Source organism: Leucopleurus acutus (assembly GCF_964270905.1).
Source record: "Leucopleurus acutus genome assembly, chromosome: 18".
NCBI lineage: Eukaryota > Metazoa > Chordata > Mammalia > Artiodactyla > Delphinidae > Leucopleurus > Leucopleurus acutus.
This window is the reverse complement of record NC_139160.1, coordinates 20,932,441-21,076,619: the sequence shown is the minus strand read 5'-3', so window position 1 is coordinate 21,076,619 and position 144,179 is coordinate 20,932,441. Positions and strand designations below refer to the sequence as shown.

Sequence of the window (144,179 nt, the reverse complement as noted above, 5' to 3'; positions counted from 1 at the left end):
TGAGTTTCATAAAGGCACTGTTTCCTGTGAGATCATTAATGAAGGATCTATACCAGGTCAGAATGAGCTCCCACAGCACCCTCCAGGGCCCCCCTCATCCCTCGCTGTTGCCTTTTCTCAGTCCCCTTTGTTTGGGTTTGTTCTTCAGAAGCTATGGAATCCACCAACAATGCCTGTATCTCTACCAATTTGAATAAGTGTTAGGAGGAAGATTTCAGAAGATTGTGCGTTAAACAATTAGCTGAAACTACCAGACACATGACAGACGACATCTTCATCCTCTTTGCTGTTAGTGTTATGATTCTATCAAAATCAGTCACACTAACCTGTGAATTATCCTCTTACCTGTTGGCATTTCTTAAAACCAACGTTGACTTTCTCATGGTGCTCGGAACGGAGTTAATTTAAAAGTATGATAATGAGACACTCAACCTTGTCAACCTGGTCTGAAAATTAGTGGCAGATCTGGCTTTTCCTTCCAGCATCCTGGGCCTCTCAGCTTCACGTGTTTGAAAAGTAACCCCAGATGGTTGAATGTTCTCTGACCGTAACCCTCAGTAATGCTGGCAAAGTAGGGCTTTAAAAATCTTGGTCAACAGGCTTGACGTCTGCTGGGAGCATTTGGACGTCTCTTCTGGTCTGTGGTAGCCATACTTCTCCAGGAGTGGAGAGAACCTCAGTGCATGTCAGCTAAACTGGCTAGTCATTGTCTAGCCCTGTTGCTGAACTATTTAGATGGGAGGCCAGCAGCCACAGAAATTCCAGCCCAGAAGGTCCCCCTCAGAGTCCTGGTCCTTAGACACCCCTTAGCATCAGAGAGAGACTTTGGTCTTATCACCTCTCCTTTGCCTTTGCCCTGCCCGCCCTTCCACTGGCTTTTCCTCCTCCACGGTCTCCACTTGCCACGCACAAGGCTGGTGATCTGACAGAAGCACATAGTTGGTGATTTCATGCATTTTCCTTCTAGGACCAAATGCATTTAAAAAGGAGATGCCACGGCTTCCCGGGTGGCTCAGTGGTTGAGAGTCTGCCTGCTAATGCAGGGGATACGGGTTCGAGCTCTGGTCTCGGAAGATCCCACATGCCGCGGAGCAACGAGGCCCGTGAGCCGCAACTACTGAGCCTGCGTGTCTGGAGCCTGTGCTCCACAACGGGAGAGGCTGTGACAATGAGAGGCCCACAAAAAAAGGAGATGCCAGGGAGAAGGCCAGGCCTGTTGTTAAGGACGGATTCCCAACCATAGGTGGGATTCAGGCACCGATGAGGGAGATGTTGGTGCCCAGGGCCCTTCCTGGATCCTCAGCACTAATGCATCTTACTTAGGTCACACGTGGGAGCACATTGCCCCTGAGGGCAGAGTCTCTTGGTCACCTTCCTAGCAAAGCCAGACGCAAGGTGTGATGAGCGCCATGGCCATTTGTCTTCCCCTCCTGCATCCTTTCTCATATCCTGTTCTTTCATGAGGAAGCCCCCCTCTTCCTCTCCCACCTACTGGGTCTGCATCCACATGTGAGGGCATTTCCCACAGGTCAAGGAAGAGACCATCCTTTCCTTCATGGGGAAACCAGGCCAGGCTTCTTTGGGGGCTTGAATCAGGCTGCTGTAGACTCCGCCTCCTAGGCTGAAGAGAACTTTCGGGGGTGTTCCAGGCGCTTTTTCTTGGCCCAGACCTCTTGGTGGGGCTCAACGACACCAAGGACAGATTAGTTTAGCCCATGAAACCAACCCAGCGATACCACTGGTTGAGGAGACCCACCAAGAAGGAGCTGGCTTCAGACATTGGCTAAGGGGGCCTGGGATGTTTTACCTCGAGGGTTTGCTTGTCAGATGCTCACTTTTTGCAAAGTCCTTTTGTAAAGAAATACATTCAGCATTTGCTAGAGTGTTTTGGGCCAGGAACGTTTAAGCTTTACTAGTAGAGCTGGCCATCTGTTTGGTCTTTTTAAAAATCTTTTGGCTCCGCAGCATGTGGGATGTTAATTCCCCGAGCAGGGATCGAACCCGCTCCCCCTGCATTGGAAGTGAGGAGTCTTAACCACTGGGCCGCCCGGGAGGCCCTGTTTGGTCTTTATGACAGCTTACTGACCACTTTCTTAGCGTCTCACAACACCACCAGGAACAGGGCAGAGCAGCTACATGGGGATTCATTTTAGAGGTGACATTCAGAGAAGTTAAGCGACTTTCACAAGAGCAGTCAAAGATGGGACTTTTAAGCCCAAAGCTACTGGGAATTTAAGACCTCTAGTCTCATTGGATTATAGGTTCAAGATGGCAGTGTGGACCACCAGCATGCTTGTGTGCAGAGGACGGCTTCCTTTAGGGACTGTGTAGATGGACATGGGGAAAACCCCATGATGTAACAGCTCTGCAGTTTAAAAATGTGAATTGAAATGTGGATACGGCTTTCCTAAATAGACTAAACATATTAAGGTAAACAAAATCACCCAAATAAAAAATCGCCCAAATAAAAAATCACCCAAAATCGCCCAAAATAGTATAATGTTAACAGTTTTGTGTAGTTCAATCTGATATCTCCTCCTTACCTTTCAGTGCACTTTGGTTGATTAGTGCATTGGCAAGGACTCATCACACCTCCAGTGTATGTGAAATGTGTTGTTCTAACTTCCAGGACTAGGGATGTCAAAAAAAGTAAGGGACGGGTCACTGTGCTCAGATAATTACAATTTATTCATCTGGGGACAAGATGGGACAAGACGTATGAGAATCACTGCAAAGGAATGATATCAACACACATGCAAAATAAAATATCTGGGCATTATGAAGAGCTAGAATGAGCCTGCAGTTTGGAGTCAGATATCCTGGTTTTAAACCCTTGCTGGCTATGTGATCTTTGGTGGAACCATGGTAGCTCTTTTCAGTAAGATATTACTTATGACTATGGAAATCCGTTAGCATATCATCACATAATAGTCATTCAGTGTTACTTCCTTTTCCTTGCTCTATACAATCGAAGGAAATGCTAAGCAACTTCTTTTCTGAATTCACAGTAACCATTCTTGCATGTCTGTAGCTCTCTATAAACAAAGAAGATGTCACATATTCTCCTTTTATTTTTGAACTCTACAACAAAGCGTCTGAAATAAATAGGGCAGATGTTAGTAAAACTGCTGTGGATGGCTGCACAGGTTGTGCACTGCAACACCAGTTGTGAATGGCACCCTCTAGAGCTGGGCATTGTATAGCCTGCACGAACATAGGGGGTGGCTCTGAATCATGCTAGCATCCACATTTTCTAGTTATGGAAACTGAGGCAGAGAAATTAAGTGATTTTGTAAAGGCTATGCACTCATACAGCACAGACCCAGGACCCTTTTCAGTTTTATGATGTCCAGTCCCCTGTTCCCCATACTGTAGTGCCAGAATTAATGCTTGCTGCACGTCAACCTCCCTCACTTACCCCAAGAAATAATGGTTGCTATGCATTGATTTTCAAATTGATTGGAAGTTCCCTGAGAACAGACGCCAAATTAATGTTAGTTGATTCATTGACATAAATGTGATTTGGTGCAAGAATGTTTAGAGTGGGAATAGATTAGGGTGAGAAGTTTTCACAAGGCCAAGAAAGAGATTTCCTTGGAGGACTAATAGGTCCAGCTAGGTCTGACTGGAATCAGGGAAATATGGGAAAGAAAGAATTTGTCTTGCCTCAATCCCTTCCCAGAGTTTAAGCACGATTCTTGGTGTATCTGAAATCGTGTATATTTAGTGTTTTCCCTTAAATGGTCTCATGTTCAGAAAAAGAAAAGATGCTGCTCTACTTTAGCTTCATCTAAATCCTATCCATAGGATTGTGGGTTTGATAATATAGGTATATTTTCCCAATACCCATTAAAATAAATATATGACTATTAAAATTTTTACAGTATTTAAGTGTTTTATCTAAGAAACTAGGCCATGAGGCAGTGCTGGACTTGGCCACCTTCTGGGTCCTGTCTGGGGATAAGAGGAAGGACAGAAGGACTTAGTCATAAGAGGAGCGTTTGGTCTCTTGGTTAAGGAGGTAAAGGAGACCTATCAGTCCATCAGTATTTTCTGGATTAGGTGCGTGGGCACGGAACAGAGACAGCGCAGGACTTGCTTGGAAAGTGTTGGTCATTTAAGGGAGGGGACACGATGTCAGCTAGGTTGATAAAAAAGGACTGCTGGGGCCACAGTGATGCCAGTTTATAAACATGGATCCCTTCGACCAGAGGAAGTTAGACAAGAGGATATTAGAGATAATGCTACTGACCTTTCATTATACAGAAGTGGAAACCAAGGTCAGAGGGTTAGAGGATGTAACCGAGGTCACCCAATGGCATGTGTAAGGACAAGGGCCCAAATACCCAAATTGTCTATATAGCTGGGGATCCGCCACCCACATGTTAAGTTTTTATTTAGTGCCTTTATGTTGAGGGGATAGTTGAAAATCCCTTGGGTACCCAGTTCAGGATATGGATATAAAATAAAGGCAGTTGACTGAGTAGGGTGATTTAAAGGCCATCAAGGATACTATGAACAGGTATAAAGCACCAGAGGTTTCTCTTTGGTTGTTCACCTGGATCAGGGAGACTATCTTTCTGATAGAAATCAATCATAAAAAAGAAATGAGAGGGCTTCCCTGGTGGCGCAGTGGTTGAGAGTCCGCCTGCCGATGCAGGGGACGTGGGCTCGTGCCCCGGTCCGGGAAGATCCCACATGCCGCAGAGTGGCTGGGCCCGTGAGCCATGGCCGCTGAGCCTGCGCGTCCAGAGCCTGTGCTCCGCAACGGGAGAGGCCACAACAGCGAGAGGCCCGCGTACCGCAAAAAAAAAAAAAAAAAAAAAGAAATGAGAGAGTTGGGGAAATCTGAATCAGTATTTGTTGATATTAAGGGATCATTGTTAAATTTTAAAGGGAAGATAATGGTATTGTGGTTTTGTTAAAAAAAATACGCATTGATGTATTTATGGATAAAACAGCACAGTGGGGCTTCCCTGGTGGCGCGGTGGTTGGGAGTCCGCCTGCCGATGCAGGGGACACGGGTTCGTGCCCCGGTCCGGGAAGATCCCAAATGCCGCGGAGCGGCTGGGCCCGTGAGCCGTGGCCGCTGAGCCTGCGCGTCCGGAGCCTGTGCTCCACAACGGGAGAGGCCGCAGCGGTGAGAGGCCCGCGTACGGCAAAAAAACAAACAAACAAACAAAAAAACCTAAAAAAAAAAAAAAAAACAGCACAGTGTCTATACTTTGCTTTGAAATAACCCAGCGGCAGGGGAGTGATTCTGGAATTGGATGAAGGTATAGATGAAGCAGGTGTGCCCTTGATTTGATAACTGCCGAAGCTGGGTACATGGAAATTTATTAGACTATCATCTCTCTTTTTGTGTACGTTTGAAATTTTCCATAATAGAAAGTCCCCAAGTAGTGAAAGTCCTTTGCTTAATTCATGGAGATTTCCTACATGTGTGCTTCACATATATAAGTTCAGGGAGCCAGAACTGGATTTGTGACTTACTGAGTGAACTGGTGCTGGTTATTTAACTTCTCTGAGTTTTAGTTTCTCCATCTGTAAAATGGGAATAATAACACCTTATTAAATCAGTGTTGTGAAGATTAAATGAATTCAGTAGCGCAAAACTTCTTCCCTTTCTTTCTCTTGATGGGTATGCCCATCATGGATTAAAACTACATTTTCCATAGTAACATCTTCAAGAGCAGGATATTACTGCTGAGACGGAGTCCTGTAGTGCTTCATCCTTGGAGGATGAAGAGGACCTCTCAAGATTTACTCCTTATTGACCTTGGCTAATCTTCCCAGTCTGGGATCAAAGCACCTTAAATTTATAAGGAAACGGTCTGGGCTCTTCACAATGGGGTTCATTCTGATCACAGGTTCAGCCACAAGAGCCATTGTGCTTCTCCCATTGAGAAGGATGATAACCATGGAGGCTGGATTTATTTAAAATGAATAAGGTTCTGATTGCAGAATGTCCCTGCACCTTTGCTCTCTGGAAGATTAAGCACAACCTTACAAAGTTAATGACGTGCTTATTGGAAAGTTAATAGCATAGAATCATGCCTTCTATTTATCTAGCTCTTTGGGTCTTAAAGAATTCTAACCAACTTTATACACTGTACAAATTATGTATCTCTATATGCCTATGTATATAATGTGAATAACCTGACATGTTTTCTATCTTCTCTATCTGTAAAATTTTGAAAATAACCTAAGAAACGAGAAATTAATATTTGGAGAGCCTTGCAGTGTACCTGGATGAAATGCTTTTGGTGTATTTAGAAGCAGCTCTCATGATCTTATTTTTATTTAAATTCATGGCTGCAATTGTTACCTCTTCTCCAGGATGCATCCCACTTGTTCACTGCGTTTTGAATTCATCTCAGAATTCCTCCATTAGTGAAATCTCCTTTTCTTGGTAACAATACCTTGCATTTACGTTTCTTACATTTCCGTGGCACCTGGCAGTTTTCAAAACACTTTTGCATTCATTATCTCATTTAATCCTCACAACGGTGTCGTGAACTAAGCGGGGCACGTGTTATTATTTCCATTTGACAGGTACAGTTTGCTGACTTTCAGTGTTGGAAGGTGGTGCCTTTAAGGTCACAGAGTCTGACTCTCTTTCGTACTAGTGAAAATCTGGGTCTCAGAGAGGGTGAGAGCTCTCTAGTTCCACGCTGCCCATCAGCAACAGAACCAGGATGAGCATCTGTGTGACCCCCGTCTTGACCCCTTGGCCTTCAGCCCTGGTGTAACCCTCAGCTGAGCAAACTGCATTCTACCTGGCTCAGAGCAGTTCTGACCACCGGGAGCCAGAATCACCTGAGGGAGCTGGTTAGAAATACAGATGGATGAGTGAATGAGTGAATGAGACTTGTAAGTAAAGGCTCCAAAATGTGCATTTAAAACGCACTCAGCTTATTCTTCTATATTGAGGAGTGTGACAGTGGTTTGCTGGGTTTAAGCTCTGTGGCTCCGATCCTCTTTTTATGTGGTGGTTTTGAGGTGCGTGGCCACCATCATGAATTCCTCTGTATGAATTCCTCGGTATCCTTTGATGTCTTCACTGCCACACGTTGAACTCCCATTGCTCGGTGATATGTCTGTGATGGTGCCCTTCCTTTCCAGAATTATCAGCTGGACTCTGTTTTAAGCTTAGCACCATGTTGGCTGGTGTTAAAGGGGCTGTGGGACTTACCAGTAGCACTGCCATTTGGGACAATGTGAGTGGCTGTTGGGTGATGCCAATTGTGGGTACACATCTACAGCTCCGGTGGCTGGAGGACAGTGTTTATTCTTCCTCTAGGGTGACAGAAGTGTGCCAGAACCCGTGCTTAGTGCTTTCACACATTACCTCTTTTATCCTAAAATATTTCTATGAGGCAAGGCAGTAGGTGCAGTTACCCCAATTTGAAAGCGTGGTAACTAAAGCTCACATAATTTGTCCATGTTCTTGTAACTAATCAAATAATGGGGCGAGGACTCAAACAGTTGGTTGATTCCAATATCAATGCCTTTATCCTCCATGATATATTTTTTTTTTTTTTTTTTTTTGCGGTACATGGGCCTCTCACTGTTGTGGCCTCTCCCGTTGCGGAGCACAGGCTCTGGACGCGCAGGCTCAGCGGCCATGGCTCACGGGCCCAGCCACTCTGCGGCATGTGGGATCTTCCCGGACCGGGGCACGAGCCCACGTCCCCTGCATCGGCAGGCGGACTCTCAACCACTGCGCCACCAGGGAAGCCCCATGATATATTCTTGATTCTCATTATTCATGGATTCCATATTTGTGAATCTGCCTAAATTTTTTTCACTAAAATTAGTTTGCAGCCCCAAAATCAATACTTGTCTCACTTTCATGATTATTCATAGACATGCACAGAATGATGAAAAATTTGAGTTACCTGATGCACACATTTCCAGTTGGAGGTGCCTTCTTGTTTCAGCTCTCAGACTGTAAAAGTGTCCGTTTCACAGTTTATTTAGTGTCACTGTTTTCACACTCTTGTGCTTTTTGTTGGTGTTTCTCTGTCTAAAATGGCCCTCAAGCATAGCGCTGCAGTGCTGTCTAGTCGTCTTCAGCACCAGAAAGCAGTGATGTGATGTGCCTTACAGAGAAAACACCTGCTAGGTAAGCTTCCTTCCCGCATGAGTCACAGTGCTGTTGACCGCAAGTTCAATGTAATGAATCAAAAGTACATTTAAAATAAGGTGTCTTTCAACAGCAGACAAAGTTATTTATTGATTGGATGAGGAAAATGTGACCAGAGGCTAGCAGGAACCTAACGCCGTGCGTCTCTTTGGAGCAATGGTACAGTAGTCGCGAATTGTGTGTTCGCGGGACTTTATAGAACCGCGAATAAGGAGGACCGATGTCATTTCCTCGCGAGGAACCCAAGAGACCAAGTGCAAAAGCGCCCTCTGTGGCCAGTCCAGACCTCCAGACTGGGTTTCTTGTGGGGTCTCCCGGCCTCTCATGTGGTCAGCCAGCCTCGGGTGCGTCAGCTCCTTCGCTAACTCTGGGCTTCCCTGTTCTCTCCCGCAGAGGGGTACAGCCGAGCTCTTCCTGAGGCTCCACAACTTGTACCCCACCCCGCGCTGGGCCAGGCAGGACCTCCCTGCCCAGGCTGAGCCGCCGGGCGGTCAGCCAGCACTCCTACCTGCCGAACCGCTTCCCCTCTGTGCCCCTGGACCCCATGGAAAGCCCCACCTCCCAGGCGGACCTGGAGCTGGACTACAACCCTCCCCGCGTGCAGCTCAGCGACGAGACGTTCGTCTTCCAGGACGGGCGGTGGGTGAGTGAGAACTGTCGCCTGCAGTCCCCCTACTTCTCCCCGTCCTCGTCCTTCCACCACAAGCTGCACCACAAGCGGCTGGCCAAGGAGTGCCTGCGGCAGGAGGAGAACAAGTCCCTGCACGCGGAGAACCAGTCCCTGCGCGTGGAGAACCAGTCCCTGCGCACGGAGAACCAGTCCCTGCGCACGGAGAACCAGTCCCTGCGCGCCGAGAACCAGTCCTTGCGCGCGGAGAACCAGTTTTTGCGCGCGGAAAACCGCACGCTCCGCGAGGAAAGCAAGATCCTGCAGGTCCTATGGGAGGTGCACCAGGCCGCGCTGGGCCGCGAGGACGGCCGGGCCTCCTCGCCACTGCTGCACAAGGACAACGCCTCGTCCCTGGAGGCGGCGAAGAAGGACCCGGACCTGCAGGTGCACGGCGGCCGGGAGAGCAGCACCCTGCAGCTCCTCCGGGAGGAGAACCGGGCCCTGCAGCAGCTGCTGGAGCAGAGAAAGGCCTACTGGGCCCAGCCGGACGAGAAGGCGGCCTCGACCGAGATCAAACCGGTCCCCTCGCCCCATGAGGCGCCCCACGGGCTGCTGCCGGACCAGGGCGTGGGCCTCTCCTCCCCCTTCGAGGAGCCCAAGGGCCCCCAGGCCCCGCAGGAGGACTCCGAGACGCTCCGGACCCTGCACGAGATGCTCAGCAACCTGTCGGGGCAGCCCAGGGAGGAGGTGGGCAAGGCGGGCCCGGGCCTGCCCGACGGCGGCCAGTCCCTGGAGCTGCTGCGGGAGATGAGCCAGGCGCTGCAGGCGCTGCAGAAGGAGAACCAGACCCTGCAGGCCCTCCGCGAGGAGAACCGGCTCCTGCAGGAGGAGAACCGGGCGCTGCACGTGCTGCGCGAGGAGCACCGCATTTTCCAGGAGAGCAAGGCGCTGTGGGAGAACAACAAGCTGAAGCTCCAGCAGAAGCTGGTCATCGACACGGTGACCGAGGTCACCGCCCGGATGGAGCTGCTCATCGAGGAGCTGTACGCCTTCATCCCGACCAAGAACAAAGACCCCAAGAAGCCCAGCAGGGTCTGAGGCTCCCCGTCCGAGCCGCACCGAAGCCCAGAGCTGGGCCACCAAACGGCATCGCCCGCCTTCCCGTGGTCGCTTCGCCCGCCTCCACCAGCTGGTGCCCGTGCAAGAGCAGAACGAGTGGCCTGGTCAACTCAGAGAAGCAATAAAGATGTGAGAAGGCGAGGGCCGCTAATCGCGCGTGCTGCTCTGCTTTCTTTCTCGTTTTTCTTTTTGAGCACTTGCGGGCTCACGGCAAAATGGAGCAGAAAGTACAGAGATTTCCCACATACCCTCTACCCCACACACCAACCCGCAGCCTCCCCGCTATCAACATCATCCGCCAGAGGGCGCACTTGTTACAACTGATGAACCCGCACTGACACATCATTATCACCCAAAGCCACGGTTCACATTAGGGTTCACTCTGGGTGGGTTCATTCTATGGGATGGAACAGAGTATATACAGAGTATATTCACGGCCCTAGAACTCCTTTGTGCTCTGCCTGTTCATCCTTCCCTGCCTCCCACCCCCGGCAACCACTGATCTTTTTACTATCCCCATGGTTTTGCCTTTTCTAGAGTGTCATATGGTTGGAATCATACAGTAGGCAGGCTTTTCAGCAGCAGGCATTTCAGTCTCCTCCATGTCTTTTCATGGCTTGATAGCTCGTTTCTTTTTAATGCTGAATGCTGTTCCCTTGTCTGAATTTACTGCAGTGTGTTTATCCATTCACCTACCGAAGGACTTCTCGGCTACTTCCAAGTTTTGGCAGTTACGAATCTGGCTTCCTTTTCTTCTTTTTTCTCTTGTCTCTTCCTTACCTCAGCCTTCATTATCATCTGCTTTTCATTTCCTCCCTTTTTCCTTCCTTGTTTTCCTCCCCTTTCTCCTGTCCTCCTTGCTCTCTCATCATCTGATGAGGTCGTAGTGTGGAGGAGAGGATGCGGGAGTAGAGCCCACTCAAGGCCAGGACTTTTCACCTGGGCTGCTGGCGACACTGGGCTGGAAAGCTCCGTCTAGGGCTGTCCCGTGTGCTGTAGGATGTTTAGCAGAATCCCTGGCCTTTGCACTAGATGCCAGGAACAGCCACCTGACCCCCAGCTGTGACAAGCAAGTGTTTCCAGGCTTTGTCAAATGGCCCCCGGGGGTGGGAGGTTAAACCCCTGCCCCACTCCCAACACTGCTCTCAGAGAATCTTCCTGGAAGCAACAGCCCTTGAAATGCTCTGAGAAAGTGAAGGTTTCCACGAGGGGAAGACAATCCTTTCGGGCAGATTCATGATCACACTCCAGCTTAAAGGGTCTGAGAGGTCCTGCTATGAAGAAAACCGCTTATCTTCGGTGAACCCAGAATTGGCCAATTTTATCTGATCTTGAAATCTCTTTAAGTTTTTTCTTTGAAATCTCTGTTTATGTGACTCTGCTGGTCACCCAGTTTGGGAAGGGGTGCCCTGTGCACTCCCGATGCCTAGACTTGCCTTCCTGTCCAGTAGAGGCTCAAGACTGGGTGTCCTGGGCCCCAATTCCCATTTCAAAGGCGGACATACTTTAGAACCAAGAGGTTGAAAGGTAACCTCAGGGGACTGCAGGAGGGAGGTGGACAGAGGTTCCCCAAAGTTCGCTGTGGAGTAGAGTCACCTCAGGGTCTTTGAAAAATACTGATGCCTGGACTCCACCCCCAGACGTTCTGACTTATATGGTCTTGGGTAGGACTGGACATCGGGAGGGTTAAAAGCTCTCTAGGTGGTTCCAATATGCAGCACAGCTGAGGAATCACCATGGTAAGGTGAGCTAAGACACCTGATTCTCAATAGAATGTCCCATTCTCTAGTCACGGGTATAAGTGAGTAGGTGCATGTGAGGGAAAAGAGTTTACTCACTTTGCTGATGGAAAACTAATTGTGACGGATGTGAGCTTGAGACTGGAATGTCCTTACTTCTAACCCATTGTTCACGCTGGCTCGATTTCTGAGCTGTGAGCAAATTCCAGAAGGTGAGCCAGAGGCAGCAGCCCACACCTGCAGAGCTCTTCGCCCATCACTTTTCACTTGATGTGACCCCTGTGATCCTCGGCACCTGCACGGTAGGCATTTATCGTTCCTCACAGGGCTCTGACGCTAACATGCCACGTGATTTGCCAGAGGCTATAGCCAGCTAGGAAGAGCCGAACTGGGGCTTCAGCACAGACCTAATGGTGGTGGATCTCAGACTCCTATTAGATCACACTGCCAAGTAAACCTGGGCTCCAGAAAATGAAGTTTAACAATGGTGTTGGTGCCTGTTTTCCAGATTTAGGAACTCGAGTCTTATCCAGAATAGCATCAGAAATTCCAAATGAGGGAGAACAGAGTATTTCCTCTCTCCAGGCAGTGACAACATATCTAATCGTACACAAGGGTGGAAGGTGACTCATGGGCATGCAGAGGCCACGTCATTTATTCCCCTGTTGCCACCAAAATCTGATAACTAGGAAGTTGTTGCTCATGGGCCTCTGGCCCTTTGCAGTTTTTCCCTTCTGAACTTGGTAAATACATCATGAACTGGTCCCTGGTGCCAAAGAGGTTGGGGACCACTGCCATACTTCGTTTAAGTCAATGTACTAACCCCAGGGTGTAGGGCTTTTTTCATTTTCGTTTCTTGATGAAACCAAATAGATTTCTGTGATGCTAGACAACTGGAAGGCACGCTGTCACCGTGTTTGTGTTACAAATATTTAACTTGGAGTAAGCTATCTAACAGCAGTCGGAGGGTTTCTTGCAAGCTGAGGGAGCTCGGAGGACTTAATACTATTTAACACTGTGAACTTTCTCTGTCACGCAGGATCTAAATGGGTGAAAAATTAGCAAGACCAACCATAAAATGTTATTTTTATGGAGTGGGGGAGCTTTACTTCAAAACAATGTTTCATTGTGTAGTGCAATCTGTCACAGATTAGCTAACATCCAGCGGCAGCTCACGTCTTGGAGAACGGAGTGAAATTCCATTCTTCGTGGAGAGCTTCCTTTAAGCATCTCTGCTCCTTTTCCAACTCTTCCTGTTGCCTCCGGGTCCACCCTGAAGTCCTTGTCTAACGGCCAAGTTTGTTTTCTCTATGCAAGTCAGGTCTTGGCTCCCAGCTTCTAGGGTTTGCCTTTACAGAGCTAAGCACGCTGCCTTTCCTAGCCTCTCTCATGTGGCCCTTGGCTGGCTGGCTGGCACTCTTGGTTGTTGGAATCAACTATAATCCTCCTACTGAACTGCCTGAGTCCTGGCTGTCGGCCTATTTTGTGCTTGTAAATTGAGGGTCAGGTCAAATAGGGAACACTCACAACCTTAAAGTAGTATTTAGTTCATGGAAACTAAAGAATTAGAACGAATATTTTCAATAGGAAAATCATCTGTGCAAGACTAATCCTTCGGCCGTAGGAATCAGAATCAAAACAATTGTGGAGAAAATCTGGTAGGCTTTTGTACGCTCAGATTCTGTTCTTGAACTCTTCCCTTTCCTAAGGACCTTTCTTAAAGTGGAGTGACCTCCACCTGCCTGTCGGGAATGCTTGCAGGAGCCAAGGGGTAGGTCGGGCAGCATGGGAAGCAGCTGGGAGCTGGGCGCGTTGGGGTAAGGTGTCTGATGGAGGAAGTTGGAGAGCCTTGTCAATAACCATCATTATGGGCTTCCCTGGTGGCGCAGTGGTTGAGAGTCCGCCTGCCGATGCAGGGGACGCGGGTTCGTGCCCCGGTCTGGGAGGATCCCACATGCCGCGGAGCGGCTGGGCCCGTGAGCCATGGCCGCTGAGCCTGCCCGTCCGGAGCCTGTGCTCCGCAACGGGAGAGGCCACAACAGTGAGAGGCCCGCGTACGGCAAAAAAAAAAAAAAAAAAAAAAAAGTAACCATCATTATATTGTCCCCTGAGTTGAATTTCTGAATCATCAGATGCGAAATGGCTTCCACCGAGAAACCAATGTTAGAATATTCTGGAAATGCCAAGAGCAGCTACTGGAAACTGCATTCTTTCTGTTCATAACATTGAGTCCCTGAGTTCTTTGCAGCACGTTTGTGCTTGGAGCTGCCCACCGCCCTCCTCATTCACATGCAAGTCGTCTTCCTCAGCTTGAGCTCTTGTCAGTGTCTCTGGGTAAACAGTTCTTTCCAGATTCCTTACCCTCTTTGTTCATTCAAACAATGGCCTTTGTGACCAAAAACAAAGTTAGGAGCAGGTGACAGATTATTTTTAATGCTGTCAAGACACGTGGCTGTTTCATTTATGACATGTTCTCCCTCCAAGCCCGCCTTTATTCTTTGCAAATAGAGTGATTCCGAGCTCTCCGTCAGGAACCCTTGCACCATGGGGAGACTAAGTCCTAAACCCTTTCCAGAAATCGGTCAGTTGTCGCTCCGTAAACACTGTGAGGGATGGAACAGAACTTCCTGGTTGTCGGTTACTTTTCGTGGACCTATGGTCAGGTTGTCCTCACCTTTTCCCTTTCCTTCACTCATTCAGCCAGTTGTCAGGTCCTGCTGGTGTTACCTCCGAAATAGCCCTTGAATCCTACCTCTCTCTGTTCCCATGGGTGTAACCCTAGTCCCGGCCACCGTCATCTCCTGGGTGACTGCTCCAAGTCTGAGTTTATCTCCATATGGCCAAGGTTACTTTCAGCCCATTCTTCATGTTGCAACCAGACTGATTTTGTTATATATGTGAACGTTATATTATTTCCTTATTTAAAATTCATCGCTAGCTTTCCACGGTCTTTAGGGTACAATAAAACTTTACTGTGGGTCTCTGGCTTAAGTGTGGATGCTACTTTATAGTCTTCTGAATATACTGAATTCATTTAACACATCAGTGCTTCTCAGGGCCCCCAGTGGGCTCCTTCAGAATTCAACGTCATTTCATCAAATGTCCGCTTCGTCTCTTGGAGGTTGCATCCAGAGACGGGAGATTCCTTCTGGGAAGGGCAGGCAGAGCTCTAGGGAAGATGTACTCAGGGTAGTGAGGAAGGATGGGGACACCTCTGTTGTCAGGCGGTTGTAATGAATCTTTCCTGGCCACGATTGGGCCATTGGGTGTCAAAGCCCAATAGCCTCTCACCTTGCTCCTTTGTCCTTACTCCGAACAGCGATGCACCAGCAGCATGGACTTCAGAGTCAGACTTCTGGGTATCTGTCTCAGCTACCCCACTTACTGTGTGACTTTGGGCAAGCCTCTTAACCATTCTGTGTCATGGTTTCTTCTTCTAGAGAAAACAGTGACCCCTGCTATATCAGTTAACTCTTGTTGCATCATAAACCCATTCCAGAACTTAGTGGCTGCTGAAACACTTATTTAGTTAGGCTGGCTTCAGCTGGGCAGCAACTGAGCCCACTCATGGCCCTGCGCTTGGCTGGCAGGTTGCTAGGTGGCTCTGCTCCCGGTGATTGTCCGACTGTCACTTACGGCCCTTTCGTTCTTCTGCATGTGGTCTCTCATCCTCCAGCAAGTTACCTCAGGTGAGGTCTCACAGCAGAGGCCCAAGAGAGAGAAAGCAACGATGTGCAAGACCTCTTGAAGTCTAGGCTAGGAACTGGCCCGTCCTTACTTCTACTGACCACTTTCTATAGGCAAAAGCAAGTCACAAGGTCAGCCCAGATTCAAGGGATGGGAAATGCATTCCACCTCTTGAGGAGAAGAGCTGTGACAGACGTGGAGGCAGGGAAGCATCTGGTTGGAGCTCCCAGTGCACTTCATCCACTATACTACGTTACAGGTTGTTGTGCGAATCAGGCGAGATAGTACATACGAAGTGCTTATTAGAACAGAGGCTAGTAGGGACTTCCCTGGTGGTCCAGTGGGTAAGACTCTGTGCTCCCAATGCAGGAGACCTGGTTGGGGAACTAGATCCCACATGCGTGCTGCAACTGGGAGTCTGCATGCCATAACGAAGACCAGGTGCAGACAAAAATAAATAAATAAATATTAAAAAAATAAAAATTATAGCTACATTAAAAACAAGAACAGAGACTAGTACATTGTAAGCACTCAATATGTTTTACACATTACTATCATAATTTTTTGTGTGTGTATCTTTAAAAATATAGATAGAAATTAGGGCAATTCATAGAAAACTACCTCAAAGACTCTTGAGGATTTTTTAGTTCGTTTAGAATAATTTTTTTGTGGTCCTGGAAGAGCTGTGTCTAAAGTCAGCACCTGACCTCTTTACGCTCTTTTCTTTTTTTAAAAAATTATTTATTTATCTGCATCGGGTCTTTGTTGTGGCGCATGGGCTCTTCTTTGCAGCGCGCAGGATCTCTCTAGTTGTGGCATGCGGGTTTTCTCTCTCTGGTTGTGGCGTGCAGGCTCTAGGGCGCGTGGGCTCTGTAGTTGTGATGCACAGGCTTAGTTGCCCCGCGGCATGTGAGCTCTTAGTTCCCTGACCAGGGATCGAACCCACGTCCCCTGCATTGGAAGGCAGATTCTTTACCGCTGGACCACCAGGGAAGTCCCTTCTCCTTATGCTCTTAAACACAGATTTATTGTGAGGATTGAATAAATTAGTGTATACAAAATGATTAACTCGGTATCTGGAATGTAATAAACACTAAATGGTATCTATGATTATTATATTGTGGCAACAAGGTTAATGCTTTGGAAAAGAATCTGCCTTTTATACAGCCCCACTTCACTGCTAAAACAAACACAAGCTGGCATAAGCATGATGCTGAGAAATCTAATAGGTGATCAATGCCTGAAGAAGAAGCAGAACAAAGTGGAAATTTTCTCACATACACATAGGTAGAGAGAAAACATAATAATTCCCCATACCTCCATTATGCATCTTCTGTAGATCAATGGGTCTGTCTTCATTTACTCCCCAACTTTCTTTCTTTTTTTTTTTTTTCTTTTTTGGGTAGAGTTTTTTAATGCAAATCCCAGATGTCACATAAATGTTTCAGGATGTATCAGTGATAGACATTTTTAATATAATTACCATATTATAATCACACCTATCCAAATTAACCATAATTCCTGAATATCATCTAATATCCAGTCCATAATAAAATTTCTCCCATTGTCCGATCCAAACGAGGTCCATACACTGCATTTGTTGTTATGTAAGAAACATAAGTTTGTTTTATAGGAGGAGAATCTTGTGCAGTTCTTGGAGCGTCCAGAATTGGCTAGTGTTATTCGAGGTCCAGCCTGCCAGGGACATGAAAAAGGCCTAATGGACCCAGGGTACATGTACCAGTGTGGTTTTCGGAACTTTTTTCTGCATCTCCCAGGAAACATTGATGATGCCATTTGGTGTGTTTAAAGACACCCTGATTTAGAACTATTCAGAAATGTGCTCCCGAGAGCTCTGACGTGATGAATCAATAATGCCTAAGTGACCTACTTTATTAATCTCAAGGTCATCTGAAAGATTTGAGACCCACACCATTATCTTGAGACCTGAAGTCTTGGGAAGAATGGAAGCAAAGAAGGTGACAGATGGCGAGCTGTCCCCAAGCTAAAGAGAGTTTAATATCAGGCTGTCACACAAGAAACCAAATTTCTTTTTTTTAAATTATTTTTTTATTGGAGTATAATTGCTTTACAATGTTGTGTTAGTTTCTGCTGTACAGCAAAGTGAATCAGCTATATGTATACATATATCCCCTCCCTCTTGCGTCTCCCTCCCTCCCACCCTCCCTATCCCACCCCTCTAGGTGGTCACAAAGTACCGAGCTGAGCTCCCTGTGCTACGCGGCTGCTTCCCACTAGCTATCTATTTTACACATGGTAGTGTATATATGTCAATGCTACTCTCTCAATTCATCCCACCCTCTTTAAGGGTATTGGCTCTGGTAGTCAGATAGGACTTAGGGAAGGAAGAGAGGATGCCAAAAGCCCCCAGTATTTTCTTTGCCTGTCTGAAATAGGAAGTCTTAAAAAACAAGCCAGCAGGCCCTCTAGTTCTCAATGTGTGATGTGGTTAACGGGGAAAGATCTTAATCTTTTGGACAAAGTAGATTTATATATTTACACATTCATTCAATATCCAGGCTAGAAACCAGAAAGCTGCTCTAGACCATGTTTTCTCCCTCATTTCCTCCATGTAGTAAATCACCAAATTAGGCCGATTTTTCTTCCTTAATGTTTCTTGAACTTGTCCCTTTCTCTTTATCCATATGACCACTGACCCAGCTCCTATCCTCATCAGCCTTTGCCTAATCTATTGTGGTCAGATCCTAAGTAAATCCAATTTCTGCACTGCAGCCGGAGTGAGCCATTTAAACTACAATTCTGACTGTGTAATAACCCCCCTTCAGAGCTTTTAATGGATCCTTATTTCTTTAAGTGGACCTTCCCCACCGGTATGCTGGGTTGGATTACGTGTGTATGGAAATATTGATCCCTTTGGCTCCAGGGTGGCCCGGTTGTGAGCAGCCTCATTTATTTACCTCCATATTCCACACAGGTGTCATTTACCATGTGTACCACGATGCACACAGGCTTATGGAATAAATCCAAGCTCTTGTCTTCAGCCCTCTTGATATCATTCTTTGCCCACACAGTTCTCGGTATCTGAAACATTCTTTGAACACTTTTGTATCTTGCAATTCTTATTTATCCTCCAAGAATCCATTCAAGAACCATCTGTTTTAGGAAGCCTTCTTGGAAATTCAAGTTTAGGCCAATGGGCCATCTTTTGTGTCTCCCCGCCAAACCTCTGGCCATGAGTATTCTTTTCCCAGATCACTCACCATACTACCAAGAAGTAGTTTGGTTTTGTATGTGTCGCCTCTCCCAGCCTGCAAGTCCCTTCAAGACAACATTCATCATCTAGGAATTCCTACTACCTGGCGCAGTGCCTGGCACACAGTAGGTGCTCAGTAAATAAGCTCAAGAGAAAACGTGGAGGAGAGCTACAATGCTCATTCCTCTGCTCACAGTTTAGCTAAAAACCCAATGCCTTCCTGCCCTTCGCTAATGGGGTCTGATCGAAATTGTCCCCCAGCACTGGATTATGAGATGTTAAGTCATAATCAGTGACTTATGTGTACTGATAAGGCGGGGGGGGGGTGGTGACAGAGAAGTGAGAATTGTTACATTAGAAAGGAAACCTCCGGATGCTGAGATGCACTGTGGTCTTATGTTGCCATTTCTGCAGCCCTGAGAGTTTAGTGTTATTTTAGTTGTTAGGGTTTGTAGACTATTAGTTGGTAGAAAATAACCACTTCCTAGATTATATACGTGTAAAGAGACTAGAGAATGATGCTGCCAGTTGGAGACACCAGAAGTTTGTAGAAATCTCACATCTTGATCTTGAAAACACACACATACACACACCCTCTTGAGTTCGGAGGACGTGCTCCCTTTAGAAATATGATTTGTGGAGCCCAGCAGCTACAGAAGTGTTCGCCTAGGCCTCTGTGTCCCGAGGTCTTCAAGATGGAGATGTTCTCCATTGGTGTCCTTAATAGGACACCATGGTTAAGTTACAATGGCCTCTTTTCTTTCCTGGTCTGTCTTAGTGGAGCAAAGGTCAGGGAGGAGGGCAGTGATGCGTCTGAATATTTGAGTAAGAAAGAGGACAGAGGCAGTACAGCAGTGATTTTTGATAACGGGACCCTCTTGGTAGGGAGGAATTAGCTTTCCCTGGATGAGTGTTATAAACCGTGGGAAGGTATAATCAGACAGCATGTCTGTACACCATCTGCTAGGTTCAGCGGATCCCTACGGTGTCAGCAAGGGAACATTTGATCATCACAGCCTAACTCATCTTTCTGATCTTGTGGGCTCCAGGGATTGGCTAATGTTCAAAAGAGCTAGGCATTCTCCAACATTAACAAATTTTAATATCCAAGAACTGATATACTACAATGTAGTGAAAAAAAAATCTGTCTGAAATAGAGCAAGTGGCACTGTGACAAACAAATATTATTATGGATATGAGAGGGGGGAAATGAACTGAAGTCTTATTCTAACCCTAAGTCTTACTCCCAGCTACTAACATTCTGCTTTCTCCCTGTCTGTGAAACAGATAGCGACTGCCCAATGGCTGTGGCTGACATCTCTCAATATGGAGACAGTTTTGATGATATGTGTATGCAGAGCTATATTAAGTTATCGTTCATCATAAAGAGCTGGAGTACAGTATACACATAAAATATATGCATATATACACACATTTTATATATGTGTATATATATATATATATATATTTTTTTTTTTTTTTTCCAAGAAAAATGGAAAGCATCTTAAGAATATCCAAGACAGGGCTTCCCTGGTGGTGCAGTGGTTGAGAGTACACTTGCCAATGCAGGGGACACGGGTTCGTGCCCCGGTCCGGGAAGATCCCACATGCCGCGGAGCGGCTGGGCCCGTGAGCCATGGCCGCTGAGCCTGCGCGTCCGGAGCCTGTGCTCCGCAACGGGAGAGGCCACAACAGTGAGAGGCCTGCGTATCACAAAAACAAAAACAAACAAACAAAAAAAGAATATCCAAGACAAAGAAGAGGAGCTGATCAAAATATATGTTCTGAGTGTGAAAGTCTTGCTACTGATGCATAGACCAACGGGCTTGTGTTTATTCAGTTATTCAGTAATTTACCAAATATTTTCTAAACACCTCACTCTGTTCCAGCTTTGTTACAGGTACTGGGGTTTCACTAAGGAGCAGGGCAGGCATAGAGTTTATATTCCAGTAGGAGAAACAAACAATAAACAAGTAATCATGTAAGCAAGATGATCTTAGGTAATGCTAAATGCTATGAAAAAAGACATAGGAAATGAGCTGCTGGAATGGAAGGTGTGTACGGTTTGAGACAGCACCGTCAAGGAAAGGCCTCTTTGAGACTGCTTAAATAAGGTGTGAGATGTGAAGTTCTTTATTGCATTCCCCTGTTTTTATACAGGATGTGTACTGATGTGTTGGGAAGGTGTGATGTGATGTGATATGTCATATGTGATGTGATATGTGATGTGATGTGATGTGGGAAGATGTGATGTGATACATGATGTGATATGTGATATGATGTGATGTGGGAAGATGTGATGTGATGTCATATGTATACTGATGTGTTGCAGAGGTGTGGGGGAGGGGAAGCAGTCTGTTGTCCTATGGTGTCAGCCTTTTGGTGATTCTGGGCTGTGACCTTCACAAGTGCTTCTCAGTTTTCCCCCTCTTTAGGTGGGACAGGATGGCTAGAGGGGGCTGGAGTTAGGTATTTCCCTTCCCCAAGGTAGGCTGGGCTCTGATAAAAACCCCGCAGGTTAGGTGCTGGTGAAAGTGTCTCCTCAGGGCAGGCCTCATTAAGAAGAACAGAGCATTCTGGGGCTTCCCTGGTGGCGCAGTGGTTGAGAGTCCGCCTGCCAATGCTAGGGGACACGGGTTCGTGCCTCAGTCCGGGAGGATCCCACATGCCGCGGAGCGGCTGGGCCCGTGAGCCATGGCCGCTGAGCCTGCGCGTCTGGAGCCTGTGCTCCGCAACGGGAGAGGCCACAACGGTGAGAGGCCCGCGTACCGCAAAAAAAAAAAAAAAAAAGAAGAACAGAGCATTCTGGTGTATTTCAAAATGGCTACCTTTCTCCTCCCCCTGCCGAAAGTGCGAGGGGAGTTTTCTCTGATCTCCACCATGAGAATCTGATGGAGCTCCTAAAACTCTCAAAAGTATGATGGTTCCCCCATGGCTGGGTTCCCTTCAGAATTGTACACTCGGAACCTCCAGCGATTCATCAGTTACAGTTCAGAGTTTCCTGCCTCAGCAGTCGTTCTCACGGAAGTTTCTGCTCCAGTAAGTTGTGATTCTGTTACCCTCTTCCTGTCTCTCCAATTTTGGGGGCAGTGATTTTCCCTGTGACCTCAATTCTCTGACAGGTCTAAGAAGAGGTGTTGATTTTTAGGTTGTAAAAAGTTTTTCTTGTGAGGATGGACAGGAATGACAACTTCCAAGTTCCTCGTGTGCTGACTGGAAACCAGAGTGAAAGGCCCCTTTGATAGGTCTTGAGCTGAGATTGGAATGAAGACGAGGAGCTGCGGAGGGAGGAACGGGTGGGGGTGCTTTTCCAGGCAGGTGAGTGGCACGTTCAAAGGCCCTGAGGCAGCAGCAGCCTGCTGTGGAGGCCAGTGTGGCTGAATGAGCGTCAAGGCAGAAGGTGGCTATGAGAGACTCTGGAACTGCTTATCATGTAAAATCATCGTGGTCTATGAGTTTACGATATTGCAGCCTGTGTTGTTTCATCTAATCCATTGCTTCATTAGTGTGTTGCTTTTCTATGAATGATTATATTGTGGTTAATATGTTAGCATGGCAATATTTCAGATAGCTTTGTTAGGAGCTTGGGGGGGTTTGGGGGGGACTGGGGATTTCTTTGAAGTTTTTGCATGAAATACCTTACTTTATGACGATAGAATTGCTTTTTCATTTGTCTTGTGATTGTTTTTTAAAAGAGATTTAACTTTTTGTGTGAGTAGTACTGTTATATCCATCTTGAGTGTCTTGTATCACATTCCATACCCTCATTTAATTCTTAATAAACTGATCACTTGTTTTAAAAAAAAAGGCAGGTGAGAGGAGGCAGGTTCAGGATGGAGGCAAGGGCTGGATCTCAGGGCATCTGTGGGGCCACGTGGGAAGACTGGAAGGTCTTACATTTTATTTTTACTTTTATTTTTTTTAAATATTCATTTATTTATTTGGCTGTGCCGGGTCTTAGTTGTGGCACGTGGGAGGTTCCTTGCGGCGTGCGGGAACTTTAGTTGCGGCACGCGGCATCTAGTTCCCTGACCAGGGATGGAACCCGGGTCCCCTGCACTGGGAGCATGGAGCCTTGGCCCTGGACCACCAGGGAAGTCCCAGGTTTTACCTTTTAAATGGAAACACTTATCTTGGAGATATAAGCAAAAAAGATAAAATGGCACGCTCCTGATTACTTCTACACATACTATAGAGATAGAAAATTTACAGTAGGAATTGCCCACCTCACCTCCTTTTTGCATGCATCTCTTGGAATGCTAACACGCGACCCAAGCAAGCAGAATGGAAGAGGACACAGTGCTGATGGGAATCGCTCATTGCAGTAAAGGAGCTTGTGCACAGCGTGGGGAAAAGCTGATTTTCGAGGAAGGCAGAGTACGTTCCTGGCTGAGCCTTATGGGGAAGGGTGACTGGGACTGAGCTCTGGGAGGACGGAGAGTGCCCCCTCCCGCCTCCTTCTACAGACGAGGTTGGTTAGGTGACCTCCCAGGGATGGGGTCCTTCAAGCAATGACATCATGGCCCTCAGAGTAATCTGCCCTGTTGTGTGGATGAGGGGGATGGAGAAAGATGGTGGGGCTGCAGGAGCCGCAGGGCCTGCTCACAAACTCCCCCTGCATTTCACCTCTCAGAGCACCTAGGTGGAGACCTTTGGTTTCCAGAACTCTTGGAAGCTGTTGAAATTGTCTTTACGGTAATTTGATTGTCCTGCTTGCAGAGGATGTTTTCCTAACCTCAACTAGGTACTCCTAAGAAAGGTAAATGCATTTAAAGATCTGGGTGTATACAAAGAAGTAGACAAGCAATTGCCAGGTAAATTGAATCCCCATGAAGATGAAATGCAGATTTTTCAGACAAGAGAACTGTTTTAGTCCCACAGAGCGTTTTTCTTTTTCTTCCTGAATCATTTGAATAATGGCCTGAGTGATGCATCTCGCTTCTCCTGTGTGTATCCTGCAGACTGATTTAGCTTTAAATGTTCTGAGTGACAAGTCTTCCATCATCTACCTATAGAAATCATTTTGCACTCTAATTTTAGTTCTTTTTTTTTTAATAGAGAAGAACAGTAGTCCTTGCTCTAACCTGGTTTTCCTCCTGTTTTCTTTCTTTCTTTCCTTTCTTCCTTTCTTCCTTTCTCTCTCTCTCTCTCTCTCTCTCTCTTTCTCTCTCTTTTTCTCTCTCTCTCTCCCTCCCTCCCTTATTTTTGGCTGCGTTGGGTCTTTGTGCTGCGCATGGGCTTTCTCTAGTTGCGGTGAGCGGGGGCTACTCTTTGTTGCGGTGCACGGGCTTCTCATTGTGGTGGCTTCTCTTGTTGTGGAGCACGGGCTCTAGGGCGCACAGGTTTCAGTAGTTGTGGCACGTGGGCTCAGTAGTTGTGTCTCGCGGGCTCTAGAGTGCAGGCTCAGTACTTGTGGTGCACGGGCTTAGTTGCTCTGCGGCCTCTTCTCGGACCAGGGCTCGAACCCGTGTCCCCTGCATCGGCAGGTGGATTCTTAACCACTGCGCCACCAGGGAAATGAACTTGTGAACTTGTCCAAGTATTTCTTTTCTCATTTTAATTCCATTATTTCTTTATCCCATCCATCCCCTTTGTTATATTAAACCTTTCTTCAATATCTTAGGAAATTGTGACTTTCTCTCTTAAGCATGTCCTGGTGCTACAGATTTTCCTTACGATCCACCCTCCCGATCTGGGGTCTTAAGACTGTTGGCATTTGCTCCCCACCTTCTTCCCAGTGTAAGCATGTGGGTTGGTAGGGAAGAATGCCACGAAGAATACTGGGCTGCAACCTGGGAGACAGCTCTCCAAGAGCGTGCCTGAAGTCTGAAAGCTCAAGGGGGAGAGTCCTTCCTTGCCTCTTCCAGCTTCTGGTGGCTCCAGGTGCTTCTTGGCCTGTGGCTGCATCACTGCAATCTCTGCCTCCATCTTTACATGGTGTTCTCCTCTGTGTCTGTGTCTGTGTCTCCTCTTCTGTTTCTTATAAGGACGTGTTATTGGATGTAGGGTCCATCTGGGTAATCCAGGATGATTTCATCCTGAGATCCTAACTTAATTATACTTATAAAGACTCCTTTTCCAAATAAGGTCACCTTCACAATTTCCGGGGGTTAGAATATGGACATATATTTTGGGGGGCCACCATCCAACCCACTACAGTGGTCATCTCTCCCCCCACCCGTTTCTCTCTCAACTTGTTGCCTTGGCCTGAAATTGCCACCGTTTGGAAACACAACTGAAATTTAAGTGCAGTACCTCTAGAGAGCTCCTATTTAAAAGTAAAATATCTCTGCAAAAGGTCACCTGAACTTTTAATTTAATTTATTTATTTATTTTTGCGATACGTGGGCCTCTCACTGTTGGGGCCCCTCCCGTTGCGGAGCACAGGCTCGGGACGCGCAGGCTCAGCGGCCATGGCTCACGGGCCCAGCCGCTCCGCGGCACGTGTGATCTTCCCGGACCGGGGCACGAACCCGTGTCCCCTGCATCGGCAGGCGGACTCTCAGCCACTGCGCCACCTGGGAAGCCCCGACCTGAACTTTTTAGTGCCCATTAGCACAGGATAGAGAGCAGGATGCTAGGGGAAGGGGACAGATGAGGCCAATTTTAGTAAAGCAATAAGAGGCAAGAATGGTCAGGTACATGGAGCATTACAGGGTAAAGGACTGGATTATGTTTAGCTGAAGACCTTGTGTCCCCCGCAGACTGAAACCATGAAAGGGTACCCCGAGTGAGAAGTCAGAGTTTGACCTTTCCTAATTTTGCGTCTTATATATGCGGGGCTCACCTTCCTGGGCGCCGTGGGGAAATAGACCACTCTCTTGCTCTCGTCTATTTGTTCCTGGATCATTACAGAGCAAGCGTGGAGTCTGCAGTGGAACTGAGTTAGGCTTTTTAAAAAAATTTTTTTTTAATTTATTAATTTATTTTTGGCTGCGTTGGGTCTTCGCTGCTGCACACTGGCTTTCTCTAAGTTGCGGTGAGCGGGGGCTGCTCTTTGTTGCGGTGCGCGGGCTTCTCATTGCAGTGGCTTCTCTTGTTGCGGAGCACGGGCTCTAGGCGCACGGGCTTCAGTAGTTGTGGGACATGGGCTTAGTTGCTCTGCGGCATGTAGGATCTTCCCAGGCCGGGGCTTGAACCCGTGTCCCCCGCATTGGCAGGTGGATTCCCAACCACTGTGCCACCAGGGAAGTCCCCTGAGTTAGGCCTTCAGGAGTGAACAGGATGTCATTAGCCATTTATCCCATCATGGAACATAGGTCCACGAGCTGAGGGTTGCGTGCTTAGCGGGTGGAGGAATCAATAGACCCTCCTCCAGGTGTATGTTTCTCCTACCGCATTTGTTGTCGCTAATTAGCTCAGTGAATTTTAGGAATATGTTTCACATATACGAACCTTTCTGTTAGAATTGAAGTTTATTTAGATAACCGGTTGACATCACAAAACCCCAAATTTGTAGAGATTCCAGTGGTGTACATTGCTTGCTCCCCATGGGGTATGATTTTGACCTCTTTGTTATATCTTAACTATAGCTTACAAGCCCTATTGTAATGAATAAATGAGTGAATGGATGAATAAATAATTTACATCAACCTCTCCTTTAAGGATTTTTTTGTTTGCCCAACGTAAGAATCAAGGTTAGCAAATACTGCCCTGGGTTGTAGAAGTCTCATTTGAAGCCTCTTCTTATATTTCTATTAATATTTGGGAACCTCAGGTCTACTAGTAGAACTGTCCGTGTTGTTTGCTCTAGGAGGCTGTGTAGAACACGGTGGGTAAGCACTTTGTATTATGGAGCCAGACAGACTGGGTTCAAACTCTGGTTACTCGATTTAATGCACTAGGGGGTTGGGGACTAATTACTTAATTTCTCTAGGACTCAGTTTTCTCATCTGTAAAGGGCAGTGGGCCAGTAATAATTGCTGTCTTCTAAGGCTGTCTGAAGGAATGAACAAAGCAAACTTAAAGAGCTTGAGTTTTGGGGCTTCCCTGGTGGCGCAGTGGTTGAGAGTCCGCCTGCCGATGCAGGGGACACGGGTTCGTGCCCCGGTCCGGGAGGGTCCCACATGCCGCGGAGTGGCTGGGCCCGTGAGCCTTGGCCGCTGAGCCTGCGCGTCCGGAGCCTGTGCTCCGTAACGGGAGAGGCCACAACAGTGAGAGGCCCGCGTAAAGAGCTTGAGTTTTCAGGAAGTGTTCATTTGCTGTGACTTCTTGCAGGAGCAATGCTGTTCACCAGATTAAGATCAGATGCGTTGGAAGGACAGGAAGTATTTGGTCAACGCACTGCCCTCTGGGCGGGGGTCAGGATAAGGAGATAACAGTTCCTTATTGAGGGTCCAGTTCTGTCAACCGGACTCTCTCCTTGAGCATTTACTCCCTGTACCCCTCCAGGCTCTAAATGTGCCTTGCCTGTGATCAGCTCTCCCTGGAAACCAGCTTTATGTGCACAGGTATTAAAATGAAATTAATCATTAGGAAGATTTCCTCCAGGCTCCCCAAGCACATGGTGTGGTACGTCGGTAATTATGTGTGTTGTTTGGAATGTGAGACATTAAAAAATTGAAATGCCATAAACTTTATAGAAGTGAGGGTGAGATTATCCATGGCTGTAATGGCTTCCAAATGCAAATTGAACGTCTTTCTTTTGATCCCGAATGATGGCAGGAAGCGAACATGGATCTTTGATCCTTTGCCAGCGTCTAGAGAAATGATGAGGTCTCCAGGATGGGGTAACAGATCCTCATCAAGACTTCTGGCTTCAGGAAGCTGTTTAATCTCCATTCTCAGTGGCTGTGGCTTTGAGGCAGCTGTGACTGAAGGGTCCCAAGAGCTACTGAAAACAGCTCATCAGTTCAGAACAAAGCTGATTATGTAAATTGTACATTAAGATGCAGCTCCAGTTTAATTGTACTCTGTAAATAAATATCCCATTAATATCCATCTGTTGAAAGTCAGGTAAGACATTCTCTAAGACTGTATGGCTAGGACCTCAGTGAACGCTCCATAAATACTGACAGGGGAGTGACTGCCACATCCAGATTCACTATGTAGAACTTTATTATTATTATTTTTCTTTAAATGGCAAGTCAGCTCTAAAATCAGTTTAGAGCAAGAAGCAGCTCTGATTGGCTGGCATCTATTTCTGGTCCTGCTCTTTTGAGGGTACACGAAAGCTTTCTCTGATTGCTGTCACAGAGATCAATAATAATTGTGGCTCGCCAATTCTCTCCAAAAATAAAAACATTTCAGCTGATGAGAAGTGAACGCTAAATTAGCCCCAGCTCTTTCTGCTGCAGGGCAATTTTCCCAGCCAGAAATGCCATTTGTGAGAGTTGTCTTTACGGAATGGGCGCAGCTTCCCTCTCAGAGTGGGGGTGGCAGAAAATCCCATCTGGCCTCTGGAACCGGAACCGGAACCGGAACCGGAAGTGGGATTGCAGGAGTCAGACAGCCTGCCTCCAGAGAGCTGCCCTCTTCTCTCAGCCCCATAACTACCCTAGGCCCTCGAGCTCTAGGGAAAGCTTTGCTACTTCCATGGTAGCCTCTTAGTATCAGGGGCTCCCAGGGGCATAATGCTTGGTCATTATCTGCTAAGATTTTGGTGGGAATGAATTGCCAGTCAGCTGCCGTAAGGAGAGGTAAGAACCTGTTGTGTGTCTGGATCCTGCTGCTAGTGGCGGTGATGGTGTGGGAAAGAGGTGCGGATTAAGATTAGCACGGGGCTGGAGATATTGCAGCGATGACCCATCGTGGGCTACACACTCTAACCCCAAGGCACTGTTTTCCAAACTGTTGGTCACTTTTATAGGAAAAGTGAGCATTACTGCCGGCTAAGGGCATCCTTGGAGGGTGAGAAGCAGAGGCTCTTCAGCTGAGGGTACTAGGTCCAAGTCTACCAGCATAAATAGTGCTTTTGTGCATATTACAAAAAGGAGACCCCTCCAAGCAAAAAAATTTCAAAAAGGTGACCAGCTGATAAAACCCTGAGTCATGGCCTGTGGATTTAGGAGAAAAAGGTACATCTCCCCCATACCCACCTTTCTAAAGTATGCCCCTTCTTCCCCAAGTGTGAGGCCTGGGCATCTGCCCTACCTTTTGTACCACAGGGTTGGGACTGAAGCTAGTTCCTCCCCTTTGCTTCTTCCCATCATGAAGGTAGACGTGGTGCTGGAGCTAAAGCAGCCATCTTACAGCCATGAGGCAATGTACCAACCTGCTTAGGAAGGTGAAAGGAAAGATGTGTGGAGTCTGGGTCCTTAATGCCATTGTTGAATTGCTACACTTGCCCTGGACTGACTATCCCTGAACTTCTTGTTATGTGAAAAAGAAATTTCCTCTTTTGAACCACTGTTACTTAAATATTCCGTTACAGCCATAAACACCTGTAATGGAAGCAGGGAATGAGGGCGGTAGCAGATAGGTGAATGGTAGGGGAATCTAGATTTCTGATTCTTGGCAAGCCCGTTTTTGGAAACACCACTCACACCTCCTTTACGACAGGACTTTATGATCCCCCTTCCTCAGTGTTCACTGAAGACCAAATGTCTAAGTCCACCTTTTGGTATAGCACCCTTTTCAGAGTTCCCTTCAGTTGTTCATCCCAGGATTATTTTTCCCGACACTATCACCGTGGGTCCCGACTGAATCGAGGATGCAGGTTGAATGAGGCATTATGGTGACTGTCAGCCCTAGAAGTAAATTATCAGAGGTGGTTCCATGGACAGGAATGAGGTAAACACAGGCGGTGCTACACAGCCAAGCCCCAAACCCCAGCGTCAACCATTCTTACGAGACAAGTTTTTCATAAGACCCATGCAGCCTTGTCTGCTACTGGTGGATTTGAAATGTCACTGGACAGAAAGAGTGTTTCATGTCCTGGCTCCTCTTCCATAGGACATAAACAGGTGTGTGTGTGTGTGTGTGTGTGTGTGTGTGTGTGTGTGTGTTCGCACACGTGCAGGGATGATTATAGGCAAGACATGACATGAGAAACATCTCCTCTGTGTCCCTTTCTTACTGTATGTCTTACCCCACCTGTACCCAGACTGGCTCCAAGTGTCTTCATCCTTCTTGCATCAGTTAGAACAGACTGCTATGGTAATGAGCCAAACCAGTCTTAGTTGCTTGGATTAATAAAAGGTTGATTTCTTGCCTGTGCTGCATGTCCTTTGAGGGTAGCTGGAGGGCTCTCTCCACGTCATTGTCATTCCCACCTCAGGACCCTGGTCACCAGGAGTAATCTTATCTGGCACATTCCCAGTCATGTAGAAGAGGAGAGAAAAGCTCTAGGGCAGCGCTGTCCAATAGGAATATAACATGAGCTGCATATATAAGTTCAGATTTTCTAGTAGCCACGTTAAAAAGGCAAAACGAAGGTGATTAAGGTGAAATTAATTTTGATAATGTATTTTATCTAGCCCAGTGTTATAATTTCCACAAGAGTATTTTATGCTTAGAGCACATCTCAGTTTGGACCAGCCACATTTCAAGTGCTCAGTAACCACACGTGGCTGGTGGCTACCATATCGGGCAGTGCAGCTCCAGGGTTTCTCTTCAACCATTACACGCTTGGTCTAGAAGTGACTAACACAATTTTACAATTCATTGGGTAAAACTTGTCACATGGCTCCATCCAACCACAGGGGAGCCAGCAAGGACAAGCCTTCCCTACGCCTTAACACAGAGAAATGGGAATATTTGATATACAGCAGTTATGACCAGCAAGCCCTCCTCTGCCACCACTGCCCTTCACTAGGACATCCCACCGGGTGGTACCTGCTCTGGTATGAATGTCTTCTGGGCCAGCAGTCTGTTTGGACTTGACTTCATTTCTTGCTGGACCAAAGAATGGAAGGCAGATATGCCAAATCTTGCAGGCTATGACCCAGAAGACATCACTAGGGTCACACTTTTTTTTTTTGAATAAGAAATTCCTGGAAGTTTGAGGTAAATACTAAAAACTGAGGTAACTGGGCAGGCCAAAGGCCAGAGTTTCAGGAAGCCAGGGAAGGTATTCATGCAGCAGAAGGATCTTATTCATCTTTTACATCTGCCAGTACTTTAGCTTCCTTTCTGGCAGCGTTGTTGCTGGTGCTCCCAAGCTTCCCTCCCGTACCCCTCATGACACCACAACTAGGAGGCCAGGAGCACGCTGACTATCTACTGTATTCTATAGAATATGAGGTGATGTATGGGTACCATTTTTTTTATATTAGAAGCTCTTGGAGGTCTGGACCACAACTTATTATTGAATCTCTAGTACCACCAGTTACATTATAGATGCTCAATACGTATTTGAATGAATGAATTTTATGTTAACTTTTACCAAACCATTTCCTGAGCTGTTTATATTTTTAATGGCACTGTGACTGGGAGTCAGAATTGGCCCATGTGTGAGCTGTGCAGGTGGTGTTGAAGGTCATCCAGGTGGTCACTGGCATGCCTCTCAGTGAGAGCCTTTCACACAGTCAGTTGGACATGTACTTTGTGAAATGTCTGTAATATGCAGATGTATATTGTTTTAAATGTAGATTTTATTACTGTTCAGGTGTGGTGAGGCCCAAGCTCGGGGACAGTTACAATTGAAAAGGCAGCTTTTTCCTCACAGTTCCCGGGAGGAGGGGGGCATGCCATTCAGGGCCACATGGGAAAGCCCCAGGGTAGGTCAGGAGCAGAGGGAGTGAGGGGAAAATGTGGGCCAGAGCCTTTACTTGGGTTTTCACAGGAAATGCAAGACAGGTTAAGCAGGTTAGGGTTGACTAGGGTTCCGGGGTGCAAATGCTGTCTTTATTTGTCTGGTACCTGGTCCTGGGGGGTTAGGCTCGGTGTGTGACAGCCCAACAGAGGAGATGATGGGGGTGTGGGCTGTGGGCTCTGCATTGGTTAGTTTGCATATAAAAGGCACACTTACAGGCAAGTGTTTTACTATCTCTAGGAACCGGCTAGCCCTGGGAGGGGCAGTCCCTCTAGGGTCAGCAAGACCCCAGATGTCAAAGCATCAGAAATACAGAAAATAAAAAGGCATGATTAATACATATATAAATGACTCTGCCGAATTGGAAGGTGCCATTTCAGTCTCTTGGGGCCTAATAGAAAACTAGAGCTTATATGCCCTTTACTTGTAAATTTTCAAAAATGGTTTTTATCACTTGTCCGGGGGATTGAAGGGTGAGTATGCAAGACCAGAAGTGAGAGACCAGAGCTGTATTTGTGGATCTGAGCTACTGAAGTGGATTCCCTGGCATCCCCAGGAGGACCCTAGAGAAGAAGTCTCTGGATCTTTGGATTAAAAGCAACAGAGCTGTGTACCCCTAAAAAGGGTAAATGTTATTGGATATACATTTCCCCTCAATCCATCTGACTTAAAAAAAAAAAGTAAGCAGAGCTCTCCAAACCTTCCAGGGACAAAATAAGTGTTAATTTATTTTCTTCCTTTTTCAGTGTAACCCATAGAACAGACTCACATTTGGGAAAGAGACTAAAACTGGAGGAGTTGGGTGGGACTGAGGGCTCAGGCATGGTTATCTGCCCAAACTTCCTTGTGCAGATCGGGCTGCCACGGGCTTCCCGTTCTGAGTGCCGTGCGATGGGTCCCTAGCACCTCGGAGAGCACCTGGAGGGCCAGCAAGGGAAGCTTGATGTTGTGTAAGCGCTTGTGTTTGTGAGCACGCTGAGCTCTGGGAGCTCCTCCAAGTGTATTAGGTGCTTTGGCGATAGCTACTCAGAAAGTCAAGTGGGACTGAACGTTCCCTGAAAAATGTCGACGCACCATTTGGTTGTCCCTTGAGCTTCCTTCCCTACAACTCTCAAGCCCATGATTATTCAACAAAATGGAGCAGTGACTTCAGTCAGACGTTAAAAATTAAGCCTGGGCTTCCCTGGTGGCGCAGTGGTTGAGAGTCCGCCTGCCGATGCAGGGGACACGGGTTCGTGCCCCGGTCTGGGAAGATCCCGCATGCCGCGGAGCGGCTGGGCCCGTGAGCCGTGGCCGCTGAGCCTGCGCGTCCGGAGCCTGTGCTCCGCAACGGGAGAGGCCGCAACAGTGAGAGGCCCGCGTATCGGAAAAAAAAAAAATTAAGCCTCCGTCTCAAAAGGTCTGAACGTTTCGATATGTCCCAATATTCATGGGGACCTGTGAATACTCTGCAGCAAGGAGAACTCTTAAAATGATAGTGTCTGGAGCCAAAATTAATAGCCACTTAGGCCAATAGCCCAATAACGAACATTGGCCTTGTGAATCATAGAAACCCCCGGGCCGGTGCATGTGTACTGTTGATGGGGGCACAGTGTTTACAGTGACGCCTGCCAAGGCATTGCCGTCTGAATGACTGCAGCAGAATGGCTAGCAAATTCTTAGGGACTGAAAAAAATATGCTTAAAATCTGTATTTTCACTTAAAAAAATATTCTTTACAGCCAGGAAAAAGCTTTATATGCTTCCTCAGATTTACCTGTCTAATTAAAAAAAAAATTCACAGATGTTGGAAAAAATGGACTAATGATAATATTAACAATAAATTTATAATATTAATTGTATATTAATATACAATTGTAATTGATAATATTAATTATATATATATATATATATATATATATATATATATATATATATATATATATGGTGCTTACTGTGTGCCAGGCATTCTTGCAAGCCCTTAACTTATACCGATTCATGAATTCCTTGCAACAGCGCTATGAGTAGACAGTAGTATGATTTTCTCTTTGCAGATGAAAACAACTGAGATTAAGCAATTTGCCCACAGCTAGTAAATGCTGGGGTTGGGATTTAAACTATTCAGTTCAAAGCGGTTCAGCCTGAGTGCATTTTTGCGATCCCGACACTGTGTTAAAGTGGGGGGCACAGATGCAAGGGCTGGGCCCATCTTTGCCCCAGCTTTTCAGTCTGTATGATGTCTGTTGAGTATCTCTACAAGGAGTCGTGGTATATATCACGTATTGAAAGTCATACCCTCTAGAATCATGAGAGGGTTTATAAACTCAAATAGGCTTCAACAGGGCTTTAAGATCATCATATTGCAGCACCCCAGAAAGAGAGGTTTTCTTGGAACACCAAAAATTTTAGGGAAACATAATTCCTCAGAGGTGATGCCAGCAAAGCCTTCCTACAAGCTCAAAGCTCCCAGTTTCCTTGCTTTTTCCTAGTTCAGAAACTTGGTTGCTGAATTAATCAAGATAAGCTAGAGTATGCTGCAGTAACAAAACTCCCAAATCTCAGTGACTTAAAACAATACAGGTTTGTTTATTTATTTATTGAAACTCTTTATTTTATATTGGAGTATAGTCGATGAACAATGTTGTGTTAGTTTCAGGTGTACAGCAAAATGGTTCAGTTATACATATACATGTATCTATTCTTTTTCAAATTCTTTTTCCATTTAGGTTGTTACATAATATTGAGCAAAGTTCCCTGTGCTATACAGTAGGTCCTTGTTGGTTATCCACTTTAAATATAGCAGTGTGTACATGTCAATCCCAAACTCCCAGTCTATCCCTCTCCCTAATCCTTCCCCGCTGGTAACCATAAGTTCGTTCTCTCAGTCTGAGTCTGTTTCTGTTTTGCAGGTAAGTTCATTTGTATCCAATAAAGGTTTATTTTTCATGCATGATACATGCCATAGGTCATGGGCATGTAGGAAGATACTCAAATGTTCCATGCCTAACCCAGGTTGCCAAGGGGTCTCTGCTCCTAGCGATTATTCCAGAACCCAGGATGACAGAGCAGCCAACATCTGCAAGTTGGTAGTTGCCACGCCAGAGGAAAAGAATGCCTGGGAAGTTCTTGCACCTGCAATTAAAATTTCTGCTTGGAAGAAACACAATTCATGGGCCCAAACTGGTCTCATGGCCTCACCCAACCACAGGAGACCAGGAAGTGCAATTCCTATATGTGCTGAAAGGGGGGAGAACAAGCAATCATTGGCAAACAGCATTAACAACTTCCCTGAACCACCATGAGAAAGAGGATTTCAGAAAGCGCCCAGTACACTAATGGGAATCTGCTGAGATCGTGGCAGCACAGTGAACAGGGACCGGTGCCAAGCTTTACTGAGTCTGACTTAAATACATTAGAGTAGAAAGCACTCAATTTAGCCTGTTGTTTTCTTGACTTCAGTGACAGCTCCATCCATTTTTCTCTGCTTCCCTCCTCCCCCATCCACCTGCCAGGTTCCAAAATTGTACTGGTGATGCTGTTCCGTTGATTTTATTGATAGGGATTTAGAGGGTTGCATGAAACCATGATTGCAAAGCGTGAAGCATAAGAATGTACTGGTAAACATTTTATGTACTATGCACTGATTAAGTGCTCCCCAGAGGGGGCTCTGTGGGACTCCTTCCCTCCCCCTCATGTGGTAGAGTCCTTTCATTTCGTCTGCACTATTTTTGGTGTGTGTAAGATAAGAGCTCTGCAGCACACAGAAACTTGCCATCAGATTGGATTCTGGATTGACCTAAGCGGAGGAGGTGAGAGAACTGTCACTGCTTCTCAGTTTGACTGATTGTGGGAAAAGGCTGGTTGCAAATGTGGTTGATCTGGGGGTGTCCTCCACAAGGAAAAAGGGAAAGGGAATTGATTTTGGAGTCGTACAGGCCTGGATTCAAATTTTAGTGGTACCACTTTTTAGTGGGTCATCTTGGGCAGATCTTCATCCTTAACCAACTCAGTGTCAACTGATCTCTTTAAACAGACATAAACTAAGGAAAGCAGTAGGCTGCCGTGACCTTGTCCTTGATTCTGACATCTCAGGAACTGTAGGGTTATTACAGCAGTGAACCCATAGGGCTCTGCTTCGGTGCGATATGTGGAACCCAGGAGACGTAGGTTTACATGAACTTGTCACCCCCCCCACCCCTTCAAAGGACCACAGTTAAAATATTTCAATGTGTGGTTTGCATTTAGGGGGTCAAAAAATAGAGCTCACTACTAAAAAGACCTTTCAAGGAGAGATACATGAAAATAGTCTGGGCTGGGGTAGGATGTTGTCGGGTTACTGACTGTAAGCAGCCTGATTTAAAAAATTACAACCCCCGAATGCATCAAAAGTAGGAAAAGTCCAGCCAAAGTGGTTGCTTTTATTTCTTCGTTATTGATGCAGTGCTGGGTGAATATACTCCATTGCATCTTGCAGAAAATGGATTTAAACCATATTTGTTGTTTTCTGTTTCCTTAGAGTGAGAAGTATAACAATATGTGGTTGAAATAGAACTCATGAGTTCTGAGTAAATCAGTGACTCACTAGTATCATAGATGAATATCAAAGCAAAGGCTTTCCCTTAACTTCTATTGACTGCTCCCTCCCCAAGTCTAATCCCGGGGGACGTGGTAGCTTTCCTGCTCATTCCGATCTATGGCTGCAGTAGTGAGTTGTTAGAGCCTGGGACTACCTGACTAAAGGTAACTTAATGAATCAAAATCCCTGGAGGTGTGGTCCAGGACTGAATTTTTATAAGTTCCCAAAACTCTGATGTTTGAAATCCATGGACGTGGAGTCCACATATGAAATCATTCCTAAACTCCATTATCGGCAATGAGAAGCATCTCGCTTTTGAAGGCTTACGCAACCAGAGGTGGAGTGTTCTAGAGCTTGACCATGGGCAGAGAGCTCCCTGAAATTCAAGCAGGTGCCCACTTCCTCCAGATTTATACTCAGAACTCCAATAAGCATCTAGAATAAGAAGTCATTTGCTAGGGATTTTCTACCTTTATTTTACATTAGTTCATTGACTTTTTTGTGACTTTTCATAGATTTCTCCTTAAATTTTCAGAGGCTCATGTCTTTCCCCTCTAACTATGGATGACTCTCCTGGCTGTGTCTTCCTACTCCTTCGTGTTTCCTCCAGTGCCCAGCACATAACCTGTGCTCTGTGGGGATCTATGAATTCGTTGGTTTGAGTGCAACTCAAGTGTCAGTTCAGCTAAGGGGTTAAAGATACCCTGAAGGAAATATCCGTGTCTGAGTTTCCTGCTCCATCCTTCCTGTGCCTGGAACAGTGCTGCCACAGGGCAGGTGGCCAGAATACGCCTGCTGATTGGTTGACTGACCTTAGACTTGCTATCTTGTTTGGACCATTACCTTCGTATCTTTAGGAAAAGCTGCGCCTGCTGGCAGCCACCTGTGAACATGCAGGCATTCCTTTAGAAATGGCTGCTTCCCGGGTGGTTCCTCCAAAAGTTAGTGTTAACACCATCTGACTGCCTCCCTGACATCTCCTCTTGGATGTGCAGTGGACATCTCTAACCGAACATGCCCCAAACAGGGCTCCTCGTCTTCTCTCCATTCTGCTCCATTCCCATCCTCCCCATCTTGGGTAGTGAAAACCCCATGCTTCCAGATGTTCAGGTCCAAAACTTTGGAGTCCTCTTCTGTGCCACTCTTCTTCTCGTATCCCATCTCCATCTGCAGTAAATTCTGTTCACTCAACAAATGCATGCAGAATCTGACCACATCTCCGCACCTGCACCGATACCTCTGTGGTCTTGGCCACCATCATGTCTCTCGTGCATTTCTGCAGTGCCCTCATAAGTGGTCTCCTTGATTCTGCCCTCACCCGCCTATAGTCCATTCTCAATACAGCAGCCGAGGTAAACCTCGGAAAAGTTAGATTATGTGACTCTGCTGCTAAAACCCTACAATTCCTTGTTTTCCTACTTCCCCCAGAATAAAAGCCAGAATCCATAATCGGGCCCTTCTATACCTCTGTGACCTCATTTTCAATGACTCCTTGCTCCATCTGTCCCACAATCATGCCAGCACCCCCCGCCCCCACCGCCCCGGAGGTGGCTGTTGTCTCTGCCTAGAATGCTTTTGTGCCCCGTGGATACCTCCTTGCTTCCTTCACATTCTTGCTCTGATACCATCTTCTCAGTGATTCCCTCCCCTGCCACTCAGTTTAACACTTTAGCATCCCACCAACACTTGTTTGCAATCTTCTTAATTTTCCCATAGCGTTTACCGCATTTTAGCATCACGTATAAACTGTTTAGTGTTCTCTTTTAACTGTTTAGTCTTATCTTTTCCCAACCAGAATGAAGGCTGGGCAGGGATTTTTGTCTGTTTTGGTCACTGATCTTTTCCTAGTGCCTAGATTGTCTAGTAAATTGTTAAGGAAGGAAGGAGGGAAGGGAGGAAGGAGGGAAGGGAGGAAGGAAGGAAGGACAGACTTCATTTTGTTAGAAGCCCTAAATATTAGATCGAGGTTGTTAAGGCGAAATCAATATAGGTCCACGTTGTATGGGGGAAGAGCACCAAATTATTAGTGAAGGAGGTTTTTCTCACTTGCCGATTGTTTCGGATTGAGCTCTACGCGAGTGGTCTGCAGTGCCTGCTCAGATTGATTAAGTGGCTTCCCGTCTAATCAGCTCCCCATCAGTTACTTGCTGTGTTCGCACCTGTCCGCCATATTGAATGGTGCACAGCTCCCTGTGGCTCCTTGTTGGGCTTTCAGAGCCATGGGTTTTGTGACGTAAAGTTCCAGGGAGGGTGGAAGGTGAGCATATCCTATAGAGGTTGAGAGAATCTCCTTACTGGTGGCAAGGGTCCCCACTGTAAGTGTCCCCTGGAAGCCAAGGCCTTCTTGGGGGTACTGGATGATGCCAACCCGATGTGGAAGCTTTTAAACCATGACACCTGATCTAGGAACCACTGCGGCCCATGGTGAGAAGGCGGATCCAAGAAAGATGTGGGTGGGAAACTGTTGCTGCCCATCAGCCATGTCCTCTGCATTAGCATTCAACAGCAGTGCTGGGCATTAATGGGGGAGAGTCTGTGGTCATTGCCAGGCCCATGATTCCCTGTGAACGCAGTCCTTAAAGCTATCCTATAGGGCGCATTAATGGTGAGTTCATCCCATTGATGTCTCCCAGCCATCAGTAGCTCACTCTTCTGGGTACCCATGCTGCGCTAGTTGACATCCTCATGGGCTGAGTTATTAAAAGTCTTCGATGTGGTTCCAAAAGGCAAGGGCCACGTGGGAGGGTGGTTCCTCTGGGTGAAAGTGATTGTAGTGGTTTTACGACACGGTCACAAGTTCCTTGACACACTCCCCTTCAAGAGGTGGGGTCTGGGCTTCCCTGGTGGCGCAGTGGTTGAGAATCTGCCTGCTAATGCAGGGGACACGGGTTCGAGCCCTGGTTTGGGAAGATCCCACATGCCGCGGAGCAACTGGGCCCGTGAGCCACAACTACTGAGCCTGCGCGTCTGGAACCTGTGCTCCGCGACAAGAGAGGCCGTGATAGTGAGAGGCCCGCGCACCGCGATGAAGAGTGGCCCCCGCTTGTCACAACTAGAGAAAGCCCTCACACAGAAACGAAGACCCAACACAGCAAAAATTAATTAATTAATAAACTCCTACCCCCAACAGCTAAAAAAAAAAAAGATCCTTTTATTAAAAAAAAAAAAAAAGAGGTGGGGTCTCTGTCCCCTCCCTTGAATCTGGGGGCGCTCTGTGACCATGGTGTACCAACAGAGAAAGGTGAAACGATGCCTAACCCTTTCAGGGTTAGGACATTAAATGTCATGCAGCTTCCACCTTGCTCGTGGAAACACTTACTCTTGGAGCCCCGGGCCACTGTGTAGAGTCTGACTATCCTGAGACTGCTTTGAGTGGCCACACGGAAGGCACTCCAAATGACGGTCCCAGCTGGACAAGCTCATCCTTCCTGACTCGGGCACCAGACCTGTGAGCCAAGAAGCCCCCTGGAAGTGGGTCCTCCAGACGTTGTGGAGCAGAGAACCTTCCCCGCTGTGCCCTCTCTGAATTCCTATCCTGCAGAATCCTCGAGCATAATCACGTGGATGTTGTTTCATGCCACTTTGTTTTGGGGTAGTTTCACAGCAATACATACATAACAGGAAAAACGGCATATGGGAAAAACACCAGCTTTGGAGTCAGGTATAGACAAGTTCAAATGCCCGCTCCTACTCAGCTAGCTCTGTGACCTTGGACAGGGTCTAATACAGCGTTGTTGTTTTTTTTTTTCTGTACGCGGGCCTCTCACTGCTGTGGCCTCTCCCGTTGCGGAGCACAGGCTCTGGATGCGCAGGCTCAGCGGCCATGGCTCACGGGCCCAGCCGCTCCGCGGCATGTGGGATCCTCCCAGACCGGGGCACGAACCCACGTCCCCTGCATCGGCAGGCGGACTCTCAACCACTGCGCCACCAGGGAAGACCTCTGATACAGTTTTAAAGGGGAGAATATCACCTATATTTCAGGCTGACGTGTGGATTAAATGAGGTAATACATGTACAAGTCTTATCATGTATTAGGCTTTTGAAAAATAAAATCTTAATTTCCTCTTCTTCCCTTCCCTTCCCTTCCACCCTGGGGAGAAGAAAACAGTGTAACCTATGTGAGTTTATCCAATGCATTTTGTGATCCCAGGGTGGGTCACTCTGCATTAGAGCTGTCAGATCACTTGTCCCACTGCCCCGCCTGCCTCTCTCCATTCCTCTAGGCAGGGCCGGCTCTCTACAAACTTGAGCTTAGCCCAGGGCCTGGCTCAAAACACTCGCTCTGTAAATGTCGTCAAATAACCGTGTTGAAGAAATGTCCACAGGCAGAAAGCAGAACCTGTGTATATGACTTCACTGTGGGATAGGGGTGTATGAGGAATTGTATCTCTAAGAATCGAAACTGATTTTTAGAAGTCAGACTCCAGCACTTGATTGCCAGCGATCAAATCCTGGCTCTGTTCCTTACTGGCTGTGTGACCTCAGCCAAGTTGCAAAACCTCCCTGTGCTTACATCTCTCCATCTACAAAATGGCACCTACCTAAGAGGTTTGTTGTGATGAGTACACACTACGCGTGAAGCGCCTGTAACAGTGCCTGCCTGGCTCACAGTAACAACGTAACGTTTCTTCTCAAAGTGTGGTCCATGGACCAGGTGAACCCATAACATCTATGAACTTGTTAGAAATGCAGGAATCTCGGACCTCAACACAGACCGATCAAATCCTAATCTGCATTTTAACAAAATCTCCAGGTGATTCATGTGCCTATAAAAACTTGGGAAAGACCGCCTTGGCACGCCTTAGCTCTTATTATGGTGTGGAAAAGAATTGTCATGCATGGGGAAAACCCCTTCCTAAAAATTGTGTGTTGCCCCAACATGCAGGGGTTTACAGAGTGAGGTGACTTTGGGGATTAGGCGAAACGAAGGACAATGCCAAGGGCCGCCACACACTTGGCCAGCAGAATCTTCTCCCCTGGCCCCGCTATACTCCATCCTTCAGCCTTGCCTCTCTTCTCGATTTCAGGCTAATGCACGCCTTGCCACGTGGCTCCTGGTTTATTTCTGGGCCTGATTCCTCTCTGCAGTACAAGTGTGGCTCAGTGTTCAGTGCTTGTTCCAGATGAAGGGAAGTGGTATCGTCTGCCATATCCCATGCCATGGAAATTTACTTTACATTGTCAGAGGCACCCTCCTTTGTTACCACTGTAAGTGCACCTGTAATTTTATCTCAAACCAGCTGCCCATTTAAAAATGTATTCCTTTGTGTAAAGCCTGAGACAGCCCCACAGTTAACACCTCTGCCACTCTTATGCAAAAATAACGATCGTGGCCTATTTGTGGACTGGTTCTTTTTAAATTTTTATTAGAGTACAGTTGATTTACAATGTTGTGTTACTGTTAGGTGTACAGCAATGTGAATCAGTTATACATATACATGTATCCACTCGTTTTTAGATTCTTTTCCCACAAGGTCATTACAGATTATTGAGTAGAGTTCCCTCTGCTATACAGTGTTGGGAAAATAGGAAATCAGTGGATTCTGCATTAGGGGTCCTTGGGCCCCTATGTCGTCATTTGACTGGTAAGGGCCACCCAGGGCTGGGAATGCAGTTTCTTTGAGGGCATGGTGGTGGCTGGGTCTTCCCCAGGAGCAGCAGGCGGGCTACAGCCACCGCACAGCTCTCTGGACCTTGTGACGGGCTTGGGAGCCGGCGGGTTTGGGGATGTATTGTCCACTCCCCCATGGAGCCGCTCCAGCCTCTCCCTGCCCCATGGACTCCCCCTCACCTCCTTTGCTCACAGCCGTAGCCACTTAAGACACCATGAGATGCCAGATGCGAAGTGGTTTGGAACAAAAAGGGAGGAAGAAGCGACAGCTTCGCTGAGGCCCCTGCGCTCATGCCGCCCCCTCCTCCTGCTGTGGTTTAAAGATTCCGTTGTGGGCACAGAAAGCTGCATGTCTTTATGTCCCCGAAGGGAGTCGTTCAAATTTGCAAAGCCTCCATCCCAGCACGCAGGAATCCGAAGGTTTTCTGGACCAAATGATCTCCCCCAGTACAAATGTTATTGTTTTAATATAATGAAAAATGCAGTGACATCAAGGGCTCACAATAACCTCCATCATTCATCCTTTCAAGCCCTGCAAGTGTATTTAGTAAACGGATAGAGTAATCAGGGAGCACAAGGCAAGCTGCTCTATTATTGAGGTTATTATGGAATCGGCAATGTTTCCCTTCTTATTATAGTTTTCCAATTAGTGTGAAAGCAATGGCAATAGCCCAGCTTGGGGTCTCCAGGGAGATGCCTGAAATTTTACATGGGACTTAAAGGGGTAGTAGGAGTTATCGGGGCTGCGGACTTGTGCTAATCTTCCCTTTCACCAAGGGATTAGGTGGAGAATTGTGGATTGGCAGTTTTAATCAGAGGAGCTGCTGGAACTTTCATCACGGCTCTGAATTATGCCCGTGGCTCCTTCCCTCTCTGACGGAACAGGTTCACTGGATCCTGTGTGTGCAGGATCTAGGATTATCAGGGCTTTCTGGAATTGGCAGCCATGCGGGCAGCTGTTTCCTGCTCTGCGTCTGAGGAACCTTCACTCCACTCCAGGCTCTGTGCCCCTCTGTTCCTCCATGGGTGTGTCCGAGGACACCATACTTAGCTGGGCACCTCCCCTGCTCCAGCCGTCCTGGCCAGCCCCACTGCCTGTGCCCATCGTCTTCCCCGGAATGATGCGTCTCCTTCCTCTCGGGCCTCTACTAATCTGTAAATAGATCCTTGCTTCTTAAAAAATAGAGTATGCTGACATCCGATTATAAGAACAATTCATTTTAGAAAATGTTGATAATACAGAATATAATATAAACCACCATATATCCCACTGCCCCCAAAGGTAATCATTTTTAGCTCTTTAACAAGGGTTTTCATATATACACCTTCATTTACTTTCCGCACTTGACAGTGTTTCATGAGCTTTTCCTCATGTCATCAACAGTTCTTCTACAGCAGTGTTTTAAAGGACAGAACAGTATTGGATTGGCCAAAAAATTGATTCGGATTTTTCCATAAGATGTTATGGAAAAACCTGAACGAACTTTTTGGCCAACCCAATATTTTTTTATATGGATATCTCGTTATTGTTTTAAAATCAGTTCCTTATTTTGGGCCATTTAAGAGGCTTCTAACAGTTCTTTCATGTAAACTATGCTGTGATGAATGTCTTTGCACATATCTGTTATTATTTCCTTAAGATAACATCTTAGAAGCAGAATTGCTGTGTTAAAGTGCATGTGAATTCTGAAGGGTTTTGAACGATATTGACATTTTAGGTTAAATAAATATTGCTCCAACTTCCTTTGGCCCAGCAAGCAGTTGTACTGTTCGGAGTGCACCCTAGTTTCACCAGGATAAACCTGTAAGTTTGTGAAGGGTGGGAACCACACCTCCTCCTTTTGTCCCTGCACCAAATGTGGGGCACTAGGTCTCTTGCCCAGCTAATCAAGGCTGGACCAGGTGAGGAACTCACTCTCAGGGTTGTACAAAGTTCAGGGTCACATCTGGTCTTTATTTATAATACCGATCATTTTTTCCTGCATGGAATTTTTGGGCATCAATTTTGATTTTTAAAATAATATTGCATTAAAATATTATTTATCTCGATTACTAATTTTTGGCACTCCCTTAAATTTTGCTCCCGAAGTGAATGCCTCATTCTCCTCACCCTATTCGTGCCCTGTGCCAGCTTTCAAGGTCTTCCCCAACCTACTGTCACTTTCAATGCAGGGCCTTGACCGTGTTGTCCTGCCTGAGCTGACCATTGGCCGAGCAGTCAGCCATGTCTCTCTGGTCCTCTTTTTGCAACTGTAAATGTGTCCCGTCCCTTGTAGATGTAGCTGATGAAAATGAGAGCTCTAAGGTTGAGGTCATCTTTGCCCCACTTCCCTACTGGGTGTCTGATGCTTCAGGAAGGGGAATCACTGATTCAGGGCAAGAGAATGAGAGCCATACTTCTTGGTTCTGGGCTTTCCATGGGCAGAGGTTTAATTCTGGCCAGGAGGTTCAGGAGCCTCCCAGCGATCCTCCCTTCCTTCCCCTGCTTTCTAAATCCACAGGCATCCTGCCCCATGGTCTCAATTAATGGTAATAATTATGATAGTAATAATAGACACTGTGATCAAGCACTTACTGCATGCTCAAGAGAACACAGCCAGGAGGAGATGGGAGTCCTCATTTAAATGCAAGTCACCTGGCCATGGCAAATTGCAGATTATAGTGATTACAGCTCTGGGCTTGGCCTACTGTGTTCAAAATCTAATTTGGCCATTTTCAAGGTGGGTGACTTGGGGCAAATAACTTAAGCCTTCTTAGGCAAGCCTCAGTTTCCTCAGCTATAAAATGGGAATAACAAGAGTGGCCGTCTTTTTTTTTTAAATTTTTATTGGAGTATAGTTGATTTACAGTGTTGTGTTAGTTTCTGGTGTACAGCAAAGTGATTCAGTTTTGTATATATATATACATATTGTTTTTCATCTTCTTTTCCATTATACGTTGCTTATTACAAGATATTGAATATAGTTCCGTATGCTATACTGTAGGGCCTTGTTGTTTATTTTGTAGAGTAGTTTGTGTCTGCTAATCCTAAACTCCTTATTTATCTGCCCCCCACTTTCTCCTTGGGTAACCATAAATCTGTTTTCTATGTCTATGAGTCTGTTTCTGTTCTGTGAATAAGTTCATTTGTATCATATTTTAGATTCCACATGTGATACAATATTTGTCTTTCTCTGTCTGACTTACTTCACTTAGTATGATAATCTCTAGGTCCATTGTTGTTGCAAATGGCATTATTTCATTCTTTTTTAATGGCTGACTAGTATTCCATTGATGTGTACCACATCTTCTTTATCCATTCATCTGTTGACAGGCGTTTATGTTGTTTCCATATCTTGGCTATTGTAAATAGTGCTGCTATGAACATTGGGGTACATGTATCTTTTCAAGTTAGTTTCCTCTGGATACATGCCCAGGAGTGGGATTGCTGGATCATATGGTAGTTCTGTTTTTAGTTTTTTAAGGAACCTCCATACTGTTTTCCATAGTGACTGTACCAATTTACATTGCCACCAACAGCGTAGGAGGGTTCCCTTTTCTCCACTCCCTCTCCAGTGTTTATTATTTGTAGACTTTTAATGATGGCCATTCGGACTGGTGTCAGGTGATACCTCATTGTAGTTTTGATTTGCATTTCTCTAATAATTCGCAATGTTGAGCATCTTTTCATGTGCCTATTGGGCATCTCTATGTCTTCTTTGAAATGTCTGTTTAGGTCTTCTGCTCAGTTTTTGATTGGGTTGTTGTTTTGGTTTTGAGTGGTATGAGCTATTTGTATGTTTTGGAAATTTAGCCCTTGTCAGTTACATCATTTGCAAATATTTTCTCCCAGTCTGTAGGTTGTCTTTTCATTTTGTTGATGGTTTCCTTTGCTGTGCAAAGGCTTATAAGTTCGATTAGGTCCCATTTGTTTATTTTTGCTTTTATGTATTGCCTTGGGGGACTGATCTAAGAAAATACTGTTATGTTTTATGTCAGAGAATGTTTTGCCTATGTTTTCTTCTAGGAGTTTTATGGTGTCATGTCTTATATTTAAGTCTTTAAGCCCTTTTGAGTTTAGTTTTGTGTATGGTGTGAGGGAGTATTCTAACTTCATTGATTTACATGAACCTGTCCAGCTTTCCCAACACTACTTGCTGAATAGACTGTCTTTTCTCCATTGTATATTTTTGCCTCACTTGTTGAAGATTAATTGATCATAGGTGTGTGGGTTTACTTCTGGGCTCCAAGAATGTTTGTCTTATAGGTCACGCTTTGCCAATAAAGTACCAAGCCCAATGTTCAGCACACAATAAGTGGTGATTCAGTGTCAGTGTGGCAGAAGCAGTAGTGATCCTCCAAAATCTGTTCTCTCCTTCTTTTATTGTACCAGAATCTCCCATTTTTACTAGGCATATGGTCATACTGAATAAAGACACCTCTTCACAGCCCCCAGCACTCAGTGTGGTCACCCTACTTCCAAGCCTTTAGAGAATTATAGGCTCAATCCCGGCACAGAAGGGGCCTTAAGAAATCATCTTAGTCTTTTTTTTTTTTATATTTATCTATTTATTTGTCTGCACCGGGTCTTAGCTGTGGCACGCGGGATCTTCGTTGCAGCACGCGGGATCTTTGTTGCGGCATGCGGACTCTTAGTTGTGGCATGCGAACACTTAGTTGCAGCATGTGGAATCCAGTTCCCTGACCAGGGATCGGACCCGGGCCCCCTGCACTGGGAGCGCGGAGTCAGCCACCGGACCTCCAGGGAAGTCCCTCCGTCTTTATTACACAGTGTGTGTGGTCTGAGGCCCAGCAGTGCAGCCGTCACCCGTGGGCTTGTCAGAAAAGCAGAGTCTGAGATGCTACGCAGCCCTGTGGAATCAGAACCTGCATTTTTACAAGATCCCCGAGTGATTCCGGGGCACCCTAAAGCTTGAGAAGCCTAATCTAGTCTAATCCTTAGCTCTGCCTCTCCCTCCCCCATTCATCACCTCTGCCGTCTCTCCATTGCACCCCTGCCTGCTCTTTCTCCCTCTCCTTTCCCTCTGGTGGCCCTCCTCCCGTATGGGGCAGAGAAATAGGACAGCTTGATGCGATGTTCTTGAGAAGTTGCTTGCCTGCTTATCTAGGCTCTCAAGGTGCTCCTGCCTTGCCTCACATTCTGGATGTCCCCATACCACCAGGCTTGGCCCTGACTTACAGAGGAATGGTGGTTGCTTATGTGGAAGCAGAGTCACCAGCTTCTGCAGGGACTGCAGCATCCTCAAACCTGCATGAGAAGAGAACATGTCCCTGGTGGGCCCTAGAGGACATACTGTCAACATAGGCGCTGGGCCTGGGGATAGGCCTGGAGAGGGAGCTCAGTGAACCAAAGAGCTAGGATAGCTGAGCGACAACAGAACGGCACTGATGTCACAGCAGCCAATCCTCAAATCTGCAGACAGGGACCCAGTAGATCCTGTCAGAAAGGCCAACAGGTGTGGAATTATTTTTTCAGAGTTTGCAAAAGTCAGCTTGCTCCATACTTAAACTTCTGCGCACTAGCCTTCAAACTCAGCTTTTTCAAAGACAGCAAATGTTAATTGAGCTCCTACTATAGGCTGGGCAGTGTGCAGGGTTGAGGAAGTGATGGTTCCTGTCTTCCTGTTCACAAATGGAGACAGAGACACTTGTGAATCCCTGGAATCGAAGAGGGCCTGAGCTGGAGCTGTGGTATAGACACAGAGAGGACAGGAGAGATGAGGCTGGCATGGGGGAAGGTGGCCCGGCCGCTGGCTGTCAACCCCTAGGCCGTCGGTCTTGCTTCTTCCCTACTGACATCACCCTAATATTGTGCAGGTATTGGGTGATCACGGCCTTCGAGGGAGTTGGAATGTATGCAACTTCGGCAACTTGAACAAGTTAATAGAGAAAGGGAGGATTTTACTTTTTCAAAAACATCACTGTTGGAAGTAATCATGTTCCTTTGTCATCTGTTTATGTCTTTTTAAAATCTGTCTCCTCCCATTGCAGCGCAAGACCCTTGACAACGGAGAGATTCTGCCCACCTTGCTCAGAGCTGTTCTCCAACACGTGGGGAACAATGTCTGGCCCGTGGTAGATATTCCCATGAAACCTGAAGACCCACGCAGTCATGCAGCTCATTTCAATTCAGCAAATAGTTATTGATTTGCTGTTGTGTGCCACACCCTGTGTTGGGCCCTGGGGATACTGTGGCGAACAGACACACACAAGAAGACAAACGCAAAGCACTACAAGTGCTGGGAAAGCCCTGCGAGCCTTTCGTTAAATCAGAGGTGCCGGGAAAGCCCTCCCTGAGGCTCGAGGTAGAGTGAGAATTACCCAGATAACTGGAGGTGAGTGGGCAGGAGGGAGAGTGTTCCAGGCAGAAACAACAGCGTGAAGACTTTGAAGAGAGAGGGGACACCGTGCAGGTCCCAGAGCCTGAAAGATGGTCAGAGCTGTAGGGGGATGGAGTGAGGGGAAGACGGGTGACATGAGAAGGCAGAGGGGGCCAGGTGGACAGAAGGGAGAGAAGGTGGGGGGAAGGATCCAGACCAGGGCTGGGTGACCGTGGAGGTCCACACGGGGGCACACGGCAGAGCTGCGTGCTAGGCACTGCAGATGTGTGTGCCTCAGTGTTGCTTAGACCTGACTGCACGGAGTGTTTACCCCATCGGCCCAAAGCCCACCGCTGAGTGAGGAGCGTGGATTCCATGCTTGGCTGGAAGAGCAGTGGCGGGAGAGTCACCCCAACTCCAACAGCACCACCGGGAGGGGCTTCTGGGGCAGAAACGGTGATGGTGGTGGGTTGCTATGGAGCAGAGCTCTGGCAGTCGAGCTGGCCTGACAGTATGGGCTTTTAAAAAAAAATTTTTTTTAAATTAATTAATTAATTAATTTTTGTCTGCTTTGGGTCTTCATTGTTGCATGTGGGCTTTCTCTAGTTGTGGCGAGCGGGGGCTGCTCTTCGCTGCAGTGCACAGGCTTCTCATTGCAGTGGCTTCTCTTGTTGTGGAGCACAGGCTCTAGGCGTGATGGCTTCAGTAGTTGTGGCACGTGGGCTCAGTAGTTGTGGCTCGCGGGCTCTAGAGCACAGGCTCAGTAGTTGTGGTGCACGGGCTTAGTTGCTCCACGGCATGTGGGTTCTTCCCAGACCAGGGCTCGAACCCGTGTCCGCTGCACTGGCGGCGGATTCTTAACCGCTGCGCCACCAGGGAAGTCCTGATAGTATGGGCTTTTAAGAAAATGCTGCATTAAAAAAAAAAAAAGAAAAAAAAATATATTTATTTATTTATTTTATTATTTATTTTGGCTGTGCCAGGTCTTAGTTGCAGCAGGCAGGATCTTCATTGCAGCATGTGGGATCTTTAGTTGCGGCATGCAGGTTCTTTAGTTTCGGCATGTGGACTTTTTAGTTGTGGCATGCGGGCTTCTTAGTTGGGGCATGTGGACTCTTAGTTGCGGCATGCATGTGGCATCTAGTTCCCCGACCAGGGACTGAACCCAGGCCCCCTGCATTGGGAGCTCGGAGTCCTACCCAGTGGACCACCAGGGAAGTCCCAAGAAAATGCTGCATGTATTCCTTATTATTTTATTGACATGTGCCTTTAATTTTCATTAAAATAACAGGAAGGAAGTATCTGAGGCTTTTCCTGGGGGGCTCTAAGCCCTGCATTTGGCCTTGCGAATAGGGCTGGGTACACTTTCCTCCCCTGGGTCTTGCTCAACTGATGATCTTTTGTCTAAAAATGCTTCTCGCTCTGGCAGGACTTGCTATTTCAACTGAACTCAAGAAGTATTTCTCGAGCACACACTATATCAGAAGGGCTACAGAGGTAAATGAGACAGTCGTGGCTCGGGGGGCCACACCATAGGGGAGAGGTACGTAATCACCAGAACTATGGTGCAGGGAGGAACTGCGTGCTCTAATGGGTTTAAGTAACGTGCTTAGAGGAGTGGGGGACCTGGGGGCAGGGAAGGTTTTGCTGAGGGGTGACTCTTGTACTGATGCTTGGAGGAGGGATAGGCAGTTGAAGCGGAGGGAACAGCATAAGTGAAGGACCAGAGGAGTAAACACACCCCAGTGTCGGAAGCTTAGAATGTGTGGAGGGACACAGCATGAGATGTGGCAGTGACCCCCTTGTGACAGCTTTACACTGTGTGCTCAGGAGTTAAAATTGCCTCTCGAGACAGTGGGGAGGCATTGAAGGAGGGTAGAGACACAGTCTGACGTGTGGTATATAATGATCACCTTTCTCATCAGAGGGAGGGTCGGAGAGGCAAGAAGTTGGAGATACGATGGGGCAGGGGACGGATGAAAATTTTAGTATCTGGCTAAGCAATTGGAAAGGACCAGTGGGCCTGGAAAGGAAAGATTAAATACTAGCTCTACAAGAGAGAGGTGTTTAACCAACCTCACCTGAAATGAAGCTCGCAAATAATCTAACCAACCTACTCTCGTAATTTCAGCAATTGTAATACACTAAGTGTAGTATAAAGGAGGAACACCAAGAAAGTCATTTCTAATCAAATAACATGCATTTCAGTATGAAGTAGTCAGATATTCCCACCCACACTAAAATCACTGCGGAGGTGACAGTCACAAATACAGCATGATGTGAACTGGAGCTCTTTCCATGCGATTTGAATACCTTGAGGAGTTTTCTGAAGTGCAGGACAGTTCTTGGAGAGCCAATGATGTAGGGGAAGAATCAGTGGATACCAAGGTGGACTGGAAAAGCCAGGGGAGGATAAGGGAAGGTGTTAAGATGCCTCTGGCTTTCTAGTCTAGGTGACCAGGAGGAGAGCGCTGCCTCTCCAGAGGCTGGGAACTCCAGAATGGAAGGTTTGGCGGGGTGGCTGCTGTGCAGGTAGAGGAAGCAGGTCAGCATTGACTTTGGGAGAAAGCTGGGTGTGAGATGCGCAGTGGACCTCTCTGGGTAGGGCTCAGGAATTTCCCGGAAATCCATGAGCACTCCCTCTAAAACAAGAGGTCACCGAATTTGGCAATAAAGCAGTAGCCTGTGATGTGAGAGAGCCGAGGTAGTTACAGTAGTGAGGGATGAAGCTAGAACACAGATAAAGGATGACATTAGCGGTTAAGGAAGTAAAGCAGCAGGTTTGTTTTTTTTTTGCGGTACGCGGGCCTCTCACTGCTGTGGCCTCTCCCGTTGCGGAGCACAAGCTCCGGACGCGCAGGATCAGCGGCCACGGCTCACGGGCCCAGCCGCTCCGCAGCACGTGGGATCTTCCCGGACCGGGGCACGAACCCGTGTCCCCTGCATCGGCAGGTGGACTCTCAACCACTGCGCCACCAGGGAAGCCCAAGCAGCAGGTTTTAAGAATTGTTGCAAGGAGTGGTGAGTGGGAAACTAGTTTGGATACAGAGAGTGTGTGTGTTTGTGTGTGTGTGTGTTTGTGTGTGTGTGTGTGTCTATAGTGTTAGGGGTGGGTGGCATAGAGAAGGGGACTTACCATTCATTTGGCATGTGTTCTATTTAGCATTTGGAGAATTATACCCTAGCCAGCATTTTGTAAAATTTGTTGAATTAATAAAAAACAATATCAAGGCTTTTTTTTTTTCCTTAAAAAAATTTCAAAGGCATCTGGCCCCGTGTTCCTGGTACACATCATTACCACTTGATCATTGTCAGTTGAATCTAGGCGTTGACTGGCCTTCCAGTGAAACGGAGGTAACGTAGTTAAAGGATGTGTTGGCAATTTAATTACTGTTTTCTAATGACCAAGCCAAAGGATCGCCTGGGCTTGGTAGGAGATTCTCTTGGGCTAAGGCTCCTTGAAGAGACAGTGGGCAGATCACAAGTATTCTTCCATTTGGACATGGACAAAGAAAAATGTGATTTTTTTTTTTAAAGGTCACCTGCCTGGTACCAGGACAGAAACTCACGTAGGTTTTAGTCCTGAGATGAGTCGAATACGTAGAGGCTGACCTTTGAGCTCATTCAAAGGCAACACAGCCCCCAGCCCCTCCCTTTGAGCCCTCGGTAGAAAAATTCTTCTAATCCCATTTTACGTCTCTGACCTGCTGGGCTTATTACCTTGGTGTTCTCCTATTCACCCAGTTGTTTACTACAACTGAATCAAGCTGGTGTTTCGATAATAAACTCCAGGACAGGGAGAGTTTTCAAATTTGGTGTCTTTTTCCCTAATGTGGTTTTCATTGATTCCGAGAGCTGTTGGGACAGCAGTGGCTGGTTTACAATTCCCAGGCAGGGACTGAGGCGGTCTTGTGGGCTGGTGAGCGAGAACACTGTCTCCCTTTGTACAAAGACGGCTTAGGTTTCTTCACAGCTTCCTCTCCTGCAACAGCTCAGGAAGCGTAAATGGATTGGGGGATGGGGCACGCGTCGAACGGAAAGGTTTTGTAATTTCAAGGCAACCAAACAAAATAGATCCTGCAGAAAGGTTTTACCTCGTCACTAGCAGACAATAGGATTTCTCACCTACAGATGGTGAAGAGAGAAGAGCCTAGCCAGAACATTACGTAGAAATTACTTGTCAAGTTTGATCAATTCAGAGAAAATCCAAATCCCCTTTGAAAAGGCACAGTTGATACTCGTAGATTAGTGGGGGATGTCCTTATAGATCCATTGTTTGGCTAAACTGTCTGCATATGCAGCATGTTTGCTAAATGAATGATACATTTGCATCTAAATGGTCCATAAATAATTTGATTCTGCTCTACACAGGGTAATAAACAAGCCCCCTCCCCACTGTTGCACTTGTGAGCGGGCTGGGAGTGTGCGGACTCCTCTCTTACTGCTTGGACTGTGCTATTATTTGACAAGGCGCTGGGGCAGGAGTACATGAATCTATTAAGGAGAACCAGTCTCCATTATGCACTGGGATTTGAGGGAAGCTTTCATAATGTACAGCTTTTGGTCTCCGGCTGTCTGGGCAAAAATTAAAAAAAAAAAAGAAAAATCAGAAATCAGAGTTGCTGCCACTGTAGCAAATCTGCCTTGTGCGTTGGGGACAGTGTGAGGCGTTAATTACCATCTGCGTGCTGCTTTTTATGAGAGCGTTAAGTACCTGTGCCTCCCATCCAGCACCTGAGTGAGTATTTAGAGCACACATGTGAACGTGGGACCCAGGATCTGCGTTCGAGTTGATACTCTGAGGACTTTAGCTACTAAGTGGACACAGCCAGGTATTAGGATCACACAGATCGTTCCCTCCGTGTCCAGGCTGATGAGTTCCAGCTCTTAATTTTGGAAGGCAGGGAGCTTAACGGCGGCACTGCCAACTGCCATTTTGCAGTTATGTCATGCCTGTTATGTCAAAACTGTGACTCTTTGTGGCATCCTTTCATGAGATTTGTGACGTTCCGTTCTTTTAAAGGCTCCAAGGGGATAGTACACCTTGATTTAAGAAAGCTCGATCTATTAAATCCCGCTTCGCGTGAGAGAAATACAGAAGTACAGTTATTCACTTTGCGGAGGATGCACAATGGGGTTCTTTAAGTAGTAAATATTATGTGTGGCACTTAGTATGTGATTTAGTTCATTGTTTCAGGAATAGGTCTACTGGCAAAATGCAGTCTACTTCAAGGATTTTGGTGCTTCTTACTTCGGGTTATTCACCCCTTGTTTCCCAGCCCACACCGGCACTGGCACAAGCCAGAACTCAGGCGATCCGCCCAGGGGTAGCTGCTTTGAATCCCCAGTTGTGTTCCTGGAACTCTAAGCCTCTCCTTCTTTACTGTGACAGGTAGTGTAAGTTGACTTGTGTAGTACAGATTCCAGTCCCTTTCAGTTTGATTTCTGGAGCTTAGAGAGCCTGAAAGCCAAGACCAATTCTGCCTAGTTTCCCTGGCATTTAGAACTCCTCATATGATTTAGGGATCTGATCTCCCGGCAAGCACAGTGGCAGGGATAGCTGGCCCTTGTAGGGGAGGAAAACTACTTCCCCTCTACCCTTCTGAGTTCTTAGCTGAGAGCCCTGTAATAAAACACAGATGGACAAGGGAAAAACAAACAGCAGTTTATTAACATGTGCACCTCATGTATACATGGGAGACATCCAGGAAAAATGAGTAACTCAAAGAGGTGGCTTAGAATTCAGGCTTAAAAACCATCTTAATAGGGACGGGGAGAGGCGGGTGTAGGCCTCTGCGGTGGGAGGGGGAGAAATTGACTTTTAGGAACGAGGCCTGGACCCTTAGAAGCACAGATGGGAGGTGTGGTAGTTTGTGATGAAGTTTGTCTGAGTGCGGTGTCGACTTCTCGTTCTCTCTCCTGTGATGAGTCCATCTTCCCTGGTTGATGAAACTCCCGGGGAGGGGATTTATGACAGTTGAGTTCCTTCTGAAGGATCTTCTTTAGGCAGATAAGGGGAGTTCAGAGAAAGCCTTTCCTTGTACAATGTTTGGGATTCTCCAAGTGCCTAGGGCTCAAAATAATCAATATACCAAAGTGGCATATTTTGGGGTGGCATGTCCTGAACTCCTATAGTCACATTTTGGGGTGCCGTATTCTGCTTTGGGGTGCCTTCACTCTTCTGAAGCAGCTGTGGCAGAGTTTCTGACCCTAGCATCCGGCCTCCTAGCATCAAGGTATCGAGAAGCAGACGTCAACACAGTGGTATTTCTGCTGGAAGAATTCTGTGCAGTGGCTGGGTGTCTTCTCTGGCTGCTCTGTCCCTGACTTTGTGACTCTCTGGCCTGCCTGTGAACTACCTCACGTATTTTCTGCTTAAACTAGCTGCAGTAGATTTTATTGTCCACAAGTAAAAATCTTGACTGATATACTCCCCCATTCCTGTGTGTCCTGGGTGGTTCACACTGAGGCCTCTGGTGTACAGCTGTGCAGGTGGTGCACTGCACAACTCCAGAGGGCAGCATTCACCTAGGCTGAACACCTTTTCCTTATGAACTGTTCTCCTGCAAGGCTGTTGTCGGTCTTTAAGCTCTGCTGCTCCCACTGCCTTAGTTTGGGCCTCACTCCACAGCTGGTACTGTAGCCACCCAAGTGTGAAGGGAGAATTTTCTACAAAGATGACAATTCTTTCAGCCCACATGACCTTCTCCAAGGAATTAAAACTCTTTTAGTCTATAATCTCTTCTGTCCAGACATTTAGAAAAAAATTTTCCTGGGCCTGGAAAATTGTATTAATCATGTGTTTTATTTTTTATGATGTTTTGACATCTTGGGGCCTTGAGGACCTAGAAGAGGGACAGCCCCTCCTAAGGTTAGATAGATAATTCCTAGAGAGAGCAAACAACTTGCCTGAGAGCAGGCCCTTGATATGCAAACCAACCAATCCTGAATCCACACCCCTACCCTCCTCCTTTTATCAGGCCCCTGCCCTAAATCACCCCAGGGGCCAAGTGTCCAGCAAATAAGAGACAATCCTTGTAGTCCAGAGGCCACTGAGATTCAAATACCTAATTCTAAACCTGCTCAGTGTTTCCTCTGCCTCACCCATTCCTTCTCAAAAAATGTACCAATAATGGCTTTTGCCCATGACGCTTTCCCCTCACTCCTGCCTCCCGATCAACCCTGGTGCTTCCTTGTGTGGCTCTGTGTGGCGTGGTGGGTCCCCCCTCCTCTTGGGAATTATAAGTAATAAGCTTTTCTTTCAAAGGTACTTGTCTCTGTGTCTACCATCTTATCATATCTGATTAAAACAAATCCTGGGCATCTTAAAACACTGGGGAGGAAAATATTTGAGCGGCACTAGATAGTATTGTATTCCAAAGTCTTTACGTCTTATGACAACCTGGATTTCCCAAGACAGCACCCTTGTATTTTGATTGTCCTCTGCTTCCGGGAAGTTATTTAAAGGATTCCCCATCAATGCATTCCCCCTCATTGTTATAATGAAGCAGTAATCCTGGTGTTTTGGACAGGTCACTGACCATCAGACTCAAAGTCCCCTTTATCATTTATTTCAGAGAACCTAGGAGCTATCATGAGTAAGGCTCTCTGTGGCCTTCTAGAATCTCTAGCTCTTCTAGAATTTTGGAGGTGAATATATAGATTAAGATTCCAATAGGACTCTAACTTCATTCTTATATCTGGAAGAAAACTCAAAATGCCTGTAGAGTTTATAGTTCCTCTACCAAGACCCTAAACAATTATGGAATCTCAGAGTGATAAAGGATCCTACAAATTACCTAATCTAGATATTTCCTCTATTACTCTCTTCATTATTCAGTGCTTCGTCATCCAACTCTCTTCCCATTGCATGAATCCTTTCTGTCATTTCCAACATTTGCTCATCCCCTTGAATCTGTATTAAGGTTCATTGTTGTGTATTCCAGTGCGGGAGTTGACAAACCGTAGCCCATTGGACAAATCCAGTCTGCTCTTTGCTTTTGTAGGTAATGTTTTATTGGAGCACAGCACACTCATTCATTCATGTATTGTCTGAGGCTGCTTCCACACCACAATGGCAGAATTAAATCGTTGCCATAGAGGACATATAGTCTGCAAAACCTAAAACATTTATTATCTGGCCAGCCCCTGTCCTAGCAGATAGAATGGGCTGGAGTCCTGGACATTATTTACAAGTTCTTCAGGGACAATGTCAAGTTCATCTTTCTCCATGAAGCATTTTTTAAAATCATCTAAGCTTCCATCAAGCTCATCCTCAAACCATGCCAGTTAAAGTCTTTTTTTTAAAGTTTATTTATTATTTTATTTTAGTTTTGGCTGCATCGAGTCTTCGTTGCTGCATGCGGACTTTCTCTAGTTGCGGAGAGCGTGGGCTACTCTTTGTTGTGGTGCGTGGGCTTCTCACTGCAGTGGCTTCTCTTGTCGTGGAGCGCAGGCTCAGTAGTTGTGGCTCACAGGCTCTGGAGCGCAGGCTCAGTAGTTGTGGCGCATGGGCTTAGTTGCTCCGCGGCATGTGGGATCTTCCCGGACCAGGGCTCGAACCCGTGTCCCCTGCATTGGCAGGCAGATTCTCAACCACTGCGCCACCAGGGAAGCCCCAGTTAAAGTCTTAATCATTTCATTAGCTCTTTATTATCTAAGTCTGTGTGTTTCTACTCGTCTAGGCGTGAGGAGCCTGTTTGCTCTAGAACTGTCTTTTTAGGAATATCAGTGTAAGCATGGAGACAGTGGCTCCTTCTAGAACAAATTTATTTACATTCCTGGGTAGTAAAAAATAGAGGTATTCCCTCCTCAGAGAAATTTGCTTATATTCCAGAGTAATAAAACTACTCTCTCTCTCCAGAAAGGAGGAGGGGCAGGTTTGCTAGCAATCCCGTATAAGATCAGAGTCTCCTGGTCTCAGGGTTCCTCTCCCTAATTTATCCCCACTCTGTGCACAGTCAACACCTGTTCGTTGTTCTTTCGGAATTGGGGCTCAGGGAACCTGGACTAAAATGTCCTTCTCGCTGTAAACTGTAGATCGTCTAAATCCATTTGGGCTCTTTGTCTCCTTCTGGCCAAATCTATGGATGCCTGTAACCCAACCCAACCACTGCTACTGGGCCGCTGCTTAGCAACTGCTGGACCATGTGAGAGTTGCTTTATGCACATTTAAATGCATTTATTTTGGCTCCTCGAGTCCACCAAGACGTTCCTGAGGGCAGGGACCAGACCCTCTTTTCCCTTTGTATCATCCAGCAAACCCAACGTACATAGGCATTCAGTAATATTTTTTTGCTTAGGCTGAAGGCACTCCTACATCCTGTCCTGAAGCATTCTTCTTAATGGCACATGAAGACTTGCGACTATTTCTAAATTGCCATGGCTTCCCTGTGCCCAGGTGCCCCTGAGACTCTGGGATCTCAAGCCGTCCTGGGCTTGTTAAGAAGCAGAGGCGAGTTCCAGCCCACCAGAGCCCACCCAGAGACCAGCCCACCATGGATGCGGTAGCGAGGCCTAGGGAATACCGCTCCACCAGCCCTGTGGCCGGAGAGAACTGGCCATACACTCGGCTCCCCAGATTAGAGGCAGAATTAGCAAGATGGGGACCCTCCCTCTGAGGGCCTACTGTGGCTAGTAACCTGCACCCACAATAAAACAAATGCACTTTAGGGACTCCTTCCTCCTAGGTTTGCCAGATTTAGCAAATAAAAATACTTTTTACTTTATTTGCTAAGCAGGCTTCTTCTCTGCCCTCTCCCCTCTAGAGCCTATTCCCCAACTGAGCGTCACCCTCAGGATGTGGTCGCATCACTAAACCAGACCCAGCGACAGTGGTTTTCCCGATTCTCTTTTTTTACAGAGCACCTTTCCCGGGCTGGTGAAGATGCAGATGTGAATGTTTAGGGGATGGACCCAGAGTTTCAGGAGACCTTCCTTGCGTGTTGCTGACGGACCTCGACCTCCTGTCATTGTTCGCAGGAAGCAGGACCACAGGGTAGGTGGTGGGCTCACCTTCTGAATGATCTGGAAGCTTTTCTGTTGCAGGAAGGGCGACCCCTTCCCGGGCCTGAGAGTGGGCTCTTGTCAAACACTTGGAAATGGATTGTCCGAGGAGACACACGTACTGATAAAGCAAAAGACTTTATTGGGAAGGGGCACCCGGGTGGAGAGCGGCAGGGTAAGGCAGCCCAGGAGAACTGCTCTCCACGCGGCTTGCAGTCTCAGGTTTCATGGTAATGGGGTTAGTTTCCGGGTTGTCTCTGGCCAATCATCTTGCTTGGCCCGTAGCTGGTCTGACTCAGGGTCCTTCCCTGTGGCGCGTGCGTCTCTCAGCCAAGATGGATCCAGCGCGAGGGTTTCTGGGAGGTTGGCAGGGCATGTCGTCTCCTCCCTCCTCCTTTCGGCCCCTCCCGAATTCTCCTGGTTAGCTTTCCTCGGCAGCACTGCGTTCTTCATCGCGACCTTCTGATGAGGTCCTTCAAGCGGTTATCATCCTGCCTGGCCGAGGCGGGCAGTTTCCGCCAACGATTCCCCAACATTTCGATGTGTTGGGGTGCTTGATTTCCTGTTTGATTGTGTTTTGTTTTTTAACTCTGTAATTGCCAGAATTATGCGTCAAGTCAGATGTAAAAATCAAGAAATGTCTATCTCTGTGTATTAACAAAGTTGATTTGGAACCTAGGAAGAGGCAGAGAGAAGGGAAGATTGAATTACCTCATGGATGGGTGGTAATCCATGCCCCCAACTTTATCCTTAATAGATGCTTTTCCCAGTGTCCCCCTTACAGAGGGTGTACAGAGTTTATCTTGCCTACCTCTAGGCTAGTAAGAAACCAGTTCAGTGATTTCCTTTTCTCTTGCCCCATAGGCAAGGCTTACATGGGGCTGAGCTCTGAGTGGCTGCCAGAAGTGGCCTGGTAATTCACATTCCCCACAGAGGGCCCTGAAACGGTGACCCCTGTTCAGGCATCCTGGGGAGATTTGCAGGATAAATAAATGCCTCCCTGGGGATTTGCGAGGTATCTCCCTGTCAGGGCTGGGGGCAGAGATTTAAATATGAATTACCATCCCAGCCTGGCAGGGATTTACAAGATAAGCCCCTTCTGTGCTCCTGGGGAAGATTTACACAGAAGGCTGCCTGCCCAGCCTTCTCTCACTCCTCTGTACCCACCACCTCTGCCCCCAAATGACAGGAGAATAGAGTTCCCTCTGCCACTCGGTTACAGGGAACCCCTACCCAATTGCCGTCTGCTCCCCTTTTTGGACTCCATTTAAGTGTTTCCTGCTTCTGCATCTGAAGGTAACTGTGATCGCTTCCCATCACCCCCTTTCCTGCCTTCCTTCCTCCCGCAGAAAGACCGGCTTTCTTCTTCAGGTGGCTTTATCTGCTCCTTTATTATAGTCTCCTGTGGCCCCTGTTAGCATCGTGTGTTCAGTTCTGGATTTGAGAATCTCATCCTCACCCACATACCTCCAGCAGAATCCTCTGGGGGAGAATGTTAAGTCAGAACCCTGCGTTCCACTCTGGACCTCCTGAAGGAAAATCTCTAGTTTCTAGGGCCCAGAAATCAAGTTCTGTTGATCATTCTTAAGCACACTCAAGTCTGAGAACTAACCTTGCATCCCAGAGTGGGCTCGGGGCTGGGCCTCCCTCCCCGGCTGACTTTCCGATGGGTGAGTTTCCCCGTTCTTTCAGTGGAGTGTCTCTCTGGCATTCAGCAACCTTACTGTGCATCTTTGAGTGTATTTTTAGGGCAAGGGCAAGCGTTTGGGACACCATGGTGTGCAGAACTGTCCCAAGAAAGGCTGTGGCCTGAAAAGTAACCTGGCTCATGAATATTCATGCTGGCCCTGTGGTCGGTTTTGATCACTCAGATCAATTCGAGGCGCTTTCTATAAACCTTTGTGAGAGCAGAAAACAGGTTCTGGGACCAAGAACGTAGGGAAGAAGATAGAGGTTAAGATGACTTGACAGGCAATAGGATTAAAACTTGCTCAATCCTGATCTTGCGAGTAACTAACAGTGGCCTGAAACTAAAGAATTAAACCATGAAGGCTCCCTTGACAACTGACCTGATAGGCCCAGAAGTAAATTTCAGGGACACTGTTGTCAGGCAGAGGCAGGGGAGAGCTGAGATAAGGGGCACTGGGAGGAACGGGGTGGGCAGTGACGGCCAGCGAGGGAGGCTTTGGTCTCTCTTCTCAGGGTAGCACCAGATGCTGAAATAGTACTGAGGGCAAATTAGCTGCCACAGCATTTATTCACCTTCAGCCGTACTTTCTCCCTTACATCCAATTATGACTTTAAAATGGAGGCAAAAATGAAAAGGGGAGGAAGATAATGAAACATAAGTCAAACGTGGCAGCTGGTGAATTTCTGATAATTGCCCTGTCGGGTATCGCGTTTCATTTCTATTCCCTCATGTCGCACAGTAGCCTATGGAGAGAAAAAAAATCCCAACAACAACAAACAACTCCAAAGGGTCGAGGAAACAATATCAAATGCAATTTAATGACATTTTTCTTGGGAGACAGAGTAGAGAGAGAGTAGAATTCTAAATCTGCTACTGCTTCTTGCCTTTAACATCATAAGAAAGCCTAGAAAATTATATATACATCAATTCAGATCAAGTAAAGTGATTCTCAATTTCCTTTCTCTGTCTCATCTCAATACCCTAAAAAAAGGTTAAAAAGGGGAGGGGAGTGTTTATAGTACAGTACTCAAGGTTAAATATTTTCATACAATATTGGAAAACACAAACCCTAACCCATGTAGGTAACCCATGTGATAATCTGATGTGGGGGAAACAAATCAACGCTTATCTACGACAGATTTCTTGGATCTCTTTTTAGTGAAGTTTTTCTTGGCTGGCCATTGTCCAGGTTAATACACTAGAGAGCTCACCAATCCTTAAAGGAAATCTTCAGAACAAATAATCTGAAGGTCTAACAATCTACTAGGAGACTCTACTCTTGATGCTATTGGTAGCTGAACTTTAATCGAAGCATAAGTCTTTGATGTCCAGTCCACAATCCCTTCCCCTTCCACCAGAAATTGCATCCAAGTGGAGGCTTCAACAAGCCTCACTTCTTTCACTCACGTTGAAGCCACTGGGATCAGAGTAACTGATTCACTATTGACCTTGGAGATTCTGCCTGCTACAGGGCACTCCGCCTGGAGTTCCTTGTGACTTTTATCCTAGTGGGAACCATACCCTTAATTTGGAAAGAGTATCGGTCTGGGTAGGCTGTGGATTGTGAACAGGCTCCTTGTTGGGTTGCAGTGAAGTAGCCAGATTAGCGCTAGGCTCTGTTCTTCATGTAACATCCCCTGATCTGTTCCCTTTTTTGTCCTTCAGCTTTGAGGATGTGAGGGTCCTATTTCTGTGGTCATACATTTTATGTGATGTTTGCAACTACCGCCCACTGTGTCATTCTCAGATGTTGGATATTTCCAATCTCTAATTGCAAAGTAAAATATTTCTTTAGGTTTTGCTCCATATACAGAGGTAAGAAAAATGACCTATAAGAACAAGCAATGGGAGATTCTAATTTTGTAGAGTTTGGTCCTACTTTGGGGATTGGGATTGCAGTAGGTTGGTTTTGTGGAACCATAATTTTTCCGTGAAAGTCATCAGATAGAACTTCCCACACTAACAGCAATAGGGAAGGATCTGGAATAGGGCAGGGAGTGCCCTTGAAGTTGCTTAGAGGCCTCAGACCCCCTTCTCCGGAACAATTTGTGTTTTCCCGAAAATTTGCTATTTGGCTAGCTTGGCTGTTATCTCTATCCCTGTCAGTGTGGCCACCAGGATCTTGTTTCTCCTTCCAAAGTCCCCTCTCCCCACCCTGCCATGTGCATCAGAACTGTCCAGGCAGTGGTGTGCTGGTAAAGGTTTTCACAGCTAGTTCTCCAAGTGGGAAACACCCTGGCTTATAGCATTGACAACTTCCATAGGGTGAACACTGCCACCGTGGCCAGTTTCAAGCTGTTACCATGATGTCACCAAACATGGGGTTGGTAGCGCATCATTATATAGTATGTTCACCACACACATATGATCAAGGTAAATAATCTTGGGAGCATAGAAAATAAGAGTAGTGAAATAATTAGGAAGTGATGAGTTTTGAGTATTTATTACCTTCTTTTTAATAGAACTTATTTAATTGTAAATTTATATAATTTAATTTTTGATAGTGGCTGTGCTTAACAGTTTGTAAAATTCCTAAAAAATTTAACAACTGTTACACAAGACAGCTCTAGCCCACCGTTCCGTCTTGGTCTGGGAAAAGAGGGAGAAAGGGAAGAAATGAAAGGACGCATTTAATACAACTCTACTAAAAGGCCTCTGTGCCATTCAGAATTTATGACTGGTCCTTCTGAGCCTTGGGTCCATGAATTTCTAGAAATGACATAGTTGGTATTGGTCTGAAGCCTGGACTTTGGAGCAAGACACGCTAAATTCCAGACCCAGCTGTACCATTTGCTACTGTGTGACCTTAAAAGTGTCTAATCCCTCTTAGCTTAAGTTTCTTCATGGGTGAAATAATAGTACCTGCTTCATAAGGTTGTTATGGGGATTAAATGAGATAATATGCTCAAAGTACTTAGCTCACTAGGTTACATAGCAAACCCTCAATAAGTGGTAGCCATGAGTACTATTATTATTATTAACCTGATCCGTTTCTTAAAGGTCCACGATAGCCACAGGTAGTGATGGGGTCTATCCCAGCTGCAGGTACATGGAGAGAAGGATAATTACAGGCAAACTCCTTGGTTCCCCTGCCCCCCACCCCTCCCCCTGCTTCCAGGTTGACCAGTTCTTCGAGCTGAGATGCCTCTAAAAGCAAAGCTACTTCAGACTCTCCCTGCTCCCCGAACCAAGACCCAGTGGACCCTCGGGACCCCAGTCCACTGACGAGGTGGGAACGTGCTGACTACTCTGGGTTCGTCTTCCTCTGGCAAGAACACCAAGTTTGCAGTCGGTGGGCCAGGTTCAAGCTGTGGTCCCAACACGCTTGGTGTGTGACTTTGGGAAGGTCGTTTCGTGTCTCTGGACTTCTGTGTTTTTCGTGTACGGAGGACGCTGACGGGGATTCTCCTGAGTCTCAAATGAGGGAACCCTTTGTGACCGTAAAGCTCAACACAGCGCACTTCGTTGGTACCATTTTCTAATCCCTGTGCCTTGTTTCCACGTTGCTCCTTTTCCTTCAATTCTTCACACATGGCTACAGAGAGGAAGGGCTTCTTGGGAGCACCATAGATGGATGAAAATAACACGCCTCTACCCTTTAATCTAAAGGTTTCTAGGAACCAAACATATCCCTTCCGACCCGGGATCACTTATTCATAATGCAGTCCTGTGTGCACTACCAATAGCCTGAAGCTAGTCTGGGTCAGGCTCTCCTCACTTGGCACCACAGGAAGGCGGAGGTGGCGTTTGCACGAGCCCTAAGGCCCGTGGATGGTAATTATACTCTTACCGAGGTTTGGTTTGTTTGTTTATCTGGGGCACCTGTGACGCTACACAAATGTTTTCCAAGTGGTGGAGAATCAGGAACCATGGAAGGAATGCAGCCTCTGGAGGCATCAGACTTACAGCCAAGGGGGTCTTAGGTTCTGGGGAAGGGCCTGGGGGTAAAGTAAGGAGCCAGTCTCTCCTCACATGGACCAGCCAGCCTCAGCTTGTTCCCAGGCTGGAGGTGCGGTTCTGGGTGGGGGATGCTGGTGCCCTGTGGGACGTTCTGACAGCACTAAGAGGAAGGAGCTTACAACTCTTTCCTTGGGACTGCGCCCCTGGCGTTTGCCTCAGTCAGTGACACGATGTTTATTGGTCTCCAGCGGTTACTGTATAACTAGAGGGGGCTGCATTCCGAGGTCCTCTATGGACCCACCCTGCCCTTGCAGAGCTGGAGCCGCGGGTTGGCAGCACAGGTGGCTGCAGGATTACCCAGTTGTTGGGGGGAAGGGTGTTGTGTTTCTGGATCAATTATTTTTGGCAGAGAAAAGATTGCTGATGGCCATTCAGGGCAAAAGCTGCCCGAAACTAAATCCTCACTGGGAGGCCTGCCAGGACCCAGCCGAGATGGCCAGGGGAGGGAACGGGACCGAGAGCAACGTCTGCTTGGTGAAAGGTCCACTGGTGAGCGTCGTGTGGGGTTTGGGGGCCCCGTGTAGCTGCTGCAACCAGGGATTGGCCGAGGGGAGAACAAAAATGACCAAAAGGAGGGGGAAGAGGGCCTACTGGGAGGGCTTACAGGTATTCAGCTTCCATCAGAAGCTTCCACTGAACATGCTTACTTTCTTCAAAAACACGAGAGACTTCCACAAGAAGAGGTTGGCAAAGCGTTCTGACAGCCGAATAAGAGAAGGCCATCTACCTGGAGGCAGTATGGATTTTCGTGGCCTCTTCATTCATACTGCAACGGGGCGCTGGACGCATACTGACCAGTGATAGCGTGTGTGTGCTGAACGGGGCCCTCGGAGCGTTTTAGAAGTAAGGGAAGGAAAGAGGACCCTCTCAGCTGTCTGAGTGATGGGGACAGCCCTTCAGGTCAGAACACCTGGTCGCACCCTTCAAGTTCCTTGTGTCTGATGCCGAATCGTGGTTCTGCTTATGAACTGTCGAGGGCACAGAGGGCTCTTTGCCTGATACAAACGTGCTCCACCCCAGGGAAAGGATTGGTGGATGTTATAACTTGATAATAAAGCTCTCTCAGGAGAGAACGCCCTCCCAGAGCGGGAGATTCATTTTATCCTTCGTTTTTTTCCGCTGCTTCTCTTCCCCTGCTTCTTGCCCATCCTTTTCTACGAATTGCTCAACAGACGGCAAAGAGATTTTCAAGAAAGCACCAAACCCTTGAGGCCTTTGATTTCGGAGCAGGAAAAGATGGCCCGGGCTGACAGCAAGCTCATAACAGCCTGGCAAAAGAGGGTTCAACCTCTGCCCGTTCCCCCCAGCCCCGGGATCAAGCCAGAGGACACATGGCGTGGTGACGCCTGCAGTCCGGCGCCCTGGCCTTCGGAGGAGACGCCATCTCCTTGTGTCCAGGCAGCGTGGCCCCTGAGGTTCCTGGGAAGGTGGCAGACTTGCGTCTGGTTGGTCTGAAATACATACCTCCGAGCTGGCCAGGTCCCGTTCCCTAATCTGCTGTCGGCACGCATTTCAGAGTTAGCTCACTCTGAAATAGATTAAAAAGAGAAGGAAGAAATGATTTGGACACTGTCTCCTTTCAACCCCAAGAGTCTGCTTTGTGACCTTGGTGACTTTTGCTCAATTTAGAAGCAGCGGAGAAGGGAATTGCAAGGAGACGGTGGCGAGAAATCACCATTCTGACTGAATCCGATTAAAAGTGTTCTATAAAACTATACCAACAAATCAGGACAAACCTCACACCCAGATCTTGAATCACAAGATGTTTACGTAATATAATGCCCATGGCAGACGAATACCAAATACCACAAAGTACCTGAGACAAAAAAAGAAAGGAAGGAAGGAGAGAAGGAGGGAGAAGGATAGAAAGGAGCCTGGAGCCCTGGCCTTCTGAGATCCAAGGGCCCAGGCAGAGTTCCTCGGGGAAGCGGGGGCTGCACGTGAACGTCCGGGGCCTCTGCTTCACATCTCAGCTTCCGAGGAGCAGACCTCCGTCGCCGCAGTGATGGCAATCCCGATGGCAAGGCTGCCGTTGTCGGAGAAGAGCTGGGCCAGCGAGGTGTTGAGGACGAGGCAGTCCCCGTCAGTGATCACCGAGTCCACGCACTCCAGCACAGACCTGGGGGTGGCCTCCCACTTGAGACGCCGGTGGTTTCTGTTGAGCTCCAGGCGGTAGGTGAAGCAGTCGGCCTGGGTGGGGGTCCCGATGAGCATCATGGTGGCGAAGAACTGGGGGTGCCCTGCGTGCCTCTCCCGTTTCCGAAGCACCAGCAGAAAGTGGTGGCCGAGGCAGGAGTGCACGATGATCCAGTCGGCCGGTGCCGGGAGGTGCATGTCCGTGGCCAGGAAGACGATCTCGGCCCCCTGGAGGATGTCCACCCTGTGCATCTGCCGCAGGTGGGGCACCACCACCTCCAGGTGGCCTTCCCACTGGCAGGAGAACAAGGGGCAGGTGCAGGGCGTCACCTGGGCAGCGTGTAGCCCCGCCTCCTGGTGCGGGGGGTGGTGGTGAGGGCGGGCGTGGTGGCGGAGGTGGGGCTGGCGGGCGTGGTGGCGGAGGAGTGGGGGGAGGAGGTGAGGGGGGAAGCTGCCGGGCTCCGGGGCGCTCTGGGTGACGGCGCATCGGCCGGACACATACTGTAGGCGAAAGAGAAGAACGTTAGTGGCGGTGAGATCAGTCTCTCAGCCTGGCTGAGACTCCCCCGGTGTTCAGAATGTGGAAAGCAGACTCTCCCTTAGCGGTAGAGAAAGCTCTATTTCCTAAAAAAATGAGACCTGCCAGACTGTTTTCCAAAATGGCAGCACCGTTCTACATCCCCATCAGGCATCTAAGAGAGTTCCAGTTTCTCCACGTCCTTGCCAACACTTGTTATTATCTGTTTTGACAAATATTTTAATGAGACAGAATTCATTGTTTTGAATGTTTTGCCAGATTTAGATGCTGAAGTCTTCTCCAAGTCATTTCATTTCAGTATAGAATGTCAATTTACCCAATCGGAAATAGAAGCTTCTTCAAGAGATTCCTCCTGCAAGAAGAGATTTTCCAAATGTATTAGTATATTTAAAAAAGAAAACAGGGCTTCCCTGGTGGCGCAGTGGTTGGGAGTCCGCCTGCCGATGCGGGGGACGCGGGTTCGTGCCCCGGTCCGGGAAGATCCCACATGCCGCGGAGCGGCTGGGCCTGTGACCCATAGTCGCTGAGCCTGTGCGTCCGGAGCCTGTGCTCCGCAACGGGAGAGGCCACAACAGTGAGAGGCCTGTGTACCGCAAAAAAAAAAAAAAAAAAAAGAAAACAAAACTTTAAAACAATGAGGGACACGGTGGATGCCTTGGGTGGTTGAGATTCTGAAAACTCATCCAAGAAAATGCAATATTTCTGCCTTTCTGATTCTTCAATTAGATTCTCAGGCAGTTTTCCCCTTCAAATAACTTGCATTGATGGTCATTAGTCATAAAGAACAAAGAGATCAATTTTTTTTGTGCTTTTTTGATACTGTTGATATTTTTGTGAAGGGACTGGAAGTCAATGGATTTTTTCCCCTCTATTTTATCATTACTATTATTTTTAGAACAAAATTTTGGTAAATACCTATTTGTCCTTCCAGTGCTGCCAGGGGTTGTGCTCTCTGCGGTGCCCTTCTGGGTAGTAAGGCAACCATGGAACCCCGAGCTGATGGTGTGCAGCTGGACCACAGTCCCCAGGGAGGGAGCCTGAGCTATGACTCCTGGGACTTGGCCCCACCAGGCACACCTCTGTCCTGCGTTAGGCTCACTGTTCCAGAGCGACTTGCCAGGGACTCACCACTAGGCAGCTTCCACCCTGAGACTCTCTCGACCTTTTGTTCTTCGCGACAACGTGCCCACCAATGCCCTCAAAACATCAGGAGCTGTGACAACACTTTCTGATCAGGGATCAGTAAGCATTTACTGAGCACCTGCCACGACCAGACCCTAGAGATACAGCTGTGAGCAAAATCAACACTGCGTTTCTCCGTGTAGGTGGTACAGACATTAGTGCGTATCTAATTAGTTACGGTTTTGAAAAGGCTCCTCCCTGGCACAAGGACTATGATTCTTGTTTTTCAGTTGAAGAAACAGGCTTCAGTAGTAACATGCCCAAGGTTACAAAGCTGGGAAGTGAAAGATGGGATTCATTTTCACGCCTCATGACTCTGAACACAGCAACTGCCCTCCCCTCGATAATCCCACTTCCAGCTCCCTCCCCCATTCTTTGAAGGGTTTTTTCTTTAATTAGTCTGTGGGATCTGGGCTGTGCAGGGGAGCTAGCCGGTCTGCAGGGTGCTCCAGGCATGAGGCGTTCAAGTGGCAGCCTTCTCTGGGCTGCCCTCGGGTTCGCTCTCCAAGCCCCTCTGGACTTCGGGTGCCTCTGGGCACTTGCCTCGCTTCAGTTCCTTCCCAGCATGTAGAGGACCAGGGTGATGGGTGATGGTCTGTCTTTCATACTCATCGCTGTTACGGCCATCTCCTCGGGCTCAGAGAGTGGCTGGAGGCCTGGCGAGCTTCCCTTTCTTTAGAGCACCCAGGGACACATACGCACACACTGGGGGCCCGACTAGCTCTGTTCTGGAGTTGTTCGCCCCCGCTGTCTCCTCCGCCGGGAGCCCAGCTGACCTGGAGGGTGAGCTACAGGGCTCTTCCAGTAGCTCCTGCGTGGCAGCTACTGGGCAGCCTGTCATCACCCATCCTGCACACCCGCCAAGCCACCTGTCCCAAGGGGGACAGTGTCTTCCCCTTGATGGAAAGGCTGTGTTGCAGAATCCTGCTAGTGATGAGACTGACTCAGCCTTTAGTGTTAAATATGGGGAAGGGAATTAACTCGTATGTAGTCTACTAAGTGTTAGGCGCTGTGGAAAGTAGATATTTTTTGTGTCGTTATTTAATTTCTCACAGAAAAGATCAATTTTCTTTCTTTTAAAAAAAGTTAAATCTGGCTTAGTTCCTACCTGCCTGCTGGTGGCTGATATCATTTAGTCAACCGGTGAAGGAGGGGGGCCAATTCCTAGGATCCCTTGGGATTGTACAGGTAGCCCAGGCTCATACACTCCACCAGCCAGATGCAAGGACTCCTCCCAGGTCCTCCCAACAGGCCCGGCAGAAGATCAGCCTCTTCTGTTTCGCTCAAGAGGACCTGGTGTTGGCTTCTCATGGAAAGCCTCAAACGCTGTCCCCTCTCCCAGCCTCTGAGAAGCCCCCCACCCTCATTTAGGTCACAGCAGTCACGAGAGAAACATGTTATGTGTGTCTTCTAGATGAAGGAACGGACACAGAGAGGTTGAGTCACTTGCCCAGGGTCACACAGCTTATAAGGGGTGCAGATGGGAATGGAGCCCAGATCAGTTAAAGGTGATATGGATCATAGCCTGGGAAGATCACCAGCTGGATGTTGGCCAACTTTGGTCTGTTCCACCGTTTACTTGTTCAGCAGCCTTGATTAAGTCAGTTGCCCCATCAGCAAAATATTTATTTCATAGGGTTGTCAGGGGATCAAATGAAACAGTGCCTGTCAAACAGCTTTAATAACCACATCAAGTATTACATCAGTAAGGCATTTCCATTTGGACACGGTTTGGGATGAAGCGTTTCGGTGGCCTTCCCTCTCGGTCCATGGCTGCCTGCCTTGGAACTGGTCAGCTGACCCTCGCACCTGGGCAGCACTCTGGGCTGAACACAGGCCACCGGAAGGGTCTGGAGACCCCAACATAGCACTTGTCTGGGGCCTCCTGTCCAATGCTGATGCATGATGACGGAATATCCTGAAATTCCCATCTCAGAAATGGCCTCTGGGCTATTCTCTGCCCTTCTGCAGATGCATCTTCCGTCTTCTCCATCCTGTTCTGTGCAGCTAGTATCAGAGATGTGAAGCCAAAGTAAGGAGGGCATGAGGAAGAAACACCTCAACCTCCCGTTCTTCCCCGACTCCAGTCTCCCGCCATGCCTCCCATTGGCTAAACGCAGTCAGAGACATAGCAGAAGGAAGCCCAAGCGGTGCACTCAGTGAGGGTCAGCCCCCGTTGGAGACGGCGCTTCACCAGTGAGGAGCACCTGTGAAGAGGGAATGCCCACCTGTATGAAAATGTCTCAGTTCCCTCCTTTGTGATGTTAGCTGATCCGACCAGTCTGGGCCTCCTAGGCTGACCTTCGATGAGGCTGACAGGGGGGAGGCAGGGAGGGCTAACATATGCCCACGATCATTAAGCCGTTCGACAAGAATGGATACAGCAGCTGACACGTGCACCGCCTCAGCACAGGCTGAGAATACTGAGCAGAGTACGATCCCAGTTCCTGTCTCAGTAGCTCACCGTGATTAGTATAATATAACACAATGCAAAAGTGCAGGACCGGAGGGGCTCTGAGTGTGCAAAGTGGGGGCCGTAGCTATTCTAGTCAGTGCCTAGTGCCATTTACCCTGGGCGAAGCAGGAAGGGTGATGCTCTAACAAAGTAGGCAAAAGGTTTGCTGATGGGGTGAATAACAGGTTCCAAGGAGCTGGATCTGAAAGACCATGGGATTTTTTTTTTTTTTTTTTTTTTTGCGGTACACGGGCCTCTCACTGTTGTGGCCTCTCCCTTTGCGGAGCACAGGCTCCGGACGCGCAGGCTCAGCGGCCATGGCTCACGGGCCCAGCCGCTCCGTGGCATGTGGGATCCTCCCAGACCAGGACATGAACCCGTGTCCCCTGCATCGGCAGGCGGACTCTCAACCACTGTGCTACCAGGGAAGCCCCAGCTATGGGGTTTTTAAGAAATGAAAAGTTCCAAGTGGCTGTCACTAGAGGATCTGCCAGAGATGGTGAGGAGGGGGGCTGGAGAGCTGTCGGACCATATTGCCAAAGTCTTGGCACGGAGATGACACCCAACACTCAGGGGCCATCCGTAGGAGGGCTCAAGGGACACAGCTTCACACTTTAGGGAGCCCCTGTGGGCAGCATGATGGCCCAAGCCCACCAGCAGAGCCGGTTCCAGCTGTCACTCAGGATGGGGCAACAGTGAGTCCTGGCACTTGTCCAACCACTGGACCCTAGGCTTGGCCATTCCACCCAGACTCTCCCCTTGCTTCCTTTTGGCCTCGTCTTCCACTGGCCTTTCCGTTGTTTAATTGCTGCAGGGTAACAGAGCAGCCAGTGGTATAATCCAGAGTGACTGGCTATGCAAATAAAGCGAGACATTATCAACTCACGGAGACCCCTGCGCTTGCTTGCTGTGCCCTGGGGAGGCGCTAAGAATAAACACAGCCTTAATTCTCCATTTCTCCCTGCTCTATCTTCTGATGCAAAATATGTTTCATTTAAATGATCTTCGGCTGAGCGAGGTCACAGGGCTGCTGGCAGGGAGAAGGGATTCTTTTAATTGGCAAAATGCTAATCGTTTTGGAAAATGAATTCTAATCTTCCCATCTGATACAGCGGATGTGTGAGTAATTACTTTCCTTCACTAAACTGTTAATGCAACATTAGTGATTACATTAATTAAAACTCTTACAGGCTGATAAACCCCTCAGTCAGTCTGCGGATGTCTTCCTTCCATTGGCCACATTTAACTTCCCATTTGGAAGAGAGACCTTGAATCAACCTTTAGAATAATTCGCAAAATTGGGTTTAGAAATGTTAGGCTTTATGGACTGGGTATAATTCTCTCCCCAAGCATTAGTGAGAGCATTTCCACTGAGGGTGTAATTGAATTTAAAAATGCCTTCCTTAATTTCATCAGCCACACTCTCATGGTTGGTAATGGCTATCCCTACATATCCTGGCACCCAAAGAGGAAACCTGCCCCTGGAAAACCACGTGACCCTTTCTCCAGCATCTGTTCCCTCTGGTCAGTGAGCTCATTTGGAGGACTGCTCTCTCCTTCCACTTTATTCCAGGAACCGAGCCATGCTAATTAATGCATTTCAGCTGAAGGCAGATGTTTTGCACCCAATTTCAAATGACAGGCATGTGCGGGACTTCCCTGGTGGTCCAGTGGTTAAGACTTCTCCTTCCAATGCAGGGGGTGTGGGTTCGACCCCTGGTCGGGGAGCTAAGATCCCACATGCCTTGCAGCCAAAAAAACCAAAACATAAAATAGAAGCAGTACTGTAACAAATTCAATGAAGACTTTAAACATGGTCCACATCAAAAAGAATAAATGCTCTACAAAAATAACGACAGGCATGTGCTTTGAGTTTGCTCATGCCCTTATTTGTGAGAATTAATGAAGTGAAGCTTTCAGTACAGGGGGGAAGGGGAAAGGCAGCGATGCTATCGATGTATCTCACACACAGGAGAGAAGAGCGGGGAGGAGTAACATTTCAGGGCAGGTATCAGAACATTGGGATAAAGTCAAGGATGGAACTTAGTTGGGAATCACGTCTGCAAAGAAGGGAGGCTGATACGACCCAGCAATCCCACTACTGGGCATATACCCTGAGAAAACCATAATTCAAAAAGAGTCATGTGCCACAATGTTCATTGCAACTCTATTTACAATAGCCCGGAGATGGAAACAACCTAAGTGTCCATCATTGGATGAATGGATAAAGAAGATGTGGCACATATATACAAGGGAATATTACTCAGCCATAAAAAGAAATGAAATTGAGTTATTTGTAGTGAGGTGGATAGACCTAGAGACTGTCATACAGAGTGAAGTAAGTCAGAAAGAGAAAAACAAATACCATATGCCAACACATATATGTGGAATCTAAAAAAAAAAAGGTTTTTGAACAACCCAGGGGCAGGACAGGAATAAAGACACAGACCTACGAGAGAATGGACTTGAGGCCACGGGGAGGGGGAAGGGTAAGCTGGGACGAAGTGAGAGAGTGGCACTGACATATATACCCTACCAAATGTAAAATTGATAGCTAGTGGGAAGCAGCCGCATAGCACAGGGAGATCAGCTCCGTGCTTTGTGACCACCTAGAGGGGTGGGAGGGAGACGCAAGAGGGAGGAGATATGGGGATATATGTATACATATAGCTGATCCACTTAGCTATACAGCAGAAACTAACACACCATTGTAAAACAATTATACTCTACTAAAGATGCTAAAAAAAAAAAAGAAGGGAGGCTGGAACCTAGTTGGGAATCGGGTCTGCAGAGAAGGGTATCTGTACCCGCTCCAGGTCCCACTCTGTAGTCTTTAAAAATCCCCTCCGTTCCTCAGAAGGACGGTCAAGGCTGAAGGTTTAGTGTTCCACATTCCATTTTCCTGGGACACCCACCTCTCCACCCCTCTTCTGCAAAACCTAGCATGACGGTGCATGTGCATGTGAAACCCAGGAGGACTCTGGAAAGCTTCCAGCAAACAGTTGAGAAATAAGTTACACGGAGATAGAAAACAACAAAGGGGCTTTTATTGCCTGGGATAGACTGTCTTCCTTAGAAAATGTGTCTCATGCTCCTTTCCCCCCAGACGGTTATACTTAGAACACAGAATGAATGAGAGCTTCGTGTGGGCAGCATGATAATGTCTGTAATTTTCTTTAAAAGGCTTTCATAGAGAGAATGTGATAGGAATGTGTACATTTTTAACCTACACTCCAGGGGCTGTCAGTTCCCTAATCAGGAATTCTCACTTCAAGGTGATCACCTAACATTTTATCCGAAATACCACACTCCAGAGATAACGACTACAGTTGCTTCAATTAGTACCCGTATTTCTGATCCACACCAGATGCTGCTAATTACCATTTCCACAGAGGTTTCCATTGGTGAAATTAGGAGTTTGTTACTCAGCATAGTAGATGCTAGAAATGGACTGTCCTTGCTGAAATTCCTGGTTTTCAAGCTACGAAGATGGTTTAAAACACTTCAGAGGAATTCCACACTTTAGGGACGAGCCCGGGAGCTTGTTCCCTGACTATTCCTGCCTCTGGCCACTGAGTCAAGGACTTACCGTGGTCTGGTACCATCTCTAAGAGTATCAGAATCTCGCTCCTGGTAGATCACTGCATACAAACTTCCCTCACTGGCAATTAAAATGATGCAAATTGAGCAAGGAGACACTGGTTAGCAAACACACAGAAGCCTTGCGTCCTGAGCGTTATATGCCAGAAATAGAACAGAGGAAAGTGAGTTATCACCGTGAAAAGAGGAAGATAAAAATGTGGGTGGATCAAAGTTTTAGAACCCAAGGTCCATGGGTGAAAAACAATGAAAGGGGTTCATACAGATGTCTACACCGGCACTGGTCCTATGGTCTCAAAAGGCTCGTGGCTCAGCTGGTCGTCTTACGAATTCAGACCCTGGCTCTGTGAGAGGCTGGGAAGAAATGTGTGGACGACATTGTGAAAACAAAAAATATGACTCAGTCCTCAAGCACCCCAGACCTTTCTTTAGTTCCTAGATACTGGCCCGTGACCGCCCAGCATGCCTCTATCGTGGTCCCAACTGGTATTGTCACTTTGAGACCATCAGCCCCTGTGAGATGGGGATGCTGCCTCCCTCCCTGACCTGAGAAGTCAAGCAGTGGTCAAGATCTGTCCGTACAATTCATGTTTTAATTTCAACTCGTTTTGAAAATCACTAGTGCGTGGCTTTCTCTTCTTAGCTAGGTTGGAAGTCAGAGGGCAGAGACAGGGTTTAGTTTGCTCAGTGCTTAGCCCCGTGATGGGCAATGCCAGCACCGTGCAGTGTCTGGCATCTACTAGACTCTCCCTGAGTATTTGTTGCTTGAATGAATGAATGAACGATTCATAAATGGAACCGTGTCCTGCACTATATCCATGGAAAGGCTGCTCGTCTTCAGTCAGAGGCTCTGTTCTCTACCCTTCCTTCCTGTAGACATATGTGTGGCGTGGTGTGTGTGCGTGTATGTGTGCGCACGTGCACGGGAGGCCATAGCTGTTGGCTTCTCAGGTAGGTCTCCTGGTGGCTCCTCACCCAGAACCCGACAGTCATGGGACAATGGGACCTGACCAGGAGCAGGACACTGAAATGTACCCAGCTGCCATCATGGGAAGTCGAATAACAGCCTCGAAGGAGGAACTTCTCATGCCAGCGAGGTACTTTCTTTGCTTTTACTTTGTATAGAGATTATTCGGAACCCTAGGCATCCCCTTTACCAATAGCAGATTGTTTCTTACAATTTGTTTGGGAAGGACAGCCCTGGATCCAGCAGACTGTCTTGGATTGTCTTAATCTAACCCTCTTCGATTGGTCTAGACCCGCTTTCCCCTCTGGCACTCCGGCAGGACCAGTGACCTAACTAAAGGTTGGATGCCCCCATACTTGCAGTTTCTGTTAACAATCAGCAGGAAGTAACTTCAATCCAACCAAAGATTACGGGCCCTCCCCCAGTTTTCCCCTTCCCCATAAGGTGGGGGGACTAATGGGTTGTGCCCACCCAGTGCCCTGAACTGGCCGTTCCAGACCATACTCCAGATAACTGGGATCTGGAATTCCCTACCCAGTGGCTCTGAGTCAGCTTCTGGGAGCCTGTGCTATTTCTGGGATCCATTATCCCGAAGGCGGACCGTTAGACATGAGGTGTGGCCCATGGGGGACTCTTTGGGGCTTGGATGTGTGGGCTAGGGTGTCCACTTGCCTTTGCCTGGGACTCATTTCAGTGCAGCATGAAGCCTCATTAGGAAGAAAGTGAGACGGGTTGCGGACGGGGGGGCTGTGGCCATCCAGATCGTTATGAAGGGTTAATTATTCAAGTAGGAGGGTACGCCATATTTTAAGTGTCTCTTACCTTGATCTTTTAAGTGTTTAGACATGCAGTGTGTGGGCTTCCGCCTTCACTTTTGCCTAGAGCCCCCGCAAACATTAGGGGCGGGCCTGTAGTCAAACCACACAGCAGAGGAATCCTGCTCATTTCCATTTATTCTTTGACTCTGCCTTTTATCTGCGAGGTTTTGAGATGCTAATGAGTTTTGTGAATCTCGCCGATGAAAGACCTTTCCTGAAAAGCAACTTCTTGAGTAGTCAGACTTTTATGTCTGCAGCTGGCAAGTGAAACCCAGGGTCTGTGTGAGCAATTTAGAGGTTAGGATTTGGTTAGCTGATGACCCATTAACTGCAGGGATCTGGGTAGGATTACTTAAGGACCCTGGGGGTGACTCAAGGGTGGTGTCCGTAGCGTGCTGGCAGCAGTCTCACCTGATCTGGATAACCTCGGGTTGTGGGCAACAATTTTGCTCATGTACCTGGTGCCGCTATGGTAGGATCCGGGGCCATAAAGTTAGGGAGGGGGTGCGTTGCTAAAATGGTTACACATGCAAACGCAAACTTCAGAAGCAGATGTGTTGGCAGGCTACGAGTGGACAGCGGTATGTCCTGGGTGGTCTGAGACATTCTGATGGCCAGGCTGCCCCAAGGCCACATGCCACCCTTGTTTGTCTGGTTCTTTAAAGACATTGTGACCAGGAACTCCACAAATTCAGCTCTCTCCATCAGGGCTCTCAACCCTCCCCATCTCCCACCCCCGGGGTGCCCTTTGGCCTGGCTAAGTTGTATTCCTCCTTCCGTGTTCTGTACTGACTAGGACTGCTCTGTCTGCTGCCTGTTCCTTTATGACACACAGCACACTTATGTGTTTTGCTGCTGGACCGTGATGTGAGCTCAGGTGGTTGAGTGTTGCATCTGTTTCTTCCGTGCTGTATCCTCAGTGCCGGCAGTGCTCGGAACATGGTAGGAACCCGAGAAATATTTGTGGCGATGATGAACGAGCGAATCCTCTCCATTGAGCTGTCACCCTAATACAATCCAACCACTTCTCACCATCTGCCTGCCACCACTCTAAGGCAAGTCACCCTTACCGCCTTTCTGGGCTGCTGTGATAGCCTCCTGACTAGAGGTAGTGGGTTGAAAGGTGGCCTCCAAAAGGTGTCCACATGGTAACCCCTGGAATTGAGAATGTGACTTTATTTGAGACAACGGTCTCTGTAGATCTAGATAAATTAAGGATTTCAAGATGAGATCGCCCTGGATTATCCAGGTAGGCCCCAAATCCAATGACAAGTGCTCTTAGAAGAGACAGAAGAGGAGAAGACACAGACACAGACGAGAAGACCATGTGAAGGTAGAGGTGGAGGTTGGAACAGTGCTGTCACAGCCAAAGAATGCCCGGAGCCACCAGAACCAGAGCAAGGAAGGATTCTCTCCTCGAGCCTTCAGAGGGAGCAGGGCCCTGCTGACAACTTGATTTTTACCATTTTGGCCTCTGAAAGTGTGTGAAAATAAATTTCTGTTACTTTGAGCCACCAAGTTTGTGGTTTTGTATGGCAACCCTAAGAAATGAATACACAAGTCTTCCTGCATCCATTCTTGGCCTCATACAGACTGTAACTTTTCTCACAAAATCTTTTAATAGTTTTCCCTCAGTATCAGAGTGAAACACAAACTCCCTATCCATGCCATCAAGAACCAACATACTCTAAAAGACATACAGATGGCCAATGGGCACATGAAAAGATGCTCAACATCACTAATTATTGGAGAAATGCAGATCAAAACTACAGTGAAGGGCTTCCCTGGTGGCGCAGTGGTTGGGAGTCCGCCTGCCGATGCAGGGGACATGGGTTCGTGCCCCGGTCCGGGAGGATCCCACATGCCGCGGAGCGGCTGGGCCCGTGAGCCACGGCCGCTGAGCCTGTGCGTCCGGAGCCTGTGCTCCGCAACGGGAGAGGCCACAACGGTGAGGGGCCCGCGTACCACAAAAAACAACAACAACAACAACAACAACAACAAAAAACTACAATGAAGTATCACCTTACACCGGTCAGAATGGCCATCATCAAAAAGTCTACAAATAATAAATGCTGGAGAGGGTGTGGAGAAAAGGGCAGCCTCCTACACTGTTAGTGGGAATATAAATTGATGTAGCCACTATGGAGAACAGTGCAGAGGTTTCTTAAAAAACTAAAAATAGAGCTACCATATGATCCAGCAATCCCACTCCTGGGCATATATCCAGAAAAGACGAAAACTCTAATTCAAAAAGATACACACACCCCAATGTTCATAGCATCATTGTCTACAATAGCCGAGACAAGGAAGCAGCCTAAATGTCTATCAACAGGTGAATGGATAAAGAAGCCTTGGTATATATACACAATGGAATATTAGTCATAAAAAAAGAATGAAATAATACCATCTGCAGCAACATAGATGGACCTAGAGGTTATCATACTAAGTGAAGTAAGTCAGAGAACAATATCATATCACATATATGTGGAATCCAGAAGAGTGATATAAATGAACTTATTTTCAAAACAGAAATAGATTCACAGACATAGAAAACAAACTTATTGTTACCAAAGGGGAAAGAGAAGAGGAGTGATAAATTAAGAGTTTGGGATTAACAGATACACACTACTATATATAAAATAGATAAACAGTAAGGACCTATAGCACAGGGGACTATAGTCAATACTTGTAATAACCTATAATGGAAAAGAATCTGAAAACGAATATATATATATATTCTTATATGTATAGCTGAATCACTTTGCTGAATCACTTTGCTATACACCTGAAACAAGCACAACATTGTAAGTCAACTATACTTCAATTAAAAAAAAAGAAAAAGAACCAACATCCTCTGACGCCCAGCTAACTCTCTGCCTCATCTTTTTCCCCCTGCATCCCTTTGCTACTCTGCTCTAAGCACATTGGCCTCTTGCTGTTCTTTGAACATGCTGTCTACACACTTGCCACAGGGCCTTTGCACTGTCTATTCCCTTTACTTGGAACAACACCAGCTACCCACATGGCTCACTCTCGCACTTCATTCACGTCTCTGCTCCTCTACTCTGAGGCTGTCCTTCACTTATCTGTTAAAGAAACCCTGTCAATCCCCTTACTCTGCTTTATTTCACTTCCTAGTATTTATCAGTTCTATACAATTATAACATTATATTATAGTATATATAGTGTAGGTCATATATTTATTTGTGTACCGTCTGTCTTCCCTACTGCAATGTCTGTTTCTTGGGACTAGGAATTTGGTTGTGTTCACCGTTGTATCTCTAGAACATTATCTGATACCTAAAAGAGCTCAGTAGGCTTTTTTGGTTTTGAAAGAATGGATAAATTCCTTTGGGTCTTAAACTTTTCCATCTTAGAGAACCTGGGTAAAGTGCACGTGTCACTGGGATGTTGATATGACAGGGACTCTCCCCGCTCCCCGCTTCCTCCGCCCCCTGCCCCCAGGTCTCCCCATCAGCGTTTTGTCCAACTCTGACCTGGCAAATTTCTCATAGCCTGTGGCTGCTGAGACCATGAACTTCTGGTGTCTGTAGGGCACTAGGGCGGCACTGGAGAGCAGTGTTCACTCATGTGTGTCCCTGACCCTGGGTGTATCTTTGACCTGCTTATTTGCGGATTCAAAGTAAAATGCAGCACAAACCAACCTGACCTCACTCTGACCAGACTTTGACCCTGGACCCGTGCTTGCGATCAGGCCTAGCTTACTGTGTCAATATGAGGCCGGGCCTCTAGGACTTTCAAGCCTGTCCCATCCTGGTTCCCAGTCTGTCTCCAAATCTCCCAGCGCTGACAAACTCACGCCTACACACCTGTATTCCTCTAAATCTTCTAGGCCCAAGACGACAAGGCTGTGAAAGAAGCTGGGGGTCCCTCTCTGTCTGCTTAGGACCTCTGCTCAGAATTCTGGTTTCCTCCCTGAGGACGGCCTCACTGTCAGGAAACGCCGTGTCTGCCCCCAGACGTGGAGGTAGCAGACTTTCCCAGGATGATTGTCAACTTAGTATCCATGTACTAAAACCAGAGCTGCACAGATCTAGAGCAGAGCACCAGGTCATTTCACACACACACAAATCCATCTTCCAACGGCAGGCTTAATTCTCAATAATCATCCTTAGCAAATTAGGCCTTCCTATAAGCCTGTCCCTAAAATAAGAAGCGTGTCGTTTGACCAAGCGTAGTTGGAAAGACAGTGCTGCAGAGTAGAAAGAAAACATTTTTGAAGTCAGACCCACTGGGGTATGAATCCTGGCTTTGCTACTAAAAGCTGTGAGACCATGGACTCATTAATTAACCTCTCCATACTTGTTTCTTCCTCTGTAAAATGGGAGTTGTAATATCTCATAGGGTTGAAGTAAGGACTGAATGAAATACAAAGTACATTGTACCATGCCTAGCCCAGGGTAAGAAGATGTTATTACTATTATCATTATGACCGTCACCACTATCGTTATTATTGTTATTGAATAGCTAGCTAATCGAGATGTAAGCAAAGGAAATTCACCCTACATAATTTCTAGACACGAAACTGAATTGGATGGAATCATAAAAACACCAGAGCCCTTCCAAATCTCTCTTAAAACCTCCCTGACAGCTCTCATCCAAGACCAGTGTTTTCACTAGCAGAAAGCCTTTTACTGAATCTTTTCATCTCATCACTGGCCAGTGGGTGCTGGCTGCAAGGTACAGAGTAATTTAATACACGTAAGGAGCCTAGCTTAGTGCCTGGAACATAGGACGTACTCAATAACTGATTGCTGTTCTTTTCATCATCATCATTGCTATCATCATCTACTAGCATTTTGGTCAGTGCAGCCCCGCTAGAAAGTTCAGGTGATCCTATGAGCAGGTCTGGTCATTGGCCCTCCCGTGTTCCCACCATTGCACCCCTTTCTCCTCCACTGAGCAAACCTGTCTCCTCGGGCCCCTCATGGTGGCCAGGCCTGAACAGCAGTGCTTCCCCTAAGACCAGCTCCCCCTGCTTAGGAACCGCATCCTACTTGCTGTCTTTAAAATGTGTTTCCTGAGAGAAGTTTGCCCTGTGTGTCTGCTTCCCAGAGCCTCATATCTACACTGCCCACTGCTCACCTGGCGTGTGGCTGTTAATATGTAGTTGACAAATGAAAATTTGGTAAAGGCAATAGTATTCATGTTGATCTGAACCATCATTATAAATAACATCTAGGGGCTTCCCTGGTGGCGCAGTGGTTGAGAGACCGCCTGCCGATGCAGGGGACGCAGGTTCGTGCCCCGGTCCGGGAAGATCCCACATGCCGCCGAGCGGCTGGGCCCGTGAGCCATGGCCGCTGAGCCTGCGCGTCCGGAGCCTGTGCTCCGCAACAGGAGAGGCCCCAACAGTGAGAGGCCCGCGTACCGCAAAAAAAAAAAAAAAAAAAAAAAAAAAAAAAAAAAATAGCATCTAAACGTCTGCCATGTGGAAGAGTTCCTGAAAAAACAAAGGCATGGCCATAGTGAAACAGATCAGTACGGCTGTTTGGCTTAAATGAAACAGATCAACAATACCAGGTGCTGGCAAGGACGTGGAGCAGTTGAAACCTCAGACGCTGCTAATGGGAGTATAAATTGGTACAATCACTTTGGGACCCCTTTTTTGGCAGTATCTGCTAAAACTAAATGTAGGCCAGCCCCTTTGACTCAGCAGTTCCACTCCTGGGCGTTTACCTGTTGGGAAACAATTCTCTGTTGGGCTCTTGCATTTCTGTACACCTTGTAAGCAAGGCATTGAATGTCCTTTTTTCCAGACTATGTTCTCAAGGCTGTTTGTAATACTGAACAGCCTTGAGATACAGAGCTAGTGTCTCCCTAGCAGAAGGCAGATTTGCTTCCAGTCTTGGGACACAGATATTGTATCTCCCTCCAGAACTAAAGGCAGGCATGCTTACTGTCCATTATAAAAAAATGTGGGTTCCCCAAGCATTTGTAATACACCCTACTGTGTGTGTGGGCATCACTTGTCCCTTTCTGCATTAATTACCCTTTAGGGATTGGGTCTCAAAGAACTGGTGCAAAAATGCAGATACTCTGCCTGCTGCTCTTGCTGTGGGTGAGAAGTGGCCCTTCACCTCTGACCCAGGAGTGTTGTGTCTCCTGCCAGCATCCGTGAAATGGGCAGGCCACTTTGTGAGGCTGTAAATTGAGTACAGTCTCAGACGCATCTTGGTTACGCATTCAGCCCCCGACAGAAGTGAGCATTGTGTGATCCAGAAACATACACATGGATATTTATAGAAGGATTAATTCATAGCAGCCAGAAGTCTAAAAACCACCTGAACGTCCTTTCAATGGGTGCACTGTAGTATATTCCCACGATGGAATGCTACCCAGCTATCACAAGACAATGAAAGACTGCTACACATATGTCTATATTTCAAAAACATGTTGATTAAGGAAAGCTAGACATAGAAGAGCACATACTTAATGATTCTATGTGTATGAAGTTCAAAACCATGCATGACTGACCTACGCTGACAGGTCTGAACAGTGGGACCTTTGTGTGGGAGCACATTGACTAGGAAGGGACATGAGGGAACCTCTTGGGGGGGGGGGGAGATGGAAATATTTTAACTTTTGATCCAGATGGTGGTTAGTTGGATGCATATATATGTAAAAATCTGTCGGGATATATACTAGAGATTGTGTACTTCACTGCACGCTATACGTGAAAGAAGAAAACCCAAACAACAAACAAAAAAGAAAGAGAGTGGGCGAGTGGGTGTGCATGGCTGTTGTCTCCAGGTCACTGTTAAATGGGCGTATCGTATGGGGCTTAAGGCAGAACCCAGAAAACCTTTTCTTTCATGTTCCCATGTGTTCATTTGATCCTCTAGTGATCTGGTTGCCTGGGATGCTAATAACTAGGGCGATCAGAGGATGGGGATGGGAGTCACAACAGGGACAGGCTCTGAGTATCCAGGGAGCGTTAAGAGTTCCTTGCTCTTGAAAGGTGGAGTCTGGCTGACACTCCCAGGGAGACTGGAAACCAGAGGAAAGGATTGAAGGTATTCACAGCTGTGCCTGGAGTTTGGCAAGCCTAGCCCTTTGGTCCTTGGGGCAGAAGGCTGTTTCCTGAGACCAGATTGGGGGCTAAGGACTGAAACTAATACCACAGCAGGACCAAGGATTAGAGGAGACTAACCCCTGGCTGCGGGCTGAGGCCTGGCTGAGTAAATGTCTCCTCCTGTCTCTGCAGGGAGGCTCTCCCCACCCCTGCTGATGGCTCCGAGTCAATCCCCTTAAGTGAGGTGGGGGCCGGTGTCTCATTGACTCTAAAGCTCTCCCAGTAGCTGCGTACATATTTAACGCAAATCTTAGTTAGGCTTAAGGGGGAAGACGTGGGAAGGCAGAAACGAGAACTGCTGCCCCCTGGGCTTGGGAGGTTAGCAGTCTGGCCAGTCCCTAATAACTCATTCATCCAATATTCATCTTTGAGTTAGGACAGTCACCGTGCGTCTCTAAGGAATATGTTTATTAGTGTCCGCAAAGATAATTTAGCCCAACATACTTCAAGGCAATTGAAATTGTCCCCAGAGGTGTGTTTCTTTACAGAATTCACCGTGGCCACCTTTCAACATTGGTCCTGTTTTGGTCCCGTTTCCCCCATTGGAGGGTCCTCACTTTCTACAAGGGTCCCAAACTCTCCAGCTGGCCCAAGGGGAAGGAGATGGTCCCCAGGCTCTGGCTCGGCCCTCTGCAGGCTAGGACGGCAACAGCCTGAACAGCGCCTGCAGCGCGGGTCCCCTCTGGGGTCACCCCAGGAGGTTGGGATGGCTTCCTATTTCTCTGCCATTCCCAGTGCTCTCAGGGGATGTTGTAGAAGGGAAGGCACGTGCCCTGCACTTGTATAAATCTCCTATAGCAGCGGCCCCCAACCTTTTTGGCACCAGGGACCGATTTCGTGGGAAGACAATTTTTCCACCGACGGTGGGTGTGCGGGGTAGTTCAGGCGGTAACGCGAGCCATGGGGAGCGGCAGGTGAACCTGCGCTCGCTGGCCCGCGCTCACCTCCTGCTGACCGGTACCGGTCCGCGGCCCAGGAGCTGGGGACCCCTGTCCTATATCATCCCTTGCAGTTTCATAAGGCTCAAAACTCTCCTTTCACTGTTCCGCGGAAAGTGGGCTAGACGCGTCGTCCTCAAAACACTGCAGCGTGCATGCGAATTACCCGGGCGTCTTGTGAAAGCGCAGACTGCGATTCAGCAGGTGTGCGCCGGGACTGAGATTCTGCGCTCCTACCTGGATGCCAAACCTGCTGGGTCACAGACCACTCTTTGAAGTTGAGCAAGGGGCTAGGCCCGCCCTTCCCCGCCCGCTTAGATCCTACTGGGCCATCTCTTTGGGAATCAAATAGGTGGTCCTTAAGGACCTCAGACATTCCTCTTAAGTCTCTGATTCTTTTTTTTTTTTTTTTTTTTTTGCGGTACGCGGGGCTCTCACTGCCGTGGCCTCTCCCGTTGCGGAGCACAGGCTCCGGACACGCAGGCTCAGCGGCCATGGCTCACGGGCCCAGCCGCTCCGCGGCATGTGGGATCCTCCCGGACCGGGGCACGAACCCGCGTCCCCCGCATCGGCAGGCGGACTCCCAACCACTGCGCCACCAGGGAAGCCCAAGTTTCTGATTCTTTAACAAACTTTGAGGGCACCTTCGTAATAGAGGTGATCTGGCTCCCCTATTCTGCAGGATAACGGCTTGATTTGTCAGTCGTATGGGGTGCCCAGTACTCAGACAGAACCTGGTAACACGGACCCACTTCACAGGAGGGGCAGGGGGGAGACATAGCTCTGGGGGAATTTTGTGTGTGTGTGTGTTATTATTTTTTTTAATTTTATTGGAGTATAGTTGATTTACAATGTTGCATTAATTTCAGGTGTACAGCATAGAGATTCAGTTATACATATACAAGTATTTATTCTTTTTCAGATTCCTTTCCCATAAAGGTCATTACAGGGTATTGACTAGAGTTCCCTGTGCTCTACAGTAGGTCCTCGTTGGTTATCTATTTCATATATAGTAGTGTCTGTATGTTAATCCCAAGCTCCTAATTTATCCCTCCCCCCACCGACATTTCCCCTTTGGTAACCATAAATTTGTTTTTGAAATCTGTGAGCCTGTTTCTGTTTTGTTAAATAAGTTCAGTTACATCATTTTTAAAAAATTAGATTCCACATGAGTGATATCATATTTGTTTTCTCTGTCTGACTTAATTTCACTTAGTATGATAATCTCTGGGTTCATCCACCTCACTACAAATAACTCAATTTCATTTCTTTTTATGGCTGGATAATATTCCATTGTATCTATGTGCCACACCTTCTTTATCCACTCATCTCTCGATGGACACCTAGGTTGCTTCCATGTCCTGGCTGTTGTAAATAGTGCTGCAATGAACATTGTGGTGCATGACTCTCTTTGAATTATGGTTTTCTCAGGGTATATGCCCAGTAGTGGGATTGCTGGGTCGTATGGTAGTTCTATTTGTAGTTTCTTAAGGAACCTCCATTACTGTTCTCCATAGTGGCTGTATCTATTCACATTCCCACCAACAGTGCAAGAGGGTTCCCTTTTCTCCACACCCTCTCCAGCATTTACTGTTTGTAGATTTTTTGATGATGGCCATTCTGACTGCTGTGAGATGATATCTCATTGTAGTTTTCATTTGCATTTCTCTGATAATTCATGATGTTGAGGATCCTTTCATGTGTTTGTTGGCAATCTGTATATCTTCTTTGGAGAAATGTCTGTTTAGGTCTTCTGCCCATTTTTGGATTGTGTTGTTTGTTTTTTTGATACTAAGCTGCATGAGCTGCTTGTATATTTTGGAGATTAATCCTTTGTCAGTTGCTTCGTTTGCAACTATTTTCTCCCATTCTGAGGGTTGTCTTTTCGTCTTGTTTATGGTTTTCTTTGCTGTGCAAAACTTTAAAGTTTCATTAGGTCCCATTTGTTTATTTTTGTTTTTATTTCCATTTCTCTAGGATGTGGGTTAAAAAGGATCTTGCTGTGATTTATGTCATGCTCTGAGGGAATTACTAAGCACAGAATGGGAAGTTGGTTTATCTTCTTTTCACAGTATTTCAATTCATTTTTTAGGAGCGAGTTTAGCTTTAATTAATAAATTCTTCATTTTTTATGGCTGCCTGTAATTTCCTACTATTTAGTTTAATTGGGTTTTCCTGTTTGGAATTCAGAAACAGCTTCCTCCTCCGAGTTTTAAGTAGTAATACATAAACAGACAAACATCACCCTCTTCGGCAGTGTCCGTTGATAGCCATGCCGTTCTGCTGTCACAGAGTGAATTCATTCATTTATTCACTCACTCATTCATTCAACAAATCTATATTGAGCTGTTACTATGTGCCATGGGACGTGCACAAGACAAGGTGGTCCCAGTCTTCACAGAGCTGACCTTCCTAGCAGGGAGAGCACATGCTCACAGGGGTCAGCCAGGGATTTGTAGGAGAATGATCAGGGCAGTACCCTGTGCGGTGTCTTGCAGAGAGAAGCTGAGTGCAAATGGCCCTGTCTTTTCTGCTTTCTCCTTTCTTAATGTCGAACCCACGGGAAGGGGAGGGAATGTAAGGGGGAAAAGAAGGTGCCTTAGGTGGGAGGTGAGGAAGGAGCTAGAATCCACTCTAGAATCTAAGGGTCTGGTCTCTGTATAAATTACTTGCAAAGGCAGGGGGGTTTGGAAGGACTTTGTCTTCCTCCCTGTACCTTCCCCCATTCCACCGTGGCCAAAAAATTCTTCCACGAATCTAACACTGGAGAATATGTCGGAAAGGAGATAAATTGATAATGGTACAAAGGCCTTCCTCCATAAAACACAGAAATGAGGAGTCCTCAATTCTAGCCCTGCTAACGTGCCAGCCTCCTGACAAAGAGTCAGAGTGAATGGAAGTCTCTTCAGTTTCTCCCCATTACTGGAACTCGGCATTTCCGCAGCATTTGATCTTGGCCGAGCACTTAACAGTAATTTCTTGGCTAATTTTCCCAAGTCTTAGTGGACAAGCCTTGGGATGAAACTTACATTTCCTTGCGTTGGCTAAGAAAGGAACTGAGGTGTAGAGTTGAACCCCCGACCATGTGTGATGGGGCGAGGACAGGGGCACCTGGCCATAAAGGCTCCTAAAGGAATGAGATGTGGTCCCAATTCTTCCACTCCTTCCAAAACCCAAAGCAACTCTTTTCACTTTTCCAGGTCTTCATTTCCATAACTGTAAAATGAGAATGTTGGCACCTGCCCTCCAACTAGAGGAGAAAAAGGAGATGTGAAAATGTGTTTTAAATGGTGAAATCCATTTGGAAGAAAGTATTATAGGGATGCAAATCGTGGGCTGCTTGCCCCAGTATAATTGTCCTGGCTGACACGTGCTGAGGGCCTGGGCTAAGAGCATTACACGCATCATCTCCTTTAATCCTCCTCTGGCTCCAGGAGGCGGGGACCATTATCACTAGCAATCTGCATCCCGGGAAACTAGAGCACAGAAAGGATGGGTTTCTCCCCAGCAATCCCACTCCTGGGCATCTACCCGGAGGAAACCATAATTCAAAGAGAGTCATGCACCACAATGTTCACTGCAGCTCTATTTACAATAGCCAGGACATGGAGGCAACCTAGGTGTCCATCGACAGATGAATGGATAAAGAAGATGTGGCACATATATACAATGGAATATGACGCAGCCATAAAAAGTTAACGAAATTGAGTTACTTGTAGTCAGGTGGATGGACCTAGAGTCTGTCATGCAGAGTGAAGTAAGTCAGAAAGGGAAAAACAAATACCGTATGCTAACACATATATATGGAAACTAAAAAAAAATGGTTATGATGAACATAGGGGTAGGACAGGAATAAAGGCACAGACATAGAGAATGGACTTGAGGACACGGGGAGGGGGAAGGGTAAGCTGGGACAAAGTGAGAGAGTGGCATGGACATATATACACTACCAAATGTAAAATAGACAGGTAGTGGGAAGTGGCCATATAGCACAGGGGGATCAGCTCAGTGCTTTGTGACCACCTAGAGGGGTGGGATAGGGAGGGTGGGAGGGAGATGCAAGAGGGAGGAGATATGGGGATATATGTATACGTAGAGCTGATTCACTTCGTTTTACAGCAGAAACTAACACCATTGTAAAGCAATTTTACTCCAATGAAGATGTTTTTTAAAAAAAAAGAAAGGATAGGGTCTCTCCCTATAACTTTGGGGTTAGCGGTAGTGAAGCTGGGTTTTGACCCTCGGGAATCTGGCTTCTGAGCAGGGGAACAGAGGCCGCCAGGCCTCCTGCCCCCTCTCTGTGTGCAGCCAAAGCTCAAGTATCCGCCTGTGGGTTATCTGCAGCTCGTATTTCATTTTACTCCAAGCTGACTCTTTCTTGCCATCCAGTTCAGCTCATTAGTTGGCAAGGGAGCTCAGGGACTTAGAACTAATCCTGATATTAAGTAAAGAGCAGAGCATAATTAGGAAGATAAATCTTCTGGGGGAAAAAATGCATGTAACATATTCCAAAGTCAAGCGTGGATGACTTTTCCCATCTTCTAGATGATCTACACCACTGTTCTCTTTTTCTAGCCCAGATAACTATGGCTTGATGGTGGATTTTTTTTTTTTTTTCTCTGATCAGAAGGGAATGAATTCTGGTCAAAGAAATTTCAGAAAATTCTGCATCGTATAAAGAAGAAAATAGAAAACTCAGAAGGCCACTATCCTGTTGGTACCACTGTTAATGTTTTGGTGGGTATTTTTTTCAAAGCCTTTTAAACATAAATACCTAAATATTATATGTATGGTCTTGTACACTGTTTTTTCCATTTGAGAGCTTATGGAACAATACAGTACATGTCAAACAATGTTGATTAGCACCAGCATTTTTATTGGCTCCATTGGCCTCAGAGAACTCATGGAAGGCTCATAAGGAGGGTGGCATAATTGGTTTTGTGCACCTCTGGCTGAGAGATACAGTTGCATGCCTCCAATCATTTTTTCATTCATTCAGCAGACCTGCCAGATATTGGGCATAAAAAGAAAACTAAGATTCAGTTCAGATCTTCAAAGAGTTCACTGTCTTGTTTCAGAGTCTCTGCATCAATTTCTTTTGTGGCCTAATCTCACTGTCCTCTGTTGTCCCCTCTGCCCTTGTCCACAGGGTTCAAGAAGTAGCTTTGTCCCTGGAAGCAGCCAGGCCTTATTCACTGACCCTCCCCCCCCCCCCCCCCACCTCCAGTCCCTTCCCCTTTTTGCCTCTGGGTTTAACAGTAGCATAAAACTAATTTATAGCTCTTGCCAGGAAGAGGACAAGTTTTCATCTCAGCCCGTCATGCGAAAAGCTGTAGTACAAATGAATAATTGTTGACCCATGCTACCTATTAGAGATTGTGCTGGGGTCACCTCGTGTGTTGTTTTAACACAAGAAATTAAGGGCCCTGGCAAAGGTTTCCACGGGGACTGAATTGGTAATGAGGTAGAACATTGTCTTTGTGGGTGACCTCTCCCGGTGCCATGTTCACAGCGGGGAGGAGGGGATGGGATCTCGCTTCTGCGACCCTCCCACGAGAAGGGCCAATTCTGCCTGTGTCCACTTTTGATTGTAGGCTCAGGGCCATTTTCTCCCAGGGTCCTTATCAACCAGCTTGTGCCTGTGAAGCAACTAGTATGCTGGACACCATGTGATGTGTTGAAGGGGACACGCACAGAGACGTCGCTGTTTTGGCCATCAGGGGGCTTGCCAGCACAAGCCATATGTGAAGCCATATGTTTCTGTGATATAAGAGAACGTGGAGTGATGCAGGCTGCGTTCCCTCTAGTATCAAATGGCTTGAGTTATAGGAAAAGGCTTGTGCAGGGGTTGGCCCTTGAAATGGACCAGAAATGATGGATGAGAGCTGGGTGGTGGAGGGTTGGGAAGAGAGTGCTTCCGGAGGCCAGGGAACAGCGTGAGCTTGGTGAGGAGCTAGTCTTTTCATGGACTGGTGAGGCCTTAGCAGAATAATGAGAAATAAGGCCGAATGAGAAAGGTGTGACCACATTACCAAGAGCTTTGAGAGCAAGATGGGGTGGGGGGTAGCATGGGGATTCACTGTGGATTGGTTTCATATCCTGGATGCATGATCGTGATACACAGGGTGTATTGAATATGCCATGCTTTCTAATATTAGTGACTGAAAATTATAATGGAAATAGTGTGCATAGAGCTCTTCACACAGCAGGAGCTCAACAGATACTTAATAACACGTTACATTATTCATTGTTTTGCCTTGTCTTCAGTCAAGAGCTTAAACCAAACTGCCTTAAACCATCACTTTAGCATTTGAAAGTGTTTTCATGCCTAGCGTCTCATGTACTCCTGAATATAGGGAAGGTCAAGTGCACTTGTCACCCAGTTGATGACATTTGCTGATATTCCTACATTCTAGGCATTGGTCTAGGCCGGCAGCAAAAGACTCTGGCCTAGTGTCACAGTGGCAGAGAGGCTGAGTTTCGGTGCAGATTCTGCCGGTCCAGGCTGACTCTGGAAGATGCAGGTAGCAGGAGGGGAAAACGCTCTTCATGGAGATTGGGACATTATGTAAAAGAATCAGCCAGAAAATTGGTTAAAAAAAAAAAAGAGTTTAAGGTTCAATAAAGTGGCAGAATGACAGGAGTCTAGTTTTTTCCCAGCCACTGACCTGATGATGAGGGTGGTGAGGTTACAGAGCAAAGTGGGGTGAGCCAGGGAAGGAACTGTTGATTTAATCTTTCTTTTGTATCTTGGAGTATGGTCCCTGAGCAGAAAGGAGAGTGGGAAAAGCTTCTGGATTATTAGGATAATTCTCAGCTAAGGTATTCATACGCTAGACTGGGGAGCCACATTGGCTGTCACTAGGAGCCACGGTTCATGTTTTGGGATGGGGGTGGGCTTCTCTGGGATGATGCACTATTTTAAAACAGAGAGCAGAGACCTTGGAGAGCTTCATGAAAGTGCCCTGCTAGCTCCAGTTCTGCATTCAGCACATTGCCGTCCCCAATTAATATTGCACTAGGCAAGTGAAAGATGGCAGAACCAGGAGTTCTGGGTTGAGCAGCCTTGGATTACAAAGCCTGTTCAGTAGAGTGTGGGCAGGAGCAACTTACTCTTTGAAGTAGTTTGAAATGGGGACCGCACTTTATACAACTCTGACTTTCTCAAGTCACTGGTGGGTATGTAGAGGTGATCAAGAGTGTCTGTTGATTTGCCTAAAGCTGGAGTGTATGGATTTCATTTTATTCATTCATTCATTCACTCAGCACACTTTATCAACCATCTTCCGTGTGCCAGGAACTGTGATACATCCTGATGATAAAATGATAAATAAGGCCTAGTGTCTGCCCTCTAAAGAGAGGACAGACTGATGGAAGGACAGGCTGGAAAACAGACAACTACAATACATGTGTGTTCAGTGCTATGGTAGAAATATGGCCAGGAAGTGACGGGAGCAGAGGAGAGACAAGGAGAGAAGTCCAGCCAGGGAAAGTTTCATAGAGGAGTTGATAGTTGAGCACAGCCTTGAAGGACAAATAGGGACTACCTTGGCAAAGGGCAGGTTGTGGGGAGAAGGAAAGGACATTCAGGTAGACAAAAAGCAAGGACATGTCAACAGAGTTGAAGGCTACAGATAATTCAGCCAGCCTGGGAAGTCAAGGTGGTCAAGGTCGAGGTGGGTGGGAGTGATGAGAAATGACACAGAAGAGGCCATGGAGCTGTGGATGCCCTGCTAAGGAGTTCGGTCTTGTCATGAAGGCTTTAGTGGGTCCACTAAAGGATTTTAAGGGGGAAAGGGAAGAGGCTGACATCAGCAAATTTCTTACTAAAAATTTGACACGTAGATGGGGTGGGAGGTAAAGAGGGATATAAGGTTAGTAGCAGTTAAAGTGTATATTTTTATCTAATTATATACACCCCTCTTTAGAGGTGCATATAGTTGTACACTGAAAACAGATCGATTCCTAGAAAGTAAATGGTGGTTGGAACTTTTACAAATAGAATGGTTTTACATATTACATTTTTAAAAATAAAATCACTTTATATGTAATTTAGGTGAGTTCATTATTACCATTCCTACTATTAATATATTAATATTCTATAAATACATATGAATTAAAACAAATCTATTTGTAAAAAGCAAAGACTTTTTTATATTGCACATACTCCATCTTAGGCTGTAAAGTCATACATTCAAGTTTTGTGTACACTATCAGGTATTTTCTTTAATTATATTTTTATTTTGAACTCATTTTAGACTTAGAGAAAAGTTGCAAAAAGATTTCAGAGATTTCCTATGTACTGTGAATCCAGCTTCACCTAATGCTAACAACTTGCATAACCATCTTGCAATTGTCAATATCAGGAAAATAAAATTGGTGCAATGCTCTTAACAAATTACAGACCTTATTCAAATTTAGCAATAAGCTACTTCCTAAGTCTTGATTAGCATATGTTTGTTCAGGGAATCACTCAAAGGGAATAAGGGGAAATGAGAAGAACATTCAAGAGAAGGAGAGGAAAATGGCTCTTGACTTGGTGGAACATGTACCAAGTGTCCTGCGTGGAGAGCCTGGGTTGACCAAGCTGGATCTAACTTCTTGTCTCACATTTAAATTGATCCACTGGGGTTAGTGGGCAAAGGTGGGACACACAGAGGGGTCTCCTTTCCCCCAGAGAACACCTTGAGTCATTACTAAAGGACAGTGTACAGATATGAAATGAAAATAAGCAGAGAGGAAATCTGTAAAAATTATGAAACAATGTTTTACTTCAGCTAATGCAAATGTATGTATATTTTCCCTAGAAGAGATGAGTTCACAAAAGTAATCTCAGAAGAGATGGAAAATCTAAGAAGCAACAGAGGAAGCTGTCATTCCTCTCTCACACCCTCCCAAGATGCAACCACCAGGCCCAGGTGGTTCCACAGAGGAATTCCACCAAATCTTTACCAAACAGATGATCCTTATTGTATTTAAATTGTTAAGCAGACTAAAAGGAAATCTGATTTTTAGAAAACCATCAAAATATTAATAATAAAATTTAATGAAGATAGCACAAAAAGAGAGTTTAGACTAATCTCATTTATGAATATTGGTGTAAATTTCTAAATAAAATGGTACAAATAGAGTATGGTAGCAGCATGTTGAAAGAATAATACCCCTTGGCTAAGAAGAATTCATATCAGGAATGCAAGAATTATTCAATATTAGAAAGCTGTTAATATGATTTACCATATAAATAGATAAAAAAAGAATTACATAATTATCTTCCTTGATGTTGAAAAGATATTTGCTAAAGCAAAAAATGAGAGAAACTATCTGCAAATCATATATCCAATAAGGGGCTCATATCCAGAATATATAAAGAACGCTTACAACTCAACAACAAAAAAACAACCCAATTAAGGATTTGAATATGCATTTCTCAGAAGAAGATATATAGCCAATAAGCACATAAAAAGAGTTCAGTGTCATCAGCTTTCAGAGATATTCAACTCAAAACCACAATGAGATACCAATTCACACCCACTAGGACGACTAAAATAAAAAAGATAGATAACAAGTGTTGGTAAGGAGGTAGAGAAATTGGAACACTCATACACTGTGTGTGGAAATGCAAAATGGTACAGCTGCTTTGGAAGACATTCTGGCCACCCCTCAGAACATTAAACATAGAATTACCATATGACCCACTCCTAGGTACATACCTAAGAGTAATGAAAACTTAAGTCCACACAAAAAGTTTCACACAGATGTTCACAGAAGTATTATTCACAAGAGGCAAAGACATGAAAAAAACCAAATGCCCATCAACTGATAAATGGATAAAGAAAATGTAGTATATCCATCCAATGGCATATAATTTGGCAACAAAAAGGGATGGGTGGGACCTTCAAGAAGGCGGAGGAGTAAGATGTGGAGATCACCTTCCTCTCCACAAATACATCAAAAATACATCTACGTGTGGAACAACTCCTACAGAACACCTACTGAATGCTGGCAAAAGACCTCAGACTTCCCAAAAGGGTCTTGGTGCTCCAGCCGGGTGTCAGGCTGAGCCTCTAAGGTGGGAGAGCCGAGTTCAGGACACTGGACTACCAGAGACCTCCTGGCCCTACGTAATATCAGTCAGTGAGAGCTCTCCCAGAGATCTCTGTCTCAACACTAAGACCCAGCACCACTCAATGACCAGCAAGCTCCAGTGCTGGACACCCCATGCCAAACAAATAGCAAGACAGGAAAACAACCCCACCCATTAGCAGAGAGGCTGCCTAAAGTGACAGTAAGTTCGCAGACACCCCAAAATACACCACCGGATTCTGCCCTGCCCACCAGAAGGACAAGATCCAGCCTCATCCACCAAAACACAGGCACCAGTCCCCTCTACCAGGAAGCCTACACAACCCACTGAACCAAACTTACCCAAGGGGGGAAGACACCAAAAACAACGGGAACTACGAACCTGCAGCCTGCGAAAAGGAGACCCCAAACACAGTAAGTTAAGCAAAATGCGAAGACAGAGAAACACACAGCAGATGAAGGAGCAAGGTAAAAACCAACCAGACCAAACAAATGAAGAGGAAATACGCAGTCTACCTGAAAAAGAATTCAGAGAAATGATAGTAAAGATGATCCAAAATCTTGGAAATAGAATGGAGAAAATACAAGAAACGTTTAACAAGGACCTAGAAGAACTAAAGAGCAAACAAACAATGATGAACAACACAATAAATGAAATTAAAAATTCTCAGGAAGGAATCAATAGCAGAATAACTGAGGCAGAAGAACAGATAAGTGACCTGGAAGATAAAATAGTGGAAATAACTACCACAGAGCAGAATAAAGAAAAAAGAATGAAAAGAATTGAGGATAATCTGAGACACCTCTGGGACAACATTAAACGCAACAACATTTGAATTATACAGGTCCCAGAAGAAGAAGAGAAAAAGAAAGGGACTGAGAAAATATTTGAAGAGATTATAGTTGAAAACTTCCCTAACATGGGAAAGGAGATAGTCAATCAAGTCCAGGAAGGACAGAGAGTCCCGTAATGGATAAATTCAAGGAGAAACATGTCAAGACACATATTAATCAAACTATCAAAAATTAAATTCAAAGCAAAAATATTAAAAGCAACAAGGGAAAAGCAACAAATAACATACAAGGGAATCTCCATAAGGTTAACAGCTGATCTTTCAGCAGAAACTCTGCAAGCCAGAAGGATGTGGCAGGACATATTTAAAGAGATGAAAGGGAAAAACCTACAACCAAGATTACTCTACCCAGCAAGGATCTCATTCAGATTCGACAGAGAAATTAAAACCTTTCCAGACAAGCAAAAGATAAGAGAATTCAGCACCACCAAACCAGCTTTACAAGAAATGCTAAAGGAACTCCTCTAGGCAGGAGACACAAGAGAAGGAAAAGACCTACAATAACAAACCCAAAACAATTAAGAAAATGGTAATAGGAACATACATATCGATAATTACCTTAAATGTAAATATATTAAATGCTCCAACCAAAAGACACAGACTGGCTGAATGGATACAAAAACAAGACCCATGTATATGCTGTCTACAAGAGACCCACTTCAGACCTAGGGACACATATAGACTGAAAGTAAGGGGATGGAAAAAGATATTCTATGCAAATGGAAATAAGAAGAAAGCTGGAGTAGCAATTCTCATATCAGACAAAATATACTTTAAAATAAAGACTATTACAAGAGACAAAGAAGGACATTACATAATGATTAAGGGATCAATCCAAGAAGAAGATATAAAATTGTTAATATTTATGCACCCAACATAAGAGCACCTCAATACATAAGGCAAATGCTAACAGCCATAAAAGGGGAAACCAACAGTAACACAATAATACTAGGGGACTTTAACACCCCACTTTCACCAATGGACAGATCATCCAAAATGAATATAAATGAGGAAACACAAGCTTTAAATGATACATTAAACAAGATGGACTTAATTGATATTTATAGGACATTCCATCCAAAAACGACAGAATACACTTTTTTCTCAAGTGCTCATGGAACATTCTCCAGGATAGATCATATCTTGGGTCACAAATCAAGCCCTGGTAAATTTAAGAAAATTGAAATCGTATCAAGTACCTTTTCCGGTCACAGCGCTGTAAGACTAGATATCAATTACAGGAAAAAAACTGTAAAGAATACAAACACATGGAGGCTAAACAATACACTACTTAATAACCAAGAGATCACTGAAGAAATCAAAGAGGAAATCAAAAAATACCTAGAAACAAATGACAGTGAAAACACGACGATCCAAAACTTATGGGATGGAGCAAAAGCAGTTCTAAGAGGGAAGTTTATAGCAGAACAGTCATACCTCAAGAAACAAGAAACATGTCAAATAAACAACCTAACCTTACACCTAAAGCAAGTAGAGAGAGAAGAAGAAAAAAACCCAAAGTTAGCAGAAGGAAAGAAATCATAAAGATCAGATCAGAAATAAAAAAAAGCAATGAAGGAAAAGATAGCAAAGATCAATAAAACTAAGAGATAGTTCTTTGAGAAGATAAACAAAATTGATAAACCATTAGCCAGACTCATCAAGAAAAAAGGGGAGAAGACTCAAATCAATAGAATTAGAAATGAAAAAGGAGAAGTAACAACTGACACTGCAGAAATACAAAGGATCATGAGAGATTACTACAAGCAACCATATGCAAGAAATAGACAACCTGGAAGAAATGGACGAATTCTTAGAAAAGCACAACCTTCTGAGTCTGAACCAGAAAGAAATAGAAAGTATAAACAGACCACTCATAAGCACTGAAATTGAAATTGATTAAAAGTCTTCCAACAAACAAAAGCCTAGGACCAGATGGCTTCACAGGCAAATTCTGTCAAACATTTAGAGAAGAGCTAACACCCACCCTTCTCAAACTCTTCCAAACTATAGCAGAGGGAGGAATACTCCCAAACTCATTCTACAAGGCCACCATCACCCTGATACCAAAACCAGACAAAGAGGTCACAGAAAAAGAAAACTACAGGCCAATATCACTGATGAACATACATGCACAAATCCTCAACAAAATACTAGCAAACAGAATCCAACAGCACATTAAAAGGATCATACACCATGGTCAAGTGGGGTTTATCCAGGGAATGCAAGGATTCTTCAACATACGCAAATCAAACAGTGTGATAAGCCACATTAACAAATTAAAGGATAAAAACCATATGATCATCTCAGTAGATGCAAAAAAGCTTTTGACAAAATTCAACACCCATTTATGATAAAAACCCTCCAGAAAGTGGGCATAGAGCAAACCTACCTCAACATAATAAAAGCCATATATGACAAACCCACAGCCAACATCGTCCTCAATGGTGAAAAACTGAAACCATTTCCACTAAGATCAGGAACAGGACAAGGTTGCCCACTCTCACCACTCTTATTCAACATAGTTTTGGAAGTTTTAGCCACAGCAGTCAGAGAAGAAAAAGAAATAAAAGGAATCCAAATCAGAAAAGAAGAAGTAAAGCTGTCACTGTTTGCAGATGACATGATACTATACATACAGAATCCTAAAGATGCTACCAGAAAACTACTAGAGCTAATTAATGAATTTGGTAAAGTTGCAGGATACAAAATTAATGTACAGAAATCTCTTGCATTCCTATACACTAATGATGAAAAATCTGAAAGTGAAATTAAGAAAACCACTCCCATTTACCATTGCAACAAAAAGAATAAAATACCTAGGAATAAACCTACCTAAGGAGACAAAAGACCTGTATGCAGAAAATTATAAGACACTGATGAAAGAAATTAAAGGTGATACAAATAGATGGAGAGATATACCAAGTTCTTGGATTGGAAGAATCAACATTGTGAAAATGTCTATACTACCCAAAGCAATCTACAGATTCAATGCAGTCCCTATCAAACAACCACTGGCATTTTTCACAGAACTAGAACAAAAAATCTTAAAATTTGTATGGAGACACAAAAGACCCCGAATAGCCAAAGTAATCTTGAGAAAAAAGAAACCAAAAAAACAGAGCTAGAGGAATCAGACTCCCTGACTTCAAACTATACTACAAAGCTACAGTAATCAACACAATATGGTACTGGCACAAAAACAGAAATATAGATCAATGGAACAGGATAGAAAGCCCAGAGACAAACCCATGCACCTATGGTCAACTAATCTATGACAAAGGAGGCAAGGACACACAATGGAGAAAAGACAGTCTCTTCAATAAGTGGTGCCTGGAAAACTGGACAGCTACATGTAAAAGAATGAAATTAGAACACTCCCTAACACCATACACAAAAATAAACTCAAAATGGATTAGAGACCTAAATGTAAGGCCAGACACTATCAAACTCTTAGAGGAAACTATAGGCAGAACACTCTCTGACATAAATCACAGCAAGATCCTTTTTGACCCATCTCCTAGAGAAATGGAAATAAAAACAGAAATAAACAAATGGGACCTAATGAAACTTAAAAGCTTTTGCATAGCAAAGGAAACCATAAAGAAGATGAAAAGACAGCCCTCAGAATGGGAGAAAATATTTGCAAACGAAGCAACTGACAAAGGATTAATCTCCAAAATATACAAGCAGCTCATGCAGCTTAGTATCAAAAAAACAAACAACCCAATCCAAAAATGGGCAGAAGACCTAAATAGACATTTCTCCAAAGAAGATATACAGATTGCCAACAAACACATGAAAGGATGCTCAACATCACTAATCATTAGAGAAATGCAAATGAAAACTACAGTGAGGTATAACCTCACACCAGTCAGAATGGCCATCATCAAAAAATCTACAAACAATAAATGCTGGAGAGGGTGTGGAGAAAAGGGAACCCTCTTGCACTGTTGGTGGGAATGTAAATTGATACAGCCACTATGGACAAGAGTATAGAGTTTCCTTAAAAAACTAAAAATAAAACTACCATACGACCCAGAAATCCCACTACTGGGCATATACCCTGAGAAAACCATGATTAAAAAAGAGTCATGTACCACAATGTTCATTGTAGCTCTATTTACAATAGCCAGGACATGGAAGCAACCTAAGTGTCCATTGACAGATGAATGGATAAAGAAGTTGTGGCACATATATACAATGGAATATGACTCAGCCATATAAAGAAACGAAATTGAGTTATTTGTAGTGAGGTGGATGGACCTTGAGTCTGTCATACAGAGTGAAGTAAGTCAGAAAGAGCAAAACAAATACCGTGTGTTAACACATATATACGGAATCTAAAAAAAAAAAAAAAAAAAGGTTCTGAAGAACTTAGGGGCAGGATAGGAATAAAGACACAGATGTAGAGAATGGACTTGAGGACACGGGGAGGGGGAAGGGTAAGCTGGGGCGAAGTGAGAGGGGCATGGACTAGTATATACTACCAAGTCTTCTAATGTGTTTTAGAATCTGCATCCCCAGTTCGTCCATAGAGGCACAGGAGTGAGCTGAGAGCTTATGGACCTGGAGAAGACACTGTGTGTAGAGAAATCAGGACACAGCGGTGACCTGCTCGGACCCATGACCAGAGACCAGAGGTCAGCAAGACCTCTTAGTGGGTGTCAGTATGGATAGCTGACAGTGGCTAGGAAGAATGCCCACCAAACCCAATCATTGACAGCCCATAGGCAAGTGTCTATCAGCTCACAAGAGCTAATTGTTAAAGTTTCAGGAATTTTATGTGCTGATTGTTAAACCCAGCCATTATTAAAATTAAATTATGTAAACTGACAGGTAAATTACATTAAAAAAAGAAAGGTAGTAAATACTCAAAAGTTATCACTTCCTAATCATTTTACTATTATATGTGTTCTTGAGGTTATTTACATATCTTTAAACCTTTGTATCTTTATCTGTATGATGGAAATGCTAAATAATGGTAAACATCTCTCTGCAAGTTCAGGTATAATGTCACAGTCAGTAGCTTGAAATTAGCCACGGTGAGAGTACTTAGGAAATTGGCAAATGCTGGAAACCAGGGCTTGATTTCCTGTTTTTTTGACTGTCTAGAGTAGATTGAAGAAAGTAATGGAGAAAATGTTAATAAGGCAAATTACATTTAAAAGTGTGTTGTGTATATAGCTGGTTTTTGGTGTGTTAAATAGCGCAAAAAATTGAGGAAATATTCTTGTAGTATTCTAAAATTATTACCTGATTCAGACAAGAGGTCATTCAGATCATTGAGGAGTGAGTGATATTCTGTTATTTACGTTTGCTGGTTTACTTTTATCTTGTTCACATAAAAGAAACTATCAACCAACATTCACAGGGAAATCATACACATTCATCAGTGCTGTGGTGACTTCTCATAGTAATCTGACCTTGTCAAAGGATGACTGAATTGCAACCATAGGTTGGCTCTGGGTACAAAAGTTCAGCAAAACCAAGGCATTCTGTGTGGCTATATGGAATTTAAAATTAAGAATATTGTATATTTTATTATTTTTTAGAATTGTCTCACATCCTCTGTATAAGTTTATAATAAACTTACGTACATATGTATACACGTACTTTTTCCCCAGAGAGCTGATTGTTAAACATAGATCAGAACATCACTCCAGGGACTTCCCTGGTGGTCCAGTGGTTAGGACTCCGAGCTTCCACTGCAGGGGGCCCGGGTTCCATCCCCCGTCAGGGAGCTAAGATCCTGCAAGCCGTGCAGTGAGGCCAAAAAACAAAAAAGGTCACTTCATAGGCCCCTCAAAACGTGGACACAACTCTGGGCAAAAGTGGGGAATGTTCAACTTGGCTAAGATTGTTTCCACTCTTGACGGAATGGGAACTCAATATATATATTAAATTCAGTTATAGAGAAAAGAATCTTGCATTTATTGCACTTCACAAATTATGAATATGTTTAAGATTTGTACTTATTTCTCATCTGAAAGAGCTTAGTTGAATAAGAAGCTTCTGAGACCAGAGTGCCCTCGCTTTATGCCTTCCGCGGCACATCCCACACGGGGAATGAGCGGGCCTCCAACTCTGTTGTAACAATATTGATGCTCCCTTCTCAGTCCTGGCACATAAGAGAAGTTGATGAGGGTCACTGAGTCTTGAAGTGGACATAAATCCTGAGGCTGCCCTGCATAACCTTTGACCTTTCAGTGGCTGCCGCCTTAAGGTAATTGGCTGAGTTGTTGGGAGTTAAGGTGGAGGGAATTGGGGATGTTGGGGGCTCTATAGAACCGAGACCTTTAAATGGACTCCATAATTTCCATCCCACATTTAAGGCTACCCTGGAAATTTATAGACTATGGTTTGGAAATCATTACAAGTACTAGACATGTTTTTCGTGCCTGCAGATCTTTGGAATGAGAATCTCTGGACGTTTTAACAAATGCCCTAAATAAATCAGATGTGCCCACTAGAGACGAAGAGCTGTGTCTCATGGGGATTTTGCCAGGCATGACTCCTGATCGTGGGCAGATCAGTTGCTTCAAGACTGCAAGGAAAGTTTCAGCCGAGGGCATCAGTAATTTGGACCATCTTCCTCTAGCCTGGCTGAGACGCCAGTCAGGGAACACTGGGCTGAAAAGTACCCAAGGTGCTTACCCAAAAAGGTCCTACCTTCATACTGACCTTGTAAAATGTTTACAATATATTAATATTTTAAAAAGATAAGACTGTATATGCATAATGCTATTTAATGCACCTCTTATAAAAATACAATCAAAGGTATTGTGTTAAAAATTTACTGGAGGGCTTCCCTGGTGGCGCAGTGGTTGGGAGTCCGCCTGCTGATGCAGGGGACACGGGTGCGTGCCCCGGTCCGGGAAGATCCCACATGCCGCGGAGCGGCTGGGCCCATGAGCCATGGCCGCTGGGCCTGCGCGTCCGGAGCCTGTGCTCCGCAACGGGAGAGGCCACAGCAGTGAGAGGCCCGCGTACTGCAAAAAACAAAACAAAACAAAACAAAAATTTACTGGAAGCACAATCACCAGAATTGTGGTTATCTCTGGGTGGGATTGATTATAGGCAATTTTTTTCTTAGTGGTTTTCTATATTTTATAAGCATCCTTACAGAGCATGTGCTGATTTTGTCATTAAAAAAGTAAATGTTATTTTAAAAATAATGTGTGTAGCAGGGCGAGAGGGAGAAAGAGAGAGAAAGGGACAGGAATGAAACAAAGCAAAAACGGAAGGAAAAAACCACTTCCATTCAGAACTCCTCCTATCAGCATGCCCCCTATTTGAGCCAGTTCCGGCCCACAGCACCCAAAGTTCCTAAACCAGTGCAAAGTCCTGGGGCAACAAGCTGAGGGCACAGTTCAGCAAAGGTAGCTGAGGAGCTGTCGGCTTAGATCACAGCGGCCCGCAGCCAACATTCTGGACCCTCCCAGGAAACCGAGCTCTGCATCCTCCCCCAGGAGATGCCAGGGCCCTCCGGTTGCTCAACCCAACCTCCACCTTTCAGTGAAGGTGAGAGACAAGCAGGTCCGGCCCTATCCCGTGTGCATCAGGGATGCTCCGCAACGGCTAGCTGGCTGAATGGATGGATGCACTTGTGCTTCGCATGGGAGTCAGCTTCCACACAGAGCCTGGGTGAAGGATGGTTTGTACCAGGAGCACACATATGTCTTGGCTCGTGTTGTCGGGCTGATGTAGTGCTGCTGCAGACCACCCTGGATACTTAAAATCCAGGAGGTATTTTTCAGACTCTGCTGCCAGTGGCTGATTTGGTGGCTTAGACATGGGGTATTGATGTGTCCTGGAATCAGAGCAAATCACGCTCAGGAAATAGAAAAATGCTGCCACAGGGAGTGATGTAGGACGGGAACTTTAGCCCAGTGTTTGCGTGGAGCTAGTCAATTTCTCCACTTCTAGTCTTGGAGTCAGAGACAAACCCTTAGAGAAACAATGTGCTGCTCTACTTGTGTGACTGATGGGAATCTAGAACTGATACTCTACCAAAATGATTACTCTGAACAGATTCTACTGTGAAAATTTGTGTATTGTCACTACCGATTCAGTTACAGGCAGTTCTGGAGATACGAAGCAACAAACTTTACAAAGTTCCCCTGGGCCCTCTGGTTCATTTTCTTTAGTTAGAGTGAGGGTCTGCATGTACCTCACCTGCAAGGGCCTGGGACAGACAGAAACCAGGCCCAGAGTCAGAAAGAAAGAAAATGCTCAGCTTGCATGCCCGTATCTCTCTGGTTGGTTTCCACAGGAATATGGTTGAGGAACTATTCTGTTACGCCCAAGAGCAGTAAAATAGAGAAGTTCAGAGCATGAATGTTGGAGTTCTGGTTCAGCTGTTTATTCGCTGTGCAACCTGGGGAAGGTTACTTAACCTCTCTGAGCTTCCTATGTCATTAGGACAATGAGAGAAGTTCTGTCATAGGGTGATTTTAAGAATTAAAAGAGAGAGTCATGTACCTTAGCACACTGTCTGGGACAGAGGAGTTGCTAATCAGTGTCGGTAGTGGTAGTGATGATGATGATGGTGGTGGTGGTGGTGTTCGATTCTGGAACTTAGCAAGGCAGGACTAGTTGGAGGGGGTGAAGGGTGGTGGTAGTTCGTACTCTGGCCATGAGGGAGGCAATGAACATTTCCTTAGAGAAATGAATGTTTTCAGGGAATTCCCTGGTGGTCCAGTGGTTAGGACTCTGTGCTTTCACTGCCGACAGCACGAGTTCTATCCCTGGTCGGGGAACTAAGATCCCGCAAGCTGTGCAGCGTGGCCAAAAAAAAAAAATGTTTTCAGCCTAACTAGATTTTGAAAACTCTGTAATTAGGCTTTGTTGATAGGACAAACAGATGTTCTGGAAAAGCATTTTTAGTGCCTCCTAAATGACACCTCTTATGGGTGACTTTTTTTTTTTTTTTAAATTTCAGGAAACCACTTCAGGGTCTTAGGCTATGAAACTGTGGTCCTGATACACTTCCTGTCCTGAAGTTCCTTGCAGACAGGAGATAACTACTTTTGTTGTCACCTGCTCCAGTTTCTCCTTCCAAGGTTCCCAGGGCCACCCTATCCTGCATTTTGCTGCTCTTGGTTTAACTTCCACTCCTTATGTATACCAAGGTCTACTGACCTAGGGCTCAGAGGTCATTTTAGGGAAAGAGTCTTCCAAAGGGAAGGTGATTCTGTCTCTGGGGAACCAGAGAGCTTTTAACCTGGTCTTGTTGTGAGAAGGGCTCAGGGCCTGAACTCTGCCCTGGAACCCTGTGGGAAGCCTCCATCTGAACTTTCAGAGATTCCTCAGCCGTCGATTGGGCAGGGATAGATGCCGGAGGACATATTCAGAGAACAGGAGCCTAGCTCTCCCCATGTGCTCCTTTTAGCCTAGAGCCACTCATCCAAAGGACACCTCCCAGCACCAGTGGAGATAGAGAAGAAACAAGTGAGTCATGTGGAGCAGACCAGGGACTTCTGAGAAGGAGCTGCCAGTGGACTCCCAAGCTGTTTGATGCAGAAACATGGCCTGAGGTTGATAACGCAGGGTCAGGCTTGGGAGTGTGTTCCAAGCTTGCTAGATTTCACAGGGCATTCACCAACAGGATCTCCTTTTGTCCTCACCCAATCCCAGGAGAGAGGACGGACAAGCCCTGTGAGCCCATTTTATGGATGAGGAAACAGTCAGAGAGGTGACACAACTGGCCTAAGGCCTCGCAGCTAGGACATGGCAGGGCGATGGCCAGGATGTGGTCCCGTTCCTAGTTTATCCTTTCTTCCCCCCCACCCGAAAGAGGTTAAAGACAGTCCCTGCTAAAGAGCTTTCCCCAAGGACTTTGTTAACAACATCCCATTAATCCTCACAGCCATTCTGGAGCAGCGGGTGGCTAATATTATAATGATTATAATGATCGTTATCATGACATAGACTCACTGGGAGCCTGGGGAACAGCTTCCTTACTGCCTCGCTTTTCTGTGACCCATATGGGCGTGCGCCTGTGTGTATATCTATATATCTAGATATAGATAGATAGGTAGATAGAGAGAGAGAGAGAGATAGACAGACCGACCTCCCCATCTGCAGGACATCCAGGTGAGGCAGCTCGCGCTGGGTGCTGAGAACAAGGCCTAAGGTCCCAGCACTTGTGAGCAGGGATTCTGTGTGTTTTCCTGATGATCTAGGGGCACAAAAGCCTTTGAGGATGACAGGCATAGGGAGTTAACACGATTAGAGAAATTTGGGGGTGTCTTCACGGGCTCAAGTGCAGGCAGCAAATAAAGGTGCTGAGCCCCTCCTGACTGGGAATGTGAGGCCACAACCTCTTCTCAGGAGTGGAAGGAAGCCAGCATACGGAGGCCTGCCCAGGCCTTCTGGGCTCCCAGGGGGCTGCTGGGAAGTGAGAGGGTACCCAGCCCTTGCTGTCATCACAGTCCACACTCAGAAGCAGATTGGCCAAACCAGCGAGATGGTGGTGAGTCTGCCCCAGGACCGGGTCCTGGTTCACTGCCGGCCTCAGCTCTTTACTCTGTGATGCTCTCATGCAGCTGAGAAGGGGAGAGGGCCAGGTGGGAAGGAGGCTGTTTGGCTTCCACGGCGTAAGGAGCAAGAGGAAAGTCCCTGCCCTTGGTGCTGGGGACCCTGGGTGCTCTGGTCTGAACGTTTGTGTCCCCCACCAATTCATGTGTTGAAATCTTAATGCCCTACGTGATGGTATTAGTACAGTAGGTGGGGCCTTTGGGAGATGCTTACGTCATGAGGATGGAACCGACATGAATGGGCTTAGAGCTCTCATAAAAGAGGCTCAGAGATCTCCCTGCCTTTTCTGCCGTGTGAGGCCATATGACTCTGAAGAGACCCCCGCCTGGTCATGCTGGCGCCCTGATCTCAGGCTTCCAGCCTTCACAGCTGTGAGCAGTACATCTCCATGGTCTATAAGATGCTCAGTCTGCGGTACTTTGTTTCAGCAGCCCAAACGGACTAAGACACTGCAGGTTGTTGCTCCCGGTGTCCTGCGTCTGAGGCCCCTTTGGTCAGCTTTATGCTGACAAGCCCTTCTTCCTGGCCTTATAGAGTCATTCATTCTTTTCTTTTTTCTTTTTTTTTGGCTGCACTGCATGCAGAATCTCAGTTCCCCTGCCAGGGATTGAACCCTGGGCCACAGCAGTGAAAGTCCAGAATCCTAACCACTAGGCCACCAGGGAACTCCCCAGGGTCATTCATTCTTTCATTCACTCATCTGTCTTAGTTCAGGCTGCTGTAGCAGAATAATATAGACTGGGTGGCTTAAACAACAATTTATTTTTCACAGTTCTGGAGGCTGGGAAGTCCAGGATCGAGTGTGGGTAGCTCCAGTGTCTGGTGAGAGCCCTTTTCCTGGTTTGCAGATGGCTGTCTTCTTGCTATGTCCTCACATGGTGGAGGGAGCTCTAGTCTTTTCTTAGAAGGAGGACACTAATCCCATCATGGGGGCTCCAGCCTCATAACCTCATCTAAACCGAGTTACCCCCCAGAGGCTCCACCTCCTCATATCATCCCCTTGGAGGCTAAGGTTTCAGTATATGAATTTTGGGGGGGGACACAAACATGAAGTCCATAACACTCATCCATCCATTCAAGAAGTGTTTGTGGAGCGTAGTCCCCGAGGCCCTGACAGTCCAGTGTGAGCAACTGACAAGTAACCAGCAGTGACGTTACATGGGAGAAGTGCCCTGGCACGGTGTGGTCACTGGGTGCCAGGGAATATTTAAGAGGAAAACGAGCACCATTTCAGAGTGTCGGGGGAGGCTTCCCAGAAGAAGTGACCTCTCAGGGAATGAACAAGAACTGGGCAAGCAAAGAGAAACAGGGGAGCAGGCTAGCTGGCACAGTCAGCAGCACCTGCAGAGGTAATGCCGCAGCGTGTAGGCTTCATTCTCATCTCAGCTCCTCCCCACAATCCCATGCTGCTCAGGTCTTTCTGGGCTGCAAGTCATGAGTTTATTTTCCTGCAGAGATCTGGCAGAAATGAAAAAATCACTGTGGGTGCTTGTTGGGTAGGGCCTGCACTGCTGCATGTTTTGGATGTGATGGTTAATTTTATGGGTCAATTTGGCTAGGCCATGGTACACAGATATGTGATCAAAGACCAGTGCACATGTTGCTATGAAGGTAAATATTTGGGGGACGAGATTAAAATTTAAATCAGTACACTTTGAGTAGAGCAGATTACCCTCCACAACGTGGGTGGGCCTCATCCAATCAGTTGAAGGCCTTAAGAGAAAACAGAACGACGTACCCTGAGGAAGAAGGAATTCTGCCTGCAGTCTGCCTTCAGACTCTAGTTGCAACATCAACCCTTCCCTGGGTCTCTAGCCTGCCACCTGCCCTGCAGATTTTGTTCTTGCCAGCCTCCACCATCGTGTGAGCCAATTGCTTAAAATAAATCTCTCTCTTTCGATGCATTGATTGATCGAGCGATAGATAGATACAGATCCTATTGGTTCTGTTCTCTGGAGAACCTTGACTATTACACTGGATAAACCCTGGAGCCTTTAGGTTGCCTTGATTCATTTGAAAGTGTTAATGTTTTATCCACCAGGAAAGACCATGCTTTCTGGCTTTTTCTGCTGATCACAAAGGACTTGGTAGGAAAAAAACAGCCCCGAATTCCATGCCTGCCCCGGGTCTCTAGAGTCCAGACAAGTCAATTCACTTCCTGGGAGTTGGTTTCTTCATCTGTCACACAACTGACAGCGGCAGTTAAGGTGACATGGCAGCACGGGGAGCCTCATAATACAAATGACAATAGGTACTACTTACGTAACATTTTTCCAGGAGCCAGCCCTCACGGGAAGCACATTACATGCATGGTCTCATTTCATTCTCACAGCAAAGCCACCAGTTAGGAATCATCCTCAACCCCGTGCTAGAGATGAGGAAACTGAGGCACAGAGAAACTTAGCTGCATCAGCCAGATTCACCCAGGTGGATTGGAGGCAGGAGTGAAGAAGCCCAGGCAGCCGCCCTGCTAGGCCTGCACTGAGACAGAGGAGGGAGGCTGAGGCCCCCTCTGGTTTGTGTCTGTTCTGCGCCACTCCATTGCTCCGCTCCGGGGGAAAGGCCCCAGGCAACCTGCCGGCCCTGGTTCTGCCAGCCTCTTCACCTTAGGATCCTGGTGACCGACTGGAATAAAGACAGCGAAGTGAGGCTTTATCCGGTGTTCACATCCCAGCAAAAGAAGAGAGGTGTTTACAGCCACTTATTTCCACTAACAAGTGGAGTGGAAAATTATGTGCATGTATCTGTTTTTTAAAGTGTTGCTATAAATTAGACCAGTTGAGTTATAAAACCCTTTAGGAATGGCATTCATCCGGATGGACACATCCACAGAAGCCCCAGGACGGCAGCCCTCCGGGGCGCACCCTCTGATGACGCTTGCTCGGCACGGGTAACGGAGCGCACCGTTCACCTTCGCCTGCTTCCCCTCCTCGAGACGCCGAAGGCTCGTGGGGCTGCTCTTCGCCAAGTGTTGACGTATGAGATGGGGGCTTCCACTCGCCCCAGGCCTCAGGTCTGCTCAGGGTGATGGTGTCTGGCGATTCCAGAGTCCTTCTGAGCAGCTGCTGCCCCTCTTCCCACCACCTTCCCTTCCTTCTTCACATCCTGAATAACCTGGGGAGAAAGACTGTCCACCAGGGCTGCTTCTGTGGGAGTCTCTGGGTTCCCAGGGGCTTCTCTTTCTCCTCCTCCCCCAGATTCTGGGGTCCCTGGAGCGGCCTCACCGGGGAACAGCCAGCTGTGGGGCATCTCTCTGACGTGCTGCTGCTGGTGTCTTCCTGGAAAGTCCTCTCCTTCCCACACTCTCCCAGCAGGCTCTGTTGCTTCTCTTCTGTTGCTTCCCCTCTGTGCTTTGTACATAGATACAGGTACCATTATGGGTCAGTTGTGTCCCTGAAAAAGATGCTGAGGCCCTAACCCCCAGTACCCGTGAATGTGGCCTTATTTGGAAATAGGGTCTTTGCCGATGATCAAATTAAAATGAGGCTGTTAGGGTGGGCCCTGATCCAATATGATTGGTGCCCTTATCAAAAGATAATTTTGGACCCAAAGACAGACACATACAGAGGAAAGAGGATGTGGAGACACAGGGAGAGCGGCATCTACAAGCCAAGGAGCTCCCGAGGCCACCGGAATGAGGTGTGGGACAGATTCTCCCTCCCAGCGTCAACCCTGCCTGTGCCTCGATTTTGGACTTCCAGAGCCATGAGACAATTAATCTCTGAGGCTCAAGCCCGCTAAGCTGTGGTACTTTGTTATAGCAGCCTTAGGAAACTTAACACAGATACTGATAGCCCAATCACAGCCCGTTACATTTATTTGATTTCTCGTCTCCACAACTATAAGCCTTGAAGGCCTGGACCGTATTGCCCCAGGATCTAGTACAGTGCCTGACACATAGTAGGCCATCAGAAAATGTCAGTGCCATAAGAGTAATTAGACTCTGAGGTGGAAAACTGCTAGAGAGAATTTTGACTGTTGTCCTAATTAACGATACAAAGATGCAAATTACAAACACGTGTTACTTAAACAGCTCTGTAGCCCTCTTAATTATATCATCACCTAGATGGTGCCCCCAGGAAATACCTGTTCTGGATTATTGGGTTGATAATCAATGAAGTGGGGCAGAAAGGCAGTGAAGGGGGCGATTTGCAGCTCAGCAAGCTGCGTAGGAAGAGAGAACAGAACAAGTGTGCCCTGCAAGATACCTGGAGGTGCCTCTTCACGTGCCAAATTGATTTCTGGTTCTTATGCTTCAGCACCACCCTCCAGGAAGCGGGGCTGAGGGCCTGGGGAAGAGGCAGGAGGGATTTATGAGGGCCATCGTCAGGGAATGCATCATACCTGTGTGTTCCTAACTGGGATTACATGTTTTCCTCCTGGGGCATGTGTGCCCCGCTGCGGGGGACACGTGGGACCCAGGGCATCTCAGAGAAGTCTGGCTCCTGGAGCTACCAGCCCAGGCCCCCCAGAGTTAGTCCTGACCCCTGCTTAGCTACTCACAGGGCACCTTCTGAAGACATTGAGGTCTCAACCCGCACCTGTCTGATATCCTGCTCCCGTAACTGGGGAGCAATGAGCAGAAAGGTTGCAGTCTTTCTGGAACGTGATTTGGGAACTTGTTCTTCAACTCTAATGCCAGTTTCTTAGAGGTGACTAGATTGCCCCAGTAATCACTCATTACTTTTTCAAAGTCCAGGCAGACCTCAGAGATCTCGCAGGTTCGGTTCCAGACCACCGCAATAAAGAGAATATTGCAATAAAGCAATTCACACACATTTTTAAACTTCCCAGGGCATATAAAAGTTACATTTACACTACACCGTAGCCTGTTAAGTGTGCAATAGCATTATGTCTAAAAAAACAATGTACGTACCTTAATTTAAAAATAATTTATTGCTAAAAAAATGCTAACCATCAACTGGCAACGCAGGGTGGCCACAAACCTTCAATTTGTAAACAAGGCGATAGCTGTGCAGCACGATAAAACAAGGTATGCCTGTATAGTAAGCAGCATATTGGATCATGTGAAAACACACTGAGCCAAAGGGGTTTTTCTTGTAACGTAATAAACTGCATTTGAATTTGAATCTTTTCTGATTTAAGCTTCAGCTCTGAATTATTACTCAGGAGTGATTAATGCCATGAAAAAGTAAGCTAAAGTTTTCATTATCAAGTGAGTATATAGAGAGAATGGGGAAAAAAGGCATAAATAATGTTAATTAATATTAAATAAGGATTGCCTCTGGGCTGTGAGATTATGGGCAATTTAAGCTTTTAATATTTTTATTGCCAAATTTTGAAAATGAACGTGTATTTTTCATGCAATCAGAAAAACGTTATTTTTAAAGAAGTCAGTATCCTAAGTACAGTTGACACATATCTATTGTGTGAGAGCTGGGTGTACGCAGACCTGGGAGATAGAAATTCATCCTCATTCTGAAACAGGAGGAGCTGTTCCGAAAGCTGAAGTGTTCTCCAACTCCACCTCCTGCCCCTACGGCCTCCAGCCCAGCCTTAAATATTAGCTCCCTGCGGTTCTACTTATTTCCTTTATTAAAGAGCAAATGAAGGCTGGAGGTCACATGGTCGTGGAGTCTATGCTCGGGTTGCCGTAGAGAGGCAACCACAAGGGATTCTTTTAATCCCCCCTCAGGACGGACAGCTCCTCCTTTGGTTTAACTGGTCCCTTCTGCTGTAGATAACGCCATTAGCTCTTACTGGAACCTCAGTAGAAGGTGGGCACTGTATTCCATAATGGTCTTGGGGGTACTTGCATAATAACATAATCACAGCTCAGATTTGCATGATGCTTCTGAGGGGTGGTTTCTCAGGTCTGACTGCACAATTGATTTGCCTGGGGAGTTTTTACTGCCCGGCCCACCCCCAGCCTGCTGACTTAATCCGCTTCTGGAGTCTTGTGAAAGCTCCCCAGGTGATTCTGATATGCAGCCAGCGCTGAGAAGCGCTCGTCCGCTATTTCAGCTGATTCTCAGAACCTCTACAGGCAAGGCAAGTCTGCCCCAGTTTCCAAGGCAAGTCTTTTTATAGCTACTACTTTAGAAACCTTAAGTCTTGTTCTACCTCTGGAGTTTTTCCCATTTCCTTCGTGAAACCTACAGTTGATATGACTTCCAGCTTTAAAATTTTCCAATTATCTGAATGTAAACTCTCGGCCCTATAGAGTTTGGTCTATTCCGTGATCCCCCAAGCACTGGCAGTATTTTGGCCTCAGACTTAACACCATCCAAAGACACTAGGAAGCTTTTCCTACTCCTCTCCGCCCACATTATCCTACCGTTCCTTTAAGACAGAGGTCTAAAGATGCAGATGCCTTCAGGGCAACCAGGTACCATGAAAAATGTTCATCTGGTGGTTTAATCCTATAGGTCCACAGTAGAGGAGGTGATACGGATTTGTATCTGGAGTGTGTCCGTCCTGCCTGTGACCTTGGGCAACTTGCTTCCTGCTCTGATCCTCAGTGTTTTTCCTCTGTAGTATCATCAGGACGTTGTGTTTTTTGTTTTTTGCCGTATGCGGGCCTCTCACTGTTGTGGCCTCTCCCGTTGCGGAGCACAGGCTCCGGACGCGCAGGCTCAGCGGCCATGGCTCACGGGCCCAGCCGCTCCGCGGCATGTGGGATCTTCCCGGACCGGGGCACGAACCCGTGTCTCCTGCATCGGCAGGCGGACTCTCAACCACCGTGCCACCAGGGAAGCCCCAGGACATTGTTTTGATGGCCTACATAGTAGACTCTACAAAGTTCAAAGACACACTTTCTTCCGTTTGATCTCCACACACTATAACTTAGGCAATTTTTACATCCCATTTTACAAACCAGGCAAATTTGACTTAAAGAGGTTTAAGTGACTTGTTCAAAATCACACAAATAGAAACCGGCAGAACTCGGTTTTGAAGTCAGTTCCTATTAGTTCCAAGCCCTTAATTCGTCTCACTGCGCCATATTAAGTTGCCTAAAAGTGTCAATTATGTTCTCCGCCCCCGAGGGTAGTTAGTGGGATTGAGTGTGATAAGGCCCAGAAGCAGGCAGGGCACCTGGCGGTTCTTGCAGTCACTAAAGCATTGATAGTAATAAAAATAGTAACAGAGTAACCACGGCCCCCCTACGATTCAGTGTCTTTCCCACATTCTTCCTTCTCTCCCATCTCTGTAAGCTCAAAGGGTCTGGGCCTGACCTCACCTAATTAAAGCAGAATCTCTGGGGGTGGGGACCAGGTGTTGACATTATTTTCTTCTTTTAAAGCTTCCTAGCTGAGTCTAACATGCAGGCAGGGTTGGAAACCACTTGCTAAAATCTCTCCGGACCCCCAGACTGCGTCACACAGAGCCTGGCGTGTAAAGAAAGGGGTGTGACGGATTTATAAAAACAGTGCACCGGGAATGGAAAACCCAGCTTTCAATCCTGCTCTGCCGCTTATTAGAGAAAGGGACTTACTCTTTCTGAGCCTCAGATTCCTCATTCTAAAAGAATGAAAATGGAAACCAGGCCATCCTCTCCTGTCTGCAGGGCTGGGCTGAGAAGTGGACGCGAGACCTAGCGTGTGCTGATGTGCTCACATCTAGGAGTGCCAGAACGTGGTACCTGGGCAAGGCGCTGGGACAGCATCACTAAGTATTTAGTGATTTTCACTAGATCTTTTCTACCCATCTTTTCTTCACCCTTAAATATGAAGCCAGAGGAAATAAATAAGAAATATAATTGCACCTCACACTTCAGGACTCCCCAGGCAGCTTGCATTAATAGGTCTCTTCAGCCATCCTCTAAGTGCTAATAATTCCTGGGTGTTTTGATGGTAGCACTTTCTCCCAGAGATGAATTGACCCCAGCTAAGAGCTCAGCTCCTTCCCCCAAATCTCATTACAATCAGCCTTGATGGCAGACAGGCTTCAGAATGTAACAAAATTAGAGCTTTTAAATCATTATCTCGACTCTGGGAACATCACATTAATAAATGGGAAGGAAGATGATGGAGAAAAGGCAGGGAAGGGATTGCAGCCTCCACGCCAGAGCTTCCCACCATGCTGTTCACCACAAAACACAGGAGGGGAAACCGATTTCACCGAAGCCGGGAGCCCTGCCCCCAGCCAAGTCGGGGTGATGTGCTCAGCGGTAAATCTGAAGTGACCTTTTCGCACCTCTGTAAATTAGTTTAGTGCTCCAGATGACCACTTCTCCCAGCTTGCTTTCCTGCCGAAGGTAACGGTAGGGAAAAATAAAAAAGTCAGTGTCTTTTATGAAACATCTTGGTAAACAGAAAGTGACTTAGGAGGCAGCCCTTTCTGTTGCTGCAACTCATTTCCCTCTCGCTGCTCTCTGGAGCTGCTGAGCCTCGCATCATCTGTTCATTCATTCCACTGCCGTCAGAGCGCGCTTGTAACCGGTAGAGTACCAGGTGGGCCCTGCGGCGCTTCCGAAGATGAAAGCCCGGTCATGTTTTCTACTTGCTACTCATCTACCAGATCGACGGTGTTTCCCACCACCCAGCCCCCTCCAAGGTGTGTGTCCTCGTCGTTTCTTTTCTGGATATTTCGACGCCTCTAGAGGGTCTCCCACTGGCATTCTCTGCCCTGAGTTTAAGACTCCTCTCCGCACTCACTCTCCCCCAGGCAGTTCTCAAGGGTCTAGGACGGGGACACTTGTCAGCGGCCCCTTGTGCCTCGGAGGACTTTCCCTTTGCCCCGCGTCACACTTGCCCAGCCACACACAGCCTCTGGGCTTTGCCATTATCCTGCTTTGTCCATAGGTTGACCCTTCCCCCTGCTCCCTCCTCACTACCTGGACTCATCCTCTAAGACCCAGCTCTCATCCGGAGGCTCCGCCCACTCGCCGACAAAGCCCAGGACCCTCAACACTCAGAGGTCCCTGCCTGCCTCCCTCTGGCTCCCAACACCCCAGCCCTGAAGCTTTGTTTCTTGTTTTCTCCTCTGTTTAGCCTCTGCCCGAAAGGTGTTTTCCCCCAAGCCCTGCAGGGCCGGTTCTGGAAACGTTCTCTTCATTCAGATTTGAAGTCACCGTGCAATTTGTTTAGAGAAGGCTTTCCTGGATGACCCAATTCCTAGAAGCTTGTAATTCTCTGTAAAGCGTGTAACGTTACCCTATATATTTGTTTATTTACTTGAGCTTTATTTTTCTTTTTCCCTGGACTAGATTGAGATCAGCCCCGTGAGATTAGGGACCTGTTTATCTTATTCATTAATATATCCCCAGAGCCTAGGACAGTGCTTGGCACGTAATGTTAAATAATCAGTTAAACGGATGGATGGATGGATAAGTCAACAGCCTTCTCTGCCAGCCCTCCTTCGCTCTCCAAGTTGTGTTATTACAGGAAGTCTGTGCTTTCTCTTATCACTCTCCTCGTGTCTGTGCTGCAGGCTTTATTATGCATTAATGGATTGCAGCAAAATCTCAGTTCCTAACAACTGACATCCTTAAATACATTTCTTCAAATTGAACATGGATATTCCCTCTCGGAGTTTATAGTCCCACAGGAGAGAAAGGGCATCCTTAGAAAGACCTCAATCCTCTGTGTGAGTTGTAAGTGCCCTAAAGGGAAGAGGTGAGGCGCCGTGGGAACGCAGGTCATCGCTTCGAAGACCGCCTAGCTGCCCACAGTCCTGGGATAACAGGCACCCCCAGATTAATACCCAGGCCAACCATGACCCAAAGATTCCCTAGGACTGTTTCTGGGAGACATACAGGTGGACTGGAATGAACACCGGGCACTAGATTTGTCCATAGAGTCACCAACAGGCTGAAGACCTACTCAACACCAGCTCTCTTTTTTTCATGGCAGCTTAGTGGCCAGTTCCAGTGCTGAGCCAGTCACTGTTCTTTGATTCTCCGCCCTTTTGGCAGTTCTGGGTGGCTGTGACCCAGGTCTAGTCGATGAAATTTAAGGGCCACCATTTGGAGGTGGGGATCCTGAGAAAGCTTTTGCTTTCCCTATTGTGTGTAGTGTCACCCTTTCCTCTTCTACTTATCTTGAATGCAGTCAAGATGGCTGGAGCAACAGTAAGCATATTGCAACCATGAGGTGATACCCTGACAAAAAGGGCAGGAGAATCACAGAGAGGCCAATACTGACATTTTGAGAACTGAACAAATGCTAGAAACTATCTACTCTTAGACTTTGTTTTGTGAGAAAAATAGGCCTATATTTGTTCAAGCCACTGATGCTGAATTATTCTGTTATTTTCAACGTATTCTTAACATGATAGGGAACTAGGCAGACATGTCCAGTCTAGGCCTGGAGCTGGTCCGGAAGGTCACAGAGTTCTCAGAGGGATTGGGAAAGCTGCAGACAGCAAAGAATTAGACCAAGCACTGGCAGCTTGCTCCGGGGACAGACTCTTTAGTCTCACAGGCTTCAGGAGCTACCTAAGCTCCTGGCTACATCTTGCTCAGGTTAAAAAGCACCGCCAGGGTGGTCTTGGGTCTGACTATATGAAACCAAAGTGACATTCCCCTTCCAGCTCATTGCCACCCCTATCAATAAAGCTTTTCATTTTATCAACCTTTCCAGCCAAGATTAATCCCTCTTTCCTTCCACAATTCTTTGTAGCTGCTCCATTCAAGGCTGGCTTCGTGGGCATCATAACTGTGCAGGTACACAGGGCCCTGCACTCGGAATGGTCCCATGCTTGATTTTAATGCACTACTGTCACTGCTGTGAAATTCTTAATTTTCTAACATACGGTCCTAGATTTTCACTTTGTGTTGTGCCTCACCAATGTCGCCAGTCCCGCCTCTGTTACAAACTTTGACTTGGGGCTATGTCTTAGCTTCTCTGAGCCTCAGTTTCCTCATCTGTGAGACGAGAATAATCCTAGCTGCTTTGCCCATTGTTGGGGAGACTAAATGAGACAGGAGCAAAGCGCGGCACTGCGCCTTGCCTCTGTGAGTGCCCTGTTCTGGTTCCTTCTCCCGCCCTTCTCCTGAGCATTGGTCCTGGCCTGACTCGCACTGCAGTTAGTTGCACCCACGCCCATTTCCACGGTTGAAGTTCACGTTCCTGGTACGTCATTTAGGGGGTTGATTGCCAGTTAAGCTCTCTGAGAGCCGAGATCCTCTTCATTTCTTCCCACGGTACCTGTGGTGGTCCTTTGTCCTTGGCGGGCCCCAGGTAAAGGTTTGATGATGTGCGGATGCTGCTCTCGAAGCTTCTAGGACTCTAGGAGAAGCCCACTTCTCCTTTGGAAGTTGGATTTAGAGAACAGCAGAATTTAACAGCAGTATAACAAAGAAGGCATAGTCCATATTTTGTGAGACTCAAAACTTGCTATCCTGGCTTGGCTTACCTAATATAAAACAGCCAGAAAAATCTCTCCACATCCTCTGAGCTTACATGTGGAATTAGATTAGAGCTGAGACATCACCATAAGGAATCAGTGCAACAGGACCAGGCCTCTTTGGGGGGCCCAAGGTGAAGTCCACTGCAAGAGTAATAAAGGTCTTTTTCAATAAGCCAGTTTCCACCATGGGCTCTAGTTTCCCTTAGGATTGAATTCCAGTCACATCATAATGCCTGATGGCCAAGGGGAAACCTGCTTACCACGCAGAAAAGTTGACACCTAGACCCAAGTGTGGTTTCCAAGAAATCCGTCAGTGAAAATGAGTGGTATTGACAGACTTGTTAGGCGGAGGAGAGTTTTGGACAGAACTAACTCATTCTGTTGCATTTAGAAAAACTCTACCTTAAACAAATCCATACCTTTCAAAGTTTCAAGCATTTTAAACACCAGCTTACATAGCTAACGTACAAGTAGTTAATGTCGCTGAGATAATATAATAACCACCAGTGATGAAGCACTTGCACGTCCTTCCTCTCCTGCAATACCCTGAGGTAGGGAGTTGACCTCACCTACTCCTCGTGAGTAAATTGAGGTTTAAGAGGATAAGTGACTTGCTTGAGGGCATGGAGCTGGCCAGCCCCAGCTGACTGACTCCCAAAACTGCTCGTGTGTAAAGTGCATTCATCTCAAGTGTGCAGCCTGGTGAATTTTAACATGTGCATGACCCAGTAACCGCCACTCTGATCAAGATGTGGAACACTTCCAGTGTTCTGGAAGCTTCTCTCCGTCTCCCCCCCACCCCCCAGTAATTCCTCTTCTGACATCAACTAGTTTGAGACAAACCAATCTTGCTTGTTTCCCTTCCTGCAGTTTTTCCTCAGAGAAGACCGAGAGGTGCTTCTGTCTCTCAGCCCTGCTAATAAATCCTATCTATATCATGTGTTCAGTTATATGTAAAATCTCTATTTAGAGTAAAAAAATACCTTGTATTTCTAGAGGCTTCTGTGTTCGAGGCACGAGCCCCACGCTCCATGATGCCCCTCCCCTGGTGGTGAGGTCAGGCCTGCCCTTAACATTAGGGAGACCCCAGGCAAGGGTAACATAGAGGCCCACAGACCACTTGTCGAGATGTTTCAGAGTTACAGCTAAGCCAATAGATTGATAAAGTACTTTTTTTTTTTTTCCATCTTGATAAGTAAACATCTTCATAACACGTTAGAAGACCAAGCTTGAATTTAGAGTGCTCAAACTCCTCAGAATTCTGAAACATGGTGGTAGAGAGTCCGCTGTGGTTCTAGGCTGGGCAGCCTGCCCTGCCTCTCTTCCTATTTCTGGCTCCATCCCATACCCGATGTATGTACGTGGCCACCGCAGCCTGTACATCTAAGTTCTGTCCACGGCCTCCACAAAAAAGGAAGCCTTAACGTTCCTTAGTCAGCCGCCCAGCACGCTGGTGGCATGGGGCATCTTCGGAAGGACAGATCTGCAAAAGATAAGCTCTGGATACCCAGAGGGAGGCCTGGAAGGGAAGGTGCGAGCTCCAGGTAGGAACGTTCACTTGCGGCTGCAGATTCCTTACCCCACAGGCTTGGGGCACAGCATGAGGAGGGCCAGGTGGGACCTGCAGAGCTCGGGGCTTAAAATGCCCTTTTGTCTGGTCCAAGGGTGGTTCTACAGAATTGCGATCATCGGTCTCAAACAAGAGACCATTCTTGTCCTTCTCAAGTTCACTCTGAACAGTTGGGTTTGGTGAAGCCCTTCTTCACTGAGGGTTGCCTTATGCCGGGCAGTGAGCCCTGTCCCGACATGAACGGAACTTGCTTCCAGCTCTGCTGCCTCGAGTCTAGTGGGGGAGCCCAGCGGTTAACAATTCTGGATCATGATAGAGGTTTGGGGAAGGCATCCTGCAAAGAGATGGCATCTGAGCAGTCTTGATGGGTGGGAAAGTACTAACCAGACGAAGAAGCAGGGAATGGTATTCTGGAGAGAGAGGACAGCGTGGGTTAAGAACGGTCTGTGTAGTGAGCTTAGAGCCCTCCAGCCTGGGAAGGTTTGAGCGGTGACATGGGGTGTGTCAGGAGAGGCCGGTGTATGCTCTGACAGGAACAGGGACCATACCTCTGGACCCTGGGGGAGCACTAAAGGCTTAAAGCAGAAGTGGGACACAGGCAAATCAACATCTGTAGCCATATGACTCTGGCGTTGATATGGAGACCGTGAAATCGAGAAGAAGATAATCCAGGCAGGAGCTAATGAAGGTTTGCTTATTCATTGATCGAATGGATGTCCATTGAGCCCTACGACATGGCAGGCACTGTTCTATATTGGGGGTAGTGCAGTGGACAAGGCAGAAAAGGGCCCTACTCTGAAGGAGTTCGAATGAGAAGGCAGGGACACCACAGATACATAAAGAAATAAATACTTCAGATTATTTCAGACAGACCTAAGTCCTGTGGATAATAAATCATGGGATAGAGATGATGGAGGAGGTGGGAAGAAGACGACGGACTAGCTCAGTCTTTCATGTGTTTCTTCATCCAGCACGTATTTATTTACTGAGGGCCTGCTATGGGCAATGGCACTAAAATGGAGAGATTTAAACAGACACTGTCCCTGGGAGAGCCAGGGGGAGTCAGGAGTCATTGGAATATCCCATCACTGGAGGTTGTACTTTGAAGAGAAAGAGTATAGGCTTTGGGAGCATATAACCAAGGAACCTGACCTAGCCTGGGTGGTCTGAAAAGGCTTGCTTTGGGCGGGTGGAGGAACATTCCAGAGGCCCAGTGATGGGAGAGAGCACAATGGACAGGAAGGCTGAGCCAGGCCCAAGAGGCCGGAGAATGAGGGGGAGAGCGGCGTGGCGTGAAGCTACCCATCGTAAGCCAGGGCCCCGCTATGACCAGCAAGTTCAAGGACTTGACCTTTTTTTTTTTTTTTTTGAACAAAGTATACTTTTGGTATGGTAAAAAATATATAACACAAAATTCGCCACGTTTAGTAGTTTTAAGTGTGCAATTCAGTGACATTAGTTACATTCACAATGTTGTACCGCCACCACCATTATCTCTTTCCAGAACTTTAAAAAATCACCCCAGACAGAAACTCTGACCATTAAGCAAAAACTCCCTAGTTCCACTTTCCCTCAGCCCCTGGTACCCTCGAATGTACTTGTTGTCTCTATGAACTTGCCTATTTGAAATATTTCCTATAAGTGCGGCCATGCAGTTTTTGTCATTTTGTGACTGGTTTATTGCACGTAGCATCATAGTTTCAAGGTTCATCCATGTTGTAGCGTATGTCAGAATTTCATTTCTTTTTATGGTGGAACAATATTCCACTATGTGGATATACCATATGGATTTTGCTTATCCATTCATCTGTGGATGGACACGGGTTGTTTCCACCCTTTGGCTGTTGTGACTAATGCGTCTGTGAACATGGGTGTACAAATACCTGTTTGAGCCCATTTCCAGTTTTTGCGGTATATACCCAGGAGTGGAATTGCCGGGTCAGATGGTAATTCTATGCTAAATTTTTTGAGGCACTGCATACTGTTACTTACAGCAGCTGCTGTTTCACAGGCTCACCAGTAGCGCACAAGGTTTCGAATTTCACCACATCCTCTGACAGCACTTGTGATTTTCCATTGACTAGGATCACCAAGTCTGCACCCTCTCTCAGTACCTACTCTGACCACTCAAGTCTCTCAGGCAATCCTGGGATTCCTCATTTGTGATGAGCATGCCTTCCAGTTAGTTGAAAGAACTCAGCACCTCTATTACCAATGTCAGCTAGGAAGAGGGATGGAGATGGGAAGGAAATGGAGAAGAACCGGGAAACTGGTGAAGAATTGGGGACCGCTCCCATGGGTATTTGTTAAGTAGGTATCTTTTTTTTTTTTTTTTTTCTTTGCGGTACGCGGGCCTCTCACTGTTGTGGCCTCTCCCATTGCGGAGCACAGGCTCCAGACGCGCAGGCTCAGCGGCCATGGCTCACAGGCCCAGCTGCTCCGCGGCATGTGGGATCTTCCCGGACCAGGGCACGAACCCGTGTCCTCTGCATCTGCAGGCGGACTCTCAACCACTGCGCCAGGGAAGCCCAAGTAGGTATCTTTTGAGGGTCCTTTTACTCTGTCCATGATGAGCCAATCCTCATAGCAGGTCCTCAATAAATATATGCTCATAGCAGGAGCTCAGTAAGTAGACACATGAACAAATGGGCTACCCCATCTTTGTTCCCCCATCACGTTCAATGCTCTGAAGACCTGCTAAGGGTTCTGCTCCCACCGGGACCCTCAGACTCCTGTCCAGTGGACCCAGCAAACCATCCTGGGTCTTTTCTGGTGCTGAACACTGCTCGCCATGACAGTTTTTCTACAGAGTGCTTATTACTCTGCAAGAAATGAGGAAAGAATAGGCAGGTTGCCTTGAGTCCTTTTTAGAACAACAAGGGCTAAGCAAACAAAAGGATGTGGAAGGGGGTAATTTATCCATATAATACACTTCACCCACATTGTGATTTAAAGATCACAAAGCACTTTGCCAGGTATTTTCTTGTTTGATCCTTACAATAAGCCATTGAGGTTGGCAGGGTAAGTACTGCAGTCCATCCCAGATTCGCAGGAAAGGGCAGATTGAGAAAGCAGGGGTGATCTGCTGAAGGTCAAGCTGAAGTGTCAGGGGCGGGTCTGTCTCCATGCTTGGCACCCGTTCCGTCTCCCCCAGCGCAGTGATGATTCACCCCTGCCTTGCTGCCCCCAAACCTGCTCAGGGATTCTAGGACGAGCTCAGCCAGGCTTTCACTAATCAATCAAGAGTCTTTCTGAGGCGTCCTCACGGATTTCTGGCTAGTCTTCTCAGAAGGTGTTCTTGCAAAATGCTTTCTGATTTTTCGCCCAATCGGTAGGTTAAAAAAAAAAAGTCCTCCTTTCTCTTTTTCTGTATCAGCCAGCCTGGCAAGGTCTGTTTCATTCCTGAGACTCAAATTGGAAACTGCCTTCTGTTCTCATTCATTTGGGTTGTAGCGGTCATTACATTCTAAACAATTAATCCCTGGGTGCCAATTTCTTACTAGAATTATCCTGGACTCAACAACTGGTTTTCTTAGCAGCAAGGCTGCAGCAATTATTTCGTGGCTTTTGTAAGTAAACATGCTGTGCTTGGCACTTTACAATTTTTATCATCATTACTGAGTTATCAACATTTACCTCTATCAGGGGAAACGAAAGGCTGTCCAGTTGTGAAGGCCTGGCGATCACATACACCTGTTTACCAGCATCCGTGGGGCTCCCTGGGGCTCCCTCCACTTGCTGAGAAGAGGGAGGAAGTCCCCCAGGCCCCCAGTCCTCTGTCTGAGTCGGGGACCATCTGAGAGGTAATAGTAAACCAAGGGGAAGAAGCGATCTGCCTCTAAGGTCTCAGGTTACAGGGCTGTGCTCCCTGGGTGCTCAGACCCCGTAGCTGGCAGGCAGTGTCCTTGACCTCATGGGGGTTGTCTGCCTGGGTTCTCAGCTCCTTTTCTGGGGGGGCCACAGAACTTCCCTTCCAAAGCTGGGCCACTTGGAGTCAACCCGGGGAGTCTGATGTGGTCTGTGGGATTCTCCTTTCCTTCCAGCAGGAAAGACTGAGCTACCCTAGGACCATCAGGCAGCTCAGCCCACCCTGGGCTGGGAGAGGCCCGCTTACCTTCCTGTGAATTTACCTAAACTTAGATCTTCTGGCATAACAGGTGTAACAGGAGACACCGGAGCAGCTCTGGGGCCAGGCTCCTGAGTTCATGCTCCTGGCTCCACCTCTCAGTGCTGTGTGGCTGCAGACACAGTGCTTACCCTCTCTCTGCCTCTTTCTTCATCTGTATACTAGTGATAGTTATTGCCCTATTTCACAGGGTTATTTTGAGGATTCAGTGAGTTAATATTTGTAATTAGAACAGCGTGCCTGGCTCATAGTAAATGTGCCTTTGAAAACAAAAAGGAACTTCAACATCCAAAGGAGCTTTCTAATGTTCTTTTGTCCCTTTTAGGTAGAATATAAAGACAGAAAGCCTAAACCACAAAACCCACTGGTTCATTTGAATACACCAGCAAACCAAGCCCAAACCCATGTTCTTTTAAAAGTACCCATGGCACCATCATGGTAGTGACTCCCAGACTCTCCCAAAGTGGACCTTAAAACATTTCTCAGCAGCATGTAGAGAGAGAACTGACCTGCAGATGATCAACTACCCAGTTTAAGTTAGAGCAGCTGTAATAGAGTGGATAGAAGTCAGAACCCACTAGATTCCTCTTTCCTCTTACACCGCATCACTGTCAGGACCTGTGGACTAAGTGTGCCCTCCTTGCATCTGGTAATGACAACAACAGCCCTTACAACAATCCTAGGATGCAAGTACTACTGTTACGATTCCCATTTTACAGATGGGAAAACTGAGGCAGAAAAAAGCTAGGTTGCAAGTCCAACATTGCACAGCTTATAGCTGCAGAGGCAGCGGTTGAACCCAGGCAGCGTGGCTCCGGAGTCCCTCCCTCAGCATCACACTATACTTGATTGTATCACTGACCCCAACTGTGAGCCCAGACCCAGTCCAGGCTCAGAAACCCAACACTGTCCTCAAGCAGGAGGGACTTGCGGGGGCTTGGGCCAAATTTCACTGCTCGTCCAGCTCTGGCCTTGTAACCCGACTGTCCTCCTCATAAGTTTCCAGCTTAGCGTAGGCTTCAGGAGACAGGCTCTGTCTCTTTCCTGCCCTCGAGGCTCTGTCTTGCTAACCCGCTCAGTTCTCCCGCTTCCTTACCACGTTCTTACAGTCCTGAGCCTTCCATTTACTAATTAGACCCGCATTCACCAAGCACCTAGTGTGCGATGGTCATTTACGCGAGGCCTGGGGATACAGAGCCTTGGGGGGTCTCACCGTGTGTGACAGGGACACAGATGTGCAAATGGTTGCATAGAGTGGAAGAGTCTGAGGGCTGTGATGGACATCAATTCAGTTGAGGCGGACAAGGCAGGTTTGATTCTCCCTGGGGAGAGGAGTTATCAGGACAGGCTACACAGAGGAGGCGGCACGGTCTGCTTCCTGCTACTGCACATCCCTGATACCAGCCAGTTGCCTGGAATTTTGCTGGTTGTCTCTTTGCCTGCCTGGACACACCCGTGTGACCTCAGAGTGCAAGAAGGAGCTGCATTGACCATCTTTACTTTCTAATTGGTTAGTAGAAAATGTGCAGACGTCTGCCGTCCAGTGCCAGCTCCAGGAACAGGGGACTGGCAGGTTCTAGCGCCCCCTAGACCGCCCAGGCGTCCTGATGTCGCAAAGTTTCACGTCTGTCTGGAGTTGTACCCCTTGCCCTCCCTAACAGTGACCCTGCCCCTGGTCTTCCCAGCTTCACGTGGAAAAAACATCCTCCCAAGATTCCCTGTTCTACTCCCAGATACCCTTGGGAGATCTCAGTTGTAGAGAGAACTTACTGTATTAATTCTACACCCAGATAACAAAAATACGATGTAGAGAATGTAAAAGACTCATCTGGTGACTTTGGATAAGTTAACCGAGTCATTTCTCATCTTGAAGATTTCTCCCTTCCCTGCATGACAAGGCTCTCTTCCTTTCGTAATTTCAAACTTTCTCATTCTCAGAGAGTTTCCTGTAACCCACTATTCAAATAATGCCAGAAGTGTTTCCTGGAGACTTCCTTATTTACCATGGGAAAAAAAAATGAAAAGAGGAAGGAAGGAAGGAAGGCAAAAAGAAATCAACGTCTACGAGGGTACTACTGCGTGCTTGGCACTGATCTAGGTGCTTTCGCATGTATTAGTCACATTTAATCCTCCACCAGCTTCTCAGCGTTTGTCTTATTATAGACAAGAAAAATGAAGCTCAGGGGGTTGTCACTTGCCAGGGGCCACACAGCTATGAATATTGGAACTAAATTTGAAACCACACCTGAGTCCAAAGGCCATGATCTTTCCAGTACACTGAGAGGTGTTTAAAATACATCTGTAGAATTTCACTTTTCTACTAAATTTCTGTCACGATAAATGGGTTAAGCTTTCCAATTAACTGCTCGGGTCCTCCATTTTTCTTCCATTTTATTCACCTGTTCACGCTACCATTTGGTTTCAATTGTCTCAAACCCCTTTGAAAAGAGACCACGTGTGGATGAGGTCAGCAGTGAAGAGCGGTCCTCCGCTCACCAAGGTCACCCAGGAGGGAGGCACAGAGCAAGTGTCACCTCTCCCCTGACAGATGGAGGAGCCAAGGTTAAATGACTTGCCCAAGACCCCGTGGGAACGGAGCCAGACCGCAGACAAGGGCTGCAGCCTCTCGGTTCTGAGGAAGCCTCCTCGGCCGAGCATTTGCACGGAGCCGCGGTGAGTGCCGGGGAGCCCGCCTTTCCGCTCTCATTTCTCTTGGGCTCTTGGAGAGCCTCAGGTGTCTGGCACCGACTTCAGCAAGCGCGCTGAGAAGGGTCCGACTGGCTTTATTTAATTACCATAAACAGATGCGTCACTGGGGCTTCATGAGGCAGCTTCGATTTTTTTGTCTTTTGTTATTTATTTGTTTTAATGGAACTGTAGTTGATTTACAATATTGTGTTAGCTTCAGGTGTAGACGAAATGATTCAGTCACACACACACACACACACACACACACATATATTCTTTTTCAGATTCTTTTCCATTACAGCTTATTACAAGATACTGAATATAGTTCCCTGTGCTATACAGTAGGACCTTGTTGTTTATCTATTTTATATATAGTAGTGTGTATCTGTTAATTCCATACTCCTAATTCATCCCTCCCTTTCCCCTTTAGTAACCATAAGATTGTTTTCTACGTTTGTGAGTCTGTTTCTGTTTTGTAAATAAGTTCATTTGTATTATTTTGTAGATTCCACATATAAGGAATATCATACAATATTTGTCTTTCTCTGTCTGACTTCATTCAGTATGATAATTTCTAGGTCCATCCATGTTGCCGTAAATGACAATATCTCATTCTTTTTTGTGGCTGAGTAATATTCCATTGTGTATCTGTACCACATCTTCTTTATCTATTCATCTGTTGATGGACACTTGGGTTGCTTCCATGCCGTGGCTATTGTAAATAGCGCTGCTATGAACATTAGGGTGCATGTATCTTTTTGAATTAGAGGTTTCGTCTTTTCCAGATATATACCCAGGAGTGGGATTGCTGGATCATATGGTAGTTCTATTTTTTAGTTTTTTAAGGACCCTCCATACTGTTCTCCATAGTGGCTGCACCAATTTACATTCCCACCAGCAGTGTAGGAGGCTACCCTTTTCTCCACACCCTCTCCAGCATTTATTATTTGTAGACTTTTTGATGATGGCCATTCTGACCCATGTAAGGTGATACTTCATTGTCGTTTTGATTTGCATTTCTCTAATAACTAGCTATGTGGACCATCTTTTCATGTGCCTGTTGGCCATCTGTATGTCTTCATTGGAGAAATTTCTATTTAGGTCTTCTGACTTTTTTTTTTTTTTTTTGCGGTACGTGGCCCTCTCACTGCTGTGGCCTCTCCCGTTGCGGAGCACAGGCTCCGGACGCGCAGGCTCAGCGGCCATGGCTCGCGGGCCCAGCCTCTCTGCGGCATGTGGGATCCTCCCGGACCGGGGCACAAACCCGTGTGCCCTGCATCGGCAGGCGGACTCTCAACCACTGCGCTACCAGGGAAGCCCTTCTGACTATTTTTTGATTGGGTTGTTTGTTTTTTTGATATCGAGTTCTATGAGCTGTTTGTATATTTTGGAAATTAAGCCCTTGTCAGTCACATTGTTTGCAAATATTTTCTCCCAATCTGTAGGTTGTCTTTTCGTTTTGTTGATGGTTTCCTTTGCTGTGCAAAGGCTTATAAGCTTGATTAGGTCCCATTTGTTTATTTTTGTTTTTATTTCTTTTGCCTTGGGAGACTCATGTAAGAAAATATTGCTACGAATTATGTAAGAGAAAGTTTTTTTGTCTATGTTCTCTTCTAGGAGTTTTATGGTGTTGTGTCTTATATTTAAGTCTTCAAGCCCCTTTGAGTTTATTTGTGTGTATGGTGTGAGGGTGTGCTCTAACTTCATTGATGTACATGAGGCTGTCCAGCTTTCCCAGCACCACTTGCTGAAGAGACTGTCTTTTCCATGAGGCAGCTTCTTCACGTGCTCATCAGCTCTCCTGCTTACGGGGAGGCCGGGCAGGGCTGGGGTCGGCAGAGGTGCCTGCAGTGCCAGCCCCCTGCCCCCGCTGTGGTCCTTCAGGCCGTCACCCCGAGGGGCGGGGGGATGAGCAGGGGTCATGCGGGGCTGGGCATGGTGGTGATGGCATATCGCTCAAGTCTGAGGCACTTTCCTCACAGAATGCCTTTAGTTCCTTCGTGTCAGTGTCCCCCGTGAGCCCTCTGCAGCCTCTGTGACTTTCCCCAGATGGCGGAGCTGCTGGATGAGGTGACCCCTGGGGGATTACCTTGGTGGCCTCCCCTCCACAGCGCCTGGCCGAGCGTTTTCCTCACGCCCCCCTGAAGTCAGTATAGACGCTGCCCCTCGCGGCTCCAGCTTGTACCCTGGAAACAGGGCTCACAAACGTCATTGCGCTCTCCTCCCAGAAGCTCACCTCTCACCCGGACACCTCCCTCAACTCGGTTCTTCCCACGGCAGTTTTGGAAAAAAGGAAATGTTTGAAGAGCGTTAGGGGGGACGGTCGACCCTTCCCATAATCAAGGTAGAGGCTCAGTTAAGTGAGGTAGAAAATGGTCCTTAAAATTGCGTTCCTCTTCGATTTTAGTTTAAGAAAATAAATTTAGTAATAAAGTATGGCTGCTAATGGGAAAGGAAATTTCAAAGGCCTGTGGATCTCTCAGAGAACTGGTGTGACAGGGTAAGAGCCACATTCTCTTGAAGGACATTTTTGCTTTTGTATAAAAAGATTTCTTCTTTTCTCAGAGAAAAAGTGGCCCGTTTAATGCTATCCCAGTGCTTAGAGAACATTTTCATTTCTGACGTGGTCAGCTAGTTCCCATTGTCATTGAGAAGCAAGTGGGGAATTGACAAGACGATCACATGTCCCAGATTTGGGGGTCAGTGCTGGTTTCAGATGCTCTGTCCTCCTGTCCAACCATGTAACCCATTTAAAAAAATGATCATGGGGGCTTCCCTGGTGGCGCAGTGGTTGAGAGTCCGCCTGCCGATGCGGGGGACGTGGGTTCGTGACCCGGTCCGGGAGGATCCTGCGTGCGGCGGAGCGGCTGGGCCCGTGAGCCATGGCCGCTAGGCCTGCACGTCCGGAGTCTGTGCTCCGCGGCGGGAGGGGCCACGGCAGTGAGAGGCTCGCGTCCCGCAAATAAATAAATAAATAAATGATCATGGAACACAAACTTCCTTTTCTGCAGGATAATTTTGAGTCGTGCACTTAAATAAAGTTGTTGCCAAGATTTCCTTCAAGTATTTTATGCAAATCGTAAGTTTTATCGAGCCTGAATTGGAAGGCTAGGCTCTTTGTAGAAGCTTCCAGGTAAGCAGTTCTGTGACCGAGAGGGAGAGACAGCTTAACAAAGATTAAAAGCACCAGCTAAACTCTACACTAATTGGATTCATCCTTGGACGAGTTAATCTCTCTGTGCTTCACCTTCCTTGTGTGTAATTTGGGGATAGATTGTCGGCGTAGTTCTGAGGATTTTTTAAAAGGCAATTCAGGTAAATCACTTAGCATCACACTTAGCACTTAGTGAGTGCTCAATAAACGTGAGCTAATTCAAAAACGTATACACAGGGCTTCCCTGGTGGCGCAGTGGTTGAGAGTCCGCCTGCCGATGCAGAGGACACGGGTTCGTGCCCTGGTCCGGGAAGATCCCACGTGCCGCGGAGCGGCTGGGCCAGTGAGCCATGGCCGCTGAGCCTGTGCGTCCGGAGCCTGTGCTCCGCAACGGGAGAGGCCACAAGGGTGAGAGGCCCGTGTACCGCAAAAAAACCAAAAAACATATACACATATGTAGTTTTAACTTGGGTTCCCCCAAAGTAGAGCCTGAGATAAAAACTTGGATGCAGTGGTTTATTTGGGAAGTGATTCCAGGAAGCAGGAGGAAGGGACAGAGTCACTGCCATTGGCCACAGGGCTCCATTCCACCAGGCAGCCCTGGGGAACCTAGAGCATGCCTCCCAGGATCGGCCCCCAAGAGCTGGGGCATCTGTGTGTGTTTGATGTATGCAGACAGAGGGTGAATGAGACAGGATCTTAGCTCAGTATTTTTAAATGAAATATAATATACTCAATATTAGTCCTATGGCCAGTAGTTTGTTGTGAAAAGAGAGAACACTGAGGGATGACATACCAAGAAGTGCTTAAAAGCGTGGAATTTTAATTTTAAACGGCTCCGCCGCAAACAGTTGTGTAAGAGTGAGTAAGCTCTTTACCTTTCCTTTGCTTTGATAGAATGATAATATACTATTTCCAAGGGAGAATCAAATGCATAGCATTTAACGCAGTACCTGGACATAGCGCGCCTTCAATAAATGGTAGCTATTTTGTGGTTGTTCTGATCATTATTGTTATTATTGTGTGCATAACTGTGACAGCAGAAAACGACAGTCTGTGGACTTCAGGATATGTAACCAGCTTAGCCTAAGTCACAGTATACCTCTAATTTATAGAAAGGGAACGCGAGGTTCTGAGTGGCTACTTGCCTGGGACTTCCCAGCACATCCTTGGTGAAGTCGTAGGAATTAGATCTGAGGGACCATGGCACTCGCTGCAAAGCTGGGCACATTGCTAGACGGGCTGGCCAGTCTTTTGTAAAATCTGGTATTGGTCTGATTTGGTTCTGTTTCTGTGGAGCCTTCCTAATGCCATGCTAACCCTGTCTTCTGTCCCCAAACGTGGTCTGCGATGGCCTTTCCCTTCCATAGTGGACACTCTCCAGTTTCGTCCTGCGGGGCCCTGTCCCTTCCACAGGCCAGTGTCTCCTGGCTGGAGTTCCCGGTGCCACCTGGAGATAGCTCTGCGGCTCGCAGCTCCCTCCTAATCACCGGTTCGTGATTAAACATCCATTAAAGGACCAAGGAATTATTGAGATACAGCATCTTGCAAGTAAAACTGCTATTTCCTGTTACACCACAATTCTAAATTATCCACAGGACCTTTATTCTTCTGCTAAAAACATTAGGCTGGTTTCTGATGGTGCGTTCATCCTGGGCCCAAGGTCAAGATGAAAATGCAGCCTTTTGTAGCAGAACTTGACCCACCCTGCTATGTGAAAGCCTGGGGTTATGGCTTCCTGGCTTGGGTGATTTCACGTAGAGCCTCATCTCAGTCACTCGCTGTGTATTTGTGCCAGCACTACAGACATGAGGAACATTGCCTTTTTAACGCCCCATTCTCACCCGGCTGGTTTATACCTTGGCAAGGTCCAGAGGACGGGGACCCTTTGGGAAGATGCCCAGTGTGTGGGGGTCATAGTAGACAGGCAGCATCCTTATCCAACGCCCCTACCCCCCAGCAGTGTGGTGGCACAGGTAGAGCAGTGGACCCTGCCCCTTATCAGCTGTGACCTTGGGCATCACCCCTTTGGGCCTCACCTGTTAGACCAGGACCTGGAACCGGAGCGTGGCTCTGGTTCTCTGAGCTTGGACCTGCCATGCTCAAAATCTTGGTCACTCAACAGACAGGTCCTGTTACTGCTGACCCATCCCTCTCTTTCCCCCGACATCCAGTTTGAGTAGAAGTTTGATCACTCATACAAGTTGGGCAAAAGAATCTTGGTCACATCTTGTGTATCAGGTAACATCTCTAAGGGACTCCACTTACTAGTAATGATAGTTACCATTTATGGAGTGTGTTAGGTGCTGGGTGCCATGCTAAGCACTTTATGTATATCACGATATTTCACCTTCAGAACAGTCATTTTATAGTTGAGGAAATGCGGGCTTAGGGAAGTCAAAGAGATTACTCCAGGCAAGTGACAGCATTGGATTCAAACCCAGATCAGTCTGACTCCAAAGCCCATATTCCAGGACCTCAGCTAGATGCTACTCTTTTCTCGCCCATCACTGACTTCCACTTTTTACCTCTTTCCTGAGGCTGGAGTGGTCAGTTACAGGTTGGGTCGGGGAGAGGGATCTTGTTCATCTCCGTGCTTTCCTCCACAGTGCTGGGGACCAGGTTTCCCCATCCACTGGGCTTCGTACCCTGTGATCTTTATATATATATATATATACACACACACACACACACACACACACACATATATATTTTTTGGCTGCATTGGATCTTCGTTGCTGCACGCGGGCTTTAGTTGGGGCGAGTGGGGTCTACTCTTTCTTGCTGTGTGCAGGCTTCTTATTGCGGTGGCTTCTCTTGTTGTGGAGCACGGGCTCTAGGTGTGTGGGCTTTAGTAGTGTGGCACGTGGGCTCAGTAGTTGTGGCTTACAGGCTCTAGAGCGCAGGCTTAGTAGTTGTGGCTCACAGACTTAGTTGCTCCGTGGCATGTGGGATCTTCCCGGACCAGGGATCGAACCCGTGTCCCCTGTGTTGGCAGATGGATTCTTAACCACTGTGCCACCAGGGGAGCCCTGTACCCTGTGATCTTGCGCTATTCAGAGACCACTCAGGGTACAAACAGGTTGGCATCTCAGAACCTCCACTGACTCTGTGTGTGTGTGTGTGTTTGTGTGTGTGTGTGTGTGTGTGTGTGTGTGTATGTAGAAACTCAGGATGGAGTAAGGGAACTCAGCCCTGTGGCCTACCTCCGTGCTTTTTAAAAAGTGTCCGATGACAGTGGGATCCAGGAATTCTTTCTTGGTTTAGAAAGGTCAGAGCACCCCTCGCCTGCCCTTGATGCCAGGGGCTGCATCCTCCATTAAGCATCAACCCCCTTCATCCTGCCCGGCTCAGAGGGAAGCTACTTCCTCAAGGCAGAATGAACTGAAGGGCAGAGAGAAAATGTCCAGTCTCCCAGGGGGCTTGCAATTTTTGCCCACCTACCTCTCCCCACCCTGCTGCATCTCTCAGCGGTGTCACTCAGCCTCAGACCCACGCCCTCCGGATCAGGTGCCCCTCACAGGGCCGCTTGCCCCTGTGCTTAGTCAGCTGCCTCTAATGAAAAGAAAGCATGCGTAAGTCACGAGGGCCCGTTCCCGGGGTGGGAGGAAAAGGGGCCTCATCCGCACGGCTCCTGGCTCCGATGACGGGCACCAGGTCCTCAGCCCCTGTTCCACCGCAGGCACACGTGTCCTCCCAGCCCCAGCCCCTCCTCTCCCATTGCACTTCAGGGCTCAGAACCCAAGCAGGGTTCAGGGCTTTCTTTGAAGTTAGGCAGTAAGGACAAATCTGACTTTTACGTAAGGCAAGAAATTGTTCCGTTCAAAATCTCTTCAAGGCCAAGGGCAATTCACAGATACCAAGGAACAGCAAGCACCGAGGCCTGCCGGGAGGGAGGGGAGGCGGAGAAAGACGGAAGGTGGGGTTTTGGGGAGTTGACTCTAACTGCCCAGGAGTGGCTTTTAGTTTTTATCGTAATGACCCGTGTTGACAATAACTGCTACTATTTACCGACTCTCTCCTCTGTGGTAGACATTTTCCTTCTGTGAACTCATTTACGCCTGCAGCGGCCATAGAAGGTGGGCTTTTTTTTTTTTTAACATCTTTATTGGAGTATAATTGCTTTACAATGGTGTGTTAGTTGCTGCTGTATAACAAAGTGAATCAGCTATGCGTATACCTATATCCCCATATTCCCCTCCCTCTTGTGTCTCCCTCCCACCCTCCCTATCCCACCCATCTAGGTGGTCACAAGGTGGGCGTTCTTTTCTCCTTTTTATAGAGGAGGAAATGGAGCCTCTGAGAGGCAAAGTCATTTGTTCAAAGTCACACGTCGGCCAATGGCACAGGCTGGATTTGAATTCAGACCTGTCTGCCCCAAAGCCCATGTTTTTTTCCTACACCCACTGCTTCTCCCCATATTGACCTGGTGGATTTATAAAATATGTACTAAGGGCAAAATATAATGCGCTATGCTTTTTTTTTTTGGCCTCGTGGCTTGCAGGACCTTAGTTCCCCGACCAGGGATTGAACCGAGGCCCTCAGCAGTAAAACCGTGGAGTCCTAACCACTAGACCGTCAGGGAATTCCCTATGCTCTATGCTTTTGACAGTGTATCTCTTTCCATTTGATTTTTAAATATGATGTGCATGCATCCATGTTAATTATACTGTTTTTAGAATAATTCAGTAAAGAAAAGGGAAGAAGATTTATGGAGGGGGAAGGGGAATAAGGAAGGAGGATGGAGAGGCCCCAAATTGAAATGTGGATCTGACAAAGGGGAGATGGTGGGTGTGTGGTGCAGCCCATGGGGTCACACTGCTGGCCTGGGCCTGATGGGGTGCAGGAAGGGGGGTCCCCGCAATTTTCTGCTTCCACAGCGTGCAAGGGATATTTAGTTAGGGCTAATTGGAAGGCAGCCTGGGGCAGTGCAGGGGATCTAGGCCTGACATCAGGAGAGCCGACTTCTGGTTCCTAAATTCTGCCACTAAATAGGTTGACTCTGCAAAAGTTGAGTAGTGGGTTGAAAAGATAGATTCACATCCTAATGCCTGGAACCTGTGAATATTACCTTAACTAGCAAGACAGTGAATATTATATGACCGAAGGTGAGATTAAATTAAGGATCTTGCAATGAGAAGCTTATCCTGGATCACCCAAGGAGGCCCTAAATGCAATAACCTGTATCCTTATAAGATGTACACACAAAGGAGAGAAGGAGGCCATGTGACCCCAGAGGCAGAGATTGGAGGGATGTGGCCACAAGCCCAAGAGCACGTGGAGTTCTCAGAAGCCAGATGAGGCAAGGGACAGACTCTTCCTTGGAGCCTTGGAGAGGCCTGGCCCTGCTGACACCTTGATTTTGGACTTCCAGCCTCCTGATTTCTCTGAGAAATAGATCACTGTGATTTTCAGCTGCCCCATTTGTGGTAATTTGTTACAGCAGCCGTAGGAACCGAATACAAGTCATTCCCCTCTCTGGCCTCCGTTTCCTCAACTGTAAACTAAGACGGTTCAGGCTCCCAGTTCTGACATTCTCCCCGTCACTCTCTGAGCCATAGAGAACGGAGCTCCATTCTCCAGGTAACCCCTTCCACGTGGTACTTTGTGTCTAAACAGGCCACCTTTCCCCTTTGGGGAACAGAGTTGGTTGAGTCCAGATGACTTTGCTAAGAGTAAAATACCATCCCAGACAGTTAATTTTTTTTTTTTCTTATTGTTAATTGCTAGAGAAACGTTCTGCCTTGCCCCAGGAAAGCCATCCAAATAACTCTGACCTCTCTGTGGATTTCAAAAAAGTGTTCAGTCTCAGTTTTCTCATTTCTTCCAAACAGTCCCTGCAGCTTGAGGGACCATGGTGAAGGGAGAGCCACGAAATTTGCTCTGGGGCTGCCGGATAAATGCAGTACGGAGGCAAGGGGCTCACATCACCTCTGCGCCAGCTTCAGCCTCCCCTGCTTCCCCGTCACCAGCACGCTGCTAACCGAACGGCTGCTCGGGGCTCGCGCCTCCAGTTACGTGACTCAGGAGCCTCGTGTGCAATCACCATTAACCAGAAAAGCCGCATGACTGCTCTGTGCCTACAGTGTCGAGTGTCTCATAATATTCACAGAAACCCAAGGGCTGGAGGAGGCAGCAAGGGAAAGCCTTTAGAATAAAGCTCATAGAGTGAGGACAGCCAGCTCAGCTCCTCCCGCATCCTTCCCCCGCCCCCGTCTAAGGTGCTGTTGGAGCTGTGAAGAGCCTCCAGCCTCGGCAGCAAAGGAAGATGGTGAAATGTCCAGAAGACTGGGGATGCGACCCTCAGACAATGGCTGTGTCGGGAGGAGCTGAGCAACCCACACCCTGCCTATGAAACAATCTTATCGGAAGCCTTTAACTGCCTTAAACTAGGTATTCAGGCTGAATACTCCAGGGCCACCTCTAAACCTCTAAAAACGATGTTCATGTCTTTAGCGTTCCTTCAGCTGCCTGCCATGCTGTGTCAAGCAGAGTTAGTGAAAGCCCCAGGGCAGGCGCGGGATCTCCAAAGATCAGCCCATGAACGGTAGAGGTGAGGGTTGCCCTTGCCCCCCGCCTCTCCTCAGCTCCCTCCTTTGATGGTCCCCAGCCCACCAGCTCCACCATCACTCAGAACACATTCATCCATACGGGTTGGTCTTAGAACGAAAGGCACGTGGATGCTTCAAGTGATGGTACTAAAATGCCCTAATTTTTAGATTTAGTATCTGTCAGGCACAAATTAAAGCCGTCATTGTCCCATACGCCCTTCCCACTGTGTGTGTGTGCGTGACTGTGAGTGTGTGTGTGTGTGTGTGTGTGTGTGTGTCTGTCTGTCTGTCAACTCAAGGTTAACGGGTAATAATCGAAAAGAGCTCCAGGGACTGGACCGGCTGGATGGAGGTATGAATAGCCTCCCAGGAGAGATGGGGAGGTTCTGCCCTCGGGTCTGGGTGCCGGGGAGGGCACTGGGGGTCTCAGCAATGACATTGGCCCTGGTGAGGGCCTTTTGGAAGTCTGCCAGAAAGTGTTTTGCTAGACTTCTTTCAGAACCTCGTTTATCAAGCTCTGTGGCTACAGGGAGGAAGTCGCCCAGCCAGCCTCAGCTCAGCGCCTGTCCGCTTGGGAAGCGCTGAGCACTGACCCCAGAGGGGTCTGGCTGCCACTACAGACCCTTCCCTGGAGAGGCCTGGGTGCAGAGACTGGCCAGGTCACCCCTCAAAGGGCACCTCTGGGGATGGGACAGAAGCAGGGAGGGCTGCCCGGGGCAGGGCATTGTACAAGCAGCGAGTGTCGATGGGAGAGGGGCCAGGAGAGAAAGACTTTCTTGGTTTGGAAACAAGCAAAGGACACGAGGGAGAAAGCAGTGCTGAATCAGGACCAGGAGCCCGCACCCTCCCCGGTGCCAGCCTGCAGCCCGTGGGCCACATTTCAGTGACCTCCATGAATGGGGAAGCAGATGGCAGCCAGCCGAGGTCACCGGCTCCTTGGTGGTCCCTTTTCATGGGGTGGGAAGGAGAAGTGGGGGCCCGGGTCCCTTTAAGGAGCCATCCCTGTAGGCAGAGCCAGACAGACAGACACAGGGCAACACGGAGTGCCGTTTGCAGTCCACAGAGCCAGCTCTGCTACGGATTCTTCTTGAAGCAGAAGACCCTCCTATTCCAGGCCAGCGACTCTAAACACCCCTTTAAAGCAGGGTGGGCTTAAGGAGTGTAATGGCTTTAACTGGGTTGTCTGCATTCCCCGGGAAGGCTTCTGCCTTCCACTTAGAAGGAAAGGCATCAGGTTGCTTGAAGGAATCCAGGTTACCGAGTAATCGCCATAATAAAATTGAGAATGAAGGTGACCCGTAGAAGCATGGTAAATACACAATTTTCTCTGCTCAGTAAGTGAATTTTGATTATAACTCAGCACTTGCCTCAGGTCGTAAAGTACTGCTAGCATTCGCGGGAAAGGACAAAGTGCAAAAAATGCTCCCACAAAGAAAAACACAGGCTTCCCAGCCCTCTCTGTAGCAATATGCAACCTAGAAAATTGAAAGCAAGGTTGCAGTCTCTCTGTCCTTCGTCACCATTTTATGTACCAGCCTGTCATACAAAATGCGGGGAGGCACCGCAGATCAATAGCTATTCTGGGTTAACGTTGCCACAGCTTTTTTTTTTTTTTTCTTTAAAAGAAGAATTTTTCTTCCTATGTGGATCACAGCTTATTACATCTAAGGCATACTTCTGTGGTCTGCCTATGGAAAGGAATGCTGAGAAGGAGCAACTTCTTTCGAGGTTTTATGCATTTTTAAATATCAGTGATGGGGCAGCAATGCTCCTAGAGAACTGTTCCTTTATAAGCTCCAAAGGGTTGTTAGCCCTCAGGTTTGAGAAGCAGGTAAAACTTACCCGATGGGCCACCTGGAGCCTGGATGAGACCTCCCCAGGGGCAACCTGGGATGCGGAGGTCTGTCTCCGCCTGGTACAGCCTCTGTAAATCCTGTGTGTCCTGCTGCAACCCCTGGTAACATTAGCGGCCGTCGATTTGATTTGTTTATCTGCGGCGACACTCATCTGAGCAAACTCTCTAAGTGGCTTTTTATAGGAAATGAAAAGCCAAATGAGAATGTACGTAAAGAAGTGAGCCATGGGAAATAGCCTCTCAAAGCACGTGTCACCTATTTTTATGTTACTAAGTCGGCTGAAGGCTTTAAGTGATAACTTTTGAAGTTCCTAATGGAACCCTACAAATTATGTACGATAATGTAATCTTTCTTCGGAGGAGACCGTTATAAAGCACATCTACCTTGAGTATCATCTCTTTTTCAGCCTCACAGAGTCGTGGAGGAGGCGGGCTAAAGAGTCATAGGTTCATTTTGAAGGTGAGGGAGGGAAGGCTCAGAGACATCGAGTCCTTCAAGGTCACACAGCTAGTCAGCACTGACCCAAGGACTCCGACACTGACTCTGGACTCCTGAGTCCGGGCAGCAGGACTACCTGTCAATATCCAGCCTGACATCACTGAAACATACACACAGATGCTTTTCACTCCACCCCACACCAAGATCTTAGCACCCTTCTTCCCCTCCATCACCTGCTGCAGCCAACGAACCATCCAAACTCAAACTTTGGAAATGCTAAGTCTCATAAAAAATTTGTAAGGGTAAGGGTTTTAAAATGCGAAACAGGAATAAACAGAATTTCTTGCCGCAGGGAAAACTAACTAATGTAAAGCGACAAAATAATGGGAGTTTGAATGCAGTCTCAAAAGTGGCCATAAAATGGAATTCAGCATCATATTTTAATAGGTACATCATACACTCGCTTTGCCAAGGATGACTGGCGGTGAATTCTCATTTATAAAAGTAAGCCATGAAGGGAAAAGAAAATAGGAGAATGAGGGGAAGAGAGAGGAGGGGAGGGGAGGAGGGAGAAAGGGAGAGAGAGAGTGAGAGAAGGAGGGATTGGGATTGGGAGGCTGAGTGGTTGAGGGAGATGGTATTAGTCACAGCTTGGGTACCGCGGAAAGCCGGTTCCTAGGTCAGGAGCACCATAGCTGTCCCAGAGTAGTGCATCACCCCTCCATCCAGGAGTGGCCTTGACATATGGCCCCAGGGGCTCCAGGCAGCTGTCCCTCCTGAGGACTTCCAGGAATTGTGCGGAAGCGGGGGTGGGGGGGTGTTGCAGGGAGCCATCCTTCAGCACTGGCCTGCAGGGCTTCAGCCGAAGAGAGTCTGACTGCAGGAGTTTATAAAGTGATGAGCAACACGCTACATCTCCTGCCCAACAGCAGTGGCCAGAATGGCAGAGCTGTTCTGCCAGAGACTCTTCCGTGGCTCAGCTGCAGACGTGCCCTTCCCCCGTCACTCTGCCTTGGGTATAATGAGGACAGGAAAGCAACTCCCAAACGAGTTCATCGTTTATTTGGGGACAGAGCCCATTGGGCTCAGACTTTCACACTGGGGGGAGTTCAGCTGCGCCGTCGCACCGCCCCTCCCACCCTACCTTCCCGTCTCCCCTGCCTCCCCTAGCCAGGGGCTCTGCATTCATTTCCCTCAGCCTTGGCGGTGATGTGAAGCGGTCCCTCCAGCCCATATTTTGGCTGTTCTCTTAAAGGGCATTGACCTAAAGGCACAAACGCAGCGGCAGCGGCGTCGGAAGCGCAGCCCGGCGGGCGGCCACAGCAAAGAGGCACCCGCAGCGCTTGCGGTGATTCGGGCAGTGGCAGCTCGGGGCTGGTTTCATTTCGATACTCTTGAAGCAAATCTGCCCCTCCTGTCCTCCGCGCACCGGGCGCATCTAGCTCGAAGGAAGGAAAGAAGACAAACTCCTCCCGACATCCCCGCCCCCCGATCCCCACTCACGCGGAGCCTGAGCACAAGGGGAAAACACTCTGAAGAAGGAGCCCTCTCCCCAACTCCCAGATCCCTGCCTCGGGGTTCCTGTCCCTCCACCCCGACCCCAGTTACTTCAGCGGCAGCCAGAGGGGCTTCCTAAATCCGTGTGCTCGCCTGCCTTTGCAGCACGTGGGACTGACTGCGATTTGAGTAACTTTTCAAATCCTGTCTCCTAAACACTTGCCCACAAATATTTGGGAGAGAGAGGGGCAAGCCCCCTGCTCCGTCCACCGACCTCACTTCTGACCTCCGCCCCACTCCTAGGCTGACAGCGTGGAAAAAAAAAAGAAGACTCTCACTCCGGTTGCTCTTGCCAGTCGGGGAAACAACACACTGTCGCCGAGAGCATCCAACCACCAAGAGAGGGAGAATGAGCCCCGAGGCACCGGCGCCGGGTACCCAACACCGTCCTGGCGCCAGTGGACCAGCCTTTGCCGCGAGTTCCCCGCGCTGCGGGAAGGTCACAGACGCCCCCGGAGGATGGACTTGAACCCAAGCCGCGGGAACATCAAGCGAGAGAGAGCCACTCACCTTTAGGTTGTGCGTGGGGTTTACAACGCAGACAAGTTGCCCAGCGGCGGAGAACACCCGTTTAGCCTTGTAGTGCTGAAAGCGGAGGTGAATGAGATCTAACACAGCCCCAAAGCACTGGGTGAAGAAAAGCATCACAACTTTTTTGGGGGGGGGCGGTTGTTGGCACAGCAAGGCAGCGGAGGAAGCTGTAAGTCCTTGGGCTCTGGAAGGAGCGCAGCCCCTGAGACACTACGCTCCAGCCCGGCTTACTGTGCTTTCGTATTCATCATCAAAATAAGACGGTTAGAATCTTGCAGCAGTGAGGCGGCCAATCAAAAGGACAGAAATGTTATCCTTGAGGTGCAGAGACAGCCAATAACAAATGCCTCCCCTACCGAAACTCCCTGATGAATTGAGCCTGGCGGAGAATGTATTATTGAACATTACCATAGATCAGCACATTGCATTTATCTTGTGATTACAGCCAACCATACATAATGCTGGGGAGGTAGGCTGACAAAACTGATTGCTTAATGTGTCTCCATTTATTAATTGACTTAATTTAACATGAGAGGCTTTCTTAACGCGCTGGCAAAAACGTAAAGCATTTAAACCGCCAAATAGTAAAACACCCTGCTCCAAAGTAAGCAGATGGATAACGCAGATCGCGGCTTGATTCACCAGGGCTGCTTGGGAGAAAATCAAATATTACAAGACTCCTCCGATTCCAGATAAGGGTTTGGCAACAGCAGAAACGTGCATCTTTCAATCTTGTGCTCCGACTCTCTCTGCAGTTTGGATTTCAGCCCCCTCTCTTTATCAGAGAAAAAGCATTCCTGACAAATAAATGCTTTGGGAGTTGAGGGGGAAAAAATGTATGTATATCTATAATACTGTAATTACTGAAGCCTGAAAATATTAAAGCATAAACGTGTACGGAGTATGCTTCTGAAAATAATGAAATCCCTGATGCATGAATGCACACACACAGAAAAACCTACACAGAGAGGAGAGTGACTTGTAAATCAGCAAAATAATTACAGATGCGGAGGGCTTTTGCTTGTCATTCATTTGCATATTGGTGGGCAGCAAATTGCTAATTAACCACTAGATTGTTGGAGACGTTAAAATAGAGGTTAAGAGCACACATACAACATCATTTGCTTGTCTCTGCAAATGCCAGCAGCACATTTCTGTGCTAGAGAAGGCAGAGGGCATTCCAGTCCTCGGACTGCACTCCCTCTCTCTCCAGAACTGGGCTGGTAGAGGTGCTAAGCCCATCCACTGGTTCTGGAAGGAAGGCTCCTGAGCAGTACACGAGGAGTCTTAGGGTTTGGGGGGAACAAGCTCTGACGGCTTAGTCAGTCTTTGGGACGAAAGCAGAATTGCATGTGTTGTGTTTCTCATTCTCTTCCGTTGTTTCTCCGCTGGGAAGCCAGCCCAGACGCAGTGAGCCCTTGTGAGCGTCAGTCTTGGGTGTGAATTACACTCAGAGTGTGAGCCCATTGCTTCTTCCTGAATGGCTCTCGCTCCAGCCCAGCTACAGTACTTGGGTTGTAACGTAGGCAAAGCGTACACACACCTGGGACACCTACATCTGTGACCTGGTCAGGCAATTAAACCAACCTCTGATTAAAGTATAGGGGGAAAAAATGCGCAGTTTTCCTGAAACCAGGACAAAGCCCAGGTGTTGGTTTTCACTTGAGTTTAAAACCAAACCAATGTGTTCAGAAACAAATAAGCCAAGCACCATTTAAAATGGAAACTTCGTACTTTCTAGAATAATTGCACTGGCACAAAATTAGAAGATGACAACATTTGAACTGATTAGAACCTCATCTGTATGATGCTTTTATAGGATATGAGTCCCCGGACCCATTCATAATATGGTTCATAGATAAGAGTTGCTGACCTACAATACCAGAATTCTCTTTGTAAAGTTTTCATTTTCCAGAACAAGCTTTCAGCAGTTCAGCAGGAAAACATTCAGTATTCTTTTATTGCCTTCCTTAAAAGAAATAAATAAAAGTGACCATACTCCACCAGTTCATAATTCAGAAGGTCCGAACTTCCTCTTTCCACATCCTTTGTTAGAGTGGAACTATTATGCTGTTTGTTTCTACCTCTGGGTAACCTCAGACAGGTTTCTTAAAACCTCACTTAGGCTCAGTTCCCACGCCTGTAACATGGGGATAATAGCAAATTATTTCCCTCTCAAAGTTATTGTGAAGGCTAAGATGATGTATCTGGAAGAGCCCAGCACAGTGCCTGATTCAAAGCAGCCTTTCAATACTTGAGTCTGTTGAGTGTCTTGTGGAAGAGTGATTATGTTCAGAATGTTTTTCCTTCCTGTTCCACGAAATATTTTTCCCCGTGAATATTCACCCTACCTTCCAGGGTCTCAAAAGCAGAGGACATGATAAGAGCAGACTTGACTCTTGCTATGTTCTTAAGGGTGGATGTTCCCAGTATTACCTGGACACTGGGTCTGGGAGTGAGGGCTGAAGGGCTAAGGAGTGCATGTTGACATCAGTGGTGAGAACAGAGCCACAGACCTGCTACTGTGGACGCTTTTCCTTAATCCCAGACCTGACCTTTTGTCCTACTCTCTAGCCCCAAACTGGTTTACGTCAGTCTACTTTCGAATATTAAGCATACCCATCTGTTCTCGGAATCAGTCCTCAAAATAATCATCCGTCGGGAAATGTCTGAAGCTAACCCTGATGACAAACGCTCATGGTTAGTGTCCCCCAAAACTAGTGGCACAAACTAGCCTTCGTGTAGAGATTTAGAGCTGTGTTCGCCTCTTGCCACTACCCCTCTGCGGTAGCCACACCAATCCTCTCATGCTTCCCGTTCACCTCCAGAGCAACCAGCTTTCCATTTTATCTGGACCAGCAATTCTCAGAGATTGGTAATTAGACAAATTTGGACTGAAAGCCTACATTGCTACTTACTGTTACTTTGGGTAAATTATGTAATCTTACTGACGCTTAGTTTTGTTTGTCTGTAAAAAGGAAGCTAATGACTCCCTTGTAAAGTAGTTTAAAGATGAAGTGAGATAATATAAGTAAAGTAACCAGCCCAATGACTGGTTTTCATAATAACTTTAATGAGAAGCTATTGTCATCATCATTATCATCATCTTCTCATCAAAAAAATTTTTGTCCAAGGCAGCCCAAAGTTCTGGTGAGCCTATAGAACAACCAAAATCCTCATGCACCGCTGGGAACCACTTTGGAAAGCTGGTTGGAAGCATCTAGTAAAGCCAAACACATGGGTACCCTATGACCCAGAAAGCCCACTCCATATACCCAACAGAGGTGTGAGCGCGTGCTTAGCAAAAAACTGGTACTAGGATTTTCATTGCAATGTATTCATAATATAGTTTCATAGCAACTGTAGTCACAATAGATAAAAACTAGAAACAACCTAAGTATCTATCAAAAATAAGATGGATAAATTACATTGTTTTCTTCCTTCCTCTGTTAAATACTACATAAAAAAATAGAATAAACTACTGCTACGTGCAGCAAGGCAATAACATGGATGGATCTCACAGATACAGTTTTGAGGTAGAGAAGCCACATGCAAAAGAATACGTGTTGTGTGATTCCATTTATATGAAGTTCAGGAACATAGAATAGGTTATCCACGGGGCAGGAGATCGGGAGAGTGGTAACCCTGGCAAGGGGTCACGACCGAAGGGGACATGGGGTAGGTTTTAGAAAGCTAGGTAGATTCTGTTTCTTGATCTGTGTTCTAGTTTCATGAATATTGTGGATTGACTTGTTTTCCTGAAAACAGATATGCTGAAGCCCTAATCCCCAGTGCCTCAGAATGTGACCTTATTTGGAAATAGGGTCATTACAGAGGTCATCAAGTTAACATGAGGTCATTCGTGTGGGCTTTAATCCAATATGACTAGTGCTCATCTAAAAAGGGAGAATTTTGATGTAGAGATATACACACAGGGAGGATGCCACATGAACGTGAAGACAGAGATCGGGACAGTACATCTATAAGCTGAGGAACACCAGAGATGACCAGCAAACCACCAGAAGCCAAGGGAGAGGCATGGAAAAGATTCTCCCTCATAGCCTCCAGGAGGAACCCACCCTGCTGACACGTTGACATCAGACTTCTGAGATGTCTCCAGCACTGTCAAGACAATAGATTTATGCTGTTGAAGCCACCCAGTTTGTGGTACTTTGTTATGGCAGCCCTAGAAAACAATACAATGGATATATCTGTTGGGTGGAAATTCTTTAGGCTGTGAACTTATGATCAATGCCCTTTTCTGTATGTAAGGTATATGCCCCAATTATACTGAAATAACATGTGAATGAGCATATAATTGAACTTTGAAGTAGTGAAGTATTCATAAAGATTTTAAAAGTTTATTGAAGTAATCACAAAGAAAAATACTTGGTTACATAAAATGTTAAACTCTATGTCAAAATAATGTCTGGGCTTCCCTGGTGGCACAGTGGTTGGGAATCCGCCTGCCAATGCAGGGGACACGGGTTCGATCCCTGGTCCAGGAAGATCCCACATGCCACGGAGCAACTAAGCCCATGTGCCAAAACTACTGAGGTTGTGCTCTAGAGCCCGCAAGCCACAACTGAAGCCTGTGCGCCTGGAGCCCGTGCTCCGCAACAAGAGAGGCCACTGCAATGAGAAGCCCGTGCACCGCAACGAAGAGTAGCCCCTGCCCGCCACAACTAAAGAAGGCCCACGCGCAGCAACGAAGACCCAATGCGGCCATAAATAAATAAATAAACAAATAAATTAATTAAAAAAAAAATAATGTCTGACAACTGACATTGAAAAAACGCAAAATACTGAGGGATATATTTGCAGCAATTATGACAGCAAAAGATTTGTATTCCTAATAAAGAACTCTTGTATATCATTTTAAAGAACTAAAATTATGTAAAACAAGATAGACAGAGGATATAAACAGAGTACACAGAAAAAGAAATTTAAAAATTCATAAATGAATGGTAGATGTTCAATAGAACTAGAAATCAAAGAAATGCATTAAAACAAGATGGCATCTTTGGGCTTCCCTGGTGGCGCAGTGGCAGAGAGTCCGCCTGCCGATGCAGGGGACACGGGTTCATGCCCCGGTCCGGGAAGATCCCACATGCCGCGGAGCGACTGGGCCCGTGAGCCATGGCCGCTGGGCCTGCGCGTCTGGAGCCTGTGCTCAGCAACGGGAGAGGCCACAACAGTGAGAGGCCCGCGTACCACAAAACAAAACAAAACAAAACAAACAAACAAAAAAAACAAGATGGCATCTTTTATGTGTCAAATTGGCACTTTTTATTTTTAAACAATAATAACCAGGACTGATGAATCTTCATTGAGAAGGACATTGTCCTCTGCTGATGATGTGAATAATAATAACAAACATTTAACTGCTTTGTAGATATCAGGCACTATGCTAAATAGTTGGCCTTTGTAGTCAAGTATATCTACAGTCAAATATCTTATTTTCCTTTTCACAGTAACCCCATCAGATATTCTTCTCGTTTCCAGGCAAGAAAGCTGTGGCTCAGGAATACTAACTTGTCCACGGTTACCTAACTAGTAAACGGTAAAGGTAGGATTTGACCCCAGATTTCTGCAGTGCCAGATACTGAGATTTACTGCCTCTGAGAGTGTATACTTGTTGTACCCTTTTCTTGAAAACAATCTGACAATATGCATTAACTGCCTAAGAAGGTCCATAAACTTTGACCTACTAAATAAATATCTAGAAATCTGTTCTTATGATATAAACAGAAATGTCAACAAATATTTAAGTATGAGGATGTTCATTGCTGTATCACTTATACTACTGGAAA

General features: G+C 46.8%; 2 protein-coding genes across 2 annotated transcripts in view; one reads left to right on the top strand and one right to left on the bottom strand.

Moving 5' to 3' along the window:
* Positions 1–9,857, top strand: part of CBY2 (chibby family member 2) — a gene marked incomplete at both ends in the record, with an annotated part of 12,102 nt that extends 2,245 nt beyond the window's left edge. Inside the window, 3 exon segments of the mRNA XM_082859235.1 lie at positions 8,543–8,608; positions 8,610–8,936; positions 9,042–9,857. Coding sequence (XP_082715361.1) covers positions 8,543–8,608; positions 8,610–8,936; positions 9,042–9,857 — 1,209 coding nt within the window.
* A 55,478-nt stretch (positions 9,858–65,335) lies between these two features.
* Positions 65,336–138,582, bottom strand: SIAH3 (siah E3 ubiquitin protein ligase family member 3; the record flags this gene model as incomplete). The annotated part of the gene is made up of 2 exons (XM_082859171.1): positions 138,346–138,582; positions 65,336–66,010 (listed from the first exon to the last, which is right to left on the bottom strand). Exons 1-2 carry the CDS (start codon positions 138,478–138,480, stop codon positions 65,336–65,338), a joined length of 810 nt encoding a protein of 269 aa, XP_082715297.1. The 5' UTR covers positions 138,481–138,582.
* Positions 138,583–144,179: the final 5,597 nt, after the last annotated feature.